The sequence below is a fragment of the Cibotium barometz genome, chromosome 29 (genome assembly GCF_041138505.1).
Source record: "Cibotium barometz isolate CiBa-2024 chromosome 29, ASM4113850v1, whole genome shotgun sequence".
NCBI lineage: Eukaryota > Viridiplantae > Streptophyta > Polypodiopsida > Cyatheales > Cibotiaceae > Cibotium > Cibotium barometz.
The window spans coordinates 38,442,611-38,586,789 of NC_141074.1; the positions used below are offsets into that span (position 1 = coordinate 38,442,611).

At 42.4% G+C, this 144,179-nt stretch overlaps 1 protein-coding gene and 1 non-coding gene across 5 annotated transcripts; both read right to left on the bottom strand.

Moving 5' to 3' along the window:
- Nucleotides 1-5,431: 5,431 nt before the first annotated feature.
- Nucleotides 5,432-75,633, bottom strand: LOC147622141 (casein kinase 1-like protein HD16). 4 transcript variants are annotated; one of them, XR_015269656.1, is made up of 17 exons: nucleotides 74,694-75,611; nucleotides 71,866-71,991; nucleotides 71,691-71,764; nucleotides 71,470-71,539; nucleotides 71,311-71,366; nucleotides 71,143-71,214; nucleotides 70,936-71,030; nucleotides 70,746-70,812; nucleotides 70,532-70,661; nucleotides 47,478-47,696; nucleotides 47,106-47,236; nucleotides 37,457-37,631; nucleotides 37,279-37,369; nucleotides 35,759-35,916; nucleotides 6,062-6,250; nucleotides 5,779-5,971; nucleotides 5,432-5,670 (listed from the first exon to the last, which is right to left on the bottom strand). XR_015269656.1 is itself a non-coding variant. In XM_086823261.1 (17 exons), exons 1-17 carry the CDS (start codon nucleotides 75,360-75,362, stop codon nucleotides 5,912-5,914), a joined length of 2,187 nt encoding a protein of 728 aa, XP_086679387.1. In that variant the 5' UTR covers nucleotides 75,363-75,600; the 3' UTR covers nucleotides 5,432-5,911. The 4 variants fall into 4 exon arrangements, 3 of the variants coding, with proteins under 3 accessions (XP_086679387.1, XP_086679386.1, XP_086679388.1); XM_086823261.1 differs by having other exon boundaries at nucleotides 5,432-5,971; nucleotides 74,694-75,037; nucleotides 75,233-75,600; XM_086823260.1 differs by having other exon boundaries at nucleotides 5,432-5,971; nucleotides 74,694-75,633.
- A 19,195-nt stretch (nucleotides 75,634-94,828) lies between these two features.
- Nucleotides 94,829-94,902, bottom strand: TRNAL-CAA (transfer RNA leucine (anticodon CAA)). The gene has a single exon. It is a non-coding gene; the product is annotated as a tRNA-Leu (tRNA).
- Between the last annotated feature and the right edge of the window lie 49,277 nt (nucleotides 94,903-144,179).

Below are 144,179 nucleotides of genomic sequence, written 5' to 3' on the forward strand. Positions count from 1 at the left end.
CCAAAAACCTCACCCTTCTCCATCTCCACCAACAGATTAATCTGTCCCATATCCTACTCTGCAAATATGACCTTACGGACTTCATGAACATTGGGCTGTATTGTATCCTTCATCTGCATACTAGAGTCAATCACCCCTCATTGATGCGGTCTTCCCTCACAAATTTGGTCTTGGTAACCCCATCATTGGTTAGCTTTGCACCCACTTGTGAAGGATTTTCAGAAGTATTCCCACTTTTGAAACCACCCGCATTGTATGGTTTGCCACCACTACCATAGATGGTAGGAAATTTAGGTACATTGGGAGTAGTAAAAGGTGGCTTTGTGAAAGCATTTGACCCATAATGCGGTTGACAATTCACCCATGTATTTGCATACTTTTCCTCATATACCTCGGCCAAGATCATTGCATCCTTGAGGGTTGTTGGTCCTTGTGCCTTCACATCCGTTCCAATTGTATTATTTAAATCCTTAATATACTTCACTATTTTAAACTCTTCACTAAACCATTCAACATGAAGCATAAGTTTGAGAAACTTATGTGTGTACTACTTCACACTCGAGCACCTTTGTTGTAGATCGTTGTTGTAGATCGTTCCATTCACAAACCATTTTATCTTTGTACATATTGGAAGTGAATGCCTCTCTCATATCTACCTCGAATGCATCCCAACTTGTGACCTCATAGTCTTGTGATTGGAGATGCCTCCACCATGCATGATCATACCCTTCCAAGTGTAAGGTAGCAAAGTAAAACTTAGCTTTCTTACTTCGAGGGTTCATCTCGAAATAGAGATACAATTTGTTCCCCCACTCCTCAAAGATGTCATTGTTAGTACCTTCACCACTAAACTTTGAAAGGACAATCTTATCTTTCACACCCTGGAATTCACCATCCCCATGATGGTCACCCCACCCACGCATAGGCCCATCCATATAATCATTGTTATCCTCAAATTCATCATTAATATCTTCCTCAACATGAGGTCTTGAAGCACCGCCTCGATGAGTATTCCCCTTGAATGGAACATGACCATCACTCCTTGCGAATCTTGAGCCTTTCTTCCTTGGGTTTGGAAATGCATAATCCTTGCCTTTGGCTTCATTGGGTGTGTATAGAAACATTGGATTGCGCATAGCACTGTAAGTATGAAAACTTGGGTGATGGTTCTCTTTGTCTTCAACATGAGCTTGTCAAACAATATGAGATGGTCCACCCTTATCTTCATCATTGCTCTTTACGTCATCACAAATGCCCCTAATCTCTTGCACAATTGGTTGCATCATGTTTTCCACAAGTGGTTACGTCTTGGTTTCCATTATGCTTCTCATCATCATCATCATTTATATCATTTGTCATAGCAAGCATCGCTGCTGCATTTGCTCTTCCCAATTGATTTGATGCATTGGCCACATTTGTAAAACTTGGCCCAATTTGCACACTATTTGTCTTATGTGTCATATTTGCACATTATTTGTCCTATGTGTCATATTTGCGTTGTTGTTGTCCCCTTGTAAACTCATTTCCTCTTCACCAATCCCCTTTACATGATCTTCGTTCACCATTTCCCTGACTTCTCTTATCTCTTGATGTCACATTGCTTGCTTGGATGGACGCTCCCTTGGCATAATGACTGAAAATGGAAAATGGCTCGTAAAAGGTCCAAATGGTGATCTAGGACTCTATGGATAGCTCATGTTGCGTAGTATCCAAATATGCAAGAATTTAAAAAAAATGGATAGTCCTAATATTATCCGTTTTAGGGTTTGTACAATGCTACTGAAAATAGTAATTTGGCTCCAAAACCCTAAAATGAAGTCCAAATTTTGTCAGCAATAGATTGTTGGAAATCTCTTGAGTGGTACTATCCCTAAACCAAATCCCGTTGCTTGAGTCAAGGTGGAAGTATTCTCTGTTTTGACTTTTGTGAAAAAGTCAACTATGTGTCTTGACTAAGCATGCGGTATCCAATTCTAATTTTTTTTTGCCATTTGGTAGGTCTTAGGGATTACTATAAGCATATCGAATCACTTTTTGGAACTTTGAAAACCCCTCGAACTGAGTCAAGGTTTTACGAATCCAATAAAACCCTAAATTAGGCCCACTTTTGGTATCCGATTTGTGCAACCAATAGCTTGTTTCAAAGCTCTAGAGAAGTTCTTTGCAATGATGTAAAGACCTTGTCACTTGTTCAAAACCCTGATGATGACTGAATTAGGGTTTTTTTAGCACATGAATTTCTGATAATCGGACATTATCTCCTTTGAAATCGGGACAAAATCTCAATGTAATGAAGTGTTACAACACTCATACACTCATTGCTAAATTTTCCTAATGTTCAATGAAATCCAATTGCATGTGCATTTGACCATTGCAAGTGGCTTTTTGTATGCCAAAATTATTGCATAAGTATCCCAATACCTCACCCATGCATCATTTTGCCACAAGATTTGTCGTGATGTTTTGCCTTGATGTTGTCTTGAGAATGTATGTTGGTGGAGAGCGCGTTGAAGCTTACCGATCTCCCAGCCAAGCTCTTCCAGCCCCTGTACCCAAGTTTATATTCCAAGGGAAAAGGTTTGGACCATTTCTTCTCACCACCATGTACCTAATCCCTCACCATACCACTTTTCCACGGCACTCACAGCACAGTGAGTTCAAGACATGCTCCCCCCGGTCTCTCCTCCATATACCGGAGTACCCTCACACATCACTAGTATGCTCAAAATAGAAGGTGTAATGCAAAGTGATGTGGAGAGTGAATGAACTCAAATAGGTGGTTAGTGATTTTAAGCATGACTCATGCTTTTACAATTATTCATACATTCAAGTATGTACTCAAGCTCCATCAATCATCACCAATGAATGATTTAACACATTCAAAAATCCAATAGTGATTAGAAATCAGATTTTTCAATGCCTTTGCCTTGATGCATACCATTAATGATCTTCAAAGCCCCTTCATAGCATAGGGTTTGCCAAGATTTTACACATTTGACATACCATTTACATGCAATTGAGCATTTGAGCATTTGAAGCATCCAATAAGCACTAGCAAGGCAAATGATGCTTCCAAAAGCTTGCAATCAACCACAAGGCTCCTCAAGAGGATGCAAATGATCCATTCTTAGCAAAATTTCTCCAAACTTGAGAGCAATGGTTGATTAATTGGCCATATGGTAAGAAGCTTTGCTTAATGTCGTCATTAATTGGTTCTAATGATAATTGAGCAATGCTAATGGCATAGATTAATGGCCAATGGTAAGAAAGTTTCTTGGAAGAAAGCCCCAAATCTCAAGTGGAAAATCAAGAAACTCAAGGAATCAACCAATTGATGCAAGGAAATGTTTAGCAATTATTCAAATGTTACCAAGAAGCCTCAAGCATGAGGTTAGTTGAGAAATACCCTTGCCTGAAAAACATGGAGAAGATTTACAGCTTTGTAGAGAGTCCATGGCCTTCATTCTTCATGAAATAAAGCTCTAAGATGCTTGAATATTATAGAAAACACCTTGGCTAACCAAAAAAGAACAAATAAGCCTGTGATTTCCATGTCTTGGACGGCTATTTCACGAAAAACAGCACGTGGTTGCAAAAATTCGTGCCACCCTGCCTTTCCCTTGCTTGAAACCCTTACTAATGATGCCCACAAATCACTACTAGGTGTTGGCTAGATGCTAGGGATCATGTTTGTGAAGCTAGAGCAAGAAATTTGATGAAACTCCTGAGATTCTAGGGTTTTCTTGAAGCATAAAAGGGCTAAAAAATTTTGCAACTTTCCATGGTAAAATTTGAAAAAAAAATAGGATCAATAGAAAGCTCTAATACCACTACAATGAACTATGATTGACCACTCAAAGCATAGAGTGGTAACATGGGTGTAGGAACACCATCCATGAGCAAGGAGAAGGACAAGATTGCCATGAAAGCTTGTTAGCTTCTAATTCTTGATTAGTATGATTAATTGTGATTAACAGTTCACATTGGCCTATATACCATAGCCCCCTTTTCACACATACTTATTAATGTTCACCTTACTTGGCCCTGGCCTAATACAACTTATGCTTGGCCCTTGGCCTCCTATGTACAATTTATGTCCACTGCTTCATTACATTAAGGATTGTGATGCAAGTAATTAAATATTTTTTAATAGACTGGCATGCTTCTAAACTAACAATTACAACAAGGCATGAAAAATTATGAAATGTATGAATAAAAATTAACTATCCCACTTACGACAGGTCAAGCAAGTGAAACCATGTTAACCACCAACGGAGTGGTTAACACATGTTAATAAAGTCCTTGATGAGGAGATGGTAGCAAAGAATGGTTGACACGTAAGGCACTCGATCTGGGTATCCACCACAAGAACAAAAAAGTGGTGCCACATGCACCAATTAGGTGCCGATCGCAAGAAGTATGCGACAAAGTGGAAATGGATGACTTTTCAAAGGGATCAAGGATAGGTGAACTATTTTCCAATGGCCTTTGGGAAAGCTAAGAACCAAGCCCTAAATATTTCTCAATTGGAGGATCACCTCCATGCCTCAAAACCATCTCCATGCATCTAAATCGTACGCAAGAGAAACTGCATGCGTGGCTTCAATCAATGGATGCACCCTTGGCTTTCTTTTTAACGTTAAACAATTATGTACATCATGCACCTTTTTTGTATGTGAGTTAGTAGTGAAATTAGATGCCACTAGGGTAGACTAGAACACACTGCCTTCACCTTGTATGGGTATGTGTGATACCGTATAGCCGAGAAGGCACATCATGCTCTTTTGTTTCCCCATCTTGTGTCACGCTAAGGATTTCACATCTTGTGCTCCCTTGTCCTATCCACCTCGTGACTTGCCTCTACACACAAACCATGCGAATTTCTGTGTTCTTGGCTTTCTAGAATTCATCTTTGTAGAATCTCAACATGGAAAGTAGGGTGGCTAGTTGGGTCCATGTTAATGAATATAACAATGTCAAATATTATCCTCCATGGTCGGATCTTTCATAAAATGTGAGACTAAACTGTAGCCTCTATACGGATGGAGCGAGCTGCAGACATAGATAGAAAAATGTGATATGGTTTCAAGCTCAAGGGTCTTAATCTACATACCATAAGCCCTTACCCTTGCTTTTGTGGTTCCCTAACGCTAACTTTACATCAAATCACCAAAACTGCTGCTGTCCCCATGAATGACCCATCCTCAGGCATTGAGTGAAATTTGTAACGTTCTTTAAACAGTGAAGAAAAAACTAAGGACCTTGTCTACTCCACAACACCATCTTCATGATAAGAGACGTCTTAGGCCTTCATTGGCTTGGTTTAGGTGAGTTCAGTGGCTTGGTTTAGGTGAGTTAGATTGAGTATACATTGCTTCAATCTTTGAGCCATCGGCAGGTATGTACAACACACAAAATCAAGCAATTTATCTACATGGAAATTGACCTGATAATGCCTTGGAAAACTTACAAAAGATTGAGTATACATTGCTTCAATCTTTGAGCCATTAGCAGGTTATGTACAACACACAAAGTCAAGCAATTTATCTACATGGAAATTGACCTGATAATGCCTTGTGAATGGGTGACAACTTTGTATCCCAGACATCAGGAAGAATCAGGAAAGGAAGGGCTGAGTTTGGCCGAGAAGAACACCTACTTGAAGAAAGCCTGCACCCACTATCATAAAATTACATTCTTATACAACTCGGGCATGTCCACAGGTACATCAGACATGAGAAGTTAGACCTCCAGGTTTACAAGAGTGTGTCTATCAACCTGCATTCGCTTACAGCTAGCTGTAGCATCCAGCTGCTTTGCATGACTTTCATGGCAATGATGCACAATGAGCAATTTGTCTCTGCATTCCTCTCCATGATGCATTGTAGGAACAGAAACCACCCAAATTAACCTATGACACTGTTCGTCCATAGCTCACAGAAGCTAAATAGAGATTCTTAGACCACTTTTCCTGAAAAAAGCGGGTGAAAGGAATGTTAGTATTCTTGGTTTTATGAAAAAACTCCAGCAGAAACATGAAATCTCGACACCAAAGCTTGACCTTGACATGAGTACTAGGAAAGGCTGATGTGCGGAGTGTTTCCTGAGTTTCATCAGATGGCTTCCTTCTGGGAACGCTCAAAATAAAAGCTGCCTGATCCCAGGTTGCTGCTGTTGCTGTTATGCGATAGTTATTATCCCACCTGCGATGAATGCCTTCACTGGGATACAAAAAATCCAGCTCTACAACCTGCAGATAATGACCAAAAGAAACTTAAATGATAAACTTCAAAATGATATTGAACATTTAACAAAATCCCTGACAATCTCTCAGACTCCATCATCACCACACAATACTGGAGAACTTCCAGAAAAAGTATCACCTGCAGCACCCAATGCTCCTCATTAAATTTTTTAAATTAAAGCTTAGATTTCAACCATCTTCGAAAAAATATCATAAATCCAACCTGAAATCAATCACTATCTCCTCATAAGGAGACCTGCAATGCATGTTGTCCTTCGATATCTTTCAGCTTGCTCTAAAGACTATCGATTGCATTTACCACCCCCCCCCAAAAAAAAGGGCCATCTTTTCGTAAGAAGCCAAATTTTCTCTTCCAGCTTCCTTTTCCATAGTCTTAATTTCTACTTTACTTGTAAAGTTGTACAAGTAATTAACAAAGCTGCCAAGCTGAAAAAGCCACACTGAATATCCATCCTATCTTTCATTTCAAAGAAATGTTGAAGGCTGGTGATCTCTCATGAAGAGCTTGTCGACTTCTAGAATCCAGTTCAGTTTGGCACTCAACTTCTGAGCTATTGTGAAAACAATCATGTTCCTCATCGGCTGAGGAAGATGGCTCATGGAAAACGGTTGAATCTCTCGAGAGGCAGTTTCAAGAATCCCTAGCACAAACTTTTCTGCGTGATAGCAGTTAAAATTTAAGGCAAGAATATGTTACATACCCCAACAGACATAACTAACATGGCAAAGAATGATGAAGCTAGCTGCTAGACCAAGGCTAAAGGACTAGACATGTTTTAAGTTTTTTATTTCATAAGACCTTAAGGAAACTCACACCTAATGTTTATACAAGTGAGACTTACGTAAATTAATGAACTTTTCAAAACACTGAAGTAAGGAATCAAGACCCAAACCAACCCAAGGCACCACTCAACCCTAACATCTCATGTTACATCCCGAGTCCCAAGCAGGGTTAATAGGTCACTTCAGCTTAGGTTGCCCTGGGACTAGAGGTTACGCATCTTATGGAAAGGTTAGTAGTGTTTATGAGGCATGGGCTATTTATGGTTCCTAGTTTATAGGACGCCTATATGAGTGACTTTGGAGTCAGTTTGAGAGAGAGCTCCTGACACCTAGATCCGAGTCTAGTGAGACTACTCCATCAGACCTAGAACTGACCTATAACCGAAACCCTAACCACGTTTCAATTACCCGACATTGTCGTACGCATCGCATGACTACAATGGATTGTGGCTAGCTACTCACCACCCAACCGTAGGGTCAGTGCCTCAAACCACCACCGAGCCTGAGGTCAAATTACCGCGAGCCTACTTGGTATCAATGGCCCCAACCTAGCGACCGATACCACTAGGCCAAACCACCCACCTTGCAGCTCCATGGGGGTAAATCAAGCCTAAAAGCCACATCATTGATCTTCTGTAAGATCTGAAAAGGTCCATATTACCTGTTGAAACCCTTTGGATACTTTCCTTCCTTGTCTTCCCTCGTCCTCAATCGTGCTTTCTCAAATTTCAGCAATACCCGATCACCCTCTTTGAAATCCACCTTTCACCGATGTTTGTCTAAAGCCTTCTTATGCTTCGCCTAAGATCTCTCTATGGCTGTCCGAACCTATGCAAAAGTAGTTTCCAAGTCCCTGACATACTGATCTACTACAAAGATCTCATCCTTAGTTCTCAAAATAGGTGAAGTACCACCTTGCCATAAATAACCTCAAATGGCGCTTTTCTTGTAGAACTATACACTGTATTGTTATATGCAAACTCAACCAAAGCAAATACTTTTACCAACTTTCTACTCAGAAACAAAACACTAATAAATCAAGTATTGCCAGTTTAGCAATTTCACTCTCTCCATCCGTCTGTGGATGATAAGCTGAAGAAAATTCAACTTCGTTCCCACATTATCAAATAAAGCCCTCCAAAAGAGACTCGTGGTCCTAGAATCCCGGTACCCCACAATCGATTTGGGCATACCATGATATTTAAACACCTGTGTCAAGAATAACCTAGCCATATGCTTTGGCTTTATGTTCTTCTTCACGGGAATAAAATGTGCCTGCTTGCTAAATCTATCAATTACAATCCAAATAGCATCATACCCAAAAGCAGACTTTAGTAAATCCATGATAAAATCCATGGCAATGCTTTCCCAAGGCTCATTAGGAACAGGTAAAGGCTGAAGCAATCCATGTGGTTTTTGTATGTCAAACTTGACCTTTTGACAAACCAAACATTTCCTTACATAATCCTCAATATCATTGCAAAGCTGTGGCCAAAAGAAATATCGCTCCAAAGCCTGTGTAGTAGCCAAGATACCCCTATGTCCTGCGTAAGGAGGAGCATGTGACTCTTCCATAATCTTTTGCCAAAGATCTTTGACTACACATATGCGATTTTGCATATATAAATATCCATCCTAAATAGAATAAGAGGGGACAGAAGTACCCTCTTGCAAATCAGCCCATATCCGATTGAAATCTTCATCCAAAGAATACATCTCTGGCATTGCAGATAGATCTTGATGATAGGAAGTAGTAACAGCAATAAAATTGGGCCTTCTTGACAAGGCATCTGTCACAACATTCTTCTTACCCGAAGTTTGTAAAATTTGAAAATGAAACATGGACTAGAAATTTGCCCATCTCATGTGCTTATCCGAAAGCTTTGTCTAAGTAAGAAAATATCTGAGACTCTAATAGTCTATCTTGACCATAAATTCAGCTCCAAAAGATAATGTTTCCAAATGGTCAAGGCATGAATCATAGCCAATAACTCCTCCTCATAAACCTACAAGTGAAGCTCTACATGCTGCAAACGACGGCTCTCAAAAGCCACTGCATGTCTCCCCTGATTGAGGAAAGCCCCTATGCAATCCCCACAAGTATCACATTCCACTATAAAAGCCTTATGTAAATCTGGTACAATGAGAACTGGTCCTGTCGTAATAGCATCCTTTAATTTATGAAAGGCACCCTTCTAAAGTTGAGTCCATTTGAACACTATCTTCTTCTTCATAAGATCATGAAGTGGAGAAGCAAGAGAAGAAAAAAATCAGCGTGATCAAAGTAAAGAAAAGCAAGTGCACAATATTCAAGTGCTTCCTCTAGAGACTTCTCGTAAGTTTTAAGAGGTTCAAGTTTATCCTGCTGATTTTACTCATGCGTGTTGTGTCACGTCATCAATGTGGGTGCCGACATTTGGACCACATGAGTTGGTTCAAATGCATGGTCACATTAAAGGCCACAAAGTATTGATGATAGTGCCACACATAATTTCTTGAACTATACTTTAGTCAAGAAATTAAAGTTGCCGCAAAGTCTAAGTGATCATAAGTATGTGGTTTCTTTGATTAACGGCTATGATAAAGATGTCTAGGATACAGTAGTTCATGATGTTCCATTAGTCATTCAAGGTCATGAGATGTATTTGGATTTTCAAGTTATGCATATCACCCGAGCGGATGTTATTCTAGGTCGAGAGTGGTTACATAGCATTGGTCCATCTTTGTTTAGAAGTCGTTGTCGTATGAATGTTCTATAATAAGAACATAGCCCAAGAAAACTCCTTACCTCATGCACTAAGGTCAACTTAGGCCAATCCTTGATGGCTTGGATCTTCACTAGATCCATGCACACACCATCTTTTGAAACAATATGCCCCAAATAGTGAATTTCTGTTAAGAAGAATTCACTTTTCTTACCATTAATGTAAAGCTTATGCTTTCGAAGTCCCTCGAACACAATCAAAGAAAGTTCCAGTGAATTTCTGATGTGGCCTAAAAATCATGTCCATCATCTTGTTAAAAGTAGCGCGAGCATTTGTGAGGCCAAACTGCACTACCAAATACTCATATAGACTAAATGAAGTCCTGAAAGCAATTTTGTGCACATCCTCTGGAACCACCCTAATCTGATAATACCCACTTTTGAGATCAATACGGCTGAAACATGCCGCCCCCTCAAGTTTGTCCAAAATATCATCAATTCTCAGAATTGGAAACCGATTCTTGATGGTTATCTTGTTCAAAGCTCTGTAATCTACACACATCCTGTATGTTCCATCTTTTTTTTGCACAAGCAAGGCAGGTGAACAATATGGCAAGGAACTAGCCACGAGATCATGCACACTTCCTTAGTAGCCCCAAGACACCGCATGACTACTTGACCTCTTGTGTTGAATAAGCAAGCCCAAGGTCACTTGTATAGTAATAACCCGGCTATTATTGACCCTTGTACTATTTATAAGCTTTCCCGCTTTATTTATAAGCTTTTGGCCATTATTAGCTCCAGGCTATTAATTAAAAGCTCTTAGCCTATCTAGACCTCTTCTTGCTAATGCCCTTATCCCACGTGTGAATCCTCCAAGTCCCCACGCCCCAGCTAAGTCTTAACCCTAATCTTGGATTAACCCTAACTCTAATCTTGGGTTAGCACACCCCTCTAGCCCTAATCCTTGACCTGTCGAGACATAATATACTTCCCTCTTTCTATTCAATAAAGTCCTCGTGAATGCATAAGAAGACAAGCCATGTCGGGACGTAACATACTTCCCTCCTGTTCAATTCGAGTCCTTGTAAATGCATAAGAAGACAAGCCTGCCATTCCATCTTGGGTTAAGTCAACACCCAACAAGACTGCCCGTGCCGCCTACCACCCACTGGCTGCCTAGATAACACCAAGGGTTCATGGTAAAGCCTGGTGTGATCTCTTCACCGTATTAAAAAGAACTATCGAATTATGTAGAAAAGTAAGAGCATGAAACAAATTAGATTCCGTCATGGTTCGGCAAAGACCTCGACAAATTTAAAAACTATGACTAAGGGTTTTTTACAAAAAAGTATGTGAAAACAAGCATCACGACTTGGAGCCTATGAAGTCAAAACTATTGAGCTGTTCCTGGACCCACCAATGTGTGCGAATACATACTTGAATCCCACTCAGCAATAGCCTCCTAACACCACATGACAACTCTACAATCATCGGTTTGTTAAGGCATGGAATACCCATCAAGTCTGGGGCCAACGTTATCCTTCCTCAGGGAATCCTAGATATTGCACTCCTAGTTATCTTCCAACCTTCCTGCTGGTGGTTGGTAGAATCCAAGCCATCCAGGTGGCTTTACTTGCTCAAAGTCATCATCACCAACTAATTCCATGTAGTTGCTCTCAGATGACTTCACGGAATTACTCCCCAACGACTCCAGATAGTTCCAATGCACACGACATGTTCGTGCCTAACTTGGAGAAATGCAATGGCAAAAAGGTAACGATTTACGGGCCAAAAAGAAGTGAAAGGTTAGGAGAAAAGCTGATTGAGTAGAAGGTGCAGCCAAGTACAAGAAACCACACACACACACACACACACAGCCATGAGGGTACAACAAGAAGCATACAACTCAATGTTATAGATAATGTGCAAAGTACACACAATCTGTGAACCCTACGAGTCAAAAACTCCTCTTACGGAGGGTAAAAAGTGCCCCAATAGGTCCTAGAGTGTTCACACACCACTGCCCATGACATAGATGTCTACAAACCCCCCTCAAGTGATGATGTGAACATGTATAGGCATGGCTAATCAATCCCCAAAAGGCAACAAGCCCAATGCTTTGCGAAAAGCTTCGAACTTTTTACAAGAAAGTGCCTTCATGAACAAATCTGCCAAGTTGTCATGTGTACACACATAGATCAAGTTGATTTCTCCTGCAGAGTGTCTTCCCTAACATGATGATTATGCACTAGTGCGAACATGAAACATTGGGTTCCTCGCAATTGTCAATGCGCTCTAACTGTCAGTGAAAATGGTAGTGAATGACGGCTGTCCACAACCCAAATCAGCTATAAGGCGTCTAAGCCAAACACACTCAACAGTGGCTGTAAAAGCTGCCTTGTGCTCATCTTCATAGCTTGAGGTGGCCACTGTTGGTTGCTTCTTATCAAGCCATGATATACATAAATCACCAAGATGGAAGCAAAAACCACTAGTGGACACCCTAGCTCATAGCATCCACCCCAATCCGAATCTGTAAAGGCATGCAACTGTGAATCACCCCCCTAGGATAGAACAATCCAAGGTGTTGAGTGCCCTGTAGGTAGCAGAAACCCCACTTGACAACTTGTCAATGCATGGAGCCTGGGCTATGCATAAATATGTTCAGCTGAGAGACCCCAAACTAAATGTATGGCCTCGTGTTGCATAAATAAATCAAGCAAACTGATATAATGTCTGATCAAAAGGCTCTCCAACATCTTGAGTACTAAGCCTAGCACTTGTCTCAACTGGTGTAAACACACGCTTACAATTCTCAAGACTAAACCTTTGAAGTAATACTTTGATTGCATGAGGACAATCTCATCGTCACACTGTATGAACTGAATGCCCAAATAGAAATGCAATTGGCTTAAATCTAACATCTCAAATGATGAATGTAATTCAGCCCTGAAAGCTGAAAGCTGATCCTCATCAAGGCCTGTGAGCAACATGTCATCAATGTACAAGATGATGACCAAGAAACAATCACGAGTCCTCTTTACGCGGAGGGTACCCTTCTATTGTGCATAACCTTTGGCAAAAGCCTTGCCTTGTAGCAATCCAATGCTACTATCTGCCTTTCTTTTAGCTTGTACACCCACTTTCTACCGATGGCCTTTTTGCCATGAGACAAATCTACCAAATACCATGTATCATTCTTGAGTATGGAGTCATACTCATCCTACATAGCATACGATGATCATCTTCCTATGCTTCCTCAAAGGAAACAGGCTCCTCTTTATTGCACAAGGTGCTCATGAGGGCATGATCAACAAAGTGCCCAGATGCATGGCAGGAACTAGCACGCGTTGTTCCTAGCAAAGAAGCCTCAATATGGCTGTCCCGTAAGGTTTGCAATAGCCAACGAGGTACTACTTTAGCTTCATGCATAACTGTCCTTTCCTCTCCCACTGCATCATCAACATCTGCCTCACCAATGGGCTCAACATAATGCATGTCTGGCTGCTGATTTTCAGCTGTTATGGGCTGATTTTCAGCATGTATGGGCCGATTTCCGGCCATAGCACGAGTGTCCAAATGCCCAACACCTGGTGAGTGTGGGCCACACAAAGAAAGAAGAGTATCGAAGAGACATGTGGCTGGTTTTTGTACTCAGGCAAGGGCTGCGATGAATTCTCACCAAAAATCACATCTCTACCATAATCCGTTGTGAGGCAGGATAGTAGAGACAATACCCTTTGCTATCTGAGTTGTAGCCCACAAAAATGCATTTCACTGCCTTATCACATCAACCTTTTGTTAACAATCCTAAAATGGGATTGATCATGGTGATAGACAATGATTAAGAAACATAATTAAGGTGGATTAAACCACACTAAAAACTCCATGAGAGAGAGAGGGAGATTGCACACTCAACACTCAATTCTATTGCATATCACAATGAACCATACAATGATATAGGCTTTCTAGCCTTATCCCACTTTACACATCATCATCCATGTGGCACTCCCTTTTCCACTCTTTTGGTCAAAACTCACACACCATTCAATATTACATGTAGCATTCCTATCTTGCCACAATATCTTGCACCTTTAGGGTGCTTTCCCACATACACACACCACCACGATTACATCTCTCAACACCCCCTCTTAATCGAGGTGTTCCACAACTCACCCATCACCCATATCAATGTAGCATTGCACAAACGCAATCGCTACCTCTCAACACTCTCCCTCAATGATACATTGGAGTGTCCATCAACCAATCATGTGTGCGCGTGTCTACCATCTTAGACACCTAGTCCTTTTTGAGCTGACTCGCTCACAGCAGAACCACTGAGTCCGATTTGAACATAGAAGTTCGGGTGGGAACCAACCCATGCGCATGCACCTCACACGTGCATCGCTCATGCACACATCACAATAACCATTTTGAGCTTCTTGGTGAGCTCGGACAGGGCAACCCTCATACCATGGGTGATTACAAAAAAAATCCTCGTTTTGAGCTTCAAGCTCGGGTACGGTTACCCTTCTCATACATGGGTGATAATCCAATTATACATTACATGGGTGATAATCCAATTATACATTACATGTATGATAATCCAATCGTGCAGGAGATCCCATGTGTGTGATCACAATTTTAAATGTGTACAAGCCCATGAAATTGAGGCATGTGAAGCTACCCTTAACTTTAATGAGAGTCAAATCTTATTAAAAATGGGCTTTGCTTTTTTTTTTTTAATGCAAAATGAATGGGCTTTCATTTTTCTCTTCTGTGCTCATTTATTGCGTACTCTGAGCCGGGCAGATGTGGGACCTAGAACCTCCTACCAGGTCGTCGTCTTCCTCAGCCTTCCACACCTGCCATAACTGGCTTTTGCTCAGTCTACAGGTCTTCCTACTCATTGAATCGCTACCTCTTTGTTGAAGAGGATTGCCCAGTTGCTCTTTGACACAGTGCCCATAACATCTCTGTTTCTCCTCTCAATTTCATTGATTTCCAGCTGCTACTACCTTGGACTCTTGTCTGTCGCACTCTCTAGTGCTGTTCGCTTTTGCTGGCTATTCACTGCAGTGGAGATTTTTTGCTCTCTACTGCGCCTTTTTATTATTTTTTACACTTCCCCTTTTTGCTTTGCTCTACATGAAGCCGATTCCGTCAAGTGGGAATAGACTCCGTTGGACACCCACACGCGTAATAGCACAACTTAAATATCACAATTTGAATGGACAACTTAATAACAATAAAACTGAAATGAAATGAAATGATGATCAATTGACACCAGCACTGGGGCCGGAACGGGCCGACCCCCCCCCCTCAATATATGATATATTATTGGGAGTATTTAAGTGATACAATGCTCCATGGGTTCAACGAACCAAATGATGTCCATGTACAACTAAAATGAATACAGTTACCAAACAAGAGATTTGGAGTAGTCGTTCGAAGGAGAGCGATCCACTTGAGAAGTCTAGTCTCTACGGTCCTGTGCCTTCACTGGAATCCGCAGAGAGCGCCCCACTAGTGTTCCAGGACCATGCACAAACAGGCGCTCCCGTACTAACGCCTGGCTCTCCCGATCTCGGCACCCATGGACCGTGGTTCTCCAAAAGCTTGGACTACCCGGCACCGAACGGATGTTAGCAGCAAAGAGTATCCCTTATCAAATTTACATCAAAGTCCTTTGCTTCAATCTCAATCCACTTACCTGTATCTCGCTAGTGGAAGACAAATATCAAAGGCGCCTAAGTGCAGCTGCATAAAGGCTAGAGAAGGACACTTGGGCACAGCAGCCTGCTGGCAAGAGAGAAGAGTTCTGAGCGTAGCCGCCTGCTAGGAGGAGAGGAGGGCGTCTGAGCGCAGCCGTCAGCAAGTGGAGAGGTGTCCGGACGCAGCCGCCTATGTCTGGGCGCAGCCGTCTACAAAGTGGAGAGGTATATGGGCGCAGCCGCCTCTGTCTGGGCGCAGCCGAATGGAACGGTCGCCTGCACAGTCGGATCCCCCCAAGCTGATGAAGTGGTCACCTATATGTAAGTGTTGGGGAGGGCACACGTCCAACAGCTGGCCGGCCCCCCTAGCTTGCATGAAGGCAGCCAGTTCCAAGGTGGGGGGTGGGTAGGTGGCCATGCACCCACCCCCACACACGAGGGGTTCCCTTTTACCCTCCATGACCCAAACGTCGGTTCCGTTCCCAAAAATGGGTGCCCACCCTACCAAGGACACCAAGAAATATTTGGGGAGGGTGTCCACTCATTAATGAGTGTGAACCTGCAACCTTATAAAAACAAAGGTTAAAAAGAATGCTATAAAATAAACAAGTGCAATACACTTACCACCTGTTCACACGCAACAAAACTCGTCAAAAGACAGAGCAAACTTCACAACTCACTGGCAGGCGTCCCCGCTCAGTAAGTGGCACGTCATTCAGGAAAACACAAGAATACAACACATGCGAAAACAGTTCCAAACATGCAAAACATGAATGCATGTGCAAACAGTATCATGGACATATCTCCCGTTCATGGAACAAGTACTAAACATTTCTAACGGGCACAATGATGGCACGATAGAAAACATAGATCCCGGTCTTCCTATGGAGTGACAGTCCCATAGGTAAGACACAGATCCAGGCACGAGCCTCCCTATGGAGTGACAATCCCATAGGCAACACACGGCACAAATACTGGCTCTTCCATGGCATGACAATCCCATGGATAGAACACAATCCAGGTCATACACAGGTGGCACCAGTCTGGCTCCCGTCCATATGACACCATCCTACTAACACACGAGTGGCACCAGTTTGGCTCCCGTCCATGTTATGCAAAAATACTGGCCCCTTCACATGAGACACCGGCCTGGCCTCAAGTGAACGAGACACAAATCTGGAGATGGACCAAATGGTCGGCCAATTGGTGACACTGCACCTTTCTCTCAAGCCTGTGCAGAAAATCTGGCAAGGTGAAGCACCTCAGGACAGAGCTCCTGCTCAGACATGCCATTTTCTCAGAGCATGGGCTGACATGGCGCGCCTCCCTTCTTCTTCTTCTTCTTCTTCTTCTTGCAGCCCTCTCTTTACAACACACAGACTAGAAATGGTTGACCATGCACAGTCGAGTGCAAGGCTATGAAGGCTTTGAGCAGACACATACATGCCTGGTTCTTTTCCTTTTCCAAGTTTCTTTACTGCTAGCTTATTTTTCTCCTGAATAAGAGCTCCATATGCAGCTCTTGCATGCTACAATCATGCCATCTTCTTTGTGCCTCTTAGGAACCATCTTATACTTCCTCAAGGTTGATGATCATCTTCATGGTGGTCTCTTGTGAGCTCTCACTTGGACTCCATTATGTGCATGCTTCTCTTGCATACACTATCTTCAAGGCTGCTTCTTGTTCATGGATTTCCCTCGAGAAACCCGAGGTGCATAATCTTGTGAAAGCCGACTTGATTTCACCCCCATTGCCCATCTTCCATGAGCAATTCCGTGAGCCATGCCTTTCCGACATGCTCCAATATGGACTGAAACCAGCCCTTCATTGCTTGCCACCACTCGACAAGCACGCACCTCCTCCACTCTTTGCTCGCAAACAAAGAACCTTGGGATTTCTCCATCCCATAAATCAGCAACCCTTCTCAACATGAGCATTCTTCCATGCTCAAACCAAAAAATTTATGAGGCAAAATCCAAAATACCTTCACAAAGTTTTTATTGGCAGCTTCCTTGTTGACACCGAAGACTCCATAGTCTTCATACTTGCTGAAATCTCCATTTTCAGCTTCCATGATGATGAGCAGGTTTTCCATATTGCAAAACTCCCATTTGCAACTCTCTTGGGCAGCTTCTATGCAACCTCCTTGTTGCAAATCTCCTATCAAACATGAGAATGGTAGCTCCAAATCTCTCTCAAATCCTCACAAATGCAAATCCAAATGATAATATGAGTGTGCATAATTTTTTTCCATAATAACTGAAAATAATGCTTAATCAAAGAACTCATAACCAAGAAATCTATACATAAATAATCACCATGACCAAGAGCCCACCCAAGCTCTGATACCATGTTAACAAAATGATTAAGCAACATAATTAAGGTGGATTAAACCACACTAAAAACTCCATGAGAGGGAGATTGCACACTCAGCACTCAATTCTATTGCATATCACAATGAACCATACAATGATATAGGCTTTCTAGCCTTATCCCACTTTACACATCATCATCCATGTGGCACTCCCTTTTCCACTCTTTTGGTCAACACTCACACACAATTCAATATTACACGTGGCATTCCTATCTTGCCACAATATCTTGCACCTTTAGGGTGCTTTCCCACATACACACAACACCACGATTACATCTCTCAACACCTTTGTGTGATGTTGCTTAGGAACAAGAGCATAAGCAAAGCATCCAAATACACACATATGAGCTGCTGATGGCTTCCTATCATGCCAAGCTTCATAAGGAGTGATGGTCTACAAGGCCCTTGTCAGACATCTGTTAAGAACATAGGCTACACACATGACAGCTTCCATCCAAAACTTGTGAGGCAAGTGCTGGCCCTTCACCATACATCGTGTCATCTATTTTTCCTCTGATATACACCATTTTGCTGAGGTGTATAAGGCATGGTACACTGATGTTGAATGCCTCTTTCCAATAAGTATGCATTAAACTCTTTGGACATGTACCCCCTGTCACACACAGGCACGTGTATACGGAATCAATTTACTACCAAAACAGCATACATATATCAACCATTCCTGGCATATACACGATTACCATCATTGTGAAACATTACATGAGCATATACATCCTACAAACATAAACCAACTTGCACATGACACAGCACTAGGGGCTAAAGTTGCACACCCCCCTCCCCGCGCGACGTATCTTTATTACCAACAAAAGTATTTATATGCACAAGATGCGGGTGCCCGGAGAGTACACACTCATCCAACCGACACCAGATTTATCCAACTGTGGAAACATAGGTAAACACATTACCTGCAACTCCTCAGTCACCAACCACTCTTGTTGCAACACCCTCAGTCACCAACCAAGGTTGAGCGATCACCAACCGCTCCTGTAGAACACCCTCGGTCACCAACCAGGGTAGAGTGATCACCAACCACTCTTGTACTTTGATAGAGCGGTCATCAACCCACTAACAAAGCGCTGTCCCAAACCTGCAAAACAGTAACCAGCCATGGTTTTGGCTCATTGGCCACCCACAGGTTCCACCAGATCACATCGCCAGGTCTGGTACTTGTCTAGGGACATGTTTGCTCGAGTTTCATCGCGAGAAACCTCTTGCAAACCTGTAAAACAGCCAATAATGGCCCTTATAACATTTAGCCAGCTCTTGTAGAGGCTCTGCTCACTCCGTCCAAGCCCTATTCTCAACAGAGAAGCCCAAAAACAATCCCAACAGCCATGCTCAAGCTCCTGTAGCCAAATCGATCAGCCTGCAGCCCCTGTAGATGAAGTCGACCTGCCCTGTAGAGAGAGAAATAGCAGCCAGCCAGCCCTGGGACCCTTGTACTTCGCGTGTATTCCACCTGTAGCTCATGCATATGAGTAAACTTGCTGTTTTTCCTCTCCACACAGCTCCTAACAGCCCACGATTTCCTGTTGAGTGCTCTACAAGTCAGGGTTTGCCCACTTTGGCCCTCCCACACCCAAAAAAGCAACTCGTGGAGCTTTTTGGGAGTGCCCGGGTGCCCATCTCTCATATTTGGCCTTGGTTCATTAAAAATAGTCCGCCCTGATGTGAACTCAGTTATAAAATTATAAGTGTGTCCGCCCACACTTTAAGTGAATGTGAACCTTGCAAACAATAAACCTTAGTAACATGAAATAATGAATAAATTGGGTTAAGTGTGCACACTTACCACCTGCAAAACACATAAGGAAACCATATGAGTCCCAAACAGGTGTGCACAGGCGTATCCACGGGTTGTCCAGGCATCCCCGGTGTCCCTGGACATTCATAGGCAAAATACCAAGCAATGTCCAGATATCAAAAACAAGTCATTCATGCATGTGCAACTCACATACATATGCTGGTGCACAAACATAGTGGATGAAACCTCCCAACTTACATCTTGTACATCCAACTAGCCCGTTAATAGGCGCCGTCCACACAGGACCAAAAAGTACTCACCAAGGTAACCACCCTTCCATGAGTCCAGAGTCACTCACCAGGGTTACCACCCTTTCATGAGTTCATAAATCATGCCAGGAACTCACACCATGATACCAATCCCTCCATGGAGCCCTTCCACATGTATTCAATCATGACATCATTCTAGACGTGGTGACATTCCCCCCGGCTTCTTTTCAGTTGGCCGCAACTGAAAAGCTTCCAAGTAGGGCGCAAGAAGATCTGGATAGTCTTTAAAATATGCCTCGTCCATCCACTTCGCATCAAGTGCTGGATAGTTCCTGAACTTCACAAGGTACTTACCGACAAGCCTGCCTCCTCTAGCAGCTTTCCGCTCCTTGTGAAAAACAATTTGCTCAGGCTGCAATACCTCTTCCAGCTCATCAACCTCGGGTTGATCTTCCATAACCGGCTCCACCGGCTCAGGACCAACATATCTCTTCAAGAGACTGACATGGAAAGCATTATGAATCCACCAATGATCTGGCAACACCAGCCTGTAAGCTACCTCATTGGAGATCAAGCACTGCTGAATTTGCAATCTCACTCTGCCCATCTGTCTCTCGATGATATGCAGAAGAGAAATTCAGCTTCATTCCCATGTTATCAAACAATGCTCGCCAAAAGAGACTTGCGGTGTGAGGATCACAATCCCCCACAATAATCTTTGGCATACCATGATGCTTGAAAACCTGTGCCATAAATATCTTTGCCATATGCTCTGGCTTTATGGTCTTCCGTACCGGAATAAAATGTGCCTACTTACTGAACCTATCCACAATAGTCCAGATGGCATTATTTCCTTGCTGCATCTTAAGAAGACCTCTGATAAAATCCATGGCAATACTCTCGCAAGGCTGATTCGGAATCGGTAACGGTTGAAGCAACCCCGGAGTCTAATGCCTGTCAAACTTAACTTTTTGGCAAACCATGCATTGGCGCACATAGTCATCTATGTCTTTACGCATTCTTGGCCAGAAAAAGTATCTCTCCAAAGCCTGTGTAGTGGCAAGGATTCCTCTATGCCCTGCATAAGGCGGTGCATGGCAATCATCCATCACTTTCTGCCTCAAATCCTTATGTACACATAAGCGATTATGAAACATCAAATACCCATCACGTATGGAGTAATTCGGGGCTGCTATACCTTGCTGAAAACCAGCCCATATATACTGAAAATCATAATCTGTATGATAAGAATTTCGCATATCTAATAAATCCTGATGATAGGCTACTGTAATAGCACTTACTTGAGGCCTTCGGGATAGTGCATCAGCCACTACATTCTTCTTACCAGGAGTATGTAAAATCTGAAAATGAAACATAGATAGGAAGTTTGCCCATCTCATATGTTTCTCAGATAGCTTAGTCTGTGTAAGAAAATAACGTAGACTCTGATGATTAGTCTTAATGGTAAATTCAACTCCCAAAAGATAATGTTTTCCACATCGTGAAAGCATGAATCACTGCCAATAACTCTTTCTCGTAAACCTGCAAGTAGAGTTCGGCATGTTGCAACCAAAGCATCCAAATACACACATATGAGCTGCTGATGGCTTCCTATCATGCCAAACTTCATAAGGAGTGATGGTCTACAGGGCCCTTGTCAGACATCTGTTAAGAACATAGGCTACACACATGACAGCTTCCATCCAAAACTTGTGAGGCAAGTGCTGGCCCTTCACCATACATCGTGCCATCAAGTGCTGGCCCTTCACCATACATCGTGCCATCTATTCTTCCTCTCATATACACCATTTTGCTGAGGTGTATAAGGCATGGTACACTGATGTTGAATGCCTCTTTCCAATAAGTATGCATTAAACTCTTTGGACATGTACCCCCTGTCCCACACAGGTACGTGCATACGGAATCAATTCACTACCAAAACAGCATACATACATCAGCCATTCCATGACACAGCACTAGGGGCTAAAGTTGCCCCCTCCCCCCCCCCCCCCCCCCCCCCCCGACGTGTCTTTATTACCAACAGAAGTATTTATATGTACAAGATGCGAGTGCCCCGAGAGTACACACTCATCCAGCCGACACCAGATTTATCCAACTGTGGAAACCTAGGTAAACACATTACCTGCAACTCCTCAGTCACCAACCACTCTTGTTGCAACACCCTCAGTCACCAACCAAGGTTGAGCGATCACCAACCGCTCCTGTAGAACACCCTCGGTCCCCAACCAGGGTAGAGTGATCACCAACCACTCCTGTACTTTGATAGAGCGGTCATCAACCCACTAACAAAGTGCTGTCCCAAACCTGCAAAACAGTAACCAGCCATGGTTTTGGCTCACTGGCCACCCACAAGTTCCACCAGATCACATCGCCAGGCCTGGTACTTATCTAGGGACATGTTTGCTCAAGTTTCATCGCGAGAAACCTCTTGCAAACCTGTAAAACAGCCAATAATGGCCCTTATAACATTTAGCCAGCTCTTGTAGAGGCTCTGCTCACTCCGTCCAAGCCCTATTCTCAACAGAGAAGCCCAAAAACAATCCCAACAGCCATGCTCAAGCTCCTGTAGCCAAATCGATCAGCCTGCAGCCCCTGTAGATGAAGTCGACCTGCCCTGTAGAGAGAGAAATAGCAGCCAGCCAGCCAGCCCTGGGACCCTTGTACTTCGCATGTATTCCACCTGTAGCTCATGCATATGAGTAAACTTGCTAGTTTTCCTCTCCACACGGCTCCTAATAGCCCACGATTTCCTGTTGAGTGCTCTACAAGTCAGGGTTTGCCCACTTTGGCCCTCCCACACCCAAAATAGCAACTCGTGGAGCTTTTTGGGAGTGCCCGGGCAGCAGCATTGGTAAGTCCGAACGGGATCACCAAGAACTCATAAAGTCCAAACTGCATACAAAAAGCAATTTTGTGAATATCCTTAGGGGCCACCCGTATTTGATGATATCCACTCTTAAGATCAATGCGGCTAAAACATGCTGCACCCTCCAACCTATCCAAAATATCCTCGATACGTGGTATCGAAAACCTGTTCTTTATCGTCACCTTGTTAAGGGCATGATAATCCGCACACATCCTCTACGTCCCGTCTTTCTTTTGCACCAGCAACACAGGTGAGTAATAAGGAGATGAACTAGGGCGTATCAACCCTTTCTCAAGCAAGTCATTAACCTCCGCCATAATCTCTTCTTGCTGACTTGCACTCACCCTCTGTAAGGAGGTCTATTCGGGGGCGTACTCCCAGGTATCACATCAATACGATGATCCTCGGGACGCTCAGGTGGCAACTCTCCTAGTAATGCATCCCTGAAACAATCACCATAACCACGCAAAAAGTCTATGTGCTCTCGGGTTAGATGATCTACATTTACATTCTCATGTTCAGATTGTTCTCGTACAAAAACCAAGTAAGAACAAGCTGACTTCTTCATTATTTTGGAAACCTGAACATGACTTACAATAGGTATGGTACTACCTGGAGTAGCAGCTTCTATAACAAGCTCTCTACCTCTATGAACAAAGCTGATTTTCTTGGACTTATAGGCATGGTACTACCTGGAGTAGCAACTTCTATAACAAGCTCTCTACCTCTATGAACAAAGCTGATTTTCTTGGACTTATAGTCCTTCTTGGGCTCCATACGAGCATGCCAAGGCATCCCCAACAAAACATCACATCCTGTGAGAGGAGCAACTAAGAAACTCTCATGATCAAGACATCCCTGTATATGAATTCGGAGTTTGCCAATGATCGGCATTACATCAACTCCTTTACCCTCAAAGGCGGCATCTGCATTCATTTGAGTCCCAAAATCTGATACACCCAAGCCTATGGCAGCAGCCATCTGTACCGAAATGAAATTATCTGTGGATGCATCATCAAACAAAAAGAGTGCGGGCTGATCCCTCGACTGTGCCCATGCTTTACATATTGTTCTATGATCTGGGGGTTGCCCCGTGTTTCCCTGCACATCGGGTACAACATTCACATGAGGCTTTTTTACATTAGAATCTAGATTCTTGGGGTTCTGCGGGCATTTAGGAAATATGTGATCCTTACTGCCGCAACCAAAACATTTCCCATCACATACATAATCAAGCCTCTGCTATTTTGACAGCCCAAAATCATTGCGTTTACCCCCGACTTCTTAGACGAGTTTTCCTTTGTATTTGAGGCATCTTTCTGGTCACTTTTAGAGGGCTGTCCACCCTTTTTCTGGTCATAACCAGCACGTCTCTTGCCCTTAAATGAATCTGAATTTGACTTGTTTTTAACCCACTTCATATGCAAATTTTCAGCTGAGTGCCGAGTTTATCAACTGCTGAAGAGTTTGATTTGGGTACACCTATAAGCTCTCTTGAATGATGGGGTGCAAACCTGATTCAAACTTCCGTTTCTTCTCCCCATTAGAAAGAGACACAAAGGGAGTAACTTTCAACAGTACCTTCAAGTACTTAGCTATATATGTCTGCACTGTCTCCCCTTCATCCTGCTTCAACCAATCCCACTCTCTGCGTACATTTTTGGCAAAGTTTAGAGGCAAGAATTGAGCATAAAACTGAATTTTAAAGTCGTCCCATGTGCAGGCAGCACTTGCATCCAAAAGCTTGGCCATCCACCAATCACTAGCTGTCTCTTTGAGATGCATACCCACATGCCTGAGTTTAGACTTCTTAGAGAAATCTTCATTGCAAAAAGAAATTTCAAACTGTCTCACAAAAGCAAGCACCTTCGTAGTATCCATCTTGCCATAGAAGTTCTCAAACTTCACATCTTTGTCTCCTGACTTGCCCTCTCGGCTTTTCTTTTTAGAACGAGACTTGTCTCTAGCCTCATGTCTAGGCTTAGGAGACTCACGCTGTTACGACCTTGTGTTTTTCCCTCTGGACAGCAAGCAGGTGGGCACGAGCACGGGCACAGGATGGGCAGTGTGGTTAGGCATCAGTTAATATGAAAAGGAAAACTCATAAGTGTGGCCAGTCCAAGTGTGAAAGGGGACAAAAGAGATTTTTAAGTTTATAAGGTTTAATAACCTTTGATGCTTAAAATATTATTATTATTATTGAGCATGCGTTTTTAACCTTTGCTTTTGGCGTTTTTGAGAAAAAGCGCATCACCTCTTTATAAGGTGAAGGGTGGCGCGAGCAGGAGGAGAAGGTGGCCGGATGGTTTACGCGGGCACATCCCCTAGGGCGCTGCTGCGCATGGGCGGCGGCGGCTGCTGCTACTGCCGCCGCCGCCAGGTGTTGCTGCTGCCGCCAGGTGTTACTGCTTCTGTGTATGGACTACAGCCGAGCAGCAATGGGCAGCATCGGGCAGCCAAGCGGGCAACCAGGCAGGCGTCAGGCAGGAGTTTATCTGCTGTCAGTCAGGCAGCCAGGTGGGTTTCATGTAGAGGCTGCACGTGTGGAAGACCAAGTGGCTGCGCATATAGGCTACAGCTAGCAACAGGAGTCAGGCAGATGCAAGCAGGTTGCATGTGTGGAAGCAGCCAGCAGAGACATCTCTAGGCGATTGTTGGATTGGACAACACCACTCTATCTCTCTCTTGGAAGAAGGCGAGCTGAAGGAGGCATTGAGGGTTAACAACCAAGGGGTTTCTCTCTCTCTCTCTCTCTCTCTCTCTCTCTCTCTCTCTCTCTCTCTTCACAAGCAGGTTTTGTTTACGAGATTGGGATACAGAGGATTAAGCTACTCATGCATGTTCTTGGACTCTTCCTCTTGGACTTATGTGTATTCATGGATGGCTTGACACGTCCTCTATCTTTCTCTCTCTAGGTGTTTGGCACCGTGATTGGATGGTGCATATGTGGGTTTATCTGTCATGGAAACACGACATTGGTTTTCGAGAGGAAACAGGACTATGGTTTCGAGGAAACAAGACTAAGGTTTATAGATACAAGTCTATGGTTTATCGGATACAGGTCTTTGGTTTCATATGGAGAACATGTCTTTGGATTCATGTGGACAGGTTCTAGTTTTCTGGAGGTTACAGGCAAGCCCAAGGTTGAGCAATCACCAACCGCTCCTGTAGAACACCCTCGGTCACCAACCAAGATAGAGTGATCACCAACCACTCCTGTACTTTGATAGGTGCATCAAGTGGCGGCAATGCGGAGACCATATCATGCCTTTGTGGGTGTAGCATATTTGCAAAGTCGATGTGACCAAACTGAGCATGCCATAGCTCTACACCTGTCACACTGGATGTTCTAGACACTGCATGTGCATCATATGCACCTCTGTCGTATGCATCAATTGTGTAAAGACCATAACGTAAAGTACCACATGCAATAATTACTGCAATCATGTACAGTGCATCTGTCATCCATAAAACAGATCCACTAGACCGGACCCAACAAAGTCGAGGTGACCAAACTGAGCATGCCATAGCTCTGCACCTGTCACAGTGGATGTTCTAGACACTGCATGTGCATCATATGCAACTCTCTTGTATGCATCAAGTGTGTAAAGACCATAACATAAAGTACCGCACACAATAATCACTGCAATCGTGTGCAGTGCATCTGTCATCCATAAAACAGATCCACTAGACCATAACATAAAGTACCGCACGCAATAATCACACTAATCATGCACAGTGCATCTGTCATCCATAAAATAGATCCACTAGACTGGATGTTCTAGACACTGCATGTGCATCATATGCAACTCTCTCGTATGCATCGTGTGTAAAGACCATAACCTAAAGTACCGTACACAATAATCACTGCAATCGTGTACAGTGCATCTGTCATCCATAAAAGAGATCCACTAGACCGGACCCAACAATGGCTGAAACTGACAAGAGATTCTTCTTGACACCAGGTACATACAAATTTACAATACATGAGAGAGGGTGACATCCCACCATTTGCAGCAATGAGCACAATCTTTCCAACTTGTAATGTGCTTGCTAGCACCACTATCAAAGTACCATACATCAACATCTGTAGCTCCCATGCATACCTCATGCAAGGAGGGATCATAGTTGCATCGTATCTCGAATGCCCATTCATCTTGAGCATAGCTAGCTGATTCTTGTTTGTCAACACTTGGTGACGACACATCGGCCATAGACATGCCCAGAGTCTTTCTTCTCCTTTTCTTTTGCAAGCCTTTTCCTCCACTCATTTATGTAGTCCCCTGGCTTTGTTGGCTAGGAGGGAAGCTAGCCTGCACACACGCACACACACACACAACCTCAAGCACAGAGAAACGTGAGAGTGCTGGAAAAGATGTACTCAATAATGATATGAAATGAAAGTACAAGTGTACTAAAAAGGCCTAGGGCAAAGTGCCCAACACACATAAGTGTGTTCACACGGGAAAAAACCTGTGTCCAGTCACAGGGAAAAAGTGCCCGTGAGTAAGCTGGGTTCACACCTAAACTAGCCGGGAGTGGACATGAGACCAAAAAAACCCCCTCAAGTGAATGGTGTGAACGGGTAGCAACAGGGTGATAAGCTGTGAATGCTGCCCTGCACTATGCTCCACAGTAAGAGTGAACTGCAGTGCCAATGGAAAAACCAAGAGAATCCCAAATGTCATAGTGCTAATGCTAGAGCACAGTAGTACATAAGTGCATCACTAGAAATGCATGGCAAAGATCATGTGGACATCAACTGCATCAAATCAAGAGGCATCGCATAATACCCCCCTGAAGGCAAGTACCAAATGCCAAGCTCAACTACATGTAATCCATATCAATGCTCTCTAACTGCACCAGTGATAAGCATAAGAAGAGGTAGCAGATATACGCATGTGAAAAGGCAACAGGATCCGAAAGTCATGCCTGCAAGACATGCAATGTAAGCTGCAAAAGTGAAACTCATCAATGGAGGATCCGATGAGGAAAAATCAGCAATGGTAGGGCTGATAAAAGTAAAAATTCAGCAATGGGAAAAGCTGAAAATGGGGAGAAAAAGTTGGGGCTCGAGGCGGGCATCAGCCAATGCTATGAGAGGATAGGTAAACTGTTAGCGATGCCATGATCAGTGGAATGTATGGCAAGTGTAAAGATGCATAATCCCACAATGAATAATATACATGTGACATGTCAAAACCATGAGAGCAAGCCAACACTGGCCAAGTGTGTAAAGGAACTCCCAATAAACATCACATGTGAGAAAGTGACAATGTCAACACTGTAGAAACAATCCCGCTGCAAGGGAAAATAGCATAGTAGACATCACATCAGAGAAAGCGTCTAGCATAGACCAGCATAAGGGTCAACAAGCATAAGTGAGCGCAGATCTGAAGTGGCGAAGGCAGATCTGGTGGCGCACAGGGGCGGCGACCGGCGGCAGCGGCTGAGGGCAAAACCCTAACCCTAACCTAATGCAGCAAAACCCTAATGCCTTGATGTGGCAATAGGCTCAAGCTCTGAAGGGCAGCAGGGGGCATACCCTAATGCCAACCCTAACCCTAACCAAGCTCTGATACCAATGTTGGGTAAGAGGGAAGCTAGCCTACACACACACTTTCTTCTTCTTTTTTTGGGTAAATCCATGACCAGTATATTATCAATGAAATTTACATGAGAGTCTCCAAAACGGAGAGCCTCAACGGGAAATCAGAAGCAAAGAGAAACTATTTCCAGGCATGACTGATGAAGATCTCCTTGGTGGCAAGCATCATAAACAGATTGCCGTAAGGAGCTTCTAAAATACTGATAAGATTGCAAAAACGGTTTCCCAAAATATCTCATGTTGTGATCCTGCCATATGGTCCAGAAAGCCCAATATCTAACCCAGTACAAAAGTAAAGAGTAATGGACCGTGGTTGTAGGGAGTATGCCAAAAAGCCAAAAGTGTTTCCCAAAAAAAGAGTTAGGGAAACGAAGGCGAAGTAACATGGAAATTTTGCGGATGAAGGCCTTAGTGCTGGAGCACGTCCAAAACAAATGAGGCACCGTTTCAGAAGGGGCCATGCATCGAAGACAAGAAGCAGATGCAATCCTTCGTTTAGCAAGAGTGACCCCCACAGATAAGGAACCTGTAAGACCGCGCCATAGGAAAAGCTTTTGCTTGAGAGGCAATCTACTCCTCCATAAATTGCGAAGATTCTTTCGCCACCAAGCAAGTGATTTTGTCATATGCCAAAGAGAATTAGCATGTGAATGAATCCATGGTGATCGCTGGAGGAAAGAGTATGTCGTCCTAACCGTTAGGTCAGAAAGAATAACAGGACGAGAATTTAGGCCCACCGGGTGTAACTGCCAATCTTGTAATCTGTCCCTGTTAGATAAAGGAGAGATGGGAAGAAAAGGCTGCAACAAGTTAGCAATTTTTCCCCAAATAAACCTGTGATGCATGGCTAGTGGATAGGAAGCCATAGCCTGAGGGAAGGAAAGCATTTGACCAGTAGCATCAACAACATCATTTATGCACCTAATCCCCAATTTAGCCTACACACACACACACACACAACATCAAGCACAGAGAATCGTGAGAGTGCTAGAAAAGATGTACTCAATAATGATATGAAATGAAAGTACAAGTGAGTACTAAAAAGGCCTAGGGCAAAGTGCCCAACACACATAAGTGTGTTCACACGGGAAAAAACCTGTGTCCAGTCACAGGGAAAAACTGCCCGTGAGTAAGCTGGGTTCACACCTGAACTAGCCGAGAGCGGACATGACCAACAGGCTTCCGACAATTACATTTGCCATTCTTCTACCGCTTCTCATTGTCACCCTTGTCTACATCCTTGCTAGAAGAGGCAGTTGTCCCCACCTTTGGCCTTGTAGCCGCTAGCACTAGATGCCTTGCCTTTACCTTTTCCTTGAGTAGTAAAAGCCTGATCCCCAATCCTCATTCCCGACCTGCTCATCCAGAACGACTCCTCTTGCAGGAGCAAAGACACAAGCTCATCAAAAGAAAAGGCATTTGCATTGCCTTTCATGGGCAACCAAAGTGTAGTAGCAAAGCCCTAATATGAATCGAGCAATGGTAGTGACAAGTGAACTATCCGGAATAAGCTCATCAACGTTGACCAGCTGTTCTCGAAGGTCTTTCACCTTCATGAGGTACTCATCTATAGAGTCACCCTCATCCATACACAAAATGTCCAACTGCTTTTTCAGGTAGGCCACACGAGCCTTGTTGCACACCAGATATAGTGCTGCAAGGGCATCCCATGCTATTTAGCAATGACACATGAACCGATGTGCGGTATGATGCACCTCTTCACTGAGAGAGCAATAAGGGCATGTGCCTATGCATCTCTAGAATCCCATCGTCTTTGATCTACAGTAGGAGGTGCGGGTGCTTGTATGATTGAAGCAAATATAATACCTCCTATAGAAGTAGCACGAGCAGGTTGTTGCACTGCAGACACTGGACGTTCATCTCCTGTAACTATTCCCCAAAGCCCTTTGGCTCCCAGTAGATGCCTCATCATATAGGCCCACAACAGGTAGTTAGTCCCGTCAAGGTTATCTTCGACAGCAAGCATCCCAAATACATCATTGCCAGCCATACTGTCTGCAAGTGTACTCTCTACCCAACTGAATGCAAAAGACCCCAACTGAATGCAAAAGACGCAAAACCCCCAAAATATTGTAAGTGTGTTTGCTACTGATTGCAATGTGTAGCATTGCAAGTAGCTCTCTAAAAACCTGCAAATGTATTAAAGGAGTAGGGATAGAGGATTACTTTCTTTTTTAAATTTATGCGAGCTCAGTTGACGTATTTTAATGCCGGTACGACCGATGAGTAGCTAGAAGACTCCCACACCCGCCCCTATGCTGGGTTCAGCTCTGTTTTGGGACAGGCTGAAAACTTGCAAAGATCTTTTGGAGGCCTAGATGAACTCCGATTTTGACATTCTTCGGTTCAGGAGACTCCAGAAGTGATGAAGAATCCAATGATGTAAAAACAGTCCGGAAATTTTTAGGTCCAAAAACTGGCTCTGCACAAGCGGCACCACGAGCTATGCTGGGCGGTAACGGGTAGCTAATATGGACAGAGTCGCCACTGTATGGGCAGAGCTGGTGGAGATGTCCAACTTAAAAAAATGATTTGGGGGATGTCTAATTGGACTGCCGGCGAGCTGTTGTGTGTATACGCCTTCTTGGAACGGGTGGCAAAGAGGAGGATGATGGGCGGTGCTTTTTCAACAGCTGATATGCTTCACAAAGGGGCTAGGGCTCTTGCTAACGGGCCCTATGAGCCCTTATACACCTCAATCAAGGCCTCCCAAGAGACCAAGATGGCCCATGTGCACGATGAGAGAAGCCACAAAGTTTTTTTGGTACCTGATGAAAAAACGAGCTACTCCACTTAGATTGCTACAGAAGATGGGATCCCTGGATGTAGAGAAGCCAGAGCTCCGATACCAAATGTTGGAGTAGAAGGTGCAGCCAAGTACAAGAAACCACACACTTTTTTTCCCTTTTTTTGCAAAAAGCTATGTTCTATTGCTTCACTGTACAAAGAAAGAAGCCCTCAAAAGTGAGGCAAACTTCTTGAAGAGCAATCACACAAATTAAAAACACTGAAAAAACAAAGTCAACTAGCCATCATCGATCTAATCCAGATGGATGCTATCAAACAAAGACTGACGCAAGGATTGACGAAAGTAGTGATAGCATGCAATCCTTACAAAATGAAAACCCAACTGATTTCCTGCATGCCATATTATCCACAAAGCCCAATATCTAGTCCAAATTAGAAAGGGTCGTGCATGATCCAATCTAGAAGGCCACCTCCCAAACACCAAAAAAATCTAGAGAAGGAATACCCTAGAAATATGAGAAATTTGCCGAAGGAAACTTTTGGTATCTAGACAAGACCAAAGAAGATGCATCACTGAACAACCGTAAGAGGAGTAAAAGGCTGCAATTGTTCCTGTAACATGCACACTAAAAGGCATGTAGTGCATACCCAATTGCCAACGGCCGCTTTACATCTTGGCAAACCAAATCCCTTTTGTAGAAAGAAAGTAAGGTTGTCGTGGGGAACAAAGAGCCAAAGGAGCAAGGAATGCACGGCTCCAAAAGACACTTTCTTGTCTCAAAGTATTGCCAATCTCAAGAGGTCTACCCGACCTCTGAATATATTGCAAAACAAGCTTCTAGTCTGCAAGGAAACTAGGGGTTAGGCATTTTATGAAAGGTTAGTAGTATTTATGAGGCATGGGCTATTTAAGGCTCTTGGTTTATAGCAAGCCTATATAAGTGACTTTTGGGGTCAGTTTGAGAGACAGCTCCTTAGACCAAGTATCATGGGGGTGAGATTTTCTGATATTTTATTACCCAATTTTTGTAAAAGAAAGCTTGTAGAGCAAGCATAGGCAGAAATAGCCTTGTAATATTTTTTTGGAAATAATAAAAAACTATAAATACTCAAGCGGTGATGCTTTTGGCACACGCTTGGGAAGCAGTTTGTACACAATCTTGTGTTTTCTCTCTCGCGCAAGTACTTTTTGTTCCGCACGCTTCCCAAGGGCCACTGTTTTCCGTCATAGTGGTATCAGAGCCTAGCTACACTCCATCCGTCAAAAGGTGTGTTTGGGGCACTCAGACGGCTAAGCGTGGGACCAACGGCGGAGGTGATAGAGCGGTGGCACGAAGCCCAAGAGCCCAGCGCGAACAAGTGACCCCGGAGTACACCACACGTCAAAGCACCGACAACAAGAGCAGCTTGCAACAGTGAACATTGGCAAGGGCCACGCATACACCACCGGGACATCACAATGGCAAAATACGCATAGCGACGGGCCAACAAAGCAGGGAGCATCAGTTATCCACACAACTGGTAGTGAGTAGCGTGCATGTCTCTTTAAGAGACAAACACAAGACATACTACGTTTTTCCCCTTATAGCCTCTTTGCCGGGCCATCAAAACAGTATATGGGATAAAACAGAGCTGCGTGGTAGCGTGTGGTGAGCCATGGGAGACGAACAAGAAGAAGAAGAGGAGAGAGGAGGAGGAGATGATGATGAAGAAGAAGAAGAAGAAGAAGAAGAAGAAGAGGAAAAGAAGGAGAAAAAGAAGAGGGAGAAAAAGAAGAAGAAGAAGAGGGAGAAGAAGAAAGCAGAGGAAGAGGGAGAAAGAAGAGGAAGCAAAAGAAGACAAAGAAGAGGGAGGAGAAGAAGAGAAAGACGAGGGAGAAGAAGAAAGAAGAGGAAGAAGAAGAAGAGAAAGAAGAGGGAGCGGAAGAAAGAAGAACAAGGACAAGAAGAGAAAGAAAAAGGGAGAAATAAAAAAAAGAGTGATTATTGCTAAATGAGATCAAGAGTGACCATTGTCATATGGTATCTTTAGCAAATGGTCATGACCAAATCGTTTGGATTTACTAATTTTAGATGTGCCATTAGTTATGCAAGGATTCACTACTTGGGTAAATTTTCAAATTATGCACCTAACTCAAGACCAACGTTATTCTAGGCTGTGTGGTTATTTTATAGACTTGAGCTTGTGCATGAGGGTAGGCATGTTGTTATGTGTGGTGTAAGCATGATGTGTAGGTTATATTGATGATTTCTACCATGGAGCTGCATTGAGCTACCATGATGTGTAGGTTATATTGATGACTTCTACCATGGAGCTGCATTGAGCTTCCCACAATTATCAGCTCGACTTACGCACGATAAGTCCTCATCTTTACCAAATGATTATATTTTCTATTATCTACAAATTGTTTTAGATTCTCTATTTTTCTTAACTTTTTCATTTTGTAGCCAACAATACATCAAGTGTTGCAATTTATTTTGTAGAAACAAAGTGAATTTCGGATTTATATGATTGGATTTAGGTATTACTCATTGAACTCTAAGTCTATCTAAGGTATTCCATGTCCATGAGAACCTCTAAGCCATGCCTGATCAGCCTCTAAACCATGTTCGGATCTCTGAGTTTACTTCGCAAACCATGCTAATTTTGGCTTAAACCAGGGTTGACTGTGTGTTAACCAGCGGTGTGTGCTAGTATAATTTCGTTAGGATTAATAGCATGTTTATCGACTGTGTGCGTTGACATATTTTAGTTTAAACCAAGGTTAGCTATGTGTTAACCAGCTCTGTGCACTGGTATAATTTCGTCAAGATTAACCGTGTGTTAATCAATGGTGTGCGCTGACATATTTTAGTTTAAACCAAGGTTAACTGTGTGTTAACAAGTGTGTGCACTGGTATAATTTCGTCAGGATTAATTGTGTGTTAATCAGAGGTGTGCACTGACAAGAGGGTATATTAGTCATAACCTCCATGGTCGAATGGGGATGCCTATGCAATCATTGCTTACACATGGGAACGATTAATGTGTTTAATCACCTATGTGCGCTAATATTTACAATTGAGAACAATTGCTTCCTCAATCGAGAGGACTATCATGGGAGTGAGATTTTCTGATATTTTATTACCCAATTTTTGTAAAAGAAAGCTTATAGAGCAAGCATGGGCAAAAATATCCTTGTAATCTATTTTTGAAAATAATAAAAATTTATAAATACTCAAATAGGGATGCTTTTGGCACATGCTTAGGGGGGGCAATTTGAACCCAATCTTGTGTTTTCTCTCACGCAGTACTTTCTGCTCCGCATGCTTCCTGAGGTCCGCTAGTTTCCGTCACACCAAGACTCAAGGCCCGTGCGTACACCGGAGGGGGGTGTCCTAGTGGTATGGGACGCACAGCTTTGCACGCGGAGCTGTGTCTCGAATGCTACTAACCTCCATGCTCCGGGTGAGCCTGATTGGCTATATGGTTGGGCAGAGAGCTAGATGCCAATGTCCATATGTTTCCATGTTTTCTTGATCGCAGGTATTTGCGTAGACAAGGGTCTTACACCTGGAGGGTGAGCTCTAGTGATATGGGAAAACAAGGCTTGGACAAGGAGCTAAGCTCAACGTTGGAACTTGGACCTTGGCTTAGATTCTAGACTCAGTCTCAAGGATACTCCAAAGGGGAGCTATGGCTACAAGCTTAGCTTGTCAACTCCACCAGGGTCCTTTGCACTTATGAACTACTGATTCCATCAAATAAACCTTGTTTAAAGGTCCTTGTACACTATCTAGTGTGAGGTCTATAAACCCTAATTCCTAGCATGCCATGTGATTGAGTGTCCAACTAATCCTTGTACAGTCTCTAGGGTGAGGTCCATAAACCCTGATTCCTAGCATGCCATGTGATTGAGTGTCCAACTAACCCTGTTACACATCGTTCTCTTGAACTCCTCATGTGCTGCAAGGGCCTCAGATCCAAAGAAAGCAACCTGCACCTCCATGTTAGAAACGACTGCTCCATTAAAAGCTTCCATTATGAGGAAATCCAATGAGACATTAAAAATATGTGGCAAAGCTTCACTCCTTATTCTGAACATGCTTTTTCGGGCAAGACCTGGGTGCATATTCCCCACTGTATGCCGATCCATAACTTCTAGTGATTCCATCTTCATATTTCTCAAGTGGCAGAGAACAATCCAAATTGAGGCAATGTTTATGGGCATTGGGTTCAACCCACCTTACAGCCTTGCTTCCTATTTTGATTGCTGTTGTGGAGCACGTGTGCAAGTATGTCACACCAGTCCACAAGGGCCATGCTGACCTGATGTCATTCATAACTTCCTCCACAGTTATTACAAGCAGTCTTTTTGTGAGTGCAACACTCAGCACAGTTGGATGTGGCAGATGACAGATATAAGCCAACAGCCACACCACCCATAGCAGAGTTCACACAAGCCTGTCAATATTGATTAATGTAGACAGCCGCACACATGCCAATTGCATGGTCTTTCAGAATTAGAAGGTAAAACAGGGAAATACTTGTAAAATTCATACAAACCCAGAAACTGCTTAACTTTGGAAGAAAAAGAAAAATCCTAATATGTTACGCAGACAGCATCCAAAACTTACTTGTTCTGTAAATCCAGAATTCCGTGACATGACAACACCCCATCGACTCCCTGCAGTAGCCATCGAAGTCACATAGAATCCTTCCCTCCATTTCTTGTTGATCCATTTAAATGGAAATGTGTCACTAACTTTGTAAGATTGTTGGGTATATTGAGTACCTAAGGTTTAAAAAAACAAATAAAACTCAGCAGCCACACTATATCACAAGTACAGTCAAAAATTTGTTCCTTCCCCTAACAAGGTCCTGCATCACTAGAAGTTTCAAAATACATCCCTCCCTCCCTCAGATCCAGGATTTACAACTATAAATTATCAGCACATTGGGGGGCAGCATGTGTCATCACACGAGCTCTTTACCATGGCTGGATGGAGAAACAGGACAACACTGCACATTGCATTTCTTATGAACTCCTCGCCTGAGTGACAATTCAAGAGCCAGTGGAGGCCCTACATGAGTTGGTTCACTGGCAGACACAAGCTCATTCTAGTTCCAATATGTGCGTTACATGTGAGATAATGCATCACCAAAAAGTACAAGTGAGGGACTGAGCATTTCTATAGAAAACCTCAACCTACTCTAAGGAGGCGCCTTAAACCACACAATTCTTCCTTTTTGATTGGTTAAGGAGTCACTTAGAGCTATTCCTTAGATTGATCAAAGAGTTTACACCTAGGCAGCAACCTTTGACCCAAGCTAGGGACACTTCTTTGTTTACATCACCACTTGCATAACATAGTTTGGTTCCTAAATTATGACATGGAAAGATAGATAAGGACATTGACATGGCATGCTGATGTGGCACGCTAACATGGTATGCTGATGTGGCACATTGATATGGCATTCCAATGTGGGATGACGAAGGAGCATAATGACTGGACAGATAACATGCTGGGTATCAACACGGACATGACAAACGCACCACCTGGTCACGGCCATCACCATGGTTCAGGTCCCCAAGGCACCATGGACCCCTCCAGCCTCCACCAACCAGAGATGGGAACTTATCAACAACCTCACCACCTGGTGCATCTGCCATCCTGGTGCAGCGAGGCCATTCAGGGCAGTTACAGAGACACTTCACTTCATTTGGAAAGACCTCATCCACACCCTCCGGGTCAACCTTGGGCCCCCAAGGCAAGTCTCAAGTGATGCAAAAGCATTGATCCACATCTGGAGCCGGGACCCTTCCTTGACCATAGGGACGGAAGCATTGGCACTGCAAGCCCCCAATGTGGCTATCCCCCCAATTGTAATCTCCCTTCAAGTGCAGCAAGCCATAGAGGAGCACACCCCTCCTCTCACACCCTTCCTCTATTGAGGACTGAAATCTCCTTCCATGCAGTTACGCACCTATTTTATTAAAAGAAGAATCTTTTCTTTGGAGGGGGAAGAAAAAAAGGGGAACCAAGGGTTATTTCCCTAAATCAGCAAGGAGGAGAGTGGAGCTTGAGTTCATGATACTGACAGAACATTGAATGACTGCAATCTGGATTTTTCGAGTCTGTACTCACAGACTTACCCTTTGACATCACCACCAAAGAGTTGCCATTGTTAGCTCCAGCTATAGCACTGACATAATAATTTTTCTCCCACTGCTCCATAATCCACTCCTGAAAAACGACCAGATGCTAAGAGAGCATACTATTACAAACACATTTACAAAACAAGCAAAAGGAAAGCGTTGTCTCCACACGAACCTTGTGGAGAAAAAACTGTGACAGCTCATACACCTGAGCCGAGAAACCTGTCCCAGCATCCATAATAAGGGCCCAGAGATTTGTGCACGACGCAACACTGCTTATGTACAAACCATCTTCATTCCCTTTTTCAATATGCTGAGCAAGCCTGTTGTCAGCTACATTATAATGGTACCTGACAAGTCATGAAACAAAGACTGAAGAAAGAAATAGGCACTTCCAGTTGCTCATAGGTGCAGAACGCCCCAAACTTCAAATCTTTGAAGTCATCCAAACTTAGAAGGTGTGCCCCGAGGCAATAATCATAAAGCAATAGATTGAGATAGCCCATAATTAACACTAAACTTATTTTTTTAAATGTGCCACTTTTTTGAACAAGCCCAAAAATACAAATGTAATCAGCAAGCACTTGAGAATCAGTAAAAATCCACACGACAATGGGCACTACACAGAAAATTTGACTCCCTTGTGGCATGAAGGTGGGAGTGCATCCATGAACAACTTCAAAGTGGAAGAGCAACCATTATTCTTGTGAAAGTGGCAAGGAAGTTGTTTCATGTGTGTTCTTATCGACTTTGGGAGGGTGTGTCCAGATAGCGCTGACTTAAGACTCGCACTTACCAACTTTTGCTAGCCCCAAAGTAGTCTGGTGTTTGAGGCTCTAATTAACTATGGCATAAAGTCCGTTTATTCCACCATCATATTGGAAATGATGAAATTCGTGTGGATGCCCACCTCCACCACACTCAAATCTCCTAACTCCTAAGGGGTCAATGCATAACACTAGAGGGCACTGTAATATTAAATGTCAGCTTGTTACAGTAATTCTTGCTGTAAGAACTTTATAAGAGATGAGATGAGATAAATGGAGTTCTACTGCATCTTATACAGAGAAGAGATGCTTTTCTCTCTATAAATGGAGGATATGCCTTGAAAGGCTGCCAAAATTGTCCATTTAATAAACATCAAATGTTATAGCAAGGGCTGTTAATGTTGGCTGTAATAAGAAATGCTGGCTCGTTACAGTAATACTTGCTGTAAGAACTTTCTAAGCAGATTCAAAAAAAGGGTTTTTTACTTCGGAGGAATATCCTCCGTTTATACAGATAAGAGCAACCCTTGCTAGGAAAAACTCTGATACCACTGTAACATGCGGAAGCTTACAAGCGAGGATTATACTTTGATAGATAACTTTTTCTCTGATTTCAACAGAGTGCACGAGTAATTGTCCATTACTTAGAACTTATGATTCCTGAGTGATTCACAAATACCTCTTTTAGGGCAACATGAAGAGGGTAGCCTTCCTATACACATGGATCCCAGGTCCCTTCCTCACCAGAGGGTTGACAGGCCGATGGCACTACAAGACCACAGTGTGGCTATTTCCACCCCCTCCACAATTATAGACTCCCTCCGAGAGCAGCCAGCCAGAGAGGGAGCCCGCTTTTCCACTTTCTTTCTTTTTTTTTGGCATCCCCAATGGGGTTTTTCTACGCTGCTTTTGCCTCCGTGGAGGGTTTAGTATGCTTCATGTAATCGTTTTCTTTTGACTCATCGAATCTTTTCTTGAAAAAAAATTGGCATTGTGAAGAGTGGGCAGTTGTTCCCCTTGCTGAGCCTCGTCAACAAGAGCCAAATTCTTGTAATCACACCCACTTCCAAGAGATCCTTTATCAAAGGAAAGAAATGTACAAGTAGCTGCCATGCGGATTAAAAGCTTATGCATCCAAAATGTAAGGAAGGATGACATCTTTCCAAGTTCATTGTTGTTTGCATGTGCTTTTTCTTAGATATCAATGTCCGCCCTCACTCTATTTCATATGGATTTAGTTAGCTCATGTTTTGTAAGGCCCCCATTATTATGAGGAGAACCCATGGTTGAGCAGCTTGACACATAGGCTTGGTTAAGTCACCTGACATTGGCCTTAGTCACCGGATGGAATTGGTAGGCTTGGCACACTATTAGTAGGCTGCATACCGTTATCCAAAAAACGACACATCAAAGCAGGGTTGTTTCTGTACGGCGTACGACAGCTTATTGTATGGAATACAGTACGGCACGATACTATAGGGACTCGTACAGATTTTTTCGGGAAAAAAAAAATTCTCGGAAATTTTTTTCCCAAAAATATATATATATATTGGGTAGGTAATGGTCTTTTTTTTGTTTATCTATGGCTGTTTGAGCTTTTCCTCTGTACTATGATGCCTCCCTCCTTTCTAAAATACTCCATATTTGGACTTGGACATACCTAAGTTTATAAATATTTTTTTAAAACACCGTATTTTATCGTACGATAAGAAAAAACTTTATATCGTACCGTATTTTCCCATAAGGTATCGTACCTGACAACTATGCATTAGAGATGGTAGACTTTACTCTTGAACATGCTATCCTCACATTGCAGGGCCCAAATGAGGACAAAGATGAGCCCAGATGGCCATGAAAGTGGGAAAATTGTGTGGCCAGACCTATTGGTTCTATATGGCCCGAGTCTGCACAAACGATGCATCGACTTGGTCGAGGATGTTCGTGGTCTAGTCACGGACGCGACCTTCATTGTTGATAAGATATTCCACTTGAGTTCCTTTGATCCATTCACACTTCCATAATTGAAGATTTGTGCAGATAGCTAATTACACAGGCTAGGGTGTTAATTAGTGTTACCCCATAAGTTATAGCTATTTATAGGTCTATAGTGGCTATATAAGTGGGGTGAGCCTATTGAGTGGACCATTGTATTCTACTGTGCCGTCAAGTAACGGAGGTCTATGCCTAGGCATTGGACACTTTCAAGTGTTATTTTTAGCACTTTTGTGGAAAAAAGCTTAAGCAAACCCCATAGATTTTGGGCAAATTGGGATTTTTCCTCTTAGGTCTAGAGGGAAAAGGCGTGCTTTTTAAGAAAGCATAGTATGTGTTAGTATAAGCAATTCAAATAGCATGCTTAGGAAAAACATACATCAAGTGCTATTATTAGATTTTGTTGAAGAAAAGCATAAAAGTATGAGTGCCTTTTGAGGCTAAACTGGTATTTTAGCTATTTTTGGCTAAAATTTCAACAAAGTGGGCGAAAAGCAGGCTGCTTTTTGGGTGTTTCCACACCCTGGACCAAATATTTGGGGCAGGGTACAAAAATTGAAAAAATTTTGAATTAATCACCTGTTAATCTTATCTTACGTATTATTTGCAGGGGTTTGTCAACTTGTGATGCTTTGGTGCACAAACAAATCCACAATTCTCCCATTCCGAAGCAACATGGCGCAAGTACACCTCTACTTTCCGAAGTGGACAATCCTAAGGTTATATCAAGTTTACCGTCACGATTTCCCTCTTTTCCGATACCTGATGTCTCATATATCCTCTCGAAAAACCCTTCAGAAAGTGTCCCTAGTTAGCCCATGTTCATACGTGTCACTACTAATGGTGTGTTTTAAAACCCCCTTGTAGTGATAGTGTGAATGTATATAGAGTAGCAGATCAGTCTGTGTGTTTTCATACAAATCCCCCTTGTAGTGATAGTGTGAATGTGTACAAAGTAACAGATCAATCTCTAAATGATAGTAAGTTTAAAGCTCTCCGGAAAAGCTTCAAACTTTCCTAGGGTGATTTTCTTGGTTCTATGTGTGAAAGGCTATGAAGCCTAAATATGTCTGTGCGTTTGTGAACATCCTCTAGCAAACCCACTTATGTGTTTGTGTGTGTGAACCACCTCTTAGAGGGGTATAAATAATGTCTAGATATTTGTGTGTAATGACATAAGCAATGATGTCAGAAGCGAACCTTTGAACCTATAAAGGTGCATGTACTTCATTGAAAGAATACAAGCTGATGTCACTACAGCATATCTCACTCTACACAGGATCATCTATTGATCGCATGTACTGTCAGATGTTTTCATTTTACTTTTTCTTTTAGTTTTCCATGGCTCAGTATATCCATGGTACCATTGTATTACTTTTGGTCTCATAGGCCCTTGGGGTCTTCCGTAGACGTTAATATAACTTTCTTTCTTTCTTTCTCTTCCAGCATCTCAAATGCAGGAGGAAATAAACGAACTAAAAATACAAGTAGAGAAGGAGATAAAAACCTTTGCTGAGGTTGCACAGCGCACCAACGCGGAGGTGGAAGAAAATGCTAAGTGGATTGATGTGGTACAAAAGCTCAAGGGCATGCCTTACAATAAAGTGGAGGTGATGAACGCAACCCTCGAAGAACAGGCTAAACGGCGAGCTAGAGCCCTACATGTACGGGTTACAGGGTGGGGGGAGAAAGGTACTCCTCAGGAAGATGCTAAGACACTGAGTACAAAGATAGGAGCCATAGAGATTCCTATAGCACACGCCTGGAGAGTGGGAAAGGGTGCCACTAGAGCACGAGCATTGATATTGAAATTTGCAGATATGGATAAGAAGGCGGCCTTTCTCGCTAAGAGGGCTGCGCTTAAGGGAGAGAAAATTTATCTAGATGAGCATCTTACGCCGGCCCGGGTAGCACACCGAAAGGAAAACATGCCTCGAGTGTTCGAAGCATGTAAGGAGGGGAAGTGGGCTGTATATAGAGATGGGCAAGTATTCATCCGGGCGCACCGGTCATCCTGACGGGGCGCGGCCTATGGGACCTTGAAGTTATCGGTGTGAAATTGCAATGGAGCACTACGGGTAGATGCAGGGTACTTCGAGGACACTTTCAAAGGCCGGGATATTGCCATGTATACAGAGAGACACCAATGTGCAGGGAATAAATTACCAAAGGTTCCTGGGTATAGATGGGAATCAGTATGTCGACCCCAACCACGCATAGTAGGGGGGGCTAGAGGAAGTGGGGGTGTGGCAGTACTGTTAAGGGAGGACTTACGGGAGGTAGTACATGTGATGCATAGAGGTGCAGACGCACGCTACATGTGGATCAAAGTGAGCACAAATAGACCTCGGGACATTTACATTGCTTTATGCTACTTCCCACATTCCAGATATGCTACACCGGGAGAATCACCATATATGCCGTTGTACAAGGACATCATGAGATTTGCGAGCTTGGGAGATGTACTACTAACGGGGGACTTTAATGCACGTATAGGCCGGGAACAATCAGCTCTCTATGCTACGTATGAGCCCATGTACCGCGAGCTAGCAGCGGATGAGAGAGGGATGCAGAGATCTGCCCAGGACACAGGAGAGGTGACAGAATATGGGAGACACTTCCTAGCTTTGGGGAGTGCACATGGGCTAGTTATCTATAATGGCCTATCCTGTTGGCCAGGTTCAGATGCTCTCACATGCTGGAACAAAAAGGGAGGAGCTAGTACAGTGGATTACCTGATGGGCTCACCTACCTTGATACATGATATACAGGATCTCTCCATTTCGGGCAAACCCATTGGGATAGCAGCAGACCATGCATATTTGACATTTTCTGTGACTTGTGGATCCACCTTCTAGTCATACAAGATACCCAAGATATCACTTTACTCGGGAGACCTCTAGGGTATACGGCAGTGCAGTATATGATGGTCTGTTTGCTCTTGACCCGAGCAATCCACTTGATGAGCTTACGAAAGAGTCGGCAGATGTACTACATGGTTCAGCAGCATATGCTTTCACGTATACCCCCCCTCTTTCTACCCCTCCTCGCCATACGGCCCCACACAATGGTTGGTACGATGATGAATGTCGCGAGACTCGTGAACGCTTGCAGTGGGAGATCACCCTTGGCATCCACACACATAGACAGGCTAGAACGCTCTTCAAACGCCTTGTGCAGAAGAAGAAGTGGGATTACCTGGCCAAGCTTGAGATGGAGATATACCAACTATTTTTGGGGCAGGACAGCAAGAGGGCGTGGAAGATGTTCCATGAGCGACAGCCACCCACACGTATCACACCACCCGAGGCATGGCATGAATATGCAAGAACTCTATATGAAGTACCATGGCATCCCCCCATCCCTCATCAGTCAGCGACTCGCCCGGATCATAGTACTTTTGTCACCATTCGGATTGTTTTGGATGCTATTGATAGACTACGTAATGGAAGAGCCCAAGACCAGGATGGTCTGGTGGCAGAACATTTTTCACATGCCAGAGATGTATTGGCACCACTGCTAGTACACATGTTTAACAGGGCCATTTGCGAAGGTTTCCCATACAGTTGGTTGGCACATACTATTGTACCTCTATTTAAGAGTGGTGACCCCATGATACCAGGGAACTACAGGACCATCATGATTGGCCATTGCTTGGCCAAGATATTTGGATCTATTTTGGATTGAGAGCTGAGTAGATGGGCTGAGACATATGGACTCAGAGTACCTGGGCAGGCAGATTTCAGACGAGGTTTCACGACTTTGGATCACATATTTACCCTCGGGGCTCAGGGACAAGCACGGGGAAGAGGATATGTTGCTGCTTTGTGGACTTCGGCAAAGCCTTTGACACAGTGCCACGTGCCAGACTCATGAGGAGATTGCATGACATTGGTGTTCCCGAGGAGATGCAATGGGGCATTTATGCGGAGCTTGTGCCCATGGTCCTGGACCAGGAGGAATGATTTATGAACCCTCCTCAGGGGGGAGGTTCGGAGGCCTTTACTGGCCAACGGTCGAAAGGCCGTAACTCGGGCAAAGGGAAGGCTTCATCGGAGAAGTCTTCTGAGAAGAAGTCCGACGCTGACCGCGAGAAGCTGAAGGCAAGAGGACCTGTAATGATTGTGGCGAGAAAGGCCACTATTGGAGGCAGCGTCCCAAGCGGAAGACCGAGAAGGGTGAAGATTCCTCAGCAGCAATCATGAAGACTCCGGCTTTTGTGCACCTGGAGGTGATGGACACCGATGCTTCATTTTCTTCAGGCAGGGAGGAGATTGGAGGACTCTCCGCAATGGATACTCGGGAGTGGATTCTCGATAGTGGTGCTTCCAGGCACATGACTCCTTCCCGTTCCGGTTTACAGGATCTCTGCAGGCTTTCTGGTCATATTCTTACTAAGGATACGTCCACTATCCCAGTTCACAGTGAGGGCAGGATGGAGATAGTTCCCGATGGTGGCAGAGGGGGGAAGCATTCCTCCCAGGTGTTGTATGTTCCGGCACTTGGTTTTCATCTGTTGTCAGTGCATCAGGTTTGCAAGACTGGCGTACGGGTGGAGTTTGATGAGCATTTTGTTGCTCTCCGGGACAAAGCAACAGGCCAAGTGGTTTGGGAAGGCGGAGTGGAGAATGGAGTTTACAGGCTTTCAGCACTCTCTCTCCCAGGTCCTCAGGAATGTGATAAGTGGCAGTCTGGTAATGGCCACTTAAGTGTGGATACGCTGCAGGTGCGAGCTTTCCGAGACCAGGTGGTGGATAGCTTACCAGTTGATGGCAGCAGTTGGCAGGAACTTTCCAGTACTGATGTTGGTAGTTCTTGTGTTAGTGAGTCAGAGGAAGCTGAACAGGTCACTTATGCTCTGATGATGTCTCGTAGTGTTCAGGACATAGAACTTCCAGTAGTTGAGGATGTTCTTTCCACGGGGACCTTTCGGAAAGCCAGGCAGGTGGCAGGTGCTTACTTGCAGAAGGAGGTGGTTTCTCCAGGCTTTGTGGTTCCGGATTCAGAGGGGGTGGTTGACAGGTTTCATCAGGTTTCCAGGACTTGTCTGTGCACCGTAACAGGTGTTGATCCTTGTGAGCAGTGTGATGTCTCTGTGACTCAGAAGCTGTATGGTTCATTGATCTGGTTGATGGACACCAGATTGGACGGGAGCTTCCTGATGAGGCAATTGAGCTCATGGTTGCAGATGTCTCTTTGGGAGGCAGGATTGCGTTTCCTGTGGTTTCTACGGCATGCGAAGGATCATGGACTCTTTTACACAGGAGGGGGATTGCTGGATGGAGTCCGACTCCACGGATGGAGTGACTCAGTTTGGGGAGGAGATCCGGACACGAGGAGATCTACTTATGGCCCAGGAGCAGTTTTACGGAGCAGGAGGAGGTTACATTGCAGGTTTGGGCTTCCACTGCAGGAACCCATGGTCATCCAGAGGCACTTTGTTCGTGAACAAATCGTTGCTGATGACATCTTGCTAGAGTTCTGTTCGACGGAGGACAGTACGGTGGACCTCTTCACGAAGTCGCTCTCTCAGGATTTGCTCAGGCGGCACCCCAGCTCCCAGTGGTTGGTTTCATAGCCAGGAGCTGAGAGGGGGTGTTAGAAGTCATCTCCTATCTAGATTTATACACCAGGGCCTTTGTTGTGGGTGTGCCCCGCCCTTATCAAGTGTTTTATCATTTTTCCTCACTCCCCGTATTTTTCCCCTATTTTTTCCCATTTTTCTGAGGCTTGGGAGGCAGCCCTGAGGCGGCTGGAGGATCAGTAGCTGGCCGACTGCCTGGACATCAGTCGTGGACCTCTGTTATGCTGGCCGACTGGATGTATGCAGTCGTGGGCTTGATCTGCTGCTGGCCGACTGTTGTTGCAGTCGTGGAGGCCTCTTCAGCAGGCCGACTGCCTACCTGGGGGCATATAAATAGGCCCCCAGCCCCCATACCTTATTTGTATCATTTCTCGGGATCTTCTTGTGTATATAGAGCAGAGTTACACGCCTACATCTCTCTCTCTCTTGTGCTGTTTTTCTGCCTGCATTTTTTGCTCTCGTGTTCCCAGATTTGGTCATCATCTCCACTGCGTATTCTGACAAAAACCCCACATTCCAAATGGGAATGTGGAACTCTGACACGGAATTTTGTTGTCCCAAAACAGGCACAAGCCTCTTTTCCATTCCGGAACAGACTTTTTAAGTGCCGATACAGGAGTATGAGCCATCTTTGTTTCATTCAAGAACAGGCCTTCAGTACCATTAGTCATAGGCCACACTTGTGCCAATACAGGCACAAGCCATCTTTGTTTCATTCAAGAACAGGCCTTCAGTGCCAGGCCACTCTTGTGCCAATACAGGCAAGCCATCTTTGTTTCATTCTAAAGCAAATCTTTCCATGCCATTTCAGGCACAGATATCAATCACTGCCTTGTGACTTATATATGGGGGTGGCTATCACTGCCTTGCAACATCCCCTAGGAGCCACATCACTGCCTCGTGATATTTTTCAAGAAATCATGTCACTGCCTTGCGACATCTCCCACAAGCTATGTCACTGGCCAGTGACACTATCACGCCAGAAGTAGGCCAGGTGAAGTAATTACTAGACCGAATGGTGCATGCAGGAGTGTCTGTAATTAGGGTTGTTATTTTATTTTATTTTTTTGGGAGGGGGGGGAGCAGGGAAGATAGCTAAATGTGGTGTGTGTTAGCATAGCATGCTGTGTGTGTTTTTATATTTTCCCCTTTCCATGTTTTCAATGATTTAAGTAAATAATCTGATCTCTAGCAATGCATGACCTGTGAGAACTCTATATTTGAGATCAATCACATTATAAAAATATCAGAGTCTAATCCAGTGGCTACTTACTTTTAGTTCATAATCTCTTCATGAGACGATTTTACAAGGGTTTGATTGCATTATGTCAGCATCAAATTAAGCTCATGTAAGATTCATTGAACATGGAACACGTTCAACAATAAAGCACAAAAGCTTGGGTAAAAAAAGCTATACAGTATGCCCACAAGTAGATTTACTGACTTCTATCGATCATAGTTTGCAAGCATGAGCACTATACCTCTGTTTCATTGCTCGCCGAGCATTGTAAACAGTGATCCATTGAGTTGCAGGCATTCCAACTCTAATCTTTTTCTTTGGTTGATCTTCCTCAACATCTTCTATAGTCAGCCTTCCACGCTTTTGACTCACCTGAAAACCAAATACCATTACTAATGTTCAGTATTACTATTAGAATGTAGGAGTCAATCCACTATGCTGAAGGATTATGGAGTACGAGCTGCAAGGTGAAGACAATAAAGATGGGGACCCTACCCATTGCAGTAGTCAATCCATGATGCTTGACTACCAGGAGGACTATCAACTACAAACTGCAAGGTGAAGACAATAAAGATGGGGATGCTACCCATTGTATCAAAAACCCGTCACATACCTTCTGAGCACCATCAGTATTTATTGGCCTGATAGCAGGATTAGGCCCTATGACACCATCAAAAAGAGAAATGAGCTTTGCATAATTAGGTTCCTCATCAAACTTCATATTCACCACAGTCTCAAGAAAAATCTTGAAAGGAGCTGGGCAAAAACAGCATAGCATGTCCGGCGATGTAGACATCTTCTTCTTGCACACCAGGAAGCCTTTGTTGTCACCCTAAAGGTAGAAAAAATCTCAGATCTACTGATATGTAAGTCAGTCTCTGACCAGAGACTAAAAACCTTAGCCATACGACAATAAAAATATTGAATAATCTTCAAGCCTAAACTTATCTCTGTCAAGCTACACAAATCTTAACACGTGAAAGATTGACCATAGGCATGCCTCTTCCTTTAGGGTTTGATTTTAAATGCATAAGCTGTATTTATAACATATATATAAATTCATGTTTATTGGAAATACATATTTTTATCAATTTCATGTCATTAATATTATGTATATTTGTGTATTAAAAATCATAATGCTTTCTGTTACCTACAAGAAAAATTGGTCATAGTAACCTGGGGCTACAACTCCCAAAAGAACGGTATCACAGCTGACAGATCTAAGGAATCTGAATGAACATCTTTCTCCTTCTCGTCCAGCTGTAGGCTCAACACTACCTCTTCAGATGTCGCTTAGGCTCCGTAGAGATGAGGCGTCACATGAGACACTGACTATATACTAGATCGAGAACCCCTTTGGATCCACTCTCTCGTGAAGTCACTAAAGAGAGCATAATCACTTCTGAGAGCTAGACACACCCACCCTGTGAAATCCCATCCTATATCATCCTAAACACAACTGCACAAAACACGGTTTGTACAACGAACCTAACAGATAGCAAGCTCGCTCACCTCCCAACCATAGGTTCGGTACATCAAACTACCCTCAAGCCAAAGCTAGGGCTCCAGCACAATCCCACAAGTCCATGTCTAACTCTAGCGTCCCATACCATCGAAGCCCTTCGACACAACAACCTATGTACGTGTCATGTGCACTGGGGGTACGAGCTTGCACAGTACCTAGGCTATGGTGGCTGAAAGGCTAAGGCAGCCATGATGGGGGGAGAGAGAGAGAGAGAGAGAGAGAGAGAGAGAGAGAGAGAGAAAGATTGTATTAACGTCTCTCTCAGGCCAAAGAGAACTGGCCTATGAGAGAGAGAAAGAGAGAGAGAGAGAGAGAGAGAGAGAGAGAAAGATATATTAAGTGTCTACTAAAGACCCAATGGGCCTATGAGACCAAAGTGATACAATAATATCCATATAAGAGAGAGAGAAAGAAAGAAAGAAAGAAAGCTGTATTAACGTCTACTAGAGGCCGAACTCGACCTATGAGATAAACAATGTACAACTATCAATGTCCTCTGGATGTCTAGAAAAAAAAAGGACAAAATGAACATGAAATAAACTATGAAAGTACTAAGCTCGTGGGGAGGGGTGATGGATGGAGCACTACAGCTAGAGGCTCAGTATGCAACCTATATGCGCAGGGTATACAAGAATGCAATGCAGATCTGTCTAGCTCCAACCAGTACCATAATGGGGGTGTAATATGTGATACATAGACGATGGCGAGGTAAAAATACCTCGGAGCATGATCTCCGGGTGTGAGTGTAAGTGAGCTAGCTGCTCCTGGATATGGTGCTGATGTTGAGCCCGTATCTCTGTGATCTCCCTCTGATGTAGTCTGGGAGTCTGGTAGCTTGGTGCTCTCGGTCTCCGTCTGGCTCGGAGGTCTATGGAATAGTTATTTGCACGACTCGAATGATGGGATTAGATTGATGTGTTTTAAAAATAAAGAACAAGCCCTTGTTATATCGGCCTTTCTCACACCAAACCATTTGATTAAAGAGAATGTGGGGGAGAGAGAGAGAGCTTGAGTTCCCTTGCAAGCAAACACACACACACACACACGAGAGTGTAAGACGCAAGAGAGATGGATGGCTGAATTTTCTTTTTTTCTTCTTTTCTTCTCTACACCATATAACTAAAAGATAAGAGTACATACATAAAGGGAAAGTACTCTCCTACAACAACATACATAGTAATCGATCTATAGTGTGAACCCGACTATATGAGCTAGTGCTATAACTATGCCATAACTCTAGTACTCCAAAGTGGCTATCACACAGCCCGTCATCCACTGGCGGATTAACAACCATAATCACACCAACCATGCCAGTGACATAAGTGCGGAAGCTATCACCCAGGTGGGTTATTAATGTATGCTGTAGCACTTGTTAAGCTCGATATCTCAACACTCCCCCTCGAGCTCAACTCCACACACTCCACTCCAAGTAAGCAACTAAACCTGTGGTGCTTCTCTGTGCCCAATGCCTTCGTAAAGATGTCAGCCACCTGATCCTCTGTGCTGACACAGAAATAGGCTTACAGCTTGTCATACCATACTTGGACAACATGTCCAAGTCATATTGTCTCTGCAATAACAAAATACCATGAGATGATCTCACCACCTCTATGCCCAAAAAATACCGCAGCTCACCTAAATCCTTCATTTCAAACTTTTGCTTCATAAGCTTCCTGACATCGTGTATGTCAACATCACTATCACCAGTGATAATCAAGTCATCCACATAGATGACTAATGGCATGATCCCTCTATCTGTCTTTTTCATATAAAGTGAAAAATCTGCATTGGATATCTGAAATCCAATGGTAACAAGATACTCCCCGATCTTGTTTAACCATGCTCTAGATACCTGCTTCAAGTCATAAAAGGCTTTGCGTAACCCGCACACAAAATCTGGGTGTGCATCACTCTCATAACCTGGTGGCTGCATCATGTAAACTTCTTCTTGCAAATCACCATGCAAGAAAGCATTCTTTACATCCATCTGACTTAAAGACCAACCCTTTGTTGCAACCAGAGCACTGACAGCTCTCACGGTCGCCATTCTTGCAAACGGGCTGAATGTCTCTTTATATTCAATGCCATAAGTCTGCGCATAGCCTTTGGCCACCAATCTTGCCTTACACCTACTCACTGAACCATCAGCGTTATGCTCGACTTTATAGACCCACTTACATCCAATTGCCTTCTTTTCCTTAGGCAAAGGCATTAACTCCCATGTTGCATTTGCATCCAACGCTGCCATCTCTTCATTCTAAGCATCTTCCCATTTCTTATTTCCAAGTGTCTACTTAAAACAAGTGGGCTCTAATTCCTGCATTACTTTAACCATGTAAGCATAATGATGGGTTGTATACCATCATATCTCAACCTATCAACAGGATACCTAACCCTCGTAGACCTGCGTATACCTGGATCACTGCTAGGTGTCCTCAAAACAGCCCTCGTTCTCCTTTTACACCAAGAGTAACCACAGATGGGATGCCAAGCTCCTCATATCAAGGCTCTGTTCAAAGCCGCTAGAGTCACCATCCACATATGAGTGACTTTTTTTTCCCGAGAAAAGATCCTTTCATTAGTTTAAAAAAAACGCCCACTGGGCTACAAAAAAACTCTCCTGCTCATAAGAAGGCAAAGCAGAGATCTAATCAAGGCAACTAGGGAGACTCTCCCTAGGTGCAAAAAGGTACAAAGATCAGTACAAATAACTGAGAGCTATATCATACAATAGGAGGGGGAAAAAGCCAAACAGGTGGCCTGTAATGCCAGTGGGGGGTACCCGCGTGTAGTGTATAGAAGGGGCCGCTGCGCCAAGTGCTGTGGAAAGCCTGGCGCCACATCGGAGTCGCCCCGGATGCGGTCATACTGTCCACACAGGGTGTGGATCAGCTCCTGCCAAATCTCCCGAACAGTCTATGCTGGTGGCTCCAGTCTCCCCTCAAAGGCCCTGAAACACCGGGCTCTCCAGGTGAACCAGATGGCGAGGTTGTTGAGGAGCTCCCATCGTAAATCCCTCTCCTATGTCTAGACGGCGGACGAGAAATCCGGTGAAGGAACAAGGCGAGGCTGGCCCCTAATGAATCTGATGGCCTGGCTGTCCTGCTCCGTCTCGTATCCCAGAGCAGGCCCTGACGATGTCGACCAAGCAGCGGCACCCCACGTATACATGCCCTCTGGAGAGAGGGGGGCCAAAATGCACAGCATCCTCAGCCAAATCTGTTGCGCCTGTGGACAGTCCCATAGGCAGTGTCTCTGTGTCTCCAATGGGTGGCCGCATCGGACACAGGCCGCCGGAAGACCACTGTAGACAAGCCAGGTGCCAACTGCAGAGCCCCTATGGGCAACCAGCCACCACTGAAAAGTCGAGATCCTGCGTGCCTGTCGACTAGCCCAGAGCCTGGCCCAAAAATCCTCAAGGAACTCCTGTGAGAGTCCCTGTAGCCGCTAATGCTCCGCTGCGGCTGGAGAGGCCATCCTCCTCGCAGTCAAAATATGCCTCTCCAACTGCACAGTGTACTGGAAAAAGGTAATCTCTGTGGCCTCAGGGGACGCATAAGGATCATGCCACTTGTACTCGCCAGGGTCCCACTGGAGCCGGGCCAAGGGGCGCGCAGCATATGCCCAAATGCGCCAATCAGAGTCCACATCTGCAGGGTCTGGATCAATATGCCACTTCCGGGAAGCGGCGGCCACTGCCCGTATCCTCTGAAAGATGCACTCTGCAACCAAAGGCGACTCCGCCTCCACTCTCTGAAGTCTGCCCTCATCCTGGATCTCATAGTAGAGGCATCTACCATCCTCAGTGCAAGATCTGACAGCAATCAGGATCTCCATCTATGTAAAGGCTCCCATCCACCGTGGGGTCGCTGGCTCGAAAGGCGTGAACCACTCCTCAGTAAGTGCCTCCTGAATGTCATCCCTCATAATCAGCCTCCCTCTGAAGTGACTCAGCCTCTCCACCTGGACCTCCTCTGAGAGACTGCAGAAGGCCTGCCAGTCTCCAAAACTGCGTGCTGGGCCTGCCGCCAATGGTCCCCAGGCTAGACGAGGCCGAGAACCCAACATATGACCCTGCTAAGTGCGTACCGCGGGGCTCCAGATGAGCGGCTGTCTGGCCCGCTCCTCATCACAAGTAGGTCTCTGATAAAGCCCCGGTCTTAGAAGCTCCCAAGCTCGCAGGATGCTCAGGGCAAATCTGTCCTCCCATCCTCTACCGAGGCCTGTCCTCCTCATCTCTATGAAGATCCATCGTATCTCTGGTGCCCAAGTGCCCCCGGCTGGAGGAGCCCTATCCTGCAGTCGTTGAAAAAGAAGTTCCTTCCAAGGCTCAGGGCCTAGAAGCAGCCCCCGAACAATAAGCTTCCCCAATAAGGCTCTACTCTGATCAACTGGATCTATAATGCCCAAGCCCCCCTGGGCCAGCGAAAGAGTAATAACTGCCCAAGCAACCTTAGCCCGGGCTGGCTGACCGTCCCGCCCAAACCAAAGAAAGTTCCTGATCAGCCTCTGTACCTGGCTGATGCAAGAGCTCGAGAAGATCCAGCAAGACGTGATGTACCACATGGTCGCTAAAAGCACCTGATTTGTCACCACCACCCTCCCAGCCAAGGATAGCCGAGCTGTACTCCAATACAAAAGCTTCTTCCGAATGCTCAGAAGAAGCGAGGCCATCTGCTGCTCAGGTGACAAATCAAGTCCAATCTGGCATCCCAAATACCGCACTGCTATGCCAAGAGGAATCCATCTAAAACCCGGGTCTGGGCTCCATGCCGGAGTGGGAGCGCTACTGATCCAAAAGGCCACTGTCTTGCGCCAATTGATCAATGCTCCCGAAGATGCACCAAAAACATGTAGCGACTGCTCTGCCCTCTGAAGATTGGCCTCCTGGCCATGCAAAAATAATCCCGTGTCATCAGCAAACTCAGAATCGAGCATGTCCTCACCCCGGACTAGGAGCTGGAGTCCTCTCAAACCAACCTCCTCTGCTGTCAGATACATGCTCATAGCCTCAGCAAAGAAGAGAAAAAGAAACAAGGCGAGAGAGCACCCCTAACGGACTGATCTGGTCAACTCAAAACACGGCCCCCGCCCTCCTACCACATATGAGTGACTTGCTGACACATCAGGCACAAAAGGTTTATCTAACTTTTCCTTCCCTTTGCGTGATATATGTGTATCTACATCTATCCTCAATCTGTCTGACAATGGGCTAACATTGGATCCACTACTAGAGGACTCTCCTGGTCCACTAAGCACCTGTGATTGTTGCTCTACATGTGGTGCAGCATCAGCACTTCTTACATCTGCATCATCTGTTGCCTTCACTATTGGTGCATACCAACTACTCATCTCGTCAAACACAACATCTCTACTTACTCGCATCTCACAAGTGGTAGAGTTATAACATCTATAACCTTTCTGCTCCATAGCATAACCAATAAAGATGCATTTCTCTGCCTTTGGATCCAACTTTGTTCTCACTTCATCAAGAACCTGCACATATGCAATACACCCAAACACTTTCAAATGAGACACATCTGATCTTATGCCTGTAAACTTCTGTTCAGGCGTCATACCATGAACAGTTGCAGTGGGTGTCATGTTCATAATGTACACAGCAGTTGCTTATGGACAGGTTTTCACAGTCAAAACATGCCACCAAGCACTTAAGTGGCTTCAAACCATGCCAAGTGCCCAGTGGAGTGATTGGCAAGCCAAATGGAGTTAGCTCTTCCAATAATTTGGAGGAATGATCGAGTACATCCCTGGTAAGCATAACCCAGTCCATTCTCGAAATCATGGGGAAAGACTTAGATAGCATGAAAGACGAGTATGTCGACTCCCCTGAGTTTGGTACTCAATACAATTTGGCCCTCATTTCTGAGTCTGGCCATTACTCAGTGCAGAACGCTTAGTTGTTCTACAAGAACCGTCTCTGTGTCATTCGACAAAAGCGAGCAGCTCTTCTCCATGATGCCCATGACTCCTTAGTTGGAGGACATAGAGGTATCAACAGTACCCTCGAGAAATTAGAACGGTCCTTTTATTGGCCAAAAATGAGGCGTGATGTAAATTCACATGTTCAAGTCTGTAAGATTTGTCAAAAAGTTAAGGTTCCACATACAAAGAAGGTGGGGTTACTTCAACCTTTGCCTATCCCCGACGGACCTTTCATCGACATTTCTATGGACTTTGTAGGGCCTCTACCAGCATCCACCGGATCCCGTAACACTCAGTGTTTTACCATTGTGGATCGCTTCAGTAAGTCTGCATGCTCATCCCATGCAAGCATACGAAGAAATCAGTGAGCTGGAGCTATCGCCCACCTCTCCCTGTGGTATGAGTCCGTAGCAGTCTCTCTCTGTGGCGCTGTGTCTCTAGCAAGAACTGGCCAAATCTACGCTGGTTTGCGAACTCCATGATCTCGCGGAGTGAGGGATGTCCACTGAAGATGGTGGCGTATCTCTCTCTAATGACCCTATATGCTCTACATCTGCATACATAATGTTCCACAGTTCCTCACTCTCAACCTCCTCCTGGCATAGTCTGCATATCCTCTCTGCTCTGGGGATCCGTGCTGCCCTACCTACCTCAATCTCAAGCTAGTGTGATGACACTCTAAGCTGGCCAATCACCACTCGGGCACTGTGAGGCATGTACACATCCATGTATCCAGGTCTCTATATGAATCCATCCGCTGAGATACGCATAAACTGATCTCTATAGTATAGCATATTCGGCGGTAGAGACTGACTGGGTGTAATCCAAGTCTCTTGAGTGTATCGTTGCCATAAATCCTGCCGAAGGACTCTGTTCCTCTCACTGTGAAAGAGCTGGATGTGTGGTGCATGTATATCATACTGGAAAGGTGGCAGGTGATCTATGTCAAGACCATGTTGAGTGAGCCACTGTATCATCTGTGAATACCATGATCTCCTATCTCCACGCTCTGCGAGCTGCCTGGACGTCTCAAAAGCTCTATGTGAGAGTCGATCTGATGGAATATCTCTGATCCTCTGTATGAAGCAGATCGTCTGGAAGAGGGCCTCTACTAGCATAGGAGGTGCAGCAAACTCCGTCCGGACAATGTCATGTGGGACGGAGGGTTTGCTGCAGATCATCCGTGAGAGCATGAGAATCTGAGGCCTCTCTATCTGAGACCATGTGGAGGTAGCGAGCCCAGGTGCCCATACTGCTGCAACATACATCAAAGCAGGGGTGACTAGTGTGTCAAACAACCACCCCTTCGTGCGGGGCTCCTGGAAGTGTGCTTGGTGACATTGTCTCTCTAGCATGGCCAGAGCTGCATACCCTCGTGTGAGTCTATCCCTGGCTACCTATGCCATAGTAAATCTTCCTGGCGGAGTCATAAATGTAATCCCCAGGTACACATATGAGTCTACCACCTCTACTTGTCCTCCTGCTAGTGTGAAGATGGCCTGTCATCGAACCGGCCCTGAGGTGTGGAAAATCATGGCCTTGGTTTTCCCAAGGTTCATTGTAAGCCCCCTCTATGTGCAGAAGTCATTGAGTGCATGGAGATGGTGCTGTAGTCCCATCCGCAACTCAGAGACCAAAATAATATCATCTGCATATAGCATAATGTGGACGGTGGTACCTGAGATGTCTACCCCGTCCCCACCACCAGGACCAATGAAGTCAACCACCTCATCGATGTATAGCCCAAATAGTGTAGGAGAGAGTGGGCATCCTTGCTTCACACCTATGGTGCTAGCAATAACATCAGATATCCCCCGGGGCATCGTATGCGCCCGAAGACCTGCTCATATAAAGCATAGATGCCCCAAACCATCTCTGATGGGATCCCCGCCTCGGGGTGCTCGAAATCATAAATGTCCCACTGTCGGCTCTGTGTCCGTGCATTGAAGTCCCCCATAAGGAGGACTTCCCCCAAGTTGGAGTAGTGTATAATCTCATCTGAAAGGGCTGCATATGGTGACTCTCCCAATGGCCCTGTGTCCTCTTCCTCGCCTCTACTCTTATCCTCTGCTGTCATGGCATATCTCGATCCTCTAGGAGAGAAGTAGCATAGAGCAATGTATAACACCCTGTCTGCTGAGAGCTGCAGTCTAATCCACATGTATCTAGTCTCCTCGTCACATGCTACCACCTGTAGGCGCTCCTGTAGCTCTCGCTTGAAGAGTACCGCTATACCTCCAGATCTTCTCGATGTGCTCTGTCGTGTGGTCCCCCTGTATGTAAACTCCCACTGATAGCCCTCTACTTTGGGTGGCATCCTCTCTGGACTCTAGTGCGTCTCTGTAAGTAGTATGATGTCCCGTCCCTCCATGACTTCCTCCATCCTCCCAGGATGTGTCCAAAGTGCTCCATCGCAGTTCCAAACTACTATGTGTATCTGTGAATCTGAATCCTCCATAGCCGATGTCCCATAGGCTGCCTGGCGCTAATCGGTGGCCTTGCCATCGATGATGGCACAACCATCGCGATAGAATGCTCTCTTGCCCTCTTTCCGGGCCTGTAGGACTCTAGGCATGCATGTTTTCCTGTCTTCTATATGCATCCTTGTAAGGTCGTCATCCAAATAGATGGGATCTCCCTTTAATCCTCGTAGAATCACCCTCTTCCTCATGAAGGTGACCCTCTCCGTCTCTCCTGCAAACTGTAGGATGAGGGCTCGCTTGCATGTTGAGTCTTTCTTGGCTCTCCATGCTTTGGTGAAGGGGAGAGGGTCCTCTTTCCTGTAGCCGAGCTTCATGCATAGAAGCTGTCCATCTTTCTCGGGAGTGGAGTCGGGTGTCTCGGCTATGCCTGTGACTCGAATGTTGAGGCGGCGGGCATGCCTCATCTTCTCCTCCTCAATGGTGGTGTGAATGATTTGGTGTTCTTCCCTTTGAGTCTCCTCCCTCACTTCTTTACGGATGTTCTTCTTCACCACCTCAACCCATCCTGACTGCTTGGCTTCGAGTTTTCCCTCCATGTCCTTTGTGATCTCCATGGAGATCTCTTCTTTGATGGCCATGAGAGTGTTGTCATTGATCTCCCCTTCTTCTTTCTCGGTGTTCTTGACGGCTACCAGTTCCACTTTCAATGCACTCACCTCCTCCTTGAGTGCCGTGTTCTCTTGTTCAAGGTCCGTGACCCGTGCTTCGAGGGCCATGATGTGTCGGTGTAGTTTGTTCTCCACCTCATTAAGGTTGGAATCAGATGTCTTCTTGTTCTCCTTGATTAGTGCCTTCATTGCCGTCTCGAGGGCCTCGAGCTTCTCTTGGAGACTCGAAGCCATTCCTCGAGATTACTCTGCAATGCTTCCCATAGGCAATGAGGAGGGAGAGAGAGAGAGAGAGAGAGAGTTATGTTGCTGCCTTGGGGGCCTGAGGAAGGGTGGGTGGGAAACGGGAGGCGGAGAGACTAGCGGACAGGGAGACGGGCCAGCGTAGTGCGAGCAGGGCAGCGAGGCGAACAGAATAGCATAGCGGGTCCAGACAGAATAGAGCCAGCCCAGGCGGGAGAGAGGGTGGCGAGCAAGGGTGAAGGCAGCGGCTACGCACAGAGGCACGAACAGAGCGAACAGAAGGCGGCGGCGAACAGGGCGAACAGAGCTAGCCCCGACGGAGAGACTAGTGGACAGGGAGACGGGCCAGCATAGCGTGAGCAGGCAGCGAGGCGAACAGAATAGCATAGCGGGTCCAGACAGAACAGAGCAAGCCCAGGCGGGAGAGAGGGCAGCGTGCATGGGCGAAGGCGGCAGCTACGCACAGAGGCGCGAACAGAGCGAACAAAAGGCGGCGGCGAATAGAGCGAACAAAGCCAGCCCAGGCGGAGGGACTAGCGGACAGGAAAACAGGCCAGCGTAGCGCGAGCAAGGCGGCGAGCAGGGGCGAAGGCGGCGGCAACGCAGAGAGGCGCAAACAGAGAGAGAGAGAGAGAGAGAGAGAGAGAGAGAGAGAGAGAGAGAGAGAGAGAGAGAGAGAAACTGTACACCGTATGGGGTCCCGAATTACCCACTCAAGGGCCCCCTATCGCGTTACCAAAATAGTATTTGCTTTATTACTTTGAAGAGACTGACTTTGTACTGGCGATAAGATCTCAAAGGACCAAGAGTTGGGCTGAACTGTACACGACTGTAGAAGCACCAATGATGACCAATCTCAAGCCTATGCACTCTTCCCAATGGAACCAGGGAAGGCTGCAAATCTGAGGCTGAGGTATGGGCTGATTGGGACTGTTTCTAGGCTGCGAATGAATGATGAAATGAATACGAATGCTGAGTTTTACCTTCACCAAAGTGGCTGAAACATAACGATGAGTTGTATGTATGCTGAAAACTGTATGTGTGTTGAAAACGCAAGGTACTGAAGTGCTCCTACTGGCTGAATGCTGTAGATGCTGCGTTTTGATGATTGATGGCTGAATGCTTCATGCGTTGATGCTCTTTGTGGTGAAGGGGAACGCTTGACTCCCAAGTAATGATGATATGGAAAGAGTGATGCAATGCAAGACTATTTATATGCTTCTAAGTGGCTGGTCGGTTGGCTGAAGGGCTAGCCGACTGGACACTGAATGCTACACGACTTGTTTATCATGGATAAATGGTATTAAATGCTGGAAATTATGGAAAAATGCCAGATAAATGCTAATAAATATCCTAAAAATACTAGATGCTATTTCAAGGCTTCTCCAATGGTCTATATGCAATGGATGAATGATATGCAATATGCAGAGTGCTTTCTAATGCAAACCCTAAGGTTTCTAGGGACTCTACATGCATGAATGAATCTCTTCAAGTGGGTTAAGGAACTTGACTGACTAACTCACTCACTATGGCTGAGGAATGACCTACGTAGCTCGTGCTTGACATATCCTGGACTGAGGATTACAATGGGGTCACGGCGTACAACAATTATCATCCTAAAGAGTACTAATACTGTACAATGTTGCACTGATGATGATGAGCCATCTTGTCACCATGCACTACAATGCAAAGTGCATGTGACATTCAACAATGCATCTATGTATTTCCTCTGCACCATAACAATGCCATCATTACGCTGCAAAAACTCAATGCCCAAATAATAGTGCAACGGTCCAAGATCTGACATCTCAAAAGACTTCTCTAAATCAGCTATAAAAGCTAAAATATGATCATCATTACGGCCTGTGAACAGCATGTCATCAACGTATAATACGATGACCAATAAAACATCCTTAGTCTCCTTAATATAGAGAGTATTGTCAGTTGGGCTGTTACAAAAAAGCTTTCTTCAATCTGCATACTTTTGATTCCTAAATTTTCTAAACAAAACCATGAGGTTGAGATACATAGACCTCCTCGTGAAAATCTCCATTCAAGAAAGCAGTTTTAATATCCAACTGACATACATTCCAACCTTTATGTGCTGCAAATGCAATGATAGTCCGCATGGTAGTGCAATAAGCCTAGCTTTGTATCGCTCAACACTGCCATCCGCTCTACGTTTGAGCTTGTAAACCCATTTCGTACCAATGGCCTTCTTGCCAAGAGACAAGTCTACCAAATCCAATGTATCATTTTTTAGTATCGAATCATACTCAAATTGCATAGCACTCATCCAATTTTCAGATTCCTTTGCTTCATCAAAGGAGACAAGTTTCTCTTCATCACATAAACTGGCAATAAGAACATAACTTACATCAACATGAGATACATGATGGGAACCTGCACGTGTTCTGTTAGGCAAAAGAGTCGCCAATTTGCTGCCAGCCATTTTGGCATACTTTTTGACTCCCTCATCAACAGCATCATCCACATTTGCCTCATCAATAGGCTAATCTGTGGGCTGAAAAACATATTGATTTGTAACCTGTGTAGGCTGATTTTCAGCATTCCTTGAATTACCCAAATGCTCTATATCAATGTATCCTGCATTGAACAATGAAAGAAGAGTGTCGAATATGTCCTACGAACATACATTTTTCTGTTTTTTAGATAAAAGCAAGAGCTGAATTGCATCTTCCACAAATACATTATCTCCACTCACAAGAATCCGCTTGGTAGCAGGATAATAGAGATGGTAACCCTTACTTTCTGAGCTATATCCCACAAAAATACATTTAGCAGCCTTATCATCAAGCTTGCTGCAAAGTTGCTCAGGGACAAGTGCATAAGCAATACAACCAAAAATGCGTAAATGAGCCACAGAGGGCTTTCTGCCATTCCAAGCTTCAAACTGCGTAATTGTATGCAAGGTCTTTGTAGGTGTAAGCCCAACGGAGCGTGCAGTGACAGATGTAACCACGTGTATGAGAGAAAAAGATAGAGAGAGAGAAGGGGAAGAGAGAGATGGGAATAGGGATTTCACACAGTACACCACATTGAGCTGGGAACAAGCCTCGTCCCCTCTTCAGGAATTTATTTCAGAAACAATCCACGGGCTTTTCCAAGCCAGGATCAATACAATATCAAACAAAGTGCCGATGTCATGCTTGGGCCGAGGTCGATGTCGAGGCACAAGATAATTGATGCCGAGCTCACCACAAGGATGACCCACAAGAGTCGTACACCGGGCTAGTACTAATATCGAATACTTGAACCAAATTCTAAGGCTTTCAAACACCCACAAGAACTCTTCACGTAATATGGACAGGAATCCCAAGATGGCAAACTCCAAGGTGATAACTACTGGATAGAACAGGGGGCTGTTCAAGGTAGTGAATGGTTGGCTTTACTGCTGTTGGTGGCTAAATAAGAGATGGCAGCATAGTAGAGAACAGAGCAATACTCCAAGGGTGTTCAGGCGGATCAGGGTGGTGCCTTTGGCGCCAAACGTTGCTCTCCAAGGGCAGCAGTGGCCGGTGATGATGTGCTGTTGCACAAGGTGGTGTAGGCGGCAGCAGGTGGAGCTGCCGCAAGCGGCTGAAGTCTTCTGCACAAGACAGTAGGCGGAGATGGCGCAGGCGGCTGAAATCTCAGCACGGGACAATAGGCGGAGCTGGCACATGCGGCTAGTTCAGAGACAGCGATTCTACTCTAGGCATAGGCGTCTAGGCAGAGGCGGCAGATGGATGTGCACGCGGCGCATAGAAAAGAGAAGGTCACTTGGGCAGATGCAGCACAAGCGGCGCTTCTCTGGCAGAGGCGGCAAGGTGGGGTAGAAACGGCGACAGGAGGCTGAGCAACAAACAAGTGGCGCACTAGTGGCTGATTGGAACTACAAGGGAGATTGTCGCCGGGGGAGGTGGAGGAGATGGGTGGCGTGAGGAAGTAGAGAGGAGGCTGCATCTTGCATCTAATAGAGCGGGTCTAGGGGTAACTTCTCTCTATCCTCCATGAGTGATGGAGCGGGTGGCTTTGGGTTCTTCTCCAATGGTAACCCCTTTACCTCATAAATATGCTTTGGCGGCTTCCACACCTTCAACTTTAGTGGCCTGGTCTTTGATAAAGTCCTCGAACATCTGAGCTCTTCTGTAGTCTTGTTCCTTATTGGCTCTCCAAGCTAGGAACTCTTCATCTTGAAGATACTTTTTGAACTTTTGAAAGTCTCGATATTCAGTTGATGTCATGACTGCGGTATCATGAGAGACAGATAGGCGGCCTTGGATCTCTCCTTGATGCTCTGGGTTGGCTTCGTAGTTGTTCCCTTCTTGAGGCCCTTGGTCTCCCTCAACTCTCGACATGGTTCTGTCAACCTAGAAAAAAATTCTTCAAGAGAAATCCTGCTTTGATACCACTGTAAGCCCAACGGAGCGTGAGTGACAGGTGTAACCACGTGTATGAGAGATAAAGATAGAGAGAGAGAAGGGGAAGAGAGAGATGGGAATAGGGGTTTCACACAGTATACCACGCTGAGCGGGGAACAGGCCCCGCCCCCTCTGAAGGAATTTATTTCAAGAACAATCCACGGGCTTTTCCAAGCCAGGACCAATACAACAGATGAATAAAACATCAAACAAAGTGCCAATGTCATGGTCAGGCTGAGGTCGATGTCTAGGCACAAGATGCTGAGCTCACCACGAGGATGACCCACAAGAGTCTTACATCAGGCTAGTACCAATATCGAATACTTGAACCAAATTCTAAGGCTTTCAAACACCCACAAGAACTCTTCACGTAATATGGACAGGAATCCCAAGATGGCAAACTCCAAGGTGATAACTAGTGGATAGAACAGGGGGCTGTTCAAGATAGCAAATGGCTGCCTTTACTGCTGTTGGTGGCTGAATAAGAAATGGCAGCACAGTAGAGAACAAGGCAGTACTTCAGGGCTTGTTCAAGCGCCTGGGCCATCTCCACTTGCTGTCCTGTGCAGAAGACTTCAACCACCTGAGCGAAGCTCTGCCTGCTACAGTAGGCGGAGCTGGCGCAGGCAGCTGGTTCAAAGACGGTGCTTCTACTCTAGGCAAAGTTGGCAGATGGATGTGCAGGCGGCACACAGAACACAGGACGTCACTCGGGCAGATGCGGCGCAGGCGCAGGCGGCGCTTCTCTGGCAGAGGCAGCAAGGCAAGGCAGAAACGGTGGCAGGAGGCTGAGCAACAAACATGTGGCGCACTGGTGTGGCTGATTGGCACTGCAAGGGAGATTGCCGCCGGCGGAGGTGGAGAAGATGGGTGGCGTGAAGAAGTAGAGAGGAAAGTTGATGAAGGCGATGGTTCTTCAAAAATTCTCCCTCAAGATTCTCCACGGGTCTTCTATGCCTCACCAAGAGGATACAGGCTTCTTATATATGTTGATCATGTCCGTCCGGCCACTCCTAGCTAGTTCAGGTGTGAACCCAGCTTACTCATGGGCACTTTTTCCCTGTGGCTGGACACAGGTTTTTTCCCCGTGTGAACACACTTATGTGTGTTGGGCACCTTGCCCTAGGCTTTTACTGTACTCATTGTACTTTTGTACCTTATCACAATAGAGTACTTTTTTCCTCTCTCTCACGTTTCCTTGTTCAAGCTCACTGTGTGTGTGTGTGTGTGTGTGTGTGTGTGTGTGTGTGTGTGTACAGGCAGACAAGCTCTCCCCAACCCCAACATTGGTATCAGAGTACGATTAGGGTTACGGTTAGGGTTTCGCCCACTTGCTCTGCTCGACTCGACCAGCCGAGCACTGTTGTGCGCCGCCCTGCCACCGCCTACTACTGCCCTACAATGCCTACTGCCCTGTGCTGCCATACTAAGCACTGCCGCCTGTACCTATGTCGACCTGCTCTACCCAACATTTGGGGAATTTCCCCCAATTTTCAAGTGTCTCAACATTTGGACTGCTTTGGAGATTTTTGCCTTGATTCAGTCACACTACCTCTTTGTACGCATTTGTGATAGCCATGTCTAGGAATACTAGTGATTTGTTTGGTATGCTCTCCATTGATGATAAGTTGGATGGCACCAACTATCCTATGTGGGCATATATGATGAAACATGTACTAGTTGCAAAGAATTCGTGGGTCTATGTATCACGGGCTGATGTCAGGCCTATTGTTCTTGCACGAGCAGCAAGTACTTCAGGCACTATTGATGCAGGTGATGATGTATCTTCAAGTGGTGCTACATCTTCTGCACCTTTGCCACCCACTCCAGAACAGCTAAGATGGGATGCCAAGGATGCTCAGGCACATGCTTTGATTTCCCTTTCATGCAAAAGGCAGGTTATACCACACATTCGTTCATGCACTTCTACTAAAGGTTCATGGGATGTACTTGCTTCTTTGTATCAGGTTCGCAATGAGGCTCGTGTTGTCTATTCGCAAGAAGATTGACTCTGAGCATATGAATGAGGGTGATTCAATGGACAAGTTTCTTACCCGCATCAAGGATTTGCGAGAGCAGCTTATCAACATTGATGAGGTCATTCCAGATGGTTCACTTGTATCTACAATGCTTCAGGGTTTGCCAGAATCCTATCAGGATTTTGCTACTACTCTTCGTCTACTCATGAAGGGTAATCCAAACCTGTATACCTTTGATGAGTTGGTGACTCTCTTATTGCAGAAAGAGCAGTCTCGTTCTAACAGGACTACTATGCTTTCTGTTGATAAGGCATTTGGTGCCTTTGATCGAAACAAAGGTAAATCTAGGGCTTCATCTAGTGGTAAGCCTAAGGGCAAACCACATGCCCATTTAAATTCTACCTCGTCTAAAGAGGGTGAAACCAAGAAAAAGAAGAGATGTAACTATTGTAGAAAACCTGGCCATCTCATTGAGGAATGCAAGAAGCGCATTGAGAGTGAAAAGAAAAAGAAGCAACAAGGTTTGGCTGCTACAGTGGGCACTAAAGAAGAGACTAACTTTGCTCATGAGGGCTATGCATTAGTAGTTACATGCAGTTGATTGACCAAGACTTGGTGACTGAGCAGCCTACGATTCAGGCTGTGGGAGGCCAATGGATGATTCGGAATGGTTTACTGTTCCGTAATGACAAAATTTATGTACTGCAGGTCCCAGACATTAGGTCCAAGATTCTTAAGGAGTGTCATGACGCCCCTTCTGCTGGACACCTCGGGATAAAGAAGACATTAGCTTTAGTGAGACACTTTCTATTGTCCAAAGATGAAAGGATATGTAGAAGATTATGTCCTCAAGTGTCAAATTTGTCAAGCAAATAAAGCTGAACGCTTTAGGCAGGCGGGGTTATTGCATCCTTTGCAAATCCCAGGTAATAAGTGGGAAAGTATTTCCATGGATTTTATAACAGGATTGCCAAGAATACGCCAAGGCCATGATTCTATTTGGGTTGTGGTAGACCGCTTGACAAAGATGACTAGATTTTTACCTACACGGAAGACTGTTATGGCTATGCAATTAGTAAGACAGTTTATCGAGCAATTGTTTTGACTGTACGGTTTACCACATAACATAGTCAATGATAGAGACTCAAAGTTTACAAGTGACTTTTGGAGGCTTGTTTTTGAGAAGTTGGAAACAACTTTGAATATGAGTTCCTCAAATCATCCTCGATCTAATGGCCCGACTGAAAGGGTCAATCAGACTTTGGAGGACATGCTTCGTGCATGTCTCCAAAAGACAGGGTTCATGGGAGGATTATCTTCCTATGTTAGAATTTGCATACAACAATACTAAGCATACGAGTACAAGTTTTCGTCCTTTTATGCTTACGTACGGATTTCAATCTACATCACCTGTTACCATGGGATTTTCAAGACTTCAGCATGATGCAGTGCGTACTTTTTTGCAAGACATGCAAGAAATGTTACAGGTTGCGAAAGAACCTATTAGAAGTGCTTAAGACAAAGACAGATTTTATTCTGATAGACATCGTTCACCGAGAGAGTTCTCTGAAGAAACGATGGTGTATTTGCGAGTTCCGAACGATTCCGAGACTTTATGGACGGGCCGATCTCCGAAATTATCCCCTAGATACTGTGGACCATTTCGAATTAAACGCCAAATTGGTTCAGTTGCATATGAATTGGACTTGCCTTCTCATGTGAAAGTTTATCCCATATTTCATGTTAGTAGACTTAAGGAAGTACTAGGTGGAGCAGACCAGCTAGTTACTCCTCAAGAAGTCATAGATGTTGAGGATATGACATTTGTGCCGCACGAACCGGAAAAGATTCTTGGATTTCGTGAAAGACGATTGCGGCGTATGCTACTCACGGAATACAAGATCAAGTGGAAGGATCGTGTTGAGGAGGACGCTACACGGGAGACATTGACTATCCTTCAGAGAGATTACCCTGAGTTTTTACTGAGCTCAAGAGTGAGCTCTTAGAGGAAAGGGAGTCTGTCATGTGCACAAAGTATATCTACTGTGTGCAGCACAGTAGATATACTTTGAGGCTTAGGGTAGCTTGGAGCCAGGCAGGCAAATTGGCGAGTTGGGCTAGGGATGGACTAACGGGCAAGCACCCATGTGTGGACCTGGACGCCCGATGACCAGCCAAGAGCCTATAAAAGGGTGGCCAACCAGCGTCTGTCAGTTGGTCAAAGACTCACGAGGCTATGCAAGAGCTCTGCGGTCAGGAGCCTGGATCTAGTGCAGACGTGCACCTGCTTCATGCAACTGAGGCCGGCAGCAGTCTCAAGGCCCGCAAGGGTAGCTCCATGGTGGTATGGGACGTCATGGGGTAGAGACTGGTCGGTACGTCTAGCTAGTTAGCTCAGCTCATGGCTCGAGGGGATAGCCAAGTCTTGTGGGCTTTGCCCACGGCTGACATGGTTAGGTGGTGAGTCAGGCCTACACCCCCTTAACGGTTTATGGCTTTGTTTTGTAGGTTTCGGGTCTTGTAGTAGGTTTGCCCCACGAGGTGACCTTGGGGATTTGACATCCCCGACGTGGATTATTTTTGCGGCCTCGATCCACAAACTTAGCGTCTCCTTTGAGATAAGTTTGCGGGCAGTCTCTTTTGAGCCTAGGGGGCACTTCACCTAACTCTATTCCAGTCACATCCTGGGTGTTGCGAGGAGCGTCCACATCAATCTCTTATGTGGAGCACACTCATCCAATGTCTCATAGGTCACCCCCTTCTTGAAGCCCGACCACACCTTGCTTGGGGTCGCAATAGTTCCTACCTTGCTCAGATTGTGGATTCCTTGTTCCACTCCCCCTTCCCTCAACACTCCCCTATCAAGTGAGGCTTGTTGGCCTCAAATAAGGGACCTGCCTTGTGTAATTCCCCCGGTCGGATTGAGCTCAATCTTGACACACTTGAACTATCAATGCTCGTAAATAAAGTGATTTGGCACAACACAAAATAAGATAGCAATGCTGAAAATTGAAATGACCCTGCAATAGGGCCAGAAAGAGCCGACCCCCCTTGCAATATGATTTGTATTTTCAAGGAATTTTACATACAAGCTCCATGAGCAATGCTTGCCAAATTTCCAACAACATTCATGCATATAAAATCAATTTCAAACATGTTGTGTCGGTGTAGAGGTTGAATCCACAGCTTCTCTCGCGAAGAAACAACAGAGATGTAGAGTGGGTTTAGAGAACACAAAAAGCTCTTACCCGAGATTCGGTTTCCATTTACAAACACCTTCCAACTAATGATGAAGAAATACTCCATAGAACTCTTGGCTAAAATTAGGGTTTTGCTAAATTAGTGTTTTGCAAAATTAAGGTTTCAACATAATTAGGGTTTCTACAGAATCAGGACTTCAGCATTTGGAAGAATTGTTGACGACAGAATCGCTCAAAACCCTCGCCATCCTGTAGAAATCCATAAGAGAGTTGAGAATTAAGTCAATCCGGGACTAGATGCCTGTTATTTGACCATGAACAAGCTCCTCCATGCATGAGAACTTCCAAAGAACAAGCAAGAGAGTGTATGGACTGGTTTTTGTGTGTAAAACTCTTTCCATATGCCTCCTTGAGGTAGGCGCCCCATTCAAGAGGGAGGAGGGAGAGAAAGATGAGGTTTCCATAAGAAAAGAGGGTGGCCATTGGTCCATCTCAGCACAATTAACACCCCTCCCATAAGTGGGGAGGGTGCCTGGCCACAATAGCTTGGCCGACCAAAGAGATAAATGCCCAAAATTTTTCTGCCCACTCATTGATGAAGTGTGGATGTCCAAACTCACTTATAAGATGTCCGACTGTACTTTAATGAAATATGAACCTACAAAACAGCAAATTGAACTATAAATCTGGTATGCTTAAATAAAGAGTTTTGAGTCACACCTACCCCCTATCCACAGCCCATAGGCGACGTCATAATACAGATTCACACGCACGGTTCACGAGAGGGCATTCCTTGCCCATAAACTAGACACAGATCTTGCAGTTAGTAAAACAATTCACGCGAAAACAGTTTCAAGCATGCAAGTATGACATACATAAGAATGTGTTGGACGATCTCCCTTTCATTTAGCTTGTAAGGGGCGATCATTCCGGGCGTAGACATTTCATTCCTAGGCCAACCGGAACACCATACTCTGAATATGGGCGCGGACCAAAATCCACAACCTCACATATCCAACCGATTGGCCCTCGGCATAGACATAAGTCCCCTGCCCCATGACGTGCCACTCCACATGACCCTTGGCATAGACATAAGTCCTTGCCATAAGGCGTCATGTCCACTATGGAGCTCATCTATAGGTCCAAAGCTCGTCCAAAGTGTAGAGAACGCCCAAATGTTGACACCTCGGCCTCGACATCAACCCTTGTCATTTCCCCACATGGCACACTCCCATAGAATTGCCCCCCATTTGGTTTGGGTAGCTTCCTTCTCCTAGCATGACATTTCCCTCACGATCTTCGGCATTCATGACTACCCCTCATGCCCCTAGCGAGTGAGGGTTGTGGACTTCCATGACCATCGTCGGCATATCGACGCTTCCCTACTATGAAGGTAGCAGACAATCTGACTTGGTGACTTTAGCTTTGGGAGAGCCACCCCTTGATCCACCTCCAATGGGATCAAGAGACTCGCATTGGCGGGACTCAACTAGTCCTCCAGAGGCCCAAGCATCCCCTCCTTCCAGGACTCGGCCCTCTTAGGTCGGTGCATCCTCTTTGCAAGAACTAGATGGCACCCCGACGACATCATCATTGTTATCACAACGCCGCCCATGGCCAATAACTAGCCAACAAATGTGCCCAGTGTGCCCCTCCACTTCGAGGGCCGCTAGCACCCCTAGAGGCACACATCCGCATGGGCTTGCGGAGACGTTGGCACGCTAAGGCAAGTCCCCACTCTACTTAACCGGCTCTCCAATCTTCCACAAAAGACAAGCTAGGAGGAGTCAAATAGAGGAGGGTGTATACCCTTTAATCTCCCACATTGTCTTCAAGATTACTTGGCATCCTTCTCCCATCTTGCAATCCCCACTACCCATGCAAGATTTGCACCTCCAACACCCCCATCCAATTGAGTGCGGAGGGAAGTGGCCCGGGATCGTGAACCAGAGATTTGATACCATCTTGGAAACCAAGCGTTACCATGTCACCCATGGCCAACAGCTGGCCAGCAAATGCGCCCAACATGCCCCTCCGCTAGCAACCCTAGAGACACACACATCCGCATGGGCCTACGAAGGCCCTGGCATGCGAAGACAAGTCCCCACTATAACCAACCAGCCCTCCAATCTTCCACAAAAGACAAGCTTGGGAAAGTTGAAGATAGGAGGGGTCACTTTGGACTATATATACCCTCACATCTTTCACACTGCCTTTACATGTGGGATTACTTGGCATCCCTTTTCCCAACTTGGAATCCCCACTACCCAGTAAGATTTGCACCTCCAACATGATATGCATAAGGTTGAGACCGAGGAGCATACCATCCTAAGATGCCCAGCACACTATAGAATCAGAGCCCGCTACCGATGCCTTTCTAAGGGATTTGGGCCTTTGCAATGGGTCATAGCATAATAGAAAAGATGTGTGAAGCTAATATTTCATGAAATAGAGAGGCATAGAGATAGACTCCTGAGAGGCCAGAGAAGAAAAGGACGCCAAAGAAGTCCAGAGGTATAGAAATGGACTGATGAGAGGTTGATGTACCTAGCCACCAAATAGGTGAAAAGAAGTTGAACAAGCAAGACATTCTCCGTGGACACAACTGATGAGATGCCTTACTTAAGGACAACACCAAGCACTACACCAGACCTAAACTGGGAATCAGAGGAGGGAGAGAAGGCATATCACTAGCAGGCATTACTACTTTATGCTGATTACATTGCACTTATTGCAGATTCTCCAGATGCTCTCTAGAGGCCTTAAAGCTTGTTGAAAGCAAAATGAACACAACCAAAAAGTAAAATTAGTTCACACTTTCCGTACTTTTTAAAAAAAAATCAACACTATGTCATGCTTATATGGTTTACTAAAGATGGTGATCTTAGCTTACAAGCCAAGAATATCTAACCGTAGTTACTCTTCAATAAGCTAAAAGTCCAGCGAAACTATTTAAAGCCCTCTTAGCATCCCACATTTTGTATAAAGAGATTTGGACCATATCAAAGATGGACATGTAGCAGTTCTTCTTCGGTCACAAAATTTCTTTTGTCCTTTGTACACGTACCAAGTACAATACTCAAGAGTAGAACAAATGCAGCCGGTGAAGCACAAACATAGCATCATGCATGTTCAACTGAAAAGGACCCACATGACTATTTCTTCAAGTTGCTAGCCAACTTTCAAATACAACTTCAAGAATTTTTTGTACTAACAGTCCAAACTTCCAGTAATGAGGCACACCAATCGATCAAGCTCCAACCTGATAGCCTTGCCATGGCAAGCGACCTCGAAGTAAGAAAATCAGTGTGTAGGCCAAAGACTCTAAATCATCTCTACGGCTGCCGGTTCTTCCTAGATGGGCATGTACACTAGCATACCTTACAGTTCCCCTGCAAGATAAAATGGTAAGGCGGTTCAGAACAAAGATCATTGAAAGCGTGGAAGCTTTAAATGGAGACCTTATCTCCATTTACCTAAACACATCAGGTCTCTGGTCGTAGTCCACATGCTGCCCACTGCTTGCATCTTTCCATTTTGTGGCTGTTCATTGTGTTTGTCAGACAGAAATTACACATATATGAAGGAAGATACACCTTAACCCAGATGAGAAACTATGCTTTCAGTAGAAAGCCAGCATATTTCTGGTTTTACATAAAAACTCACCTAATCCAAGATCGACAAGAAAAAGCTTCTTTTCATCACGTGTACCAGATGGACCAAGCAAGAAGTTCTCTGGCTTCACATCTCCATGAACATAGCTGAAACCAAAATTTGCATCCATTAAAAACACACTAAATCTCAAACACGCTAAATCTCTAAAAATGCATTCCCACTCTAAATATTCGTTATGATGACTGAACTAAATCTTACCCCCTAAGATGCATTTTTTCAAGGATTGAAATGGCTTCCACCGCAATACAAGCGACCATCTCAGTGCACATCCTACAGCAAGGAGGAGCCCAAATCCTAATCGCATCCAATACTAGGATACAAAACACAATTGCATTTCCAATTGGAAAGATACAAAAATTGACATACGCTTGCCCGGAATTGTTCCAGGCATCCCATAGGCTAGGGCCCAGCATATCCATAACCTGGATACAACACCCTATTCAGCTGAAAGTTGGTCCATAGTTTAAGGATGTAAAAAAATATCCAGCAAGATAATTCTAGAAATCCCCATACATCAGTTCATACCATGACATAATAATCTCCTTGCCGCCCTTTGAAATGAACACGGGGTATTCCATGACTACCTCCAAGAGTGCTGACCAAAATTTCAATCAGTTCAAAAGGTCAATTAACTAAGTCAAGCATTACTTTGAGTTAGACAAAAGATATCACTATATTAAGAAATCTACCGATTTGACTTGTCAACATATAACAGTCAAAATTTGTAATCCTTAAACCAAGCATACTTGTAAACCTGCCACTCGTAAGGGGGGCTCTGGTTGCAACCTTTACTGTTTCTATGTTCAAACTTCAAAGCGACCTGCAGCCCAAAACCCAAAATATCATTTACTGACAAAAAGGAAACAGTTTAAAGAAGAACCCAACAACATGTTCAATTAGTATATGTCTCCAAATGGCTACCTCCACAGCCTGTGGACCTGTCCGTTCAGATCCACCAGTAACCTTCTGTCCAACATAAACCTGCCCAAATCCACCTTTTCCCAACTTCCTTTCAATTCTGTAGACTGGCGATCCCCCTACTTGAACCTGCCATCCATTCAAAGTAATTCAATACAGGTAATCTGCACCCTTGAAAAGCATGTTGAATTGCACAAGAACAACACTAGAAAATAGCTCCAGTAAGGACTTAAGATAACCAAGAAGCACTCCACAATGTTCTCTACATGTTCAACTCTAACCAAAATAAAGCCTGATATCCAACAATGCATGAGGAATGGCAACACAAAAAACAACAGTACAACTAAATGAAATAACAGGGCAAGTGTGCACAAAGCACTTCGAAAGTCAACAAGTGGTTGGAAAAACAGCCAGCCCTGAGGGATTGCAGTGTGAAGGAAGTTGAAAGGCTATATATATATATATAGCAAGAAAGTAAAAGCCATACATACATACATATACACACACACATACTCACATCTACACTCATATATGTATGTATATATATGGCTTTTACTTTCTTGCTATATGTATATATATATATATATATATATACATATTTGTATATGTATATGTATATGTATATGTATATATATACATATACACGTATGTATATATATGTATATATATATGTATATATATGTATATACACGTATGTATGTATATATATATATATATATATATATATATATATATATGTATGTATGTATGTATGTATGTATGTATGTATGTATGTCATACATACATACATACATACATACATACATACATACATACATACATATATATATATATATATATATATATATATATATATATATATATATATGTATAATATACGTATGTATATATATGTATAATATATGTATGTATATACATACATACATACATACATATATATATACGTATACACGTATATATATACACGTATACATATATATACATATATACATACACACACACACACACATATATACACGTATATATATATATATATATATATATACATATATACACGTATATATATATATACACACACACCATATGCATACGTATATATATATGTATATATACGTATATATATATATATATATATACATATATACACGTATATATATATATATATATATATATATATATATATATATATATATATATATATATATATATATATATACACACACACCATATGCATACGTATATATATATGTATATATACGTATGCATATGGTACGTATATATATATATACACGTGTATGTATATATATATACGTATATATATATATATATACATACACGTATATATATACGTATATATATATATATATATATATATATATATATATATATATATATATATATACATACACGTATATATACGTATATATATATATATACGTATATATATATATACATACATATATATATACGTATATATATATACACGTATATATACGTATATATATATATATACGTACGTATATATATATACATACACGTATATATACGTATATGTATATATATATATATATACGTATATATATATATATATATATATATACATGTATATATATGTGTATATATATATATACGTATATATATATATACATGTATATTGTATGTACATATATATACATACACGTATGTATATATATGTACATACAATATATATATATATATATATATGTGAGTGTGTGTATGTGTTTGTCTCTATAAGTATACATATGTATATGTGTGTATATATGAACACATATAGACGTATATATATGCATCACATATACATACATGCATACATCATGTATGTATGTACGTATGTATGAATCATGTGCATATACATACATACATACATCATGTATGTACGAACGTACACATACGTACGTACGTATGTATCCATGTATGTATGTAGACATATCTATATCCATCAGATTGAAGGTTAACACTTGTTAACTCTTCCATGGGGGCTTCCAAATTTCCATTCTTTCAACAACAACAAAACAGGACTTTTTTCACGATTATATGCTGCCTTATTTGATGTATGGAGTTACTCTAGAGAATGTGATATACATTGCCTTCAGCTTTTTGGCTTAGCAATGAAGAAATGAAACTGTACAAAGGGATTGCAAGGTCATGGTGCGTCAATGGGTGACACAGGCCTTGCCCAGGTCCACCCAACAGAAGATTTGAGAGAGTCTTCTGCTAGCCTCTCAACTTCAAAATGCACGACTCGTGTTTCAGCCTGATGTGGGCTCTATACATCCAACAGTGACACAACCAAGTGACCCCAGGGCTCAGCTGAAGCAAGAGCTGGAGGCACTCAAAGTGAGCCAGAAAACTACGAGTGAGGAAAGTACCCTGCTTTAACTCAAAAGGGAGATTGAAGAATTGAAGACTCCACAAGAAGCCAAGAAGGGCTTGTGGTGTGCTATATGGCAGTCACTTGGACACACCATCCAAGAATGCCCAAAAAGGAGGTACTGCTCCTTTTGTGAAAAAGGAGGACAGATGCAAGGAAGTGAGATATTAGAGAAGCAACAACTATTCCAGCTCATTGTCTAGCAGACGTTCCCCACCCATCAGCCATGACTGTGAAAACACTATGAGCATCCGACATGAAGATGAAAAACACTGCCTTCCAAAATTGGCTGGATTGTTCATTGAACCACAAAGATTGACAAATGGAACAAGCATTAATCCAAATGTGTTCGAAGTAAAGAGTGATCAAGTAGAACATAATGGAACCAAAGCCTGATCATGTAGAACATACTGGAACACAAAATATTATAGAAGATTACCCGTTCTGGCAAGGGTGCAGCATTTCCATCATCTTCACCTCCTCCAACAACCCGTTCTGCGCTTTTGCCAGCACTCTCCTTGTCCATCTTGGATGGTAGTTTGGATGAACTTTTGCCTAAATTAAGATCTGCTGCAGCTTTGTTGAAATCGGACTGATGCACCTGCTTGCTTCGCCCTAATGCCCGAGTCCGGGGTCCATTAGCCGCTCTAGATTTCCTGGCTGCCTTGGGAGCTTTGGCTGGCTTCTGTTTCTTCCCTGGTAACCCTAAATCGACTGCAGCTTTATCCGTCTGCTTCTTCTTCTCAACCTCTAACCCTCCAGAATTAGCCGCCTGCTTCTTCCCTGCAAACACTAACACTCCAGCTTCAGCTATCTGCTGCTTCCCCGCAAACTCTAGCCCTCCAGTCTTCCTCTTTTCTGCAAGGTCTAAGCCTAATGCGACCTCTTTGGCAACGGCAGCACGCGTTCTCACAGAAGCGTTGAGCAAGGGCAAGGCACCATGGTGTTGCTGGTGATGGCCATTGATGCGCTTCTTACCTGCGGATCGTCTGGGGTATGTTTGCGCAGGGTTTACGGCAGCAGGAGGAGGTGCTTCCGGTGCTGGTTCGACAGGAGGAGAGCAGTGTTGCTGCTGCAGCTGGCGAGCTCCACTGCGCAGTTCTGGCATCCTTGACCCATGCAATCCTCTCTATCCGGGCCTTCAATAAGAGGGCTTGCAGCAAAAGAGTCACGCAGTTGCCCACCTGCACTCATATCTTGGGCCAAAAAAATAACACAGGACTGTGATCGAATCAGATCACCATCGCCCTCATGCCCAGATGAACATTTTTAAGGTTAAGTAGCCATTGCTTTTGCGTTCTCTTTAGGCTTAGCCCCATTGGGAGATCCATGAAATAATTAGTGTTGTATATTCACACTTTTTGTTAGTGTTGTATATTTATTAATAAGGCAACTTCAGATAACTTTATGGTTGAAAACCTTAGCAGTATCTCGACAATCTCTGCCACCACCCCCTTGGCGGCATCTCTACTTTCTAGACTACCTCCGCCACCACCCCCTTGGGCTTTCCCAGATAGGGTTTACGTAAAGCACAGCAAAACTACTCGATTAGGGTTTGGCTACATGGCGGACTAGGGCTTGGCTCAACGGCAGGGTCTTCGAGAGTACAGACTTCGTCATCCTCTTGTCGTCATCGGCCTTCTCTTGTGACTGTGTGGAGTCTGTGAGAGAGAAGAGAGAAGAGAGAATCCACTCCTTGTCATGACCAACCCCTGTGTCCCTATACAGTGCATGCAAGAGAGAGAGAGAGAGAGAGAGAGAGAGAGAGAGAGAAAGAAAGAAAGGTTTTATTAACGTCTTCCAAAAGACCGAACTCGGCCTATGAGACAAATCAGTGTACCTGTGTATGGTATCCTCTGTCATCCCAACAAAATGAAAAAGACGTCGGACTTCACGAAGTTCTATGCAACGTGCATATCGTGAGAGAAAGAGAGACATCGGACTCCAAAGAGCTATAGAGCAATTCGATGGACACACGTTGTGCTGATAAGCGATATAAAATCTGCACTATCTATTTTTGGGAAGATTTAAACAAACACGCGTGCTGACAAGCCAGATAAACTCTTGAGTATCTATTTTTGGAAAGATTTACAAGTATTAGGATATCACAAAATCGAGGTAAAAATCATAGGAAAGTAATTAATAGCCTCTTCAAGAAACGTTGTAGGTGCATATTGGGCCATCCATGAGATATTCTGGTATCCTTAATATATATGCATCCAAAACCTTTCTTTTTGGGTGGATATATTAATTTTTCCAAGGTGACCATGGCAATTCTTTTTGGGTGCATATATTAATTTTTGAAGACGACCATGGGACACGTGTCTTGCTAATTCTATTTTCATGCGTTGGCCTCTTCGAACACGTGTCATCGTTGCCTTAACACATCACATATTCGCATGCCATTTGCATTCATGTCGCATGCTGTCGAGGTACAATCCCTATTTCTATGGTTCGAGTAATGATCGCATCGTCGCTCAGTTATCCGCTCTAGTCGGCGCTTTGCTCTTTGGATGTTCATGCTAGCGGATGGCACCTCGAGCCTCTTGTTTTTCATTAGCTTCCCTGCTCATGAACTGTCAACCTCCGCGCCAATGTCCTTCTGGAGTTGAACCGTCGACAACTAGCAAACTGGACTTCTTCCACATCGTCTTTCTGGACGGTTTCCAATCTCTACCTTCGTGTGTGACGTATCATTCCTTTGCTGAATCTCTGTCTTCGTTATACTGTAATGTGTCTTTTTCTTGTTGGTTCATCTTCGCCATACTATAATGTGTCTTTTTCTTGTTGGTTCATATGCTTCCATCGCATGCCTTGTTCTACATACGCATGCATGTATGTTTACGATTCGTAACTCTTCCTTTTCGTCATATTGTGGTGTGCCCTTCTTTTCTTGGACGTTCTCATGCTTATTTAATCAACTTCATTGCTTCTATGTTTCTCGCTTAATGACCTGTACTGCTCATCTACTGTTTGTATGCATGTCTGCTTACGATTGGCATCTGTTCCTTTCGCCATATTGTGGTGTGCCTTCTTTTCTTGGACGTTCTCTTGCTTATTTAATGAGCTTTAGTCCTTGTTTGTTGCTCACTTAATGATCTGCACTGCACGTCTTCTCTCCTCATCATGCCTCCTAGAAGAAAACCGTTTCATAACATTAGCAATGTCATGAAAATTGATCATTATCCTTGTTCTTCATCTTTGCTATGTCGTGACACAGATGGCCGTCCTTCTGCATCATTGCTCTGTCATGATGGTGAACCTTCGGTATCCCCTGTAACCGAGGGCTCATTGCGATTGGCTGTCATCTAGAATCATGACGCCTCCAGAAGGCTCGTTTCCGTGCGGTGAAGCATAAAGCACCTTCCTCTGGTGTGTATGTCTTCCGTCAAGCTTTCCATCATTCTTTTTCCAATACTCTGTTTGTTGCCTTCTTTTTTACCTTCTTTATTTGGCAGGGTCATCGAAAGCTGCCGATAGAGGTAAAAAGCCAGCATCGAATCCTTCTGTCAAGCCTTTGGCAAATGAGAGAAACATCAAGTCGAAGCCATTCATGCAAAAAATTCCTCGTTTTTTGACAGACAAAAGGACCAAATCTGTTCAAGGTGATTTGAAAAACAAGGTTTGCAAGAAGTCGAAAGGCAGCCCCTTCCATTGTTTCTTCTCCTATTAGTAGGTCTGCAACTTCTTCTCCTTCCACAGGTAACAACAATAAGTCTGAGAAGGCTCTTGATAAAGGCAAGAAAAAGACCAGGTGCAACTATTGTAAGGCAAATGATCATGCCATTAAGAATTGCCCTAAGCTAAAGGCCTAAGAGGCAAAGAAGAAAGAGTCAAATGCAGCCACAATAGCGGATGCTTCTACAAATCCAGATTCTGCAAATGTTGTGCAGGATACAGAATGGGCGTTTAGCGTGTATTGCCAGTATGACCCATCTGTACATGATGCATGTTTGGCAGTTTCTGTTGACTCTCATGTTTGGTATTTTGACAGTGGTGCTACAAAGCACATTACCTCACATCGTGATATGTTCACTTGTCTTGAGGCTGCTAATGGGAATACTATCACATGTGCCAATAATGCTTCTTACCCAGTGAAGGGCATTGGTAAAATTATGCTTACTGCTGTAAATGGCAGCGTTTTCACACTTTCAGATGCTTTGTATGTGCCAGGGATAAAGAAGAATCTATTGTCTGTCTCTGCGCTTGCTAGACTTGGATTTATAGTCAAATTTGTGGATGACAGATGTACTTTTCATGATTTGACTTCTGGTGATACGATTATTGCATCTGGCACCTTGTTTCGTGGACTGTATAGACTCAATTCTTATGACAAGTGTGTGGAAGATTCAGCAAATGTAGTTTCTGATGAAAAGGCAGTTTCAGATGCAAAACTATGGCATGCTCGTTTTGGTCATCTAAACTTTGCTAGTTTGCTGCGTTTGCTAAAATTTGATATGGTTGCTTCATTGCCCCCTCTTGAGGCACCATTGAAACATGTTTGTGAAGGCTGTATTTTGGGCAAAATGCAGCGTTCTACATTTCCAAAGGATGGTTCTGTGCGGGCCACTCGCAAATTGCAACTTGTACATAGTGATGTATGTGGGCCTATGCAAACTCCGTCATTTGGTAAACACTTGTACTTCGTGACTTTCATTGATGATTACTCAAGGCATGCATGGGTATATCCACTGAAGGCAAAGTCCGAAGTGTTTTTGTGCTTCAAACAGTTTTTTCTTATGGTTGAAAATGTATCCAATTGTACTGTGGGCACCCTCCGTTCTGATCGAGGGGGGGAGTACATGTCTAAAGAGTTTGATGCATTTTTGGCTAGTCGTGGGATAAAACACCAATGTACAGTGCCGTATACCCCTCAGCAAAATGGTGTTGCTGAGAGAAAAAACAAGTCACTTATGGAGATGGCACGATGTATGGTCAAGAGCCAAGCTTTGCCACATGCATTTTGGCTTGAGGCTTTTATGTGTGCTGCATATGTACTCAATAGGTGTCCCACTAAGGCCTTGCAGTCTATTACTCCATACGAAGTTTGGCATGGCAGGAAGCCTTCTACTGGTCACTTGCGTGTCTTTGGTTGCTTGGCATGTGCTTTAGTGCCTATGCAACAACGCAGAAAATTGGATGATAAGGCTGTCAAATGCATTTTTGTTAGTTACAGTGCTGAGAGCAAGGGTTACAGATTGTATCATCCACAGTCAAAGCGTATCTTGATTAGTCGAGCTGTTGTTTTTGTGGAAGATGCTGTGCAACCTTTGTTATCATGTACCAAAGAGACAGGTGTGAGCTCACGGGATGTATTTGATACGTTGTTGCCTCTCTTTACAGGTGGGAATTCAAATGTAAGTCCTAATGAGACAAATATTCAGCCTATGCAGATTTCAAACGACATCATAGATCAGCCTATTTCTGATGCAGATTTACAGGATGTAATTCATGAGGATAGGGCTGAAAATGAGCAGGCTAGAGGTATGCCAAAATGGCTGGTGCAAACCTTGTGTGATAGTAAGATTGATGCACCTATGACTAGTCGTACTCGTTCAGGTTTTCAGCATGCCTCTTATACATCAGATTGTTATGCTTTGACTGTGTCTAGTATGTGTGAAGAGGAAGAACCTCTTTCATTTGATGAGGTACAAAATTCAGAAAATTGGTTGGCTGCAATGCAAAGTGAATATGATGCTATAATGAAGAATGGTACATGGTCTTTGTGTGATTTGCCTATTGGTAAAAAGGCCATTGGATGTAAGTGGGTTTTTAAGTTGAAACGAAAGCCAGATGGCAGTGTTGATCGCTATAAGGCTAGACTTGTTGCAAAGGGTTATGCTCAAGAAAAGGGCATTAATTTTGATGAGACCTTTGCTCCCACTTGTCGTATGACTACCATTCGTAGCATTTGTGCATTGGTAGCTCATAATGGTTGGAATGTACATCAGTTGGACATAAAGACTGCATTCTTGAATGGAGATTTGCATGAGGAGGTGTATGTATTGCAGCCTCGTGGTTTTGTTCAAAAAGGGCAGGAAAACAAAGGGTGCAGGTTGAAAAAGGCTTTATATGGTTTAAAGCAAGCTCCACGAGCTTGGTATGAAAAGATACATGCATATTTGACTGCACATGGTTTTCAGAATAGTCCAACAGAAAGCACTTTGTATGTTAAACGTGTGGATGATGTACATCTAATCATTGCTCTCTATGTCGATGACATGCTGCTCACAGGACCAAATGAGAGTCATATTGCTGATTTTAAGGCTGACTTGAATGCCTCTTTTGAGATGTCAGATTTGGGGCATTTGCATCATTATTTGGGGATACAATTTAAGCAGTGTGATGGAGGTATTACTTTGTGTCAGACAAAGTATATTGAGACATTGTTGCGGAGATTTGGCCTTGAAGACTGCAAGCCTATTGCTACTCCAATGGAGACAGGTTTGAAGTTGAGTCTTCATGATGCTGGAGATCACTTTGATGTCACACTCTATCAGACAGCTGTTGGTTACCTCATTTATGTATGCATTACGAGGCCGAACATTTAGTTTGCAGTCTCACAGGTGAGCAGGTTTATGCATAGCCCAGGGTCTCAGCATTGGAAGGCAGTTAAACGCATCTTTCGCTACTTGAGTGGCACCATACATCTTGGGTTGTTTTATCCCAAGGGGGGATCATTGCCGCCAGATTTACATGCTTTTTCGGACTCAGATTGGGCTAGTTGCTATGACACAAGAGTGTCCACAAGTGGTTTTTGTTTCATGCTCGGTAGCTCATGCATATCTTGGTTGAGCAAGAAGCAACCTACTGTGGCCACTTCTAGTTGTGAAGCTGAGTACAGGGCAGCTTTCACAGCTACGGTTGAGTGTGTGTGGCTCAGACGGCTTATGGCTGACTTGGGTGTTGGACAGGAGTCTGCCACCTCTATCTTCACTGACAGTCAGAGTGCATTGGCAATTGCGAGAAACCCAGTTTTTTATGTTCGCACAAAGCACATTGAGGTGCATTATCACTATGTCAGGGAGAGACTCTCAACAGCAGGAGAGATCAGCTTGGCCTATGTGCCAACACAGGACAACCTCGCCAATCTTTTCACAAAGGCGCTTCCTCGTGAGAAGTTCGAAGCTTTCTGCAAAGCTTTGGGCTTGCTCCCCTTTGTGGACTGATCTACTTCGGGCATGGCACTCCCCTATACATGAGTGCCAGCTCTCATTCACACCATCACTCCCAGGGGGGATTTGTTGCCATATATATATAGGCAGTGATGTGTGTGAACACACTTAGGACCGCCGGGGCACTTTTTCCCTCTTTAGGAGGTTTTTTCCCCCGGCTTGTATATGCGCCCATCCTTCTAGGGCTAACTTATCTTTTGTACATTGACACAATCTAATACACTTTGTGTTGTGTGCATTCTTGCTTCTTCTTCTCCAAGCTTTGTGTGCTTTCCTGCAACCCTAATTCCAACATACATTAGCAGAATAGGTTCTCATGTATCAATAGCACAAAAGGAAAACCTAGTCTTGTGGAAACCTTTCATAGAAATAGTTAAATAACCACTATGGATGTTAGTGATTCACTGATACCAATAGTGATTCACTACTAATACCAATAGCACGAAAGGAAAACCTAGTCTTGTGGAAACCTTTCATAGAAATTGTATAACCACTGTGGATGTTAGTAATTCAATGAGACTAACTCAAAGTTAAAAACCCCCAAGAAAAACTCTCAAAGTTAAAAACCACTATGGATGTTAGTAATTCAATGAGAAAACCCCCAAGGAAAATTGAGACCAAAACATAGAAAAAAGAGGAAGAGGTAAAAGGGAAAGGGAAAGGGGGAGGGGGGGTCAACACATTGCAAGAATGCGGGGTTAAATCCCCCTATAACAAGAGACAATGTTCCTTATATTACATAGCTAGATGTGTCAAAATGTAGATGCATAGCCTACATGCAAAGACCAAACCAAGCAAGATACACACAATAGTATACATACATAGTAGTATAGGAAGATGCATTAAAGTAGGGAAGATATGCGTAAAGATCGAGCCAAGTAAGATACACACAATAGTATGCATACATATAGTAGTATAGGCAGATTCATCAAAGCAAGTAAGATATGCATGAAGATCAAACCAAGTAAGATACACACAATAGTATGTATACATATAGTAATATAAGAAGATGCATGAAAGCAAGTAAGATATGCATAAAGATCGAACCAATTAAGATGCACACAATAGTATGCATACATATAGTAGTATAGGAAGATGCATGAAAGCAAGGAAGCTATGCGTGTGATATAGGAGCAACCATGTATAGAGAAACATATAGAGATCATACCAAATGTACAAAGATAATGCAAGTACACATACATGGTTTACGATTAGGAAGTTTGGAAAAATCCCCAGACTTTGGCAATTCCAAATGGTGGCACTTTTGAATCTACTTTTGAGAATATGTTGAGCACACCAACTCCAAATTTGTTGTAGATTGTTTATTTAGAGACTACACGTCAAGAGCTTTCCAATGATATTCCACATGAGGGGTTTTGACAAAAGATTGATAGGGTACCCCGATCATCATGCTCCCATTTGTGAATCTTTGCAAAGTGGGAATTTCCCAAGCTCCCTTGTATCTATACATGTAGAGATGGTAGTACACATGTAGACACATAGTAACAAGAAACTAAAGAGATGGTAGTACACATGTAGACACATAGTAGCAAGAAACTAAAGAGACTGGAGATAGATCAGACGGGGAAGATACATATAGAGATCCAATCCAAGTATATATAGATAAAACAATGCAAATAAGCATATATGGAATTTACATGTGTAAATGCATAGTATACATAGTAATGGTTGCACACTCCAACAAGAACCTTAAAATATTAGATAAAGTCTACCTCATACCTAGGAGATTTAGTACCACTTACCTTTACTTTCTCTTGCATCATTGTGACAAGGTCCTTTGATGCCTCAGCCACTACTTCTTACGACTCAGTCTTCTTCCAATGAACTTATGACCAATATACTTTGATGCCTTAGCCACTACCTCTTACAGCAGCTCAGTCTTCTTCTAATGAACTTATGACTATTAGACTTTGATGCCATCGTCTGTATCTAGATCATCATAATCTAGCCAATCCTCCACTTGAACAACCTTTCATCCAATGTTTTAAAAGCTCCACTTCTTTCATTCTTTGCACCTACGAACGGGATCCTACGGTTGAGACCAGTAAAATGAAATACTTCTACAAACCTTGGTTTCTTGGTCTTTCATCCTTCGAGCATTGTGCAATGAGATTCTAGAATTTGGCAACAAGAAAGTGTAATGAGATGGTGCCAATGAGATTCCAGACTTTACGTAGTCTCACAATTTTACTTTCCTTCTCTTTGAGTTCTCACAACTAGAAAACTTGATCGTCTCTAAACCTAATAGTTGGAACTTTGAGATAAAGGCTATGCCAAGACGCTCCCATGCCTTCATGGTAGTTGGTATGCAAGTCTTTGCATTAATCATGGATTGTACTCCTTTCTATTAGTGTGAGGGTATCATTTAAATCGTCCACATGACCGTGCTACATAGTTGGTCTCAAAATGTTGTATGTACATGGCTTAGATACTCTTCCATGCACTGGGCAATGGTAAGAAATCTTGGTGCATGTCGAGCCATGAGTTCTTCTTTATCAAAATAATGCTTGATCCTAACTCACATTTTACTAAAATTTTAGCACATAAGAGAGGACCTCTAAATAGACCTACTCAAGGTTGATGGAATGAAATCTTTCAAGGTGGTCATGGTTAGCCTTGAAATTCTATTTCACCTTATGACGTGCTTATTGTCGATGGATCCACGGTGACATGTAGCTGGACCTGCCATCCCCTCCTTAGATCTTGAACCCTCTTCAAAGAAATGGACTCTATGCACTCTATAATAAGTGGCACCACCATAACCACTACAATTGATCAAACCACGAAGAGTAGCCTCCTCACAAGAGGTAAAAGATGAAGAGAATATCAGTTAAGCTACACCAAATACTCATGCAAGTGAGGTCCTCAAAGACTCTAAGAGGACCACTCAACCTCCATCTTAAAACAGCCCTCTTGCTTCTCTAAGTCTTAAACCACTAACTAGTAGCTATCGTGTGAGGAAGCTTGCCTAGTGGCTCCCCTCATTGACAATAACATTTAACATCCTCTCAGGAGCCCCCACCACTAAAGCCTCAACATCTACCTTCAAGGTACCCACACATAACCTTGTTGATTTTACTAAGCGGCCTAAGCTTTCACAAGGCTAATTTGAGACCCTACAAACTTTTAAGTAGAGCGATGACATTATCCAATGCCATGACATGAGCCCTTGGGATCTGGCTTGGAGGCATATGGAGAACTAGGTTGGCCTTTTGACCCTTGTGGTCAAAATGTCTCAAATCATCATTGCTTTGCCATCACAACAACAAGTTAAATCATGAGGACATGCAACTCAAGGTAGAAGAGTCTAGAAGCAATACATCAAGGATGATCCCAAGAAGCTCTATGCAAATATTCAAATTACCAAAGCACTCCACAACAAAAGAAAAAGAAGAAGGCCAGCTTGTTGGCCAAGTGACATGGATAGAGAAAGCCACATCAAAAGATCAACTTCAAGAGCTTCAACCATATTTATACAAAGCCCAATAAACCTCCAAGTGCAAAGAAATCACCATCAAACTAGAAAATTCCCTTTGTTCAAGTAAAGGACACCAAATCTTTGCTAAGAAGGAATTAGACATGCTTAAAGATAAGCTTTGCAAGAGGGCTTGTTTATTGCAACACAATATGAACCAAGGAAGCCAATGGAGTATTTAAGGTATGAAGGCAATTACAAAGTTGTTGACCACTCAAGGAACTCCAAGAGAAGATTTTACAAAACAAAGTCCTTTGAAAGAGAAGGTACTAAAAAGAAGCACAACATAAGGCATAGGATGACGGAACTCCAAAAGGAACTGGTTGCAGCCAAGGTAGCTCATATGGCCTCCTGCTGCTTCAATGAGAAAATTACCACCCCCCCACAAAGACTTCCACCATAGACCTTGACTTGTTTAGACACTAAATGTAAGCTAACATTATGTTAGTTACAATTTGTCTTTTATTTGTAGATACTCTTAATCCTTTTAGAATATTCTCTTCTCTCTAAGATTGAATCTCGCTCCCATTCTACCATTTCTAAACCCTTTTTCATAACCAAACACTTATATGTTGAGAATGATGGATCAAGATCTCCTAATGACAACACATATACCTAATTAAAAACTAATGCTACACTAATCTAAGGTGGATAAAAATGACGAAAACCCATCATGAGTGTGTGCACATTAAGATGCACTCAAGTACAATGAGATACCAACATAAATTAGCTTGGATATATAAAGAGACTTCAGATAAGTGCAAGTGATATATTTGCATTGCTTGAAATGACCCCCTTTTATATGAGGTGAGTACATATTGGCTTTGCTTGCTCATATGGGATAACTTTGACTAGGTGACTTGGCACTCTAGCATCTCTCATTTCAATCACCCCCTTGATGGTAGATTGGGTACAATTTTTAGGCTTTCACTCTTCCTCTATATACTCGCTCCCTTTCGTGCACTTTGGCACGACTTTCTCAACACCCCCCTTGCTTCCAAATCTTTAGGCTACTCAAGGTGGTTCGATGTCGGTTTTGACTTTTTACTTTCTACATTCCCCTGTGTACCATGTGCTACTTTGGCACTTCCCCCCCTTAATGCTACTTTGGCTCTAGGTGTGAGGGATGAATTTTCATCTTGGTTACGTTATTGGTCCCAGAGGCTGGTTACAAGCATTTTTGTAAGAAGTAAATTTTTTTTACAACAAATTTTTGTTTAAGAAATGGGTAGTGAGATGAATTTTTGATGCAAGGCTTTTGTCGCTTCTCTTTTTTCTTCGTTGTATCTTGTCTTATAGCCTTCATATTTGTTGCCACTTATGCTTGCATACTCATTTGGTTGTAGAATTTTACATAAATTGTACACTTATTTTTCACACACATAAACATTAGCGTGCTCATTTTGGCTGCTTTTACAAGGGTTATAAATTTTTAATGAATAATTTTTATCGACGATGAAGGTTGCATTGTTGATGCTTGTGCCGGCACACATGTTGATGGCGATAGTGCTCATGTTGGTGTCGAAGACTGTGATCCATATGCTGTTAGTGATACCCATGTTAGGGTATCCCATAGAGATAATGCACTACTATCCATTGAAGCCCTCGTAGTATGAGCTGTGTGAACAACCTCTTAAGAGGATAAGGCTTATTAACCTTGGAGATTTTATTAATTTTTATTTGTAGTTTTTATTTTTTCCCTTATCGCTTTGCTAGTGGCCTAGCGATTACCTGGTCATTTGGTGATAGTGGCCTTCGATCTACATGGAGCCGGCCCTTTCCGTCCATGCTTCTACATGTTGGTGGCCCTGTTATTTGTTATTTCACCACCGCCTATTGTGACTAGCCTTAGCTATGATGGTCCATTGGGCTAAGCTCTCACCGCGTTTTGTTCCTTCGACTACTACTATACCACTTGCCCACAACAAGCTAATATATGTATTGTAGTGCGACTTTATTATTTATGTTCTTGCGTTAGGATATACTTATATAGATATATAACCATACAATAGTATTCATTGGGTCGATTAATTAACCTAAGGTATTCATTGGGTTGATTAATTAATAATGAATATGGTGGTAACCTGAATATATTATAGTACCCTTGGTTCCTTTATTAAGTATAGAGCTTTTGCTTTCTCTCTCTTTTCTATGTGCACCAATTACAAACTTTTCAATCTTGGTGTAGCCAAGATTCACCTTGCTGCTCACATTACAATAGAATGAGGATCTAGCAGTGAAAATAGCAGTGTTTTTATAACTAGAAGGGTAGCTAGGTGTCAGGCCATTTTCACTACTATTTTCACTACAACGGGTTCACTGCTCAACAGCGAAAATAGCAGCAAAATATCGCTGCTCAGCAGCAGCATATTAAGCAGCGATATTTTCGTTGCTCAGCAGCGACTTATATTTTCGTTGTTGAGCAGCGAATGCTCTGAACAACAAAAAAAGAGCTGGGGCAGACTGTGAAGTCTGCACAGGACTCCCAGTCTGCCCTAGCTCTCTTTAAAAAAAAATAGAGTCACAGTTTCAGATTTGTAACACAAACACAAACACAAATATAAGAAACACATACATCGTGGAGAATGCAATTGAGCCCAAAAAGTTATTATATTTTAAAAATTGTTGGGACTTTGGCCATATATATATAAAGTTTTTACAATGAAGAGGTGTCTAATTGGAATCCTCATCGGATTCCGAGTGATCTTCAACATCCGATTCCTCGTCCTCTTCACTTGCTTCATGCTGATAATCTGGTTCATCCTCTTCTTCTTTCCCTTCATCCTACATACATGTCATCAAGCGTAAGGTAAGCGAGAGCATTAAAATACAATTAAACGTAGAAAAGAGAATGGTTTAGGCAACACATTACCTCATCAGCTTGAGTCCCCAAAATGGACTCCTCCAAGCATACACCTCGTGTACGCATCCACGCCCACAATTGCGGACGGGGGGCTCTATACCCATATTCATACTCCTCCTTTGTCGGGTCATGCCCAACAACCTTCCTCTATAAAAAACAATTAAGAAAATATACAATTGTTTTAAGAAAACAATACAGTACAAAACGAAATGAAAGGAGAGAAGAAATGATACTTACAAAATGAGCAAGAAAGGAGGATTTCCTGCCGGAGCCAAAGTGCGAAGCCCCTCGCTTCCGTAGTCGGGAAGCACCCGCCGCCACTTGTTGTTGAAAAGCACTTAGGTGCTTTCTCATGCAGCTCCGTGCGTGCCTCCACTCCTCGGGACTGTATACACGCTAGGCTTCTCCAAATTATTCTTTGTTGCTCTTTTGAAATTTTCTCTCCTATTAGAGAGCAAAAGCTTGATAAGCTGCTTCATCCACTCCTCGGAGAAGCAAAGACCCAGGCATGGGAAACTCTGACTTAAGCACATCGATAACATATTGCTTAGAAAGTTCACGAACGCCAGGTTCGCAAATACATGCATACGATTCATGACTTGCTTTCCTCGTGCATCCATCACAAGGGCACCATTTGCATCCACGGTGTATGGTAGGAGGCATGGATTGAATGATGGAATGGGTCTCCTGGGACCTGGCTCATAATGTGTAGATGAAGAGTCCCCCTGTTGGGGAGACGCATCGGGAGACCTAGTGCTGCTTTTGCCAAAGCAAATGTAGCCTACTCCCCCTCGCTAGCACGCCTACTTCCCCTCCCAGACTCCCTACTACGTCATCGTCGTGGTGAAGACGGACGTGAGAGAGCGGAGGTGGGTCTAGTAGAGGAAGGTGGTGTAGGCTCATCACAACCATATCGTGATGGGCCTGCACCACTCGGCCCCGTGCCTATCAAAGGCGTGGTTTGCCCCAATTGAGCAAGTGGGTTAGATTGCCTCCACGGCATCGATTGGCCAAGTGGGGTAGTCTGTCCCCATGACGTCGAGACTGGCCAGTCGAGCCGCTTGCATATAAGATTAAAATATAATACAAATAGAATGCATAAAAGATTAACTTTGTGTATTTGAAAAGGTTCGATGAAACCATACCTGTGTCTATGTAAACTGCGGCCAAGCTTGCTGCCCATATCGTTCATTTATAATGGACAACGGATTGGCCACATCGCGATCTTATGATATGACAAGTCGATCAACATTGCTGCTACATACATGCATAGGCAACAAAACACGATTGCTCTAACCCAAGCCATACTTAAAGCTTAGATAAAGAATACAACATGTGATATTAGAACATTGTTAAGACCTCCTACAATACTACTTAGACAAGCAGGGTGGACAGTACCCCTTTCGGATGATAGCTTCTGAGGACTTTCCACACGCTCCCCACTATTAAAGCCAAAGGCAACTCCTCTTTTGCAAGAGAAGGATAGTGAGAAGATCGAGGGCTCCCCCTCCACTATAACCACCTACTCGTCGCAGATAACCACTCCTAACTTGACATAAGTAGCATTCTAGATGACATGTAACAATGCCCCATATCTCTATGCATAAGTCCATTTCCTAAACCCAAAACCCAAGGGTGCAATAAACATGAGGTTGAATGAATAAGGCCACTTACCTCGACAATGTCAAGCCAACCAAGAGAAAACAACAACACAAGCTTAGACAAAAAATACAACCTGTGATATTAGGACATTGTTACGACCTCCTACGATACTACTTAGACAAGCAGGGTACAAAGTGTCCCTTTCGAATGATAGCTTTTGAGGACTTTCCACACACTTCCCACTATTAAAGCCAAAGGTAACTCCTCTTTTACAAGAGAAGGATAGTGAGAAGATCGAGGGCTCCCCCTCCACTATAACCACCTACTCGTGGGATAACCACTCCTAACCTGACATAAGCAACATTCTAGATGGCATATAACAATGCCCCATATCTCTATGCATAAACCATAGTGTATGCATAGGCCATATGCTATATGCATATACGGCCTATGCGTACGGCCTATGTGTGAGATCCCAACTGCCCCCTCTGCGCAATGGATTCCTGGATGGTAGCAGCGGAAGTAGCTTCCTCTTGCACGGGGCAGGGTTTCTCACTTGGGGCCTCGCCCTCGAATGTCTACTAAGCTGGTGGTCATTCCGAAAACCGAAACCGGGAAGATTTTCCATGCCCAGAAAACGAGGATGATTCACCCATTTTTATTTTCTTAACGAATTTTTCTAACGAAGTCAAGATACTGAACTAACCTTCATCTAAATAAACCAGATAGAAGGAAAACTATTACAGACTTAACTTCAAGGAATCAACGCTTTTTTCCTAATTGAATCAGGCACAACTGTTGATCTATTCATTAGGGAAGTCTTCAGGTTTTTATTTGACTACTCGAGTTCTAAGTGTATTCCTATTAATCAATTTTATTATTAAAACTCTACTGATTCCAGCAGCCTACGGCCCATGGGTTAGCCATCGCCCAACCACCACTGGAGTTAGTAGAACCAGACAAGTACTCACACACCCATAATTGAATGCCTTTCTTAACTTTTGATTTGGAATACAGATACGCACACACTCCTCTTTAAACTTTAACTTATAAAACAATCCATTGACGAACAATTATTGGTTACAGATATCATAACTCAAAATTTTCATCCAGTTTCTTGTTTCTCAAAAACAGGTATCACTCTAGACTCTCCATCGAGACCAGCTAGTCAGCAACGAGATCCAGTTAATAGATTATAATAATTTTTTATCATCATACATATATATCTTCTACGACATACGCATGGGTGTCCTCAGCACCGCGAGTCGTGCATCGCCTGGTTAGAACCCTCCAGGATCCTCCTGAGGTGTCCTAGCATTTCACTCAGGGACCGCTTCGTCGGCCCTCGCCAATCGTACCGAAAGCACACCATTTTTCACCATACCAAGGCTGGTCAAGACTTGGGAAGGTTTTTGCCGCGTGAGTCGTCCTTTGAACACTCCTCGCCAGCTATTGCAATCGAACTTCCCTTAGAAAAACACATCTACCAAATGCTCCCTCTAGCATTATGGCGTAAGACAGTCCTTTAAGAAAACAGGGTTTCTATGCAAGTTTTTAGTTTTGAGTTTCTTTTGAATACAATGAGTATATCTTAAATCCATATCCCAAGACTTTCTGATCGCAGGTCTGAATTCCAAACAGTTGTCTCGTTCTGGTTATTTGCCTGGCTTTTCTTTTTAGGATTTTGAGTTTTGTGAGCATTGTGTTTATGGGAAACAAACACATGAACTGCACAGAAAAAAGGGTAATTGTCGTGACCAACGGTTAAGTCTTGTGCACAGTGACATTTGTAGTCAGTCTAGTCATTTGCTAGGGGGAGCATCATACTTTGTAACGTTCATTTTGATGACTTTTCTCAAAAGGTTTGGGTCTATTTTCTTAAGCACAAGGATGAGATGCTAGGTGTCTTCAAGACGTTTGTGACACTTGTGGAGAATCAGAGTGGGCAAAAGCTTAAGTGCTTGTGGACAAACAATGGCAGAGAGTATGTTTCTAAGGCTTTTCAGGACTTTTGGGATGCAAAGGGCATAAAGCATGAACTTGCTGCTCCTTACAATCCTCCACAAAACGGTGTTGCAGAGAGGATGAATAGAACAATCCAAGAGAAAGTCAGAAGCATGCTATCTAATGCGGAGTTGTCTAATGGATTTTGGGTAGAAGCATGCTGCCTAATGCGGAGTTGTCTAATGGATTTTGGCTACGGCCGTTCATCTGATCAATCGTTCTCCTAGTAAGGTTTTGGATAAAGAAGCAGTGGCAGAGATGGTATGGTCAAGCAAGCCACCCTCATACAAGCATCTCAGAGTCTTTGGCTGTGAGGCATATAGCCATATTCCAAAGGAGTTTCGGAATAAGTTGGAGCCAAAGAGCCAAAGAGTAGAAAGTGCATATTTCTTGGCTATGGTGAATCTGAAGAGATGGGCTACCAGCTTTGGGATCCTGAGTCCAGAAAAGTAATCCGTAGCAACAATGATGTGTACTTTAACGAGGACAAGTTTCATGCAAAGCCTAAACAAACTGAGGAAATAAGACGTGTTTCTTTCAAGAGGATGGGCCTAGCACTTCTAGACAGCAAGGTAGAGCTCCGAATGAGCCTACAGTGGCACGAGAGGAACGTCAGGTTGTGGCTCAAGCACCAATGTTGCGGAGATCTCAACGTGTCTCGCATCCACCTGATAGATATGTTCCTTCCCTCAGTTATGTTATGCTTACTGATTGCGGAGAGCCATCTTGTTACAAAGAGGCATTGCAAGTGGCTGACTCGGATAAGTGGCAATTGGCCATGCAATCAAAGATGATGGCACTACATAAAAATCAAATGTGGGATTTGGTTAAGTTGCCAGAGAGCAAGAAAGCATTACCTTCTTGTAAATGGGTTTACAGGTATAAGCTTACTCCTCATGATGGGCAGCCTAAATATAAAGCACGGTTGGTTGCTAAAGGTTTCAAGCAAGAGCAGGGCATTGACTTTGATGAAGTTTTCTCGCCGGTTGTCAAGATGACTACCCTGCGATGCGTTCTTGCTTTGGTTGCCATGCATGATCTGATTTTGCATCAGATGGATGTGAAGACGACGTTTCTTCATGGAGATTTACATGAGGAAGTTTATATGCAGCAGCCAAAAGGGTTTGTTGAGAAAGGCAAGGAACAGTTGGAATGCCAGTTACGGAAAAGTCTTTATGGCTTGAAACAGTCACCAAGGCAATGGTACCAAAAGTTCCCTCAGTTCATGCTTTCTCAAGGTTACAAACAAAGTGAGATAGATCACTGCTTGTATACCAAGCAAGTTAAGGATGGTAGTTTGCTGATTCTCATATTGTATGTGGATGATATGTTGATTGCCGGTAGACAAATGGCAGAAATTTCAGCGCTTAAGTCAAAGATGGCAAAGGTTTTTGACATAAAAGATATGGGTGAAGCAAGTCATATACTGGGTATGCGTATGCATAGAGACAGATCAAAGAAGTTGCTTTACTTGTCTCAGCAAGAGTATATTGACAAAGTGCTGCTACGTTTCAATAGGGACAGGGGAAAGGCATTGAGTACACCATTGCCGTCATATGTGAAACTAAACAAGCAAGATTTTCCACAGTCTGATGAGCAAAAGGCTGAAATGGATAAGCTACCATATGCGTCTGCAGTTGGGAGTTTGATGTATGCTATGATTGCTACACGTCCAGACATTGCTTTTGCAGTGGGAGTTGTTAGCAGATACATGTCAAATCCAGGCAAGAAACATTGGCAAAGGTATCATGAGATACTTGAGGGCTACGAAGAGTATGTGCATATACTATGGGAGTCAGGATTTGAGTGTCAAAGGGTACACTGACTCAGATTATGCAAGAGACTTGGACAACAGAAGGTCCACGTCAGGCTATGTCTTCACTTTAGCTAGAGGTGCCGTCTCATGGGGGCGATCTCGATTGTTCCTTCCTTCCAATAAATCCCTTTACAAAAATGTGAAATTTTATATTCTAATAGTAAGAATAAGTGTTCGATATGATCAAAACTGAAGCAAAAAGAAAGCGCTCTTTAAAAGGAACCCTAGGAAGAAAGAAATCCACTATCCTTGAGTAAGGGCAAAGAGTAGGTGCAGACATTGAAGCTCAGGTTGAAATGAGAACTGGTGTTATTCTTTCTCTTTTAGAGTATAGAAAGTTCATGAAAGAGATCCAACCCCCAATTACATATTTATGAAGGCATGCGGTACCATCATGGGGATAATGCCCTTCCATTATGCTTACAATTAGGATCCTATGGGGGGAAACCTAAAATAAAAATATTACGCAAAAACTTATCCATAGGGGGGTATCCATCACACTTCGCTTTACACAAAATTTCATATCTTTGGATGACAGAGAATTTGGTTTAGCATTATTCTCAAACTACCCATTTGGAGTAGGCAAGCCACACCATTTACTCAGGGTTGGTGCTAAGATCAGATAGATAGAGATCTCTATGGCTCCATTCAAAGAGGTTTCATAAGCTGTAGTCTTAGTTGTATCTAGCACATAATTTTCTAGAGATTTGGACCTAATAATTCATGGCGGCGGTTGTATAGGACCATTGACCTAAGTATATTGAATCTTTTGCTCTAACCAAGTGCATTACCTAAAGCGTGAGAGGAGCCAATACCAACTATTACTACGTCATCATTGCCCTCTTTGATTGCCAAAGAAGTAGCCAATTCATTTTGCATCTTCTAGTGATTGGAGATCGTATGTGCTTGCACTATGGGTTCGAATCCCATCTTTTTTTAATCCTTGTGGGTTTGTGGCACTTTTACTCTTCGATAGATCCAGGCTCAATAGATTGGCTTTGCTCTTGAAACCTTTCTTTAGTCCTAGTTGTTCAGATGAATTCGTATCCTCATGTGGATTTGAACCTTGCCTGCCTTGGTTTCTTCTCTGTAAGCCAAATTGCCAATGTCAAGATGAAATCACATTGGTCTAGTCTTGATTGGCCTAGTGGAAGGGTGAGGTCTATCCACTGAGATAGCATGGGGAGATCAAATGATTGCGGCCACGTCAATCTACCTGCCGTTAGCAATTGCTTAGCTTTTGCTACTAACAACTGAAATGCCCACTGGTTTCATCAGGTCGAGCTGCTGGTTTCATCAGGTCGAGCTGTTGCTATGTACCTAAAATGCCCACCGATTTCATCGGGTTGAGCTAGTAGGTAAAGAAGGAAATAGTTTTTGGTCGATACCAAATTCACGAAGGCAATCACATATACCATTTGAAGGGGCCAGTGCTATCAAACCACGTCTCCTAAAAATTATTAGTACATATGGTAAAAAATGCTTTTCACGTATCGAGGTCAAGAGATCAGATAGATAAAGAGCTCAATGGCTTTAGCTCAAAGAGGTTTCATAAGATGCATTTTTAGTTGTATCTAGCACATAATTGGCCAAAGATTTGAACCTAATAATTTGTGGCTATTTAGGAGTGGACTTGAACCACTATCCTAAGAATTTTGAGTCCTTTTCTCTAACCAACTGAGCTACCTAAGCTGTGAGAGGAGTCACTACCAACTATTACTATGTCATCATTACCCTCTTTGATTTGCCAAAGAAGCAGCCAATTCATTTTGCATCTTCTAGCGATTGGAGATCATATGCGCTATACACTCTAGGTTTTAATCCCATCATTTTTGTATCCTTGTGGATTTGAGTCACTTTTACCCTTCTTCGAAACTATGCTTAGTAGTTTGGCTTTGCTCTCGAAACCTTTCTTTAGGCCTAGTTATTCCTCATATGGATACGAACCCTAGCAGCCTTGGTCTCTTCTCCATAAGCTAGACCACCAACATCAAGGCAAGATCACATTGGTCTAGTCCCCATTGGCCTAGTGGAAGGGTGAGATGCATCCACTCAGATAGAATGGGAGGTCGAATGATTGTGGCCACGTCAATTCATTGTTAGCAATTATCTAGCTTTTGCTACCAACTCAAACCCCCAGTAGTTTCATCAACAGGCCAGGCCGATATGTAAAGAAGGAAAAAAAATTTAGGTCGATACTAGATTCACAATCGCATATCTGAGACTTGAAGGGGTCTAGGCTGTCAAACCATGTCTCCAAAAAATTATCAGTGCATATGGCAAAAAATTTGCCAGCTTTGTACGTCGTGCCACATTTGACCATAATGTGCCCTCTCTAGCCAAGGGCAATAACTCTTCTAATTCTGGATTTGGTGCTCGAAGAGGGTATGGCACATATGGTTGCTTTGTTGGAGTAACATCAGAGTACGCCTTTGGCAGGATCTGCTGAGTAGGTGCAAAAGGTGTTATTTGCATTAACACTTTGAACATTAACTTTAGCTTGAGTAGAGGATTCCCTACTCTGATTAACCCCTCGTATTCTGCAGACAAAGACTCAAGAATAGTATTATGAGTAAATGGCTTAAGAGTATCTTGGGGTAGAGTGTGACTAATCTCTTGAGTTGGCCATGGTGGAGACAGGTCCGGTGCTGGCAACTCCTCGGGGGATGAGAGTGTTAGTGGGAAAATTTAAGGGTTGAGCAAGAAGTCTAGAAAATACATTAGGAACTCAATGGAGTCTTCTTGGGCCCTTTCATTTGCCATGAGGTTATGGAAACGTTTAACTTTTTGACAAATAGGAGCCCGCCATGTAAGCAAAAACCATTGGTTTGTAAGAGAGGTGTAAGAGTGGTCAAAGGGTGCACTTTTTTCCCCAAAAAGGGGAGGGGGCAATTTTACAATTTTCGAACCTCCATAACTTCTACATACAAGCTCCGATCTGAGCGGAGATTACAGATCCGTGATCTACGCATCAAGAGCTTTCCATAGACATGTTACATGATATGGTTTTATCCACTAGATTTTAAATTCCATTTTCCCCCCCAAATTCAAATTCGAATAAAGTAGCCGTTTTGAAGCTTCAAATTAGAAAACGTTTCTTCTTAAGAGAAAAGGTTTGACTTCCTTAAACTGCCAAATAAAAGGGCCCAAGAAAACTCCATTGAGTTCCTAATGTAAAATTGGCCTAAGATTTGCCAATAGGAGGAGCACTTGGGTATGGATTAAGTAATTTAAATACAGGGTAAGTTGGATTAGGTGATTCAAACTTGATGCTTCCTCTTGACTAACTAGGGGGTGGGTGGCTGGGTTTGTTGAGCTTCATAAATTTTTGTAGCTCAGTGATATCCTCCGAAGATATGTTAGGATATTCAATATGTATTTTATCAAAATTATAAAGTACAGTAGTCATCATGGTTTCTAGATGTTTGTGGATATTCTGATATAGTTTAAGAATGCCAAAAGGATGACATAGTGTAGACTCATAGAGATTTAAATAATGGTGAGTATTATATACTTCTAAGCACCCATGACTTATGATCCACTGGTAACTGTGAGCTACAACCTCATGATTGGCCGCTGTATCAGGAATATTATCTAGAACAAATAGGTCTAATTTGTCAACACTATTGTCTAGGATGTCTGAGTTTTGTAACACTCGACACCAACTATGAAGGTTGAGCACAATGGGGTGTAATGGATAGAAGAAAATATTTTTTGGATCAGTCAGTACTAGGTCCCCCTGGAAAATCCCCATGATTATAGTAGGGTCAGCATCATGCTCTGTATTTTGTTTAATAAGTGTTAATTCTCCCAGGCACAAATCATTAGACAGATTGATATCATATTGTAGTAAAGAGAGTGTTAGTGTAGACAGAAAGAGAGTCAAAGTTTGAGGAGGGGCCCAAGGAGTTATTGGTTGGCAAACGAACCTATATCTGAGGCTCGCTCAAGGAGTAGTCTCGCAACTTGTTGGTAGGCTCTTGTATTTGGCTGCATTCCTGGATTACCAGATGGCTCTCCAACTCCTGTATCCAATAATCCTTGGTGGTGAGAAGATCTAATATGCTGGTTTCTCGCACCATTCTTGCAGCATCCAATTCTTCAAAGTGTCTTGTTGCTGCCTCCTGTCCTCATCTAGTCGTAGCTTCCATTCCTTGAGCCTTTGCAATCTTTTGAAGCCTTTCAATGGCCAAGGCTTTTTGACTAGCTTGGAGCTGTTGGGTAATCTGCAACATTTCCTCTTTGTGTGTGTCCATCAACTTCTACATCTCCAAGTTTTTGGTGTTGATGGTCTCATTTAGTGCTCGTACTTTTTCTGCATTTGCTTTATTGATTTGTTCTCTTTCTTGTTGAAGTTGGAGCACTCTTTGATCAACATCCTTAAGGGCTGCGGATATTGATTTTAGGCTGCTCTTGTAGTTCTTCTTCCTTAGCCTGGAAGGTATTATGGAACTACTGTAGCTGTTGAGCCTGGATGCTTGCTTGTTCCTTGTTGTGTGCCACTTCTCTTTGAATCTGTTCCTTTGCTTGCTCCAGTTGCGCTTTAAGTCTGTATTTTCCTTAATTCTTTGTACCAAGGTTTGGCTAAGAATAAGATTATTATTTTCGAGTGTTTGATATCTCACTTCCTGCTCCTGCGAGACAGCCTTTAAGCTTTTTAAGATTACATCTCTATGTGTTGCTTCTGTTCCTATTACATGCTCTTGGAGTGTTTGAACTTGATTGGTTGCATCCTGTACCTGCTTCCATAGTGTTGTATTTCTGTCATGAAGCATATGAGTGGTCAGGAAATGGCATCGCCACACCCTCTGCTCTTGTTCCCAAAGAGAAGCACTTGTTTCCGCTGCTCCTTCCAATCCAGAGTGTGGCAACTGAGAGACTGTCTAGGCCTTCCATAGTCTCATGAAGGAATTTATCGTCGTAATCCGTGCTATGAAGGAAAGATGTCTCTGGAATCCCCTCTGCATCATCCAAATGTTGCCTCTTGTTGGGGCTTGGTGTCTCCTCAATTCTTTATGGTTTTCCTGTATCGAGTCATTCTTCGAGGAGTCCTTCTTGTAATGTTGTGGCTTCTTCTTGGCTTTGGTGCTCTTCTTCTGGCAATTTTTCCTATTGAGTGGCTCTCTCTGTATGCAACTCAGCGGAAGCAAGTGTATCCGACATTTTTGAATTCCAAAGAGGGGAAAGGTTTTTGAAAATTAATTGTGCCAAGCTTGGAGGTGGGGTTTGTTGATGTGTCTCTATTGCCGTCCCCTTTGGAGGTGCTGATAAGCTAAAACTTGTTGCTTCCTATTGCCCCAATACTTCCTAGTAAGATGCTATCTCCTGCGCTAGCTCGACCTTTATTCTTTGTGTTTTCTCTATAACATCAAGCATTATTCCCCTCATCTTCCTTTCAGCTTTCTTCTTTCTGCAATTCTTGAGCTCCTTCATGATTTCCTTTGTATCCATCAATAAGGCTTGTCCTTCTAGCAGCTCTTCAGAGGTAATTGGTTGTGGTGCTATCTGTATTGCTAGTTGTATCTGATCTTCTTGTTTTGGATCTAGAAGAGGCCACTGTGCTATCAACACCTTTGTCATCAAGTACAGATTGCATACCTTTGAGACTAGTGTGCCTTTAGATAATTCTCCATTTCTCTATGGATATACCATGCCCAACCATCTTTTCTTTCTTCATGTACTTTGGCTATCCTGTTAAGGGGAACCCTGTTGTACCTGTCCCCACTAGCTTTACTTACATTATGAGAGGGACATGGCTCTGCAGGCCTTTTCTGTCACCTCATCGTTGATGTTGTCATACTCAGCACCCCGTTTGGAGTTGTAAGAACTTTTCTTTAGCATGGCATGTAGGGGCATATTTTTGTAATTGTGAGAGTATATTTTAAGAGATGGGGGTAACTGTAGGGCCTCCCGTATCAAATCTTATGAGATCAATACTTGTTATGTGGTTCCATCTGCTTTAGTCACCTTTCCCCTCTTAGTGGCCTTGTCGTAGGACTTGAGGTACTCGGCACACAATTCTGTATCGATGGTTCAGGGGAGACATTATCCCATTTTCACTAGGCCAACTTTCTCTAGTTTGTCCTTGACTTCTACATCCTCCAAGATTTGTAAGCACTCAAGGCTGTGGTACTGCAAATCTATCTTTCCATAAGCAGTATGGACTTCCTTGCTTTGATGGAGCCATGGAACGCCTGTGCATACTGACCCAAATAGCTTAATTTCGGGTCCCTTGCGGGTCTTTTCTTTCTGCTTAACTGGTGATCCAGTTGCACTGGCTTGTGTCAGTGCCGGAGTTTCCTCGGCTTCCCGGTTAGAGGTAGTTGAGGTCGACATCTATGAGAATGAGAAGAAGGTCAGTCCTTTCACCTTGTTTGTTCTCTATTAGGGTTTTGTGAGTGTGTTTGTGCTTGCAAGAGCTCAAGCTCTCTTACCCCTTCCATCTTTTCATTAGAGTCATGAGACGGGCTAAAACCGTGAGGTGGGTTAAAACTGTGAGATGGTTCAACCCGTGAATTAGTTTTTTCGTGAGATGGTTTAAAACCGTGAAAGTGCAGGGTGTAAAGCTATGAGATTTTTTTCCGTGACACAATCTGAAACTGTGAAATGGTATTTCTGTGAGACAGTCTAAAACTGTGAAACAATATTTCTGTGAGATAGTCTAAAACCGTGAAATAGTTTAAAACTATAAAACAGTCTAAAACTGTGAAACAGTATTTCTGTGAGATGGTCTAAAACTATGAAACGGTATTTCCATGAGACAATCTAAAACCGTGAAATAATTCTAAACTGTGAAACAATCTAAAACCGTGAATCAATCTAAAATCGTGAAACAATCTAAAACCATGAAAGTGCAGGGTGTAATCCCATGAAACTATTTTCTATGAAGTGAAACAATTTGTGCATATACCCTGTTTGAGAGTTAATTGGTGAGTGTAGTTTTATGTCGTGTTTAGTTCAAAGGAACAAAACACTTGTATGCAGCAAATCAGATTTTGTGAAAATGTAGTACTGTGAGAGTGCAGGGTGTGAGTTACAAAACATGATTCCAGGGTTTTCTGAAACAATGAGAATGTAGGTTTATGCAGAAAAGGAAAGCAATCAAACACACTAATGCAATCAAATAAACTCCTGTGCTTGTATGAATTTCCTATCATGCAATTTCGATTATGTTCAAGAAGAAAAGAACCAAAAAAAGGAAAGAAAATGCGAAGGCAAGGTATAAGCTCCCACCTAAACTCGAATATGTAGACTGCGCAGGTAGATGATTAGTCAAAAATCAAAGGTGGGGAGATGCAAGCTCGGGGGCCACACACGATGCAGAATGACAAACGCAGAATGCAAGAAAAGGGAAAGAAATTTAATTTTATTGTGCGTCCATCGGACTGGGCAGCTTCCTTAATGAAGTATGCCATGTGGCCTCCCATGATTGGTCGAAGAAAAAGTGACCGTTTCATGGCGTGAACCATTGAGAACCGGTTCACGGTGTGAACTGTTTGGACTGTTTCACAACGTGAACTATTTGGAACCAGTTCTCACGACGTGAACCATTTGGAACCAGTTCACGATGTGAACCATTTTGTATAGAGTGCGTGCAAGGTTGATACCCTACATTCCTTTCATGCTCAAACATGTAATCAAAAGTTGGTTGAATGAAGTGAATGATCATTTTTCATTTTAACCGGTTTTTACCTTGTATCCATTTTTGAGTAATGGATACCTTTGTACTTCCATTTGTTTATTGCCATGGGAACCAAGGTGGTACTTTGGCACTTCTGGGCATTTGTTGGTTGCAATCGTTTTAACTCCGTGTGAGAGTGCTTGATCTTTCCCTCCATCTAACTGAAGAGTGCTTCTCCTGAATCTTGTTGATTGGGATTTGTATGTGTTCATTTGTTGCACCTTTTCTTTTTTTTTCTCAATAATATTGCCCAGCTCCTCTATTGTGGTGGGTACAAGTGGCGGGTTTGTGATTTTTAGTTCATCCTGTTGACTTGGCTTCTTTCTCCACACCAATGTTTGTGCATTCCTAGCATTTGTTTTAGCTGGGATTTGGCTTTGGTTGCTCTTACTGTCCCTTTCTTTGTTTCCGAAGGTGTGAGACCCCTACCCCCTCTACGCATTGAACTCTGGAGTGCTGGTAGTGGAAGTAGCAACCTCACGCGTAGGGCAGAGCTTCCCACTTAGGGCCTCGCCCCACGAATGTCTGGGCAAGGAACTAGTCTGGCGACTCTTCCAATACCGAACTCGAAAATACAAACTTTCCCGCCCAGAAAGCATAGGCGATTCCTCCAGGAAAATCTTCTAGCATAGTCAAGAGCCTTAACTATCCTTTGTATTTCGACCAAACCCGCGGGTCATGGCTGAATCAAGGAGGAACTTGTACTTGGTTCATAGAGACCAATGCTTTTTTCCCCATCAAAAGAGGCACAGCCGTTGATTCTTCTCCATAGAGAACAAGAATTATCTCGTGACTTACTTCAACTATTGTAACTTGAACAGAATTGAATTTTCTTGTAGGAATCCATCGATCCAACCTAACCCCATCCAATCCCATGGGTTAGCCAACCATTGTATTGATGGGATCCTTCTTTATAAAAATTTGGTTATGTTTTGTCCCGACGAGTACCAGGGAAAGAGTTCCCAGGCCCCCTAGCCGGCACTCATGCAAAAATTAAATAGACACCACTTACGCACCCAATATGAAATTGCCTTTTTCTCAGATTCAACTATTTCCAAAACAGAATTGTAATAAAACCACAGTGTTTCCATCATAAACCTCACTATTCCAGTTCCAGGATCCAAGTTCCAACTTTTCCACTTTCCAACCATAAATTCCAAATTCCAGTCATACCTTCCTCAGCGTACCTATGGCATCATCGGCAACCAGAGCATCCACCACTTGGTCAATCACTCTAGGCTCACCTAGTAATTCACTCAAGGGCTGTTTCATGATTCCTAGCTCATAGTACCCACGAGTATAATCTATTTTTTCCATAAAATCCATATGGACTCTCCATTGAAGATCAGCTAGATAAACCAACAAGATCCATTTACCAAAAGGCGCCATGGACTCATCCATTGAAGACCAGCAATGTCAACCAACCAGAGCCATGCCCGTGTTCAGAAAATAACATCAACTCAATGTTCCATTTCTTCCTTGACACACGCATGGGTATCCTGGGCCGAGCACTATATAGTCAGCACCCTCTAGGCTCCTTCGTAGGTGACCTAGCGCTTCACTCATAGGCTACTTACTTGGCCCCTCATCCACTGCCGGAAGCTTACCATTTTAACCAAACCGAGGCTAGTCAAGACCTCGGCCGACCTTGCCACGGCGAGACGTCCTTCTTTGACTCTCCGTCTGGCTGTTGCAACCTTTTCCACTTAGGTCCACGACCTCATTCCATAAGATAGTCAAAATGCTTCCCCAACATTCTTGACGTAAAACAATCTTTAAAAAATAGGTTTCACATGCAAATACAGTTTTCAAGAAAAATACACATCATTCCACATCACTCCTCATCATTTCTCTTTGGATGCTCTCTTAACGATCCGCTTGGGTGAGTCATCCCATATTCTGATTTCACATCATTCCACATCAATCCACATCATTACACATCATTCCACACATCAATCCACATCAATCCACATCACTCCACATTACTCCACATTAATCCACACATCAATCCACATCATTCCACATCAACCACACATCATTCCAAATCAATCCACACATCGTTCCACTTCAATCCACACTTTAATCCACATCAATCCACATCACTCCACATCAATCCACACATCATTCCACATCAATCCAATTTCTACAACAAGATGGTCTCTTTTTGCTTTGAGCGAATCAGGTTTGATTATCAGCTTTCCTTGATCTAGTTATCAGAATTTTTGTTCTACAATCAACCAGGTTGTTAAGAGTACAGTTACTCTACTTTTCATACTGATAGAACTTTCTAAGTCTCGGCCATTATTTGGCTTAGTTAAAGATAACTTTTTCTCGACTCAATTCAATTAAGTCTAAATTTCTGTTCACTTTTGGACCTCGATCCTTTCAAGAATTACAAAATCCTTTTCCAGGGAATCTAGGAATAAGTCAATCACAAGTATTTACATTCATCCAACTAAGCATGTTTCTGGTCTTTTTCTGGGAAATCCTTTTTCCGTTCTTCAGAATGTACTCAAGAGTCTATTTTTCGAGAATCTAGACATATACTTCATAATTCCAAAAGTTAAATATGTTCGTGACTCCTCTTTCTAATTAAAAATTTATCCATGTTTTCTTGATGCATTCCTATGAAATTTTTTTTCACATTTTATTCTCAATTTTTCTAAAATAAAATATGCTCAATATTCCTCTTTTTGAATAAAAGATTTATGCATACATCCTTATGGGATTTACAAAATCAATTATACCCATAATTTCTCTTTCAGCATAAAATATTTATGCACACATACTAATTCATTTTTATCTAAATGAATTATATTCATGATCCTTTCCATAATTCTCATAAATTTAATGAATATAGAAAATTTGTGCATAACCTTCTTTATTTTTCTATCAAATGAATAATGCTCAAAACTCCACTTTTAGCATAAAATTTATTATGCATAAATTTAAATTCATTTTCTAAAATTTTTGCCATAGCTTTCCTGCATTTTCTATGAAAGGAGAATGCTCAAAATTTCACTTTTAATATAAAAATTAGTTTATGCATAAACCTAATCATAAACATAAAAATTACTTCATCGAAACAACAACATAAAAATTACACTAGCATGGAAATACTCTAAGATGAAATTACAAAGGAATGGGGTTCTATTTATAGGTGAGAGAGGCCACCAACCAAGCCCAACTAGAATCTAGAGGCTTCCAGCTTTAGTTTGATCCAATTTGCACAAGTTTTAGACTAGTTATGCCCACTTTTTTTTATCTAGTTTGGAAGAGGAGAGATGAGAGATGAAATATCTAGCCACCTCATGATTTTTTTGAATAAAAAATGACCCCTTTGATGTGATTCCTAGGCGCCTCCTTGAAGTGGGGTTCTCTCTCTCCTGAGGTGTCAAAATTCACATTTTTATAATACTTAAGTACCAGTACTTACTAGGCAACTCTACATCTTATGTGAAAATTTACTCTGTGGTGGATTTTTTTTCTTCTTGCATTTTTCTTATCCTAACACTTGGATTAATCCTATAGGCCCATTAGAACACTCTTTGGACCTTAATCCATAATTTTTTGAAAACAGGTACCCCTAGGTTAAGGTGTCAATTAATTTCTAATGCACATTGGAAAACTCTTTTTAAACTTCAGTTTCAGGGAAATTCATCTTAAAATTAAAGGGTAACTTTGTATCAAAAAATATCTCAAAACTATATTATCTCTCTCTAGACCAAAACATGGTCAAACAAGATCTTTTTCCATTCTGAAAGGGGGGATGATTACAAGAGACTGAAGGGAAGGTTCTTACATCTTTACATCATCAAGAGTTGGAGAGAGGAATCTTACATCCTACCCCACTTAAAAAACACGAGATGCCCTTATTTCGTAAAGCTGGGGGTAATCTCGATAAAAATCATCATCTTACTCCCAGGGCGTTACTTAATTCCAAAAATCAAATTCATGACAAAGAACTAAAGATTTTAGACCTTATCATCAATGGTGACATAAATCTATCTATCCTCTTTCTTCCCCCACTACATTAGCTATTGTGGTGGCTCTTGCTGTTTGACTATCTGGGGTGGGACTCTTTCTCTTCTTAGTCAAGTCCATTTTCCAACTTAACAAGACGCTCAAAGGATCCCAGGTGAAAAGACCACTTTATTTATAATTTGAATCCAAAATGAATTAAACTTTAGATCCAACTGATTCTAGGGTTCCTTAAAGTTTGGTCAACCCTCTCAAAATCCTGGGATAAAGATCCCTTCTATAGGAAGAAACAAACAAACTCATTTATCAAAAAACAGATCATTCATATCCTTAACACAATAATGGTCCATCAGACCATTAATTTCCAATTAACATGTGAACATTCTCCCACAAGAATTTCAATTATACAGGTTCTCAATTTGTCATTCTATAATTGGGTCCACTGGGCCAAAGGTCAAGCTGCGAACAATCTATCAGCACTAATCTCATAGTGATCTGCTGAAAGTCTTGATCGTCTTCCAAGTTACTAATTGGGTCCACTGGGCCAAAGGTCAAGCTGCGAACAATCTGTCACAGCACTAATCTCATAGTGATCTACTGAAAGTCTTGATCGTCTTCCAAGTTACTAACATCATCACTGGAATTCTCTCCATTCATCATCATTATGACTTATTCTACTCATCTACTTTCAACCAAAATTCCAAAAAAATCATTATCCTTCAATCAAAATCCAAATCAATTCATCAATTTTTAACCAAAATTCTAAAATCATATCAACCAGCATTCAAAAAATCAAATCATTATCTAGAATAGCATTTTTTCTCATAACTTCAAGGTCTTAGATTCACTCGCATATAGTGTCAGTATAGAGCTACAGTTATACCCACGGTATATAGGGTTTTCATGGCCCTTGGTGTTATAAGGCAAATGCCATCATATCTAGGCCTCAAGCAAGTCAGGGATTCCACAAAAAAGCGGTACTTCCATCTAAAAACCCAATTCCCAATTTATGAATCTCCATTTTGAATATCAACTTGTATGAATTTCAACACACAATTACAATCTTTCACTGGTAATTCATAAATTTTTGACATTTCTTGTTTCTTGGTTTATCAACTTCAACCAAATGCTCCTGATACTAGCTGTGAGACCCTTGCCCTCTCTGCGCATCTAACTCTAAAGTGTTGGCAGTGGAAGTAGCAACCTCACGCGCAGAGGGCAGAGCTTCCCACTAAGGGCCTCACCCACGAATGTTTGGGCAAGGGACTAGTCCAGCGGCTCTTCCAAAACCGAACTCGAAAAAAAAAACTTTCCTCGCCTAGAAAGCATAGGCGATTCCTCAAGGAAAATCTTCTAACGCAGTCAAGAGCCTTAACTATTGTTTGTATTTCGACCAAACCCACGGGTCACATGGCTGAATCAAAGAGGAACTTGTACTTGGTTCATAGAGACCAACGCTTTTTCCCCCATCAAAAGAGGCACCACCATTAATTCTTTTCTATAGAAGAAGAATTATCCTGTGACTTACTTCAACTATCGTAACTTGAACAGAATTGAATTTTATTGTAGGAATCCATCGATCCACCCTAATCCCATCCAGCCTAACCCCATCCAATCCCATGGGTTAGCCAACCTCCCAACCATTGTATTGATGGGATCCTTCTTTAAAAAAATTTGGTTATGTTTTGTTCCTGAGTACCAGGGAGGAAAAGAGTTCCTAGGTCCCCTAGCTAGCACTCATGCAAAAATTAAATAGACACACCACTTATGCACCCAATATGAAATTGCCTTTTTCTTAGATTCAACTATTTCCAAAATAGAATTGTAATAAAGCCACAATGTTTCCATCATAAACCTCAGTATTCCAGTTCCAGGGTCTAAGTTCCAACTTTTCCACTTTCCAACCATAAATTCCAAATTCTAGTCATACCTTCCTCAGTGTACCCATGGCATCATCGGTAACCAAAACGTCCACCACCTGGTTAGTCCCTCTAGGCTCACCTTGTACTTCACTCAGGAGTTGTTTCATGATTTCTAACTCATAGTACACCCACGAGTATAATCTCTTTTTTCCATAAAATCGATATGGACTCTCCGTTGAAGATCAGGTAGATCAATCAACAAGATTCATTTACCAAAAGGCACCATGGACTCATCCGTTGAAGACCAGCAAGGTCAACCAACCAGATCCATGCTTGTGTTTAGAAAATAACTCCAACTCAATGTGCCATTTCTTCCTCGATGCACGCATGGGTATCCTGGGCAACCCAAAGCCCAACCCAAAGCCCGAGCACCATATGGTTAGCACCCTCTAGGCTCCTTCGCAGGTGACCTAACGCTTCACTCATAGGCCGCTTCCTTGGCCCCTCATCTACCATACCGGAAGCTCACCATTTTAACCGAACCGAGGCTGGTCAAGACCTCGGCCGACCTTGCCACACGAGACTTCCTTCTTTGACTCTCCGTCTGGCTATTACAACCTTTTCCACTTAGGTTCATGACTTCATTCCATAAGATAGTCAAAATGCTTCCCCAGTATTCTTGACGTAAAACAATCTTTTAAAACCAGGTTTCACATGCAAATATAGTTTCCAAGAAAAATTCACATCATTTCACATCACTCCTCATCATGTCTCTTTGGATGCTCTCTTAATGATCCACCAGTGTGAGTCATCCCATATTCTGATTTGACATCATTCCACATCAATCCACATCATTCCATATCACTCCACATTAATCCACATCACTCCACATCAATCCACATCAATCCACACCATTCCACATCAATCCACACATCATTCCACATTAGTCCACATCAATCCACATCACTCCACATCGTCCACACATCATTCCACATCAATCCAATTTCTACAACAAGATGGTCTCTTTTCGCTTTGAGCAAATCAGGTTTGATTATCAACTTTCCTTGATTTAGTTATCATAATTTTTGTTCCATAATCAACCAGGTTAAGAGTATAATTACTCTACTTTTTATACTGATAGAACTTTCTAAGTCTCGGCCATTATTTGGCTTAGTTAAAGATAACTTTTTCTCGACTGAACTCAATTAAGTCTAAATTTCCATTCACTTTTGGATCCTCGATCCTTTCAAGAATTTCAGAATCCTTTTCCAAGGAATCTAGGAATAAGTCAATCACAAGTATTTACATTCATCCAACTAAGCATGTTTCTGGTCTTTTTCTGGAAAATCCTTTTCCCGTTCAGAATGTACTCAAGATTATATTTTTTGAGAATTTAGACGTATACTTCATAATTCAAAAAATTAAATATGTTTGTGATTCCTCTTTCTGATTAAAAATTTATCCATGTTTTCTCGATGCTTTCCTATGAATATTTTCACATTCTTTTCTTAATTTTTCTAAAATAAAATATGCTCAATATTCCTCTTTTTGAATAAAAGATTTATGCATACATCCTTATGGGATTTACAAAATCAAATATACCCATAATTCCTCTTTCAACATAAAATATTTATGCACACATACTAATTCATTGTTATCTAAATGAATTATATTCATAATCCTTTCCATAATTCTCATAAATTTAATGAATCTAGAAAAAGTTGTGCATAACCTTATTTATTTTTCTATTAAATGAATAATGCTCAAAACTCCACTTTTAACATAAAATTTACTATGCATAAATTTAAATTCATTTTCTAAATTTTTTATCATAGCTTTCTTGCATTTTCTATAAAATGAGAATTCTCAAAATTTTACTTTTAATATAAAAATTAGTTTATGCATAAACCTAAGCATAAAAATAAAAATTACTTCATCTAAACAACAACATAAATCAAGAAGGGCATGGTTTTAAGAAGAAACCATGAAATAAAATGTTTCCCAGCATGTAGAGAGGTTGGGAAGAAGATTAACATCTAAAGAGAGAATAAACGTCATTGTTTAGGCTTACCCTTGGTGTGCTTGATTCTTTACCTTGCAAAAAGATGTGTAGCCCTCAAGGAAGAAGCTTGGCCACCAAGAGAAGAGGGTAATCTTCAAGAGAAGAGGAGGTTTAGTGAAGCACCAAAGCAGCACAATGGAGAGGCAAGGAAGAGAGAAGAAGAGAATACACTAAGATGAAAATTATACTAGCATAGAAATACTCTAAGATGAAAATAAAAAGGAATGGGGTTCTATTTATAGGTGAGGGAGGCCACCAAACAAGCCCAACTAGAATCTAGAGGCTTCCAGCTTCAGTTTGATCCAATTTGCACAAGTTTTAGACTAGTTATGCCTACTTTTTTTTAATCTAGTTTGGAAGAGGAGAACTGAGAGATGAAATATCTAGCCACCTCATGATTTTTTTGAATAAAAAATGACCCCCCTTGATGTGATTTCGAGGCGCCTCCTTGAAGTGGGTTCTCTCTCCCCTAAGGTGTCAAAATTCACATTTTTATAATACTTAAGTACTAGTACTAGTACTAGTCAACTCTTCATCTTAAGTACTAGTACTAGTCAACTCTTCATCTTATGTAAAAATTTACTTATTTTTGGTGGATTTTCTTTTCTTCTTACATTTTTCTTATCCAAACACTTGGATTAATCCTATAGGTCCATTAGAGCACTCTTTGGATCGGAAACAACATCGCCATGGCTTTTTAAATAAGCAACAGCCAACTCTCAAGGTTTGTCGATTCCCATCTGTTGGGCAATTGCATCAAAAGTGACCACATCAACCTTGACATGAGACTTTGATTCAATGACCCTATGTACATCAGGATCTCTTTGCAAAGCACGGAGCTCTTCAAGCTTATTCATCAAGGCATCAATATCCTGCTGATCCTTATCCTTGGCAAACAACGGTGGATCATTATCTGCCAAAGCCCCAACATGATCCCTGTCTCTATCTTCTTCTTGCATCAATGCGGCGAGTACGGGTGATAGAGTCCTCCACAGAATGATCTGACTGGCTGGCCATAATGTTTCTTTCAGTAATCCATAATTTTTTGAAAACAGGTACCCCTAGGTTAAGGTGTCCAGTGCACATATTCAATTAATTTCTAATGCACATTGGAAAAATCTTTTTAAACTTCTGTTTCAAGGGAATTCATCTTAAAATTAAAGGGTAACTTTGTATCCAAAAATATCTCAAAACTGTATTATCTCTCTCTAGAATATTCTCTCTCTAGACCAAAACAAGTCAAACAAGATCTTTTTCCATTTTGAAAGGGGGGATGATTACAAGAGACTGAAGGGAAGGTTCTTACATCTTTACATCATCAAGAGTTGGAGAGAGGAATCTTACAGAAGGTATTTGCAAGCAACAATGAGATTTGGTTGGGATTTGGGCACCATATTGTTGTATTGCCTGTGTAATAGCCTTGTGCCGCTAGCAATTCTTTTGGAACCCATTGCTTACGAGTACGTTGTGGAGTGCGATTTCATTTGGAATATGTGGGCTAACATTTGAAGGCCATCTCTATTCCTTGTCGGTACTTTGAACTTTTTTCCTTGATTCCTTATTCACTCCCTTCGCATAATTGTATAGCTGGTTTCAGAGTTGATCCTTAGGCACCCACTGCTGAGTACCTGGTGACTTTGGTTGTTTTTTGGGTATGGATTGTGGGGTTGATGTCGTCTCTGGTATGTGAGCTATTGTTACCGCCCCCTTGGTGTTTCCATACCCTCAATCATAACTTGCTTCCCTTTGTTTATTGGGCTTAATAAGGGCACGGAAATAACATTGTTACCCTTGTTCAGTTGTGTCGTTCTCTTTTCCCATTGGATATTACAATTACTGGCGCAAATCCAAGATCGTCCTAGGATCATTTCTTCCTCCCTAGATCCTACAAGCATAACAAACACCTTCCCAACCAAGGGATTATTTGATGGAAACATTAACACTTAGAAATCCCTCACCTTTCATAGTTGACAAGTGCACACTTTGTACTTGTGCATTGGTGGCCTCAAGATGTGGTTTGTCTAGAGCTACCCGTGTCTCATATGAGATCAGATTATGACTTGATCCCATATCTATTAATGCAATGCTCATCGTATGACTTTTAGTTGTAGAGACTTCACCCTGAGCCATGCTAGCTCAATGTCCAGTTCATCCTCATCAAGGAGGGTTAGTGAAGCCATGTTCACATGCAATACCCTCTTTTGGAGTATCTGTTTCTCTTGCCTTAACTTCTTCCTGATCTTGCTTAATCTTTTCTTTTGTGAGCTCCTTCCATTGTTTTAAAAGATGCTCTTGCATGAGCATCTCTTGGTTAGTGGTCCAAAATATGTTTTAAGCTTGCTTCCATTGATGTAACCCTCCATTTGTATACCCTTAATTGTTTCAATTCTAACAGACCCTTGAGGTGTGATTTTGGACACTCGGAAAGGTCCTAATCCTCTGTACTTGAGTTTCGTTTCTTTCTTCTAGTGCTTCCTACACCATACATGAGGACAAGGTCCCCCGTTTCTAGTTCCTTTTGTTTCAAGTTATTGTCAAACCAACGTTTTCTTCATAATTTTTCAACCATAAGACCATGTGATGCAATTAGTCAGGTTTCATCAAGTTTCTCTAAGTCAATTAGCCTTTCGGCTAATGCATTCTCAGTCAATCATTCTTACATTGCAATTCTCAGGCTTGGAACTAGGTACTCCATAGGCATTACCGCTTCAACACCATAAGCTAGACAGAAGGGAGTATATCCCGTCGCCTACCTTATACGATGTTTGATATGCCCATAAAGCTACCGTTAGCTTATGTTCCCAATCCGTTTGTGTTTTTGTCAAGATAGTACACAAAATCTTGTTTGTTCTCTTCGCTTGACCATTAGCCTATGGATAATAAGGGGATGACTTCTGATGATGGACTACAAGGAATCCAGCCAATAAGTGATCAATCACCTCATTAATGAAGTGTGAACCGCGATCACTGGCTAATTCTAATGGGCAGCCAAATCTCAAAATGATTTCTTTATAAAAGAACTTAGCTGTTGTTCGTGCCATTAGCTCGCTTAGAGGCTCTGGCCTCCTCTGCTCATTTCGTGAGATAGTGTGTTGGCAACGGTCACATGTCGGGCTTGTGATGGATGCGCAGCTGGACTCATAGTTCCAAAAAAATCAATTTCCCATTTCTCAAAAGGTTGTCATACAATAACAGGGGTAAGTGGCATCTTGTCCCTTTGTTTTGCAGAATGGCAAATCACTGACACTCTTCGCACCTTTTAACAAACTCTATGGCATCCCCGAATCATGTAGGCCACCATAGTCCTACTTGAATCACCTTGCGAGCTGTAATTTTTCCAGCGAAATGTCCTTCAACTATCCCTGAGTGCGCTTCATCTAATATTGTGACAAATTTGTCTTCCCGCACACATCTCCTTAAGACATTGTCCTTACTTAGCTTATATAGTTCTCCAGCAATTAATTGATAAGGTGCAGCCAGCTTAACAAGTCGATACATTTTATCTTTATTCAAGGATCATTCTTGCGGAAAACCATGAGCTAGATAACCAGATATTTCTTCGCTCCATTTAGGCACCATGTCTAGTTTAAACGAACAAGCATCTAGGAGGTCATTATCAACACCAGTTATCGGTTTCCCATTTGGAATTCTCAACATATGATCGGCCAACACATGTTGTGTTCCCTTTCTTACCACCATGACCATGAAGTTGAATTCCAATAGTAATAACAACCAACGTGTGATTCTTCCCGTGCGTGCAAGGCTTGTTCACCAAGTATAATAAGGCCTGATGGTCCACAAAGAATACAAATTTGTTGGCCAATAGGTAATGTCGATACTTCTTGACAGCATAAACCATGGCCAACCCTTCTCGTTCTGTGGTGGTATAATTCACCTTTGCATCATTCAATTGGTGACTAGCGTTGGTGACTAGCGAAGCAGACTAGGTAGTCCAGTTTGAACTCACTAGGCTATGCCAATACACATCCAATATCAAAGTTCAAAGCATATATGTGCACATGAAATATAAGGTCCTAGTAGTTAGGTGGTCTCAGAATTGATGCACTGGCCAATGCTTGCTTCAATCTATCATATGCATCCTGGCATTCTTTAGTCTATTCAAAGATAATGAGTAGCTTATATAATGGTATGGCAATTTCAACATAAAATATTATGAAGCGACGATAATACCCAATGTGGCCTCTACACACTTTTCTCAAGCAAGCTAGATGGTTTGTCTATCGAGAGTATGCACATAGATCATCAATGAATACCTTTAAACACTTTTGCAAGTAGTCTTTGAAGGCTCTGCACATTAATCATTGGAATGTTGTTGGGGCATTGGTGAGACCGAAAGGCATGACTTTGTAAGCAAACATCCCCCACATTGTATTGAAAGCTATCTTATGCTGGTCTTTGGGCGCTATAGACACCTAATTGTAACCTAAAAATCTGTCTAAGAAGTTATAGGCACAGCTACTCTCTCCAAAATGTGTTTCATATAAGGCAATGGTAATGGTCCTTCCTAGTAGTTGTGTTGACCTTTTTGAGATCGACACACAGACCCTAAGTTTCCCATTCTTATTTGGCACTATTATAATTGGTGATAACCAATCCGTATGTTCTATCTCGTAGATGAAGTCCGCATCAATGAGTTTATCAATTTCCTCCTTTACAATTGCTGCATATTTAGGATTCATCTGGTATGGTTTTTGCCTAGTTGGTCTTGATCCATCCATGATTGGGATCATGTGTTGCACCACTTTAGGTGGTACACCCTTCATCTCTTTGTAGTTCCAGGCAAAACAATCCTTAAACTCGTTAAGGAGAGCAACAAGCTCCTTTTATTCAGTTGGAATCAAGTCCTTAGCGATATAAATAGGTTTGGTTTCCTCCCCTGGTTCTGCAATATCAATTTTCTTGACTTCAGCTGGGCCATCGTATGATGTGGATAATCTATCTTCCTTAACCCTTTTTGCCATCAATTAGACCACTTTTCGTTTGTCAATTGTGTATGTTTTGAAATGGTCTGGTACTAAAAGCAAGTTTGGTTTATCCTCATCCTCACCTTTTGTTTTAGCCATCACCTTCTTAGCCTCTTGCTCGGCTTCTGCCAAAGCTTTGTTTTGTTTTCGGCGCCCAGCTTTCGTAAGCTTAGGTGTTTCCGGTTCTCGAAGGGTGACTTTCTCCATATGTTTCCTTTCAAGGGATATCTTGTTCAATTCCTCACCCCAATTCTTAGAAAACTTGTTGTGTACCTTAGTAGCTTCGACGTATCTCAGCCCCACTGGGCATCCGTGGGTTTTCTTCGAGCAGGGGATTCATCGAGCGATATACCATTTCTGCTTCCGCCATCTTCTAAGGCATTGGTGGGCATTGGTACGGGGCATTGGTACGGCCTAGTGATCCAGTACCTTCTATGCTTGAAACTTCTTTCTCCAATTCCTCTTCAACGGGTTGCTAATTGACCATACAAACAGAGGTAGTGGGAATAGTCCTAGAATCCACATATTAGGTTCCTCGGAGTTGCATCACATCTATGGTGGCTAGCACATGCGTCCAGTTTTCACTGAAATCCGGAGGAGGATACATTTTTGCTTCCTCTTTCTCTTTGGAAATTTCCAATGTGGGTTGGCATATTTGTACGGATGTGGTTCGCTTGGTTGTGACAATTGCCCTTCCATGGGGTGTGCTTTCCATGTTCGCATATCTATCCTTAGAATTTGCGAGTCCCTTCGAACATACACATGGTCTAATGCCCAATCGTGCACCAATTTGGATTCCCTCTCATGAAGATCTCCCCAATATTATGTCATATGAGTCTGGTTGGCATAGAAAGTCCATTACCACAAATGTATGATGGTAGCAAAACGTAAAGAGTTTGAGTCGCACATTCTCTAAAAGCCCAATGGGTCTTGAAGATGTTGTGTCTGCCATTTTAACGATAAGATTTGCTCTTTTCAGATCAGGTTTTTCCCAATTTTCCCAACATTATTTTGTGATGATGCTGACTCCCAACCCACCATCTAGGATAGCCAGTGCTTGGTATCCATTATGATGAATTGGGATTGTAGCATTAGTGTCGTCACTTTCGTAATAATGCCCCAATTGATTAACTGGTATTTTGATGACTCTGGGTATTCTTTCCCTTGCATGTTTGTTTTAAGGTTCTTTCTACTGCTAGAGGTGACTGAATCTCCTTTTTTACAGTGTCTGTTGACTTTAGTCCGCCTTCTACCCATTCTTTTATTTCTGCCCACAATGTTGGTGAACTACATAGCAGTTGTCCCAATGGCATTTGCACAGAAGGGGATAGTACAGTTGCGAGACTGCCCATAATTTGTCTTCGTGAAGTCGTTGACACTCTTCTACTAGGGCCCTAGCTTCTTCAAGTTTTCTTATCTCTTCTTAAGAATTTGGGTATTCACCAACTCCTTTAGGGGTTGATGGTCTTTCCCCTTGTGCCTCTTGGTCAGGCTTATTTGGTTTTAGTGCTTGATCCCTCTCTTCTCTTGATTGAGTGGATCCGGTGTATAGTATCTTCTTTATATCCATTCTTAATTGTGACCATGCTGTCACCTTTACCCACTTTTTTCACCCTCCTTCTTATTGAAATATATAAGTGAATAGGGTGTGTGCGGGAACAAGCCCTTGGCTAGAGGCTGTAAAAGAGAATCTGTAAATGTGAGAGAACTTGTGAAAAGGTGAGAAGCATCTACTGGGAGAGAATAAAGGGTAGCATGAGGAGATTTAGGAGGTGTGGAGATATTCTAGGAGAGGTGGAGAGAATCAAGCAAAAGAGGTGGAGTGAACCAAGGAGAAATCAGTGGGATTGGATGCTTAGATGTAAACTCTATAAATTAAGGCATTGGCCTAATGAGAATTTGCTGGTTTTTGATTATCCATGCCTACATTAAGCTATCAATTAATTGCTCACTAATTATGTCTTAATTATCATCTAATCTCTTGTTAATGATGTTGATTCTAGCATTTGATCCACCATAGCTCATCACATTGCTGTAATTTTAACATGGTATCAGAGCCTAGCCTAGAATCCATCAAGTTTATGAGCCCATTATCTAACTAATAAGGATTAATAGATGATTAAGAAATAATCACTTTTTTAGTTATTTTCAAGTAGCCCATTGTACCCCTAGCCAGTGGAGGGGCTTGATCTCCCTCTAGGAGCAACATTAGCTCAAGCCCTTGTAGTCATACACAGCTATCTCACCTGTGCTCTAGCCAAGCGAATCAGCGCAGCAAACCGCCTACGAAAGCTCATGATTTTTGCTAATTTGCAGGCACCATTTTTTTTGAGGAAAAATGATATCTCTTCTTCTCCAGTTGCAATGGGTCTAATTCCTCTTGGCCCTAGGGGTTTTCAAGGGTGCTCTACAAGCTGGTGAAGTCAGAATTTGATTTGATCAAGTCTACAGTGAGATCCAAGCTCTTCATCAAATCTGCAAGGGTGACTTTGGTAAAACATAGATTAAGCATTCAATGTTTGGTCAAATCTTGTGTTTCTTGGCTTATCCTCTACTAGACTAACTGTTATTGATGGCCTTGAAAAGATTGGAGCTCATTTGAACTAGTTGTGCTATGGTTTGGAACCTCGGATACCTGCACATGGAGGTGTCATGATTCCTTAATTTTACACAATGTGCACAATAGAGTAATGGCCTTGCTCTTAACTGTGGGCATTCAGTGGTAGTGTGATTCAATCTACACATAGAACACCACACCAAATCTCTACGAGGGTAAATATTGGTATGCCCATGCCCAGATGTTTCTCTTTCATCTTTCACTTTCAATTTATCCAGTATGGCATTATTGAGTTCATCCATAGTCATGTTCCCAACTTGCTTGCTCCGAGTTCCAGTCTCTTGGTAACTCGAAACTTGCAAAGTTGCTGCTGTGCTGCTGAAGATATTTTGACACCTTCTAGTTGTGGCAATTCCAGCATATTGTCTTCATATTCAATTGCTAGCTTACAACCTGCATCCAGAGTAGCTGGTCAGGCTAATACTAGATAATCATGCATTTTGTGGTCTCGGACTCCTCTTCAAAAGCATGGCAATAACTGATCATCAGTTAGCATCTCCCATAGTTTGCATCTGAAATTCAAGTGCTTTAGCCGGGACACATAGTCTCATGTCGACTCAATTTCTTTATGTTTGTTGTTATTCACCTGTGCCACAGGACTCCATCTGTCATCACTTCTGGTAAAGCTTGGCACAAACACATTCTTAAGAGTCGAGTGAAATTGATCTTACCTTCTGGCTTGAGGGTTTGGAACCATTGATGAGATTTTCCTTCTAGGGTCAGTGATAAGGCATGAACCACAGTTAAATAACTTACTGGAATGATGTGTGGCTTCATTTGGGATGGTCTGGATTCTAGAGCAGTGCCTAGTTCCTTGACCATTCCTCGGCCCATTTCCACAGCCATATTTAATAAATCTATCCTTGTGGCTGCATTAAGATCTACACTTGGATCAGCCCGATACTCCCCCCACCTAGACCTCCTCCTCTTCCAACATTGGTTCTTCTAGGCATTTCTGGTCTATAGGATGGTCGGGCCACTTCATTCTGGACTGGTGGCTCATCATTAGCAGCCTCCGTACGCCTTTGTACAATCAAGAGCTCCATGTCCTGTAAGAACGTGGGATGATTGATCATTTGCTCTCGATGTCTTTCTTAGTGTAAAAATGGTCTTCCACTTCACTAGTATCCCTCGGTAGATTATCCCCTTCATCCTGGGTTACAAACCCTTCCTCTACTCTTGGCTCTTCATTAATGGGCTCTAAGTTTGGAATTTCTCCCTCACTCCTTCCCATAATCATTTTTGGCTCTTTGCCACGTGATTGAAATAGGTTCACATTTCCCATCTCCTTTTGTTCGGCCCTAGCCCTTCGAGTATCAAGCCTTTGTTTCCTTAAGCTCAATTCTCGCAGGTGTTGTTCTACTTCAATCCTTTTCAAATACAATTCTACTTCCTTTGAGGTTGGGAAGAAGACTTGACCTGTCCTGGCTGCGCTTTCCAAGTCTCTTCTCATTCTGGGGGTGCCAATGTTAGACAGCCTTGAACTTGAAGGTTGGGTTGGTAATTCTTGCCTTGGACCAAGTCCAGCTGGTTGACAGACTGTGCCCGTAGATTGTGGTTCAGATACCAAAAAATCCTTGGGCTATATCAATGATACCACTAGATTTGGTAGGGGAGGGTGGTTTCTCCTCTTCCCCAAACCCAGAGAATCATAGCCCTTCTTTCATGGATTCTGCACTACTTGTCTCGACAGTGGTTAGATTCCTTAAGACACTCAATTGAGTGCTTGCTGAGTGGCCTGAACCAACACTCTTTTGATAGGAAGATCCTGGGTGATTTGATGCACTACTATCGGAAGTGAGGTCATCTCCGATGAGATTTCCAGACCTCAAGTGCATGTGAATGTGATTTGATAAGCTAATTTTCTAACCCAATTTAATTTTGGTAAGATACTATCGATTTGTTTTCTGAGGCCGTGAGAATGTAGATAATAGTTCACGGCATGAGAAGTCAGAGAATCATTCACGTCGTGAAATGGTAAACCGTTCATGCCATGAACTAATTTATGTACTTTCACGTGCTCCAATATTTACTTCGGACTCAGAAATCAGCGTTACCTTGTTCTAAATTTACTGGTCTCAAGCACTTCCCTAACCTTAATCTGAAAATACTAGGCTCGTGAACTAGATCTAGTTAAGTCATGAAACTGTAGAAACAATTCACATCGTGGTGAAATGGAAACCGTTCACGTCGTCACTTCATATGTACTTTACATTGTGAGATGTAATTGGTTCACGCTGTGAGATGCACTAAAACTGTTCATGTCATGAAATGTAAATCGCTCATGTCATGAACTATTTAGTGTTTCACGTCATGAAGCATTTTTTGCTAGTTCACAGATTACAATTTTGTTGGACCTGTGGTGTTAGAGATGTCAAGATAAGATGACCTATTTTTAGCGAGGTAATCCCGTGAATTGTAGCGCTAATTGTGGTGTGCTGATTTCGGGAGCAGTTCACGCCGTGAGATAGCAGGAAGTAGTTCACGTCGTGAACTATTTTCTTGTAGTTTCATGTGTAAAATTCTCGCATCGACAGAGAGGAGTTTGGGTGCAAATTACCTATCCAGATGCTTCCAAAATGATTGTGCTAGGCATAAAGAATGTAATATGAGTTCAAAACACAACCAATGGCTCCTTATTTTTGTGATTTTTGTGGATTTTTTCAAAGAGAAAAACAAAGTATCACCCTGCTCGTTCACATTCATGATTTTGGTGATACAAACATCAAAATTGAAAGGAAAAAACAGTGGAGCTTTCCTCTAAGGTCACTCCAATACACACCTATGCAACAAAAACAACAAATTTCTCATAAACTTCCACTTCCACTTCCACTTCCACTCAAACCTTATCCATTCATTCCATACACAATGCACTACCAAAATGCAAAGGAAATGATGAAACTTATGTAATGGGAGCTGAAACTCAAAGAGGATGGAAGAAACAAAGGTGTTTCGCCGGCAGTGGCACCAAAAATATTATGGGATACCACACCTCCAAGAAGGAAATCAATGCTGCATTAACTTTTGGGAAGAAGCAATAGAACACAACTATTATAGGACACCTACCAATGCTTCGAGCTCGTGTCCCTTGAAGTCTCCAGGCTCACTTGAGAAGCTCCAATCCTCTAAGTTTCACCTCCATGCTATCACCTCCATGCTATCACCGTAGAGTCGTTCACACCACCACACAAGGCAATCACTCTCTCTCACTTCTCCACACAAGCATACACAAGTATAGAGAAGGCACATGTGCTAGAGTACTCTCTCTCACTTTCTCTCTCAAGACAAAAGCAAGAACTCTCATAGAACAAAGGGGGATTGTATCCATTCATTATGAGAAAATGCCTTATATACAATTGGCCCTTATTCACACTTGGGCACCCAAAAATTACTAAACTAAGGCCTTGGGTGGCCAATATCTCATAATGTATAACTTTTATAGTGCCTTTGCATGACACTTATTAATGTCCTCAAATGGAGGAGCATATTTGTTAATCCAAAATGGGGTTAACAATACCAATCTCCTCATTAAAAGGCTCTACTCAGAGTCAATGGAGTCACCATCCACATATGCGTGACCTGCTGACAGAGGCACAAAAGGTTGATCTAATTTTTTCTTCCCTTTGCATGATACATGTGTATCTACATTTGTCCTCAACCTGTGTGACCACAGACTAACATTGGATCCACTGCTAGAGGACTCTCTAAGTCCACTAAGCACCTGTGATGATTGCTACTTTACATGTGGTGCAATATCAATCCTTCTTACATCTGCATCTTCTATTGCCTTCATTGTTGGTGCCAACTAGCTACTCATCTCATAAAAAACAACATCTCTACTTACTCGCATCTCACGAGTGGTAGGGTTATAACATCTATAACCTTTCTGCTCCATAGCATAACTAATAAATATGAATTTCTTTGCCTTTGGATCCAACTTTGTTCTTACCTCATCAGGAACATGCACATATGCAATACGCCCAAACACTTTTAAGTGAGCCACATCTAGCTTTATGCTTGTAAACTTCTGTTCAGGCATTATACCATAACTGCAGTGGATGTCCTGTTCATAATGTACAAAACAAGTTGCTACTACTTTTGCCCAAAAATAATGTGGCATATTCTTTTTTGTAAGATTCCTCCCCAGCCTCTCAAGATGTCCAGCATCTTCCCCAATTCCCTCTTCAGAAATATAAAAGATCTTATTTCTACCTGTTTTGTCCTAGAGAGAGAAAATATTCTAGAGAGAGAATATTCACATTTTGAATATTTTTGGATAGAAAAATATCTCTTCTTATTAAAATAAGTTCCCCCAAAATAGAAGTTCAAAAAGATTTTCAGAAGGTGCATTAGAAATTAAGTATAATTTATTTAAGAGGCCTTATGGGTCCAGATTTTTGAAAAATTTTAAATTAAGGTTTTGAAGGGCCAATCAAATTCATCAAAATGTATGAAGAACATAAATAGAAGAAATAAAGAAAATAACCCCCAAAAAATGAGTAAATACTCACATAAGATGAAGAGTGGACTAAGGACCAAAGGAAAAGCTTAAAAAATGGATTTTTGACACCTCACAATGGGGATTCCCCCCTCATGAATGGGGCGCCTACTTCACATGTGCAATTGAGTTTTAAATCTTCAAAAATTGAGATATTTCATCTCTCCTCTCTCCTAATTCAAGTCTAGTTCCAAAAAGTTAGCTCAACTGACCTAAAAACGGTCAAAAATTGACCAAACTGATTTGGAAAATTCTAGAATTAGTTTGTTTGGTTAGGAGCTCAATTTTTCCTATAAATAGAAGCCTCCCCCTTTGTTGAAAAATAATAGTGTTTATGCACTGTTACTCTACTCCTCCCAAGCCAAGAACTGTGAATTTATTAATAATTCACTAGTTTTTTGACATTTCCCTCTTCCAAAGATTGGTGGCCACTCTTGTTACAAACAAGAGTAGAACCCTTAAACCATCAAGCCAAAGGAAAGCTCCAAGAAATTATGTAAGTAGAGATCTTGTAATTTTCTTTAGTGTTTTTTATGCTTTCCTAATTCTTATGATTGTTTGAAGTGATAAATGGACACTATGCCTTGATCGAAAGGCTTTTCCCCTCTCTCTTCTTAGACTCAACCCTTCTTTATCCTAGTTAAGTGATAATTGTTTGGAATTAAAATTTTTATAACGTTTTCTCTTTTATAAGTGAATTTTTATAATGTTTTCTCTTTTATAAGTGAATTTTGATTAGTCTAGATTACTTTAAATCAATTAGAGTTAATTTTTAAGACAAATTAAGTAGAAAAAATTAAAAAATGGTCAACCATACAAAGGAGGTTATGGTGAATTTTTTTGGAAATAAGTATTATCTTTTATTATGCTAAAAGAGTATTCCCTATCATTTTTATACTTTAAAAGTGTCTTTTTCATGCCTAGAAGATGCATATTGATTATTATTATTTTTTTATGCATAAAAGAATAATCTTTTTATTATGAAAGTGTTACTTTCATCAAAATAGATTTTTATGCATAAAGGAATAATTTTCTTTTATTATGAAAGTGTTACTTTCATCAAAATAGATTTTTATGCATAAAAGAATAATTTTCTTTTATTATGAAAGTGTTACTTTTATCAAAATAGATTTTTATGCATAAAGGAATAATTTTCTTTTATTATGAAAGTGTTACTTTCATCAAAATGGATTTTTTTGCATGAAAGAATATTTTTTTAGGAAAAGTGTTACTTTTATCATTATTGAATTCTATGCATAAACGTATGCATAAAAGAATATTTTTTTGAATGATAAAAGTGTTACTTTTATCATTATTGATTCTATGCATAAAAGTATGCATAAAAGATATATTTTTATATTAAAAGTGTGATTTTCATCATAAATGGATTTTATGCATAAATTAGATGCATAAGAGAAATTCTTTTATTCTAAAAGTATAATTCCTACTAAATTGGATTTATGCATGGAAAGATGCATAAAGAATTTATTTTAATCCAAAAGTGTTATTTTCATCAATTTTGATTTTATGCATAAATAGATGCATAAAGAATTTTATTTTTATTACAAAAGAGTTATTCTTATCAATTTCAAATTTATGCATAGATAGATGCATAAAAGGATTTATTTTTATTTTCAAAAGTATTATTTTCATTGAAATTGAATTTATGCATAGATAGATGCATAAAAGGATTTATTTTTATTTTCGAAAGTATTATTTTCATTGAAATTGAATTTATGCATAGATAGATGCATAAAAGGATTTATTTTTATTTCAAAAGTATTATTTTCATTGAAATTGAATTTATGCATAGATAGATGCATAAAAGGATTTATTTTTATTTTTGAAAGTATTATTTTCATTGAAATTGAATTTATGCATAGATAGATGCATAAAAGGATTTATTTTTATTTCGAAAGTATTATTTTCATTGAAATTGAATTTATGCATAGATAGATGCATAAAAGGATTTATTTTTATTTTCAAAAGTACTATTTTCATTGAAATTGAATTTATGCATAGATAGATGCATAAAAGGATTTATTTTTATTTCGAAAGTATTATTTTCATTGAAATTGAATTTATGCATAGATAGATGCATAAAAGGATTTATTTTTATTTTCGAAAGTATTATTTTCATTGAAATTGAATTTATGCATAGATAGATGCATAAAAGGATTTATTTTTATTTTGAAAGTATTATTTTCATTGAAATTAAAAGATTTATTTTTATTTTAAAAGTGTTATTCTCATTAAAATAGAATTTATAAAAGGTTTATTTTTAATTCGAAAGTGTTATTTTCCTTAAAATTGAACTTATGCCTAAATAGATGTATAAAAGGATTTTTATAAAAGTGTTATTCCTACTAAAGTTGTCTTTATGCCTAATTAGATGCGTAAAGAATCTTTATATCAAAAAATTAGAATTCTCCTACATTCTATAAATAAATTTGATAAGATTGGATAGAAATCAGATAGATGTAAGTGAATGTGAATGTATGGATGTATGTATGTGGATATGGATGTATGAATGTGGAATGTGGATATGGATATATGAATGGAGAATGTGGTTATGGATGTATGGGATGTGAATGTGAATGTGGATGTATGGATGTGGGCATGGATGTGGATGTATAGATGTAGATATGGAATGTGGATGTGGATGTATGAATGTGAATGTGGATGTGGATGTATGAATGGAGAATGTGGATATGGATGTATGAGATGTGAATGTGAATGTGGATGGATGGATGTGGATGTATAGATGTAGATATGGAATGTGGATGTGGATGTATGAATGTGAATGTGGATGTGGATGTATGAATGTGGAATGTGGATATGGATATATGAATGTAGAATGTGGATATGGATGTATGGGATGTGAATGTGAATGTGGATGTATGGATGTGGGCATGGATGTGGATGTATAGATGTAGATATGGAATGTGGATGTGGATGTATGAATGTGGATGTGGAAATGGATGTATGCATGTGGATGTGGATGTGGAAATGGATGTATGGATGTGGATATGGATGTGTATGTATGAATGCGGATGTGGAATTGGATGTATGATGTGGATGTACGAATGTGGATGTGTATGTAGAATAATGAATGCGAATGTGTATGTGAAATGATGTGTCGTCGATATGAGTGAATGGATGAGATGTGATGACATGCGAATTGGGATGTGAATATATGATATGTGATGTGAATGAATCTGTAGTAGTGATGAGATGGAAAATGATGTGATTGGATGAGAATGAGTACACATATGAATGGAATGTGGAATAAGTAATGTGGACTGATGAGGGATAATGTGGAAAGACGAGAGTTCATTATAGAAACTGTAATTGTAAATGACTGTTTTATGTCAAGAATGCTGGGGAAGCATTTTGACTATCTTGAGAATGTGGTCGTGGAGACCTACCTGATAAAGTTGCAACATTTGACGGAGAGTCAACGGAGGACGTCTCGCGTAGCAAGGTCGGCCGAGGTCTTGACCAGCCTCGGTTCGATTTAAATGGTGAGCTTCTGGTACGGTGGATGAGGGACCAAGGAAGCGGCCTATGAGTGAAGCCCTAGGTGACCTGCGAAGGATCCTAGAGGGTGCTGGACCATACGGTGCTCAGGCTTTGGGTCGCCGAAGATACCCACACGTGGATCTGATTGACTGACCTTGCTGGTCCTCAATGGATGAGTCCATGGCTCTTTTATATGGATCTGTTGGTTGATCTTGCTGATCTTCAACAGAGATTCCATCTTGATTTTTATAAGTGATTATATTGCTGGGTACTATGAGCTAGGAACTATTGAAAAGGCCCTTGAGTGGACAGGTGGTGAGCGTTCTGGTTGCCAATGATGCCATAGATACTCCGATGAAGGAATGATTAGAAATTAAGATTCAACCGGATATTTTGGAGGGTTGTGATCAGTGATACTATGATTTCATTAAATGATTGTTTTAAAGATGGCTGAATCTGTGAAAAAGGCAATTTCATATTGGGTGTGTAAGTAGCATGACTGGTGTTAAATTTGCATGAATATCCAGCTAGGGGGCATGGGAACTCTTTTCCCTGGTACCCGGGACAAAACCTAACCAAATTCTAAATTGGATCCCATCACTACAGTGGTTGGGGCGGTTGGCTAACCCATGGGACTGGATGGGGTTAGGCTGGACTGATGGATCCGTAAATCGAGACTCAATTTCTGTTTAGTTCGATAGATGAAGTAAATCCCGGACAAAAATTGTTCTATGGAAAAAGGATCAACAGCTGTGCCTCTTGATGAGGAAAAAAGCGTTGGTCTCTATGATCCAAGTGTAATCTGTCCCTTGATCTGACTATGGAACTTACGAGTTCGGTCAGATCAGTTCAGTTAGTTAAGGCTTTTGACTACGTTAGGAAAAAGTTATCTTGGTGGAATCGCCTGTGCTTTCCGGGCAAAGGAAGTTTTCCGCGTTCGATTTTGGAAAAACCGATGGATTAGTCTCTTGTCCGGATATCCGTGGGCGAGGCCTCGAGTGTGGGACCCTGTCCCGTGTGCAAGAAGTGCTACTTCCATTGCTAGCATCCCGGAATTCGTTGCGCAGTGGGGTCAGGGATCTTACAGTTGGTATCAGAGCGAATTGACTAATGAGGATCAACCAAAAAGCCAAAAATGTCAGAAATTTATGAAGTAGCAGCATAAGATCAGAATTGTGTGATGAAATTCATACAAATTGTTAATTGAACTGAAATTCATAAATTAGTAATTGGGTCTTTAGATGGAAGTACCACAATTGTATGAAATCTCTGACTTGCTTGAAGCCTAGACATGATGGTCTTTACCTTATAATTCCAAGGACCATGACTACCCGTATATACACATCAGCAAATCACTATGAGATTAGTGGATTGTGCTACCAGATTACTATTTGTTAACTTTTGATTAGTGGATCAAGTTATAAATTAAAAATCTGAAAAATTGAAATACCCATGGAGGATTGTTTAGATAGAAAAATTCAGTCTAATGGACCATTATTGTGTTAAAGATATGAATGAGATAATTCTGAATGAATTGTTAACTAATAATGTGTTCTATATGAGTATCTTTATTCCTTGACTCTGTGGGGGAGCCGAGAACCCCGAAATTAGTTGAATCAAAAATCGGATTGAATCTTAAATAAAGAAACTTAACAAGAATTTTCATATTGATAGGAACATGGATCGAGGTCGTTGTGGTAGAAATGTTAACCCCCAACTCGATGAAGAAGAGCTCGACCTGGATGTTCGTAAAACTCTTCATAGTTCGCAGCCTGGACCTTTCAAGGGTGAAGGGGAAAACTTGGGCGAGGCTGTGGAGAAGTGGATCGAATCAATGGAAGAATTCTTCGATGTCACCGGGTACAATGAGAAGAGCAAAATGGCTCTTGCAAGGCTGAAGATAGTGGAGACAGCTAGAGTGCATGGAGAAACCACTACGAGACAAACCGTCTCGACCGAAATACCCAAACCTAGACCGATCTCAAGGCTTACCTCAGAAAGAGGTTTTGTCCCCCAGGCTTTCTTGAAATTAAGATGAATGAGTTCTTGGAACTAAAGCAGGAAAACCGGACAATTGAAGAGTACCATCAGGCTTTTGCCCTTCTCCTTAAATATTCCCCTCAATTGGATGAAGAGCAGCTGATGGCTAGGTTCATTTGGGGAATGAACGAGCCATTGGATACTTTAGTCAAGAATGCAAAACCTATCTCAATGGCCAAAGTAGTAAGAATGGCAAAGGATTTTGCCAAAGCCTTTGATGTCAAAGTCCCGCCAAAGCCAACACCATCACCTTTCAAAAGGTTTTTATTCCCTAGAAGGTGATTCCAACCTTCCTCCGCCTAAGAGATATCAGGGTCAAACCCAGGATATGGGAAGTTCAAGAATGGAAGAAACGTCCTTTTTCCAAAACCCAATTCCCTAGATTTCAACTTCAAAAGTTTCACCCTTGAACAAGAGAGTGAAATGCTATAATTGTCAAGGAATTGGACATCGCAGCATGGATTTCCCAACTCCTTTTGGATCAAGGTTTTCAGTGCAGGGAAATCAGGGATCAAGATTCCAGACTCCAGCCCCTTCCTTCGAGAGTAATCACGGTTCTATCTGCCAAAATCAAGGAAATCCCAGAGGTAGACCCTCTATCCAACCTGCAGTTTTAATCCAAAGTAATGCAAGACCTCCACCTCAGAATAGGGGAAGTCAAAGAGAGTTGTTCCCAAATCGGCCATCCACTTCCAAGGCAGCAATGCTGGAAGTGATTGAAGAAGAAGAAGAAGATGAAAGAGATCATACTCCACCTACGAGATGAGGACATCTCGCGTTTTGAATTTATGCATAGATAGATGGAAAATGATGTGATTGGATGAGAATGAGTACACATATGAATGGAATGTGGATATCTGTGGGGCAAGGCCCCGAGTGTGGGACCCTGTCCCATGCAAGAAGTGCTACTTCCATTGCTAGCACCCCAGAATTTGTTGCACAGTGGGGTCAGGGATCTTACATTTTCAGCCACCATCAAGGCACGTGCCACTTATGCAATGCGCCTATTTTTTCTTTCTGAAACACCATTCTGTTATGGTTCTACCATGCAACTGCTAGAGTGTTGGCATCCTGTATGTGTCTTATCATTGTGTTTATAAACACTGATCAAAATCCAATGCATGACTTTCCGTGCACCCTGATTCCAGTCCTTGAATGCTTTTATATCTACTAGAGTGGCATTCTCTTTGGAAAACTCTGGAGGCTCCTTGTTGTCTCCTTTGACATAGTCTTAAAATCCATTACCCAAAGAAATTGGTCATTTTGAACTGACAGGCATGGAAGTTGTTCTTGTCACAATCTGATTAAGTTTGTCACATTTTTTCCTGCAACAATTAAAAACCTTCCAAACAGACAATTTTTGTATGCAACCTGTAACACAACAATATCTTCTTAGCGGTACTTTAACACAACCTATGTCACCAGAGAGTACATGTACATACATCTAATTTCAACTATACATGTGTTGCAAAATGTGGTGCCATTGAGCATAAGGAAGAGATAGGGAGTGAGTTGAGTAAGCCAAGCAAGAGAAGAGATAGGGAGTGAGTTGAGTAAGCCAAGCAAGAGCAAGAGATAGCGAGTGAGTTGAGTAAGCCAAGAAAGAGCAAAGCATAGCATGCAGCCATATGAACAAACGGAATTATCCCACATTAATGTGCAAGCCCAAGGGTGTATCTCCTCATATAAAAGGGGGCCATTTCAAGCAATGAAATCATATCACTTGCACAAATCTCAAGTCTCTCTATGAGTAAAAGTTTCAATCTTATAACCTAATCGTACGTGAGTTCATTAGCACTACTCACTCGTGATGAGTTCACTTAGGTATCACCTAGCTTAGATTAGTCATGTTAATTGTGTTATTATTAGAGTAGGATTACCATCAAATTGTATGGTTCATTGGTGATATGTAATAGATATCTTCTGTTGGGTGTGTAATCTCTCTCTCACTATTCTCATGGAGTTTCTTGTGTGGTTTAATCCACCTTAATCTTATGCTTAATCTTGTGTCTATCACCATGATCAATCTCATATTAGGATTTTTGACAGGTGGGAACGTTCTTGAGCCCAAAGGTCATGACGTTGGATGCAAAGGCTCCCCATTCTGTGATAAAAGCTATTTTCTATCGATCTTCCGGGGCCATTTGAACTTGATTGTATCCACTAAATCCATCTAGGAAGGATGTATACATGGTAGGTGATCATCGATATGATCAAGGATGTCGAGACTGCCAACACAAACACAACTTGTTTGATGATGAGTGCAACTCAGTGTAGTCCAATGGAGCACGTGATTAGCTACTCACAATTGGTTTGTTTGATGATGAGTGCAACTCAGTGTAGTCCAATGGAGCACGCGATTAGCTACTCACAATTGGTTTGTGGCTCCTTGTGTCATCTATGAATGGAATGTTTCTCTAATTAAGTAAATGAAATCTCAACCTTTTTTGGGCCAAAGTGACATGATCTCATGCAAAAGTGTGTCCATTACTTGTGCTTACACATGCATTAAAACAATGTATGTTCATCATGCTAGCTCTTTAGAACTTGTCATGCTTCAAAAGTTATGGTAGTATGTTGAATTAGGATCATCATTGAATTCATTTGCCTCCATGGTAAAGCGAGAGAAGGATATGGTAGTATGGTTTGTATTGGATCTGTTGTGAATCTAGAGGAGGACTCGACTTTGCATTAGCCCCTGTTGTATTTCCCATAGCTCATAGGAATTGGCACACATGTGCATCAAGGTGTTTCCCCCAAAGTATGACACTTTTTGACCCCATTGAACCTGCAAGTGCAAAACCCACATCTTACTTTTGAGGACTTTGGCATAATATTGGTGGAGCGGAAGATGCATTTCAAAGCTAGAGATGGTATTGATGGCACATTCTCCACAAAAGCAAAGAAAGGTAAGGGAAAGGGCTCCAATAACCCCAATGCTTTTGAAAAGAAGAAAAAAACTAAGGTAAAGTTTTTGTATGATGACAAGCCTAGTCATGTGGTCAAATCATGTAGAGACTCAAGGAAGCCGATGAGAAGAATGGCACTTTGAAGAATAGTGTTGAAGTAAAATTAGAGCTATTTATGGAAATAGAAGAAATATCTACAAAGGTAAAACATTCCTTAGCAAACAATGATTCATGGTTTATCATTAGTGGAGTTTTTCAACATATAACTAGTCAAAAGGGCTCTTGATCAACTCTTCATGTTCTGTGACAATGTAACATGGACAAAGAGTGAAAGACGCATGGACAGCCTGCAATATAACTCACTACATGGTAAAGTTCTGTCTTCTTCTTTTACTTAAGTGTGATCCTCTTTTTTTTTTATAACTTACTATGCATTCTTATGTCTCTATGGTGAAAACAGCATATCATCTACAACCACCTTCCCTATTTTGTCAAAAAGTATGGATGCCCAGCAATTTGGTCTACCCAAGGCATGGAGAAGTCTCACTACATGGCACGTAATGCATTTTTCAGACACACACAACACTACGGAGGGAGTCAAAAGGCAAATAGTCTGAAGGAAGTCTTCCAATGGTTTTACTGAGGCATTCTACAGAGGCTACATGCTAAAAGAAAAGTTGCTAGTTCCAAAGTCAAGCTTGCTTTTATTCTAGCCCAAAAGCAAAGACGAAGACAAACTTTGGACAATTCAATGGCAGCAGAGAGACATAGACAATGGAGGGATTCGAAGATATTTAGAAACCATAAATGGACAAGTAAACATGAATAGTAGTTTGTAACTTATTGGTGTTATGTCCACATGTTTTCAAACTCAATCAATAGATTTTTATTTTGTGGAACAAGTGACTCTTGGTGTTATGCCTATATGTTTTGAGACTCCATCAAAAGTATTTCTTTTGTGAAACATGTGATCTATATTAACAAGCATCAATACATCCATGAGCTACACACAAAAAATTCAATCAATACTACTTAATTATGCTAGACACACTATTGATCCTTACCAATAAGGTACTGAGTGTCAAACGCTTTTAGATGCTACTAAGTGTGGGAAGAGTACTGAAGTGTCGTACGGTGATGGGACAAATGCAAAAGGGTACTGATCGTCCGTACGGACAAGGAACTAAATTTGATGACTAAATCCTATTACTCCCAGGGCTTGCCAATCGAAACTCTCTTTTTGATCTTGATTGGACTCTTTTTCTTCCTTGTTGGCTTGATGTCGACTGTCTGTTTATCAATGCTTGCCTCTGTTGCTTGTCTGGGAGGGGTATCCTTGTCTTCAGCTATCTCCACGTGTTTTTCTTCTTGGATTGTGTTGCCTGATGCAATCATGGGTGGCTCTCGAAACCTTATGAGCTTGTGTTTTCCATAGCCCTCCAGACATTTGGGCTCCTTAACACCACATGCTAATGCATAAGAAGTGTAAGACAAAAAGTAAGAGGCCCTAGAGGCCTGCTTATTCACATAAACCCCAAATATATCTATGGTAGACAACCTCTCTATTAAAATGATCTTTTCCTTTTGCCATGAAAGATCATGTCCACCTAAAACCCTAGACAAACATTTAAAGAAGTAAACAATGGCTTCTCCATTGTTGCTCAACTGCCTATGGTAAATCAAGATCTTATCACTGCCTAGATCATGAATATAATGAGCTAGGCTTGACATTTTGCCAAACCCAGCTGGCCTGCTTCCACTTGTTCTCTGGAGGAATGTGTCATCCTCAATTTGTAGCTGCCACATATCAAAAGATTGGAGTGAGACAATAATACACAACTACAAAACATTTAAACACAAGATAAAGTATTTGATTTGAAGTAACAAGATCATACCTTCTCATTTTCATCAGCAACAAGAAGTTCATCTTTCCAAAGATTTATTCCTCTCCCCTCCAGTCCAGCCTCTTCTTTAAGCTTTCCCTTGTATAGTGCTGAGAGATTCATAGCTTCCTATGTGAGCTGGAAGGCAGCTTCATCTGGCTCTTGGAACTTTTCAGCCTCTTTGAAACAAATTGTAAGGGCCTCTGCAGGATCAAAAGTTGTTTCCAAAGCCAGTAGTGAATGGTCATCCTCTATGCTAACCTCCTTGTCAAGCCTTGAAGCCTGGGGGTAATAAGGGAAATGGCATAGTCCTCCCTCAAATTGAACATACACTCTATATCATAGAGAAAAACATAATCTTTACCACCAATCAAGACACCTGGAAGCATGGGCACTGCATAGTTGCTGCTCTGAACATCAAAATCTTCAATTGGCTGTGCTGCCCTAAGAGTTTCAGTCCTCAGTTGAACAAGGTCAAGAGCAGCCACTTTCAGCCCCTCATCCTGGAGGTTGCTATCTTCTTCCTGCTCTGCCATTTCTATTGCCACAGGAACATCCTCTTTTTCCTTTGCTACAGATGTGTCTTCTTCTTCAGCCTCCTGCCCTTGCTCTTCTAGAGAGTGCTGATGGAAGACAATGTACATAAGGAATGCCATGGTTTCCTCAAGCACTCTACACTTTCTGGTGTGCAAGTTACAGCTGAATTTATATTCCTCAGGCAGGCTGTCAAATCTTCTATTCACATGGTACCTCAGCCTGTCAATGGAGACAATATGATTTATATGCACAAAAACCTTTTCACCTTCCACAATTCTTCCTGCCTCTGTCAGTTGTTTGAAGGTATCCCAATGGTCTGAAAGAAAATCTCTGTGATGCTCCAGTACAGAGCTCATAGTGAACTCCCTGTTGAAAATACTGTGGTATATGTGGAAGCTTCTCTGAGCCTTGCACTTGTGTGAAGAAAGTCAAATAGGAGCAAATCTAGAGATTTGTCCTCTTCTGGTTCCTTTTGTTTTAAAAGGGAAGACTCAGCTTTCTGCTCCAGTCTCTTGCTTTTGCCTGAACAAAAATTTGTATATCATGAATTCTATATGCTGACATACGCAATCAGGGAATGTATAGGATATCACCAAACAACTCTCTTCATGAGCACACATGACTCACCTGGTGATTGCTGTGGTCTAAGTATAGCAGCAGAAAAGTCCAGCTTCCTCTTGAAAGGAGGGGCCTGAGAATCAACTGTTCCAGAGCAAAAACTTTTCTCATCATCAAGGAAGAAATCCCCAGGGCCAAAGAAAGCAAAACAATGAGGAAGAAGTGAAAACCAAAAGGGACACAGGAATTTCAAGAAAACGCGATGTAGGGCCATTTGGAAAATGTCAAGTACTCTCCTCGCATTTTGTTGCAAATTCTCCATTTCTATTGATATCCATCTTCAATCAAATGCTAGGATCATCTCACAGTGTCTTGGAGAGTAGATGATACTAGGAAGAATTCCCAGGGCCAAAGAGAGCAAAACAATGAGGAAGAAATGAAAACCAAAACTAATATAAGAATTTGTAGGAAAACACGATATAGGGCTATTTGGAAAATGTTAAGCACTCTCCTTGCATTTTGTTGCAAACTTCTAGGTCCTATTGATATCCATCTCCAATCAAATCCTAGGGTGATGTACCAGATTCCTGGGCAGTAAGATTCAAGAATTCTATGGATGGAAGAAATATATATCAAAAAACATTGAAAATAATATAGATCTCTGACCTTTCTTTTCCTTTTCCATGCTGTTGGAGTTGCACTGGTGATTCTTCTGCTCTCTTCCAAACTTGAGCTGCAGCCTAGGTAATAGCCTAGGTAACTTGGAGATCTGGCAGTGGTAGTAGTCTTCACGCAGGTTGCAGTCTGGATGGAGTGTGTTGGGTAGGAAGGGATCAGAGGGGGAAGGAAAAGGATGATGGGAGGGTGCTGGCAGGGATGAAAGACGGGGAGGGAAGAGTGTTTATGGATCTGATTATGAAATCATGATTGGCACAAGTTCCAAGGCAATAAGTGCCATTCACCTGCTTTGTTTGTATTTTGCACTAATCTTTTCCCTCCTGCTCTCCTGTCTAGGCCCTCCCCTCTCAGCACTCTTGCCTCTCTACCTCCCTACTCTGCACCATCAGCATCCTGACCAGCAGCAAAGGTTCATCCCTAGCATAGGGTACTCACATCACCAGCACAGCACACCTACAGATAACTTCCAGGTCAGTAAGACTCTCTATATCCTTTTCTTCTTGTTTAATAGTATATTAGGATAAGGTACTAAGTGATGTGATGTAGCTTAGATATTAGGATAAATATTATATGCATTCCTTAGCTTTTTCCACTACAACCACAAGCAGGAAGACTTTTGAATTGGGCTGGTTGAGTGAGAGATTGATCACTTCTTGCCTTCCATAGACTCAATCCGTCTTGCACCAAGTTGCAAACACAGTGAAATGACTGAAGGCATGTTCCAGTATGCTGCCTCATGAATTTGCAGGAAAACGCGAGGAGAAGGCTTTAGGAATTTCAAACAACCCAAATCGCATTTTGTTGCAAATATAAAACTGTTGCTTCATCCACCCCTATCATTGTGATTTTGTGTCTTTCTAAGCTATCCAAGGCTGTACACTCCTTGCATAAACTCAATCCATATTGTTTTTAGTTGTAAAGACAAAGAAATCATTGTAGGAATGTAATAGCATGTTACTTCAGGTATTTGCAGGAAAACGCGAGAGTGAGCTGTTAGGAATTTCAAACTGTCGAAATCGTGTTTTGTTGCGAATTTATAAATGTTGCAAAAGGCCAAGAGATTGAAACATGGTGTAGGTGTGCTAAAGGAGATCAGGAAGCAACAGAAAGCTATAGGCTTTGCAATCCCCAAGGCACCTTTTCAGAGACTAGTGAGGGACATATGTGATAGTTGGCACCTTGGTTTCAGGTGGAACAGGACTGCCATTCTTTCCTTACAGGAAATGGCAGAGCATTACTTAGAGAAATATTTTGAAGATGCAATGCTGGTAGCAGCCCATGCTCACAGGGTAACTCTGATGGCCAAAGACTTCAACACTTTGTCTAGAGTGAGATGGAGGTATGAAAAGCTGGTCCATCCTGTGGAATGGCAGGACATCAAAATGAGAGACATATTATTAATTCCACCTACAAGAAAGTTGAAGGTAGATGAGGTTAAGGTTATTGAAGTAACCCACTCAAAGAGCACCAGAGAGAAAGCTGCTTATGAGGAGTCACTGAAGCAGCAAATAAAAGAATCCAAATCTGTTATAGATGTGGAGACTGTACATATGGAGCTGCAGATACAGAGAAGGTTGCAGGAGCTGGGCCCTAACATAGTTGTCCATATTGAGGATGAAACTTTAGTGAATAATTTTGACTTGACAAAACCATGCTTGGCAGCATTGGCTCATAAGAATGAGTATTGCTCAGATACTATCATTCTTGCAATGCTCTAGTAAGTGTCTTTTATTTTACATTTGTTTGCAAAACAATCCTTCTTGTACCTCCTTTACACCCTACCCTAATTATTGTTTGGTCCAATGCAGCATGATGAGAAGCTGGCTTAACCACGCTGTACAGCATACAGTTCATATTATTGATCCTACCATTTCCTTCAAGTTAAGAGATCCAAAGGAAACTCCCATGGATATTTCCAATTGGTTTAGACACTGCGATTTTGATGTTGTCGATATTTTGCTACTTCCATACCATAACAAGTATGTGGGTGATTGCTTCTTTTGGGGTTTTTCTTCAAGATTGAGAACTTTTGTAGCCTTTGATTTCTTAATGCTTTTTTCCTTACGCAGTGACCACTGGAGCTTTGCTTCTATTAACATCCAGCAGAAGCAATGCTTTTTATTCAACTCTCTTAAAAACACACACAGAGAGCTAAAATTGTAAGTGGTGTGTGTGCTATTTTTAACTTTAAACTTCATTATTTTGATTTAATGCACACTAATTGAATTATATGTATTGCAGTTGTATTAGAAGGCTTCTAGATGCATTGGATCACTGTCCTCCTAATGTCAATCTTTTGGATTCAATAGAGCCATTAGATTTAGAGGTAGAAAGTCGTTCCCTCTACTGATGTCTATTTCATTCTATGCCTTTGAACTTATTGAATAATTTTGTTTTGTTCAGATATTAACAGTTTCTAACATATCTTTCCAACTGTACAGACACCACAACAAGATGATTCAAGTAGCTGCGGCTGGAGAGTGCTGATCAGTGCCAAATATATACTTTCAAGCTATTTTGAGATAGGACAGCCAGAGCTTGTAAGAAAAAATAATTTTCGTTTAGCTTCAAAATAATTGATATTGGTACAAAGTGTTCTAAATCATCATATCTCATTGCAGATGAGAGAAGATAGCTTCAGCTCGAACTATGTATATAGTTTCAGAGTTGATACAATTTGGAAGTTTTTGAAGTATGCCTCCCCCAAACCTATTGTACTAGCTATTGTCGAGTTGGGTGAGAGCTCTAAAGTCTGAGAAGGTGTCATACACCTTGATGACACAGATGATGCTGATGTGGTGCCAGAGGAACAAGGACCTAGTGCTGATGAGGAGAAGCCACAAGAACAAGGACCTGTTTTGCTGATGTTATTGAGGAGAAGATGGAGTAGCAGCAAACAGATGCTCCAGGGGCAGTAGAGGAGACAATGGAGCAGCACCAAGAGACTGTACATGACAGGATGGAGCAACAGAAAACAGATTCTCCAAAAAAAGATCATACGGTGAGCTTGGACCATGTAGAGTAGCCTCTGGATCAGCCTGTAGATAAATAGAAAATGGTTGTCAAGAATATGTTCTACATGTATAATTAAACACTTCTGTACAAAATTTTACTTTATTGAATATAATACCTTTGTTTATGGAGTCTGTGTTATCTCAATTTTTAAATTTTCAATGTCTTTGCATTTTATTGAACTCTCTCTTCTTTTGAGCACCTGCAAAAAAGCAATATGAAACAATAGGGTAAAGTAAACTAATAGCAGTGCTTAATGAGACTAGGATAAGTCAGATGGTGTACCTTCTTATTGTTGTAGATAAATAAAAAGTCCTTTGAAATAGAACCTTCTGTCTCAAACAGAATGTCATTGCGCAATTGAGCTAGGGAGCAACATTGTCTTAATGAGATATTGACTAGCACATCACCATTCTCAACAACATCAATATCAAGAAGTTTATTTTCTGCACCAAAAGAATCTTCATCTTGATCCATTGGGACTAGTTTTGTACCTAGCATTCGACTGCGCTTATAATAAAAAGAAAAAATAAAATTTTGTGATGCAACCATGTACTTTAGTTGCATAGAAGGTTGGACAACTGCTAGCTCTGTTGCACATCGACCTTGGTATTGTTGTTCTCCTATCGATCCATGCAAAACATCTATAAATCCCAGAATACAATCGATGTTTTGCCATGTCTCATACGATGAAGGGTATAAATCTGAAATAAAATAACACAAGAATGTCAATAAGCAAAGAAAGAAAGCTTCATCTTAAAAATCCATACACCTCATAAAGAACAAAACCACAATAGAAAAATTTACAATTAGGCCTGTGTTGCGGAAGATCATTTGGATAGTCTCGCAAGACAAGTTCTTTATGCATGTACACATGCTGAATCAAAACTTCTTTCACTGATATCTTCCCTCTGGTGATTTTAAAATCTCGTACTCTTTCCTTCCATGATGCCAAGAAAATGTTTTTTGTATGGGGTCTCTTTCTTTTGCTAGGTTGCATGAGCACCCATGCTCCTTTCGAAACACTAAACCTTTCCCAAGTTCCTTCCGTTTTGACTGTACTTGAATTCTCTACCGAAGAAATAGAAGAAGCAGGTTGACGGGGTAAGGATGTGTGGTATAATTCTGCCTTCATAGCATTATCATCCACAGAGCGTCTTCCACAAGAACGGCCATAGTTTTTATTCACCATGGAGACCTTGTGAATCTGTAACAATAGCAAAGTAATGTAAACAAGATAACAAAGTGAAGTTTCAAGAAAGAGAAAGTGGGCAGATAGACAGTTGACAAGAAACATCTTACTCTAAGCCAAACAGGATCAAGGGAGCAGTTTTGGAAAAGAAGAGGCTGTTGCACAATGAGGCAGTGGTGTAGAATGGTATACCTTTCGAAGGACAGGCAGCACAACATTTCAAAGTTCAAAGGAAGGTGGAAGCGGGAAGGCCCTTGTCAGAGAAAATGTTCGACTAGATTCTATCTTCATGTCCAAAGATCTTGTGAGAATAAAAAACCAATCTCCACATTAATGTAGCACGCTTGTACCTACATAAAGTATTGTTTCTTTTATCTATTTTCTCTTATTTTTGTGAATTTCCAACGTTACGTTGGCCCTCTATTGATTGGTTGTTGAGAGCTTATTTTTCCAAACTGTAAAAGGCCCCAAAATGAGCCCCCTTTTTTCCTAATGCATAGAGGAACCCTTGGGCACTATGCAAAAAAATGTAGGTGGCAACACACTATCACACCCATTCAACATCGGGATGGGCATGAAACTTTGCAAGTGGTGAGGTTACTAGCCCCATGGACCCAGTCATGCAAAGTTTTACCCCATCTCACACCGGATGAGTGTGATGTTCTACCCAAACCTATTCTTTTTTGCATAGGGGACCCCTTGGACACTACGCAAAAAAGAGTAGGTGGCAACACACTGTCATGCCCATTTAGCATCCAATGGGCGTTAAACTTTGCGAGTGGGTCCATTGGGCTGCTCCCCCCCAATCACAAAGTTTCACCCCCATTAGATGCAAGATGGGTGTGATGGTGTGTTGCTACCCGCTCTTTTTTCCAAGAGGGTCCCAAGTGCAAAAAAGAGTGGGTTTGGGTAGGACATCACACCCATCCCACAATTGATGGGGGTGAAACTTTGTGAGTGGGTCCATGGGGCTTCTCGCCCCCACTTACAAAGTTTCATCCCCATTGGATGCCAGATGGGCATGATCGTGTGTTGCCACCTGCTCTTTTTTTTGCATAGTGCACAAGGGGTTCTCTATTCAAAAAAGAGCGGCTTTGGGTAGGAAATCACACCCATCTCGCAACTTTGCGAGTGGGTTGGTCCATTAGGTTTCTCTCCCCCACTTGCAAAGTTTCATCCTCATCGGATTCTAGATGGGCGTTACAGTCTGTTGCCATCTGCTCTTTTTTGCATAGTGCCGCCCAAGGGGTCTCCTATGGAAAAAAGAGCAGGTATGGGTAGGACATCACACCCATACGGCATGTGATGGGGGTGAAACTTTATAGAGTAGCCCATGGGGCTTTCTTTCTCCTATGGGCGGGTGTGACATTATGTTGGCAACTTTCCTTTTTTGCATAGTACCCAAGGGGTCCCCTATGGAAAAAAGAACAGGTTTGGGTAGGAGATCACACCCATCCTGCATTTGATGTGGTAGTGAAACTTTACGAGAAAGTCCATAGGGATGCTTTTGCCCACTAGCAAAGTTTCACCACTATCTGAAATGCTAGATGGGGTTGACGGTATGTTGTCATCCATTGTTTTTTGCATAATGCACAAAGGGTCCCTATGCAAAAAAGAGCAGGTTCGGGTAGGACACCACACCCATCCATGGCATCTGATGGGGCTAAAACTTTGCGGTCCATTGGACTTCTCCTCTTGCACTTGCAAAGTTTTACCCCCATCGGATGCAAGATGGGCGTGATGGTGTGTTGCCACCTACTCTCTTTTGCATAGTTTCCAAGGGGTCCCCTATGCAAAAAAGAGAGGGTTTGGGTAGGACATCACACCAGTGAGGACGTTCGATGGAGGTGAAACTTTGCGAGTGGTTCGACTGGTGGATAGCTCCCCCTTCAATTGCAAAGTTTCACCCCGATTGAATGTTGGATTGATGTGATGATGTGTTGCTACTTGCTCTTTATTGCATAGTGCTTAAGGGGTCCCATATGCAAAAAAGAGTGGGTTTGGGTAGGACATGAAACCCATCTAACATTCGATGGGTGTGAAACTTTACGAGTGGGTCCATTGGGGGAAACTCTCATCTCAGCAAAGTTTCACCCCCATCAGATGGTGGGATGGGCCTCATGGGTGTGTTGACACCCGCTCCTTTTTGCATAGTGCCCAACAAGTCCCCTACGCGAAAAGAGTTGGTTTAGGTAGGACACCACACCCATCTGCCCTGCAAAATGTGATGGGGCCAAAACTTTACGCATGGGTCCATGGGAAACCTGCTGCACCACTCCTAAAGTTTCACCTCCATCGGATGCAGGATGGGCAGCATGACGGTGTGTTGCCACCCCCTTGTTTTTGCATATTGTCTAGTCCCCTATGCATAAAAGAGTAGGTTTGGGTAGGTCATCACACCCATCTGACGTTTGACAAGGGGTGAGACTTTGCAAGTGGGTCCATTGGGTTTCTCCCTTCCCACTCACAAAGTTTAACCCCCATCAAATTCTAGATAGCGTGATGGTGGGTTGCCACCCGCTTTTGTTTGCATAGTGCCCAAGAGGATCCCTAGTGCAAAAAAGAGTGGGTTTGGGTAGGAAATCAGACCCATTCGACAACCGATGGGGCTGAGACTTTGTAAATGGGTCCCTCGGGCTTCTACTCCCACACTTACAAAGTTGCATTCCCATCGACACGGGTGGTTGGACAGTGTGTTGCCACCTGCTCTTTTTTGCATTGTGCCCAAAGGGTCCCCTATGTAAAAAAGAAGGGTTGGGGTGAAACTTTGCAAGTGGGTCCATTGGGCTACTCTTCCCTTGCTCATAAAGTTTCACTCCCATCGGATGCTAGATGGGCATGAAGGTATGTTGCCACCCGCTCTTTCTTGTATAGTGCCCTAGGGGTCCTCTATGCAAAAAAGAGCAAGTTTGGGTAGGAAATCACACCCATAGGGGTGAAATTTTGCGAGTGGGTCTAAGGGGCTCCTACCTCCCTCCCCCTACTCGAAAAGTTTCAACCACATTGATGCCCAGATGGGCATCACAGTGTGTTGCCACCCGCTCGTTTTTGCATAGTGCACAAGGGGTCTCACGGTCTATTGACACCCACACGTTTTTGCATTGTGCACAAGCGGTACCCTATGCAAAAAAGACTGGGTTTAGGTAAGACAGCAGATCCATCCATGACATTTTATGGGAGTGAAACTTTGTGAGTGGATTTGGGTAGGACATCATAGTTATCCAACTTTACGAGTGGGTCCATGGGGCTTCTGCCCCCCCCACTCACAAATTTTTACCCCCATCGGAGGCCAAATGGGTGTGACGGTATGTTGTTACTTGCTCTTTTTTGCATAGTGTCCAAGGGATCCCCTATGCAAACAAAAGGGTTTGGGTAGGACATCACACCCATCTGGCATCCGATGGCAGTGAAACTTTACGAGTAGTAGGTCCATGGGGCTACTACCCATTCAATGTCCTATAGGGGTGAAACTTTGCAAGTGGGTCCATAGGGCTACTCCCATGACTCATAAAGTTTCACCCCCATCAAACACCGAATGGGCATGATAGTGTGTTTACACCCACTCTTTTTTGCGTAGTGCCCATGGGGTCCCCTAAGCAAAAATGAGCAGGTTTGGGTAGGACATCACACTTATCCCGATGGGGGTGAAAATTTACGAGTGGGTCCATTGGGTTTCTTCCTCCCACTCGCAAAGTTTCACCCCCATTAGATACTAGATGGGCGTGATAGTGTGTTGCCACCCGTTCTTTTTTGCAGTGTGCCCAAGGGGGTCCATAGTGCAAAAAAGAGTGTGTTTGGGTAGAACATCACACCCATTTGACAACTGATGGGGGTGAAACTTTGTGAAGTGGATCCATGGGGGGGATTTTTCCCCCCACTCGCAAAGTTTCATCTTTCCCATCGTACTCCTGATGGGTGTGACAATGTGTTGCCACCCACTCTTTTTTCCATATTGCCCAAGGGGTCCCCTATGCAAACAATAGTGGGTTTGGGTAGGATATCACACCCATCCGATGGGGGTGAAACTTTGTGAGTCAGTTGATGGGGCTTCTACTCCACTGCCTTGCAAAGTTTCATCCCCATCAGATGTCGAATGGACTTGATGGTGTGTTGCCGCCACACTTTTTTGCATAGTACCCATGGATTCCTCTATGCAAAAAAGAATGGGTTTGGATAGGACATCACACCCATGGGGGTGAAACTTTGTGAGTTGTCCCTACCACCCCTCCCATCGAAAAATTTTCACCCCCATCAATGCCGGATGGGTGCGATGGTGTATTGCCTTCCGCTCTTTTTTGCGTAGTGCACTTATTAAAAAAAGAGTGGGTTTGGGTAGGACATCACACCTATCCGATGGGGGTGACACTTTGCGAGTGGGTCCATTGGGTTACTTCCCCCCAATCATAAAGTTTCACCCCATCAAATGCTAGATGGGTGTGACATTGTGTTGCCACCCACTCTTTTTTGCATTGTGCCCAAGGGGTCCCCTATGTAAAAAAGAGAAGGTTTGAGTAGGATATCAAACCCATCTAGTATCTAATGGGGGTAAAAATTTGCGACTGGGTCCATTACGCTACTCTTCCCCCACTCACAAAGTTTCACCCCCATCGAATGCTAGATGGGCATGACAGTGTGTTGCCACCCTCTCTTTTTTGCATAGTGCCCAAGATGTTCTCTATGCAAAAAAGCAGGTGTGCGTAGGACATCACACCCAGGCAGGGGGTGAAACTTTGTGAGTGGGTCCAAGGGACTGCTACCTCCCCACTTGCAAAGTTTCACCTGCGCATCGATGTTGAATGGGTGTCAGGGTGTGTTGCCACACCCGCCCGTTTTTGCATAGTGCACAAGGGGTTTCCCCTATTCAAAAAAGAGCATGTTTGGGTGGGACATCACATCCATCTAATAGGGAGAGAATTTGTGAGTGGGTGCATTGGGCTGCTCCCTCCCCAATCACAAAGTTTCACCCCCATTCGATGCTAGATGGGCATCATGGTGTGTTGCCATATGCTCTTTTTTGCATAGTGCCCAAGGGGTCCCCTATGCAAAAAAGAGCGGGTTTGGGTGAACATCACACCCATCCCACATCCGATGGTGATGAAACTTTGTGAGTGGGTCCACTATACTTCTCCCCACCCATTTGAAAAGTTTCACCCCCCCCCCCCCTATCGGATACTAGATGGGCATAATGGTGTGTTGCCACACTCGCTCTTTTTTTCATAGTGCCCAAGGGGGTCCTAATGCAAAAAAGAGCAGTGTTGGGTATGTCACAATCATTTGGCATCCATTGGCAGTGAAACTTTGTGAGTAGGTCCATGGGGATGCTCTTGCCGACTTACAAAGTTTCATCCCCCTGGGGGATGGCTATGATGGTATGTTGCCACCTACTCTTTTTTGCATAGTACCCAAGGGGCCCCCTATGCAAAAAAGAGCACGTTTGGGTAGGACATCACACCCGTCCAACACTTGATGGGTGGTGGTACTTTGCCACTAGGTCCATTGGGGTTACTTGCAAAGTTTCACCCGTATTCAATGCTCAATGAATGTTGCCACCCGCTCTTTTTTACATTAGTGCTTAAGGGGTCCCCTATGCAAAAAAGAGTGGGTTTGGTAGGACACATGAAACTCATCCAATGTCCAATTGGGGTGAAACTTTGTGAATAGGTCTATTGGGAACTCCCACCCTAATAAAAAATTTCACCCCCATCAGACGATGGATGGGCGTCACGGTGTGTTGACACTTGCTCTTTTTTGCATAGTCCTATGTAAAAAAGAGCGGGTATGGGTAGGACATCACACCCATCCACAACATCCAATGGGGTTAAAACTTTTCAAGTGGGTGCATGGGGAACCTTCCCCCCCACTCCTAAAGTTTCACCTCCATTGGACAAAGAATGGGTGTCACGGTGTGGTACCACCCGCTCTTTTTTGCATAGTGTCCAAGGGGTGCCCCATGCAAAAAAGTGTAGGTTTGGGTATAACATCACACCCATTTGGATTTCCGATGGGGGTGAAACTTTGCAAGTGGGTCCATGGGGCTGCTCCCCAAGACTCACAAAGTTTGGCCCCCAACGCCGGATGGGCGTCAGGGTGTGTTGTGACCTGCTCATTTTTGTATATTGCCCAAGGACCCCTATGCAAAAAAGAGTAGGTTTGGGCAAGAGATTACACCCATCCAATATCCAATGGGGGGTGAAAACTTACGAGTGGGTCCATTAGGCTGGCTCCCCCCACTCTTTTTTGTATAGTGCCCAAGGCGGTCCCTAGTGCAAAAAAGACTTAGTTTGGGTAGTGTTATGGCTCTCCCAAACCCTCATTGAAACACATCTAACAAGAAGATTACCTAGAAAATTACAACTGTCGTGGGGATCTTTCTGATGGCCGAGCTCATAACCCTTGAGGTCTCCAAGCTCCACCACTCCTTGAGTAGAAATTCCAGCATAGCCTCCCACATGCGTTGTCACACCATCGCGTTGCACTACGTGCACTCATCCCTCCTCTCATCTCACTTCACTTACACACACTCACTCTAGTAGCATGAATTAGAGAGAGATTAGCAAGAGGATTAGCAAGAGCCACACTCAATTGCACAATGGGAGATGAAGTTGTATTATGAGAGATTGTCACTTACATGGCCATAAGTGTTCACACTCACTTAAACTGTGGCCAGCCAAGTACTTTAGGCTCATAAGAGGCTTAATGCTATTACAATGGCTACTCTCATAATATATTCATAAAGTACATCACTTGGAACTTCATCCTAACTTGCTACCATGCACTCTTGAAGTGGAAATCACCCTAAGTATTTTGTCAAACCATTACGAGCGCCCATTCAAGTTGTAGATTTGGACACCGTTGCTTCATATCTTGAATGTGTAACCTTTTGGTGTATCTACCTTGACTCCTTGATGTACGATAATGGTAGTAGCTTTTGTTAACCCTAGAAATGGGTTAA

Excerpts from the sequence above, each read along its gene's own strand:
- LOC147622141 (XM_086823260.1), bottom strand. The coding sequence starts at position 75,362 with ATGCCAGAACTGCGCAGTGGAGCTCGCCAGCTGCAGCAGCAACACTGC. Across the intron at positions 70,662-70,745 it reads CAGAGACCTGATGTGTTTAG|GGGAACTGTAAGGTATGCTA; the intron begins GTAAATGGAGAT and ends TTTATCTTGCAG. Across the intron at positions 47,697-70,531 it reads TGCCATGGCAAGGCTATCAG|GGTGACAACAAAGGCTTCCT; the intron begins GTTGGAGCTTGA and ends TTCTACCTTTAG.